The sequence below is a fragment of the Drosophila tropicalis genome, unplaced genomic scaffold, assembly GCF_018151085.1.
Source record: "Drosophila tropicalis isolate 14030-0801.00 unplaced genomic scaffold, ASM1815108v1 contig_867, whole genome shotgun sequence".
Classification (NCBI taxonomy): domain Eukaryota; kingdom Metazoa; phylum Arthropoda; class Insecta; order Diptera; family Drosophilidae; genus Drosophila; species Drosophila tropicalis.
In genome coordinates, this window is record NW_027173362.1 from 2,465,020 (window position 1) to 2,581,096 (window position 116,077).

The 116,077-nt window shown below is 37.0% G+C and overlaps 12 protein-coding genes and 1 long non-coding RNA gene across 14 annotated transcripts; 6 read left to right on the top strand and 7 right to left on the bottom strand.

Annotated features, from left to right (window-relative positions):
* The first annotated feature begins 2,584 nt into the window (after positions 1-2,584).
* LOC137583359 (small ribosomal subunit protein eS10B) lies at positions 2,585-3,548 on the top strand. Its single transcript, XM_068298321.1, has 2 exons — positions 2,585-2,679; positions 2,932-3,548. The coding sequence occupies exon 2, from the start codon at positions 2,933-2,935 to the stop codon at positions 3,413-3,415; it is 483 nt and encodes a 160-aa protein (XP_068154422.1). The 5' UTR covers positions 2,585-2,679; position 2,932; the 3' UTR covers positions 3,416-3,548.
* Positions 3,549-5,437: 1,889 nt separating this feature from the next.
* LOC137583329 (serine/threonine-protein phosphatase 2B catalytic subunit 3) lies at positions 5,438-36,902 on the bottom strand. Its single transcript, XM_068298257.1, has 2 exons — positions 36,439-36,902; positions 5,438-13,214 (listed from the first exon to the last, which is right to left on the bottom strand). The coding sequence occupies exon 2, from the start codon at positions 13,062-13,064 to the stop codon at positions 11,265-11,267; it is 1,800 nt and encodes a 599-aa protein (XP_068154358.1). The 5' UTR covers positions 13,065-13,214; positions 36,439-36,902; the 3' UTR covers positions 5,438-11,264.
* Positions 36,903-37,514: 612 nt separating this feature from the next.
* On the top strand, positions 37,515-40,575 carry mh (maternal haploid). The gene is made up of 4 exons (XM_068298659.1): positions 37,515-37,740; positions 37,809-37,997; positions 38,059-38,364; positions 38,426-40,575. Exons 1-4 carry the CDS (start codon positions 37,636-37,638, stop codon positions 40,352-40,354), a joined length of 2,529 nt encoding a protein of 842 aa, XP_068154760.1. The 5' UTR covers positions 37,515-37,635; the 3' UTR covers positions 40,355-40,575.
* Positions 40,456-41,164, bottom strand: Alg14 (ALG14, UDP-N-acetylglucosaminyltransferase subunit). Its single transcript, XM_068298660.1, has one exon. The coding sequence runs from the start codon at positions 41,097-41,099 to the stop codon at positions 40,542-40,544; it is 558 nt and encodes a 185-aa protein (XP_068154761.1). The 5' UTR covers positions 41,100-41,164; the 3' UTR covers positions 40,456-40,541.
* Positions 41,165-41,343: 179 nt separating this feature from the next.
* On the top strand, positions 41,344-44,987 carry Grip128 (gamma-tubulin complex component 5). The gene is made up of 5 exons (XM_068298647.1): positions 41,344-41,472; positions 41,560-42,027; positions 42,090-42,653; positions 42,710-44,768; positions 44,841-44,987. Exons 1-5 carry the CDS (start codon positions 41,389-41,391, stop codon positions 44,882-44,884), a joined length of 3,219 nt encoding a protein of 1,072 aa, XP_068154748.1. The 5' UTR covers positions 41,344-41,388; the 3' UTR covers positions 44,885-44,987.
* On the bottom strand, positions 44,885-45,383 carry LOC137583562 (uncharacterized). The gene has a single exon (XM_068298648.1). It carries the CDS (start codon positions 45,366-45,368, stop codon positions 45,000-45,002), a length of 369 nt encoding a protein of 122 aa, XP_068154749.1. The 5' UTR covers positions 45,369-45,383; the 3' UTR covers positions 44,885-44,999.
* Positions 45,384-45,619: 236 nt separating this feature from the next.
* On the top strand, positions 45,620-46,288 carry LOC137583640 (uncharacterized). The gene is made up of 2 exons (XM_068298730.1): positions 45,620-45,832; positions 45,893-46,288. The coding sequence occupies exons 1-2, from the start codon at positions 45,620-45,622 to the stop codon at positions 46,286-46,288; spliced, it is 609 nt and encodes a 202-aa protein (XP_068154831.1).
* A 15-nt stretch (positions 46,289-46,303) lies between these two features.
* LOC137583352 (glycolipid transfer protein) lies at positions 46,304-47,821 on the bottom strand. Of its 2 annotated transcripts, XM_068298309.1 has the most exons (4): positions 47,623-47,821; positions 47,468-47,523; positions 46,662-46,919; positions 46,304-46,585 (listed from the first exon to the last, which is right to left on the bottom strand). In XM_068298309.1, the coding sequence occupies exons 1-4, from the start codon at positions 47,819-47,821 to the stop codon at positions 46,418-46,420; spliced, it is 681 nt and encodes a 226-aa protein (XP_068154410.1). In that variant the 3' UTR covers positions 46,304-46,417. The 2 variants fall into 2 exon arrangements, with proteins under 2 accessions (XP_068154410.1, XP_068154411.1); XM_068298310.1 differs by lacking the exon at positions 47,623-47,821 and having other exon boundaries at positions 47,401-47,490.
* A 1,602-nt stretch (positions 47,822-49,423) lies between these two features.
* LOC137583350 (uncharacterized) lies at positions 49,424-51,088 on the bottom strand. Its single transcript, XM_068298307.1, has one exon. The coding sequence runs from the start codon at positions 50,972-50,974 to the stop codon at positions 49,424-49,426; it is 1,551 nt and encodes a 516-aa protein (XP_068154408.1). The 5' UTR covers positions 50,975-51,088.
* Positions 51,089-51,347: 259 nt separating this feature from the next.
* GCS2alpha (glucosidase 2 subunit alpha) lies at positions 51,348-54,989 on the top strand. The gene is made up of 5 exons (XM_068298306.1): positions 51,348-51,491; positions 51,834-52,013; positions 52,078-52,860; positions 52,928-54,413; positions 54,490-54,989. The coding sequence occupies exons 2-5, from the start codon at positions 51,901-51,903 to the stop codon at positions 54,916-54,918; spliced, it is 2,811 nt and encodes a 936-aa protein (XP_068154407.1). The 5' UTR covers positions 51,348-51,491; positions 51,834-51,900; the 3' UTR covers positions 54,919-54,989.
* Positions 54,990-55,108: 119 nt separating this feature from the next.
* On the top strand, positions 55,109-56,926 carry LOC137583351 (E3 SUMO-protein ligase PIAS2-like). Its single transcript, XM_068298308.1, has 2 exons — positions 55,109-56,790; positions 56,864-56,926. Exons 1-2 carry the CDS (start codon positions 55,404-55,406, stop codon positions 56,878-56,880), a joined length of 1,404 nt encoding a protein of 467 aa, XP_068154409.1. The 5' UTR covers positions 55,109-55,403; the 3' UTR covers positions 56,881-56,926.
* A 5,693-nt stretch (positions 56,927-62,619) lies between these two features.
* On the bottom strand, positions 62,620-66,135 carry LOC137583459 (uncharacterized). The gene is made up of 2 exons (XR_011033414.1): positions 65,879-66,135; positions 62,620-65,683 (listed from the first exon to the last, which is right to left on the bottom strand). It is a non-coding gene; the product is annotated as an uncharacterized lncRNA (long non-coding RNA).
* Positions 66,136-96,375: 30,240 nt separating this feature from the next.
* Positions 96,376-98,909, bottom strand: LOC137583546 (uncharacterized). Its single transcript, XM_068298617.1, has 2 exons — positions 98,471-98,909; positions 96,376-97,445 (listed from the first exon to the last, which is right to left on the bottom strand). Exon 2 carries the CDS (start codon positions 97,430-97,432, stop codon positions 96,458-96,460), a length of 975 nt encoding a protein of 324 aa, XP_068154718.1. The 5' UTR covers positions 97,433-97,445; positions 98,471-98,909; the 3' UTR covers positions 96,376-96,457.
* Between the last annotated feature and the right edge of the window lie 17,168 nt (positions 98,910-116,077).

Here is a 116,077-nt window from a genome sequence, read left to right on the forward strand (position 1 = left end):
GTTTCACGATAATAACATAGAAAATAACAAAGGTATTGAGAAAAGTCACTGTTCGTGACTTTGGGGTTTGTATGGGAGCTATATGATATAGTGGTCCGATCCGGCTGAATCCGAGATATACAACACCTGCAGTATATACAAGCCAACGTGCAAAATTTCAGCTCTGTAGCTCTTACGGTCTAGGAGGATTTTGCGTTGATCCAGACGGACGGACGGACATAGCTATTTGCACTCGTCTCGTCGTGCTGATCAAGAATATATATACTTTATATGGTCGGAGATGCTTGGTTCTATGCGTTGCACACTTCTGACCAAAATTAATATACCCTTTTTGCAAGGGTATAAAAAAATTTATGAATTTAGTCCAGTCAGCAGTATAATCCACCGGGTAAGGGGCTACAAACAAAATGAGCGCTTATAATGTATTTTATCGTTATAAATTATCCTTGATTATGTATGTAGACCCTTGACAGCTCGAATATATAGAATTAGCATCTAATCAAACTTGTTGTAATTGTATCTGATGGGCTTTAAAGTAGTGACCCACTCGATGTTTAAATATTTTGCTGTTAATTGCCGGCCTAAGATAAAAACAGAAGGGCCCATAAACTAATTGTTTGGTCTATTGGTACGATAACGAGAGGACTGACGTATCGGCCAGATAAGATACTCCACATTACATATAGTACTTACATATGGTTGATCACCCTGAAAACAGACTGAAAAGCAATAATAAGGAAGTAGTTCAAAGCTGACTCCAAGGTTCCGTAAAAAGATTTTGGTATTTCAAAATTATATATTATGATAAAGTGTTTTTTAACATTCAAAATAACTAACTATTGGTTATTTCTTTATGCTACGAAAATTTTTATTTTTCAGAACCGAACAAATGGTTTGGCGCCAACATTCATGGTTACTTCATAAAGAAGAACCCATCTTCTTGAACGGCTCCGCGCGAAATTAAGTTTGGTATTTTTTCCAAATAGCCATACTTAATTTCGATTTAATAGATGTAAAACTTTTTGAAATCGGTCAGATACCCGATTCTCACTGAGCACGAATCTTTTTATTGAAATGCTTAGCTTTAGTACTCCACAGATGACGATTTCTTGGCCCACAACAACGGAATCGACCAAATCCTGACGCAACTCTACATCCGATTCTGTTGGAGAATTGTGCATAATGTCGCAAATTTGTAAGAGACTTGACTCCTCTATCCGTATTATTTGTCTGACCAGCAATCGCGTGTGCGTGTGTCCTTGGCCCCACAGAGAGCTTTTTTGCAGGATGACATCAGTTGGCTGGATCTGAAAAGATATACAATTTATACTAATTTACAAGAGACACCGTAAAAGTTTTTACTTCCCTGTCGCTTCCCAGCGACTGCGTCGTTATTGCGGATCATTTGGTCCACTTGGGAAAATCTGTAAGCATATATGTACATAAAATGTTAATAAAGATAAATTCTTTAGATTCTTAAAATATCTTAAAAGTAATAACTTATTGTACATATATACAAATGTATACAATTTATCTAAAATTATATAACAAAGAAAAGCTGTACAAAAATATGATAATAAAATCTGTAAATATACAAAAGGAAATCTAATTTTATGGTTTATTTAAGTTGGCCACGACATCATTGGCCAGTAGGAGCAGCAGACCTGCTCACTCATCGCAGAAATCCATATCTAATACGGGCAGCTGCTTCATTGCCGCTTTGCAATAAATCTCAAGATTATCATTTTTGAGATTCATCAATATGCACTGCTCCTGATCCCGCATGACCATCTTCAAGACGGACTGGACCGCAGCGCACAATTCCCAAAAGATGCAGAGAATCTCTGCATCTTTGGAATGACACTGGCCGATGATCATAGATACCTGCTCCGAGAAAGTCTCTTTCATGAAATTTGTGGTCATTAATTGGGTGACACTTTCACAGCAGAACATGTCGAGTTGCTGTGAAAATGACCCAATTAAATGGGTTGGATCAAAAACTACTGGGGGCATGGGAAAGTTAAGTGTGTACGACAGATCATACAAGGACTTTAAATTCAGACGAGCACGATCACTAACAATTGCGAACAAATTAGGTCTTGTATCTAATGTGACAGCTCGGAGCACTCTGCCAATACCAGTGGCCATAGATTCTGAATTTGTGAGCTGCTGCTTGCTGTTGCTCTGGCAGTAACTCTCGGCAAATACCAGCGTCTGAGTCCCGTCTTGAAGGCAGGTCAGGAATATGACAAAGAACTGAAATTGAAAACTGTTTATTACCTGTGAATATGGTTGATATATTGTAAATATGCACCTTATGCACATACGGCAGGTGGTGGTTATATACTTCGTCTATATTTAACGAGTAGACCAAATTCTTTTTGAGCCACACAAATAGAACAAAAAAAAACATAAAAAAAAAAAATTTTAAAAAGTGCACAAATTCAAATTCGATAGGTTTTTCTCCAAAATGTTGATTTTCGATAGGTTTTGCTCCGAAATGTCGATTAACCGATAGATTTGCTCCGATAATGTCGATTAATGTCGATGTGGCAGCCCAAAAATCAACTCTGGGGTGATGCCACTCAGTTATTTGGTATCGATTGGGTTTGGCAACCCTGGTGAGCTGTCGATTACCTTTTCCTTTCTTTCCGGTCTCTGCCCCATAGAAGACGCAAAGTACGTGAAAAATAAAAAAACTAATCTTAAAAATAAGCCGAAATCCGTTTATATAGAAACTTAAATACGTTTGCAATATAATCGAAATCAATTGCTACAACTGTTTTAAATTGTGTTTAGTGCTTTTTTTTTTTGTTTACGTTGGAAATGGGAAAGACATTTCTAAAAACAACAACAACGAACCTATTGAAATAAGTTGAATATTGAGTTAAACCTAAACTAACACTTTTTTTTCTGTTCTGTTTTGTGCAGCATGTTCATGCCAAAGGCTCATCGTGTCGCCATTTATGAGTACCTCTTCAAGGAGGGCGTCATTGTGGCCAAAAAGGATTTCCATGCCCAGAAGCATCCCGAGCTGGAGACAATTCCCAATCTGCATGTCATCAAGGCTCTGCAGTCCCTGCACTCTCGCGGTCTCGTCAAGGAGCAGTTCGCATGGAGACATTACTACTGGTATCTGACCAACGAGGGTATCGAGGAGCTGCGCAGCTACTTGCATCTGCCACCCGAGATTGTGCCCTCCACATTGAAGCGTCCCGCCCGCTCGGAGACAGTGCGTCCACGCCCAGCCGCTGGTGGCCCACGCGGTCTCGGTGATGCATCTAAGACCGGCGAGGACCGTTCGGCCTACAGACGTGCTCCCGGTGGCAGCGGTGTCGACAAGAAGGGTGATGTCGGACCCGGTACTGGTGAAGTGGAATTCCGTGGCGGTTTTGGACGTGGCTCGCGCAACTAAATTTCTTTGCGCCAACCTTTTTTTTATATTATAAAAAAAACATTGAAAAAGAGAAATTATATTAAATCACAGTAAAAGAAAATGTTGATGAAAAGGAGGATTCCCCCAACAACAACAAAGTAAAAACGGAAAATTGTGTGTGTTGTTATTGTTGCATTTCAAAAGGAAAAGCCGGCATGAATTAGAAGGAGATATGTTCAAGTGAAACAAAATGTTTTGAGTTCAACACATTTGATTTTATTTTTTTCTTTTTTTTTCTGTTGTGTGCCACAAAGATTTATTCCCTACCAGTTGCAAGGATCTCTGGCTTTCTATACGTCGACAGACAGAGCAAATCCTTATGTTTTGAGTTTTGTATTTCATTATTATTTGTGTGTTCCATTATACGTAATACAAAATTTGCTAGAGCCAAAGACGTTCGCCACTATAGAAGATGTTATCCCTGCGAAAAAGTGTTTCCCTTCACAAGATACAATTTACTTTAAGTGGCAATCTATTCTTGTCTAAGCCAAGCAGTTAACGAGGCCGATTAGACAGCTACAGCATTTGATTCGAAACCAATCAATGTGAATCGCATTTAAACCAGAATTTGTGTATTTCACCGAACATGTCAAGCCAAAAATAACTAAAAACCATTTCTTTTACCGAAGTAATTGCTGAAGATCTTTTCTCACAGAACCTCTATGTTGAGACGATTTGAGAATGAGCTTATTTTTAAATTTATACCAAAAACGACACTAATTGAATTAAATTTAATATCAATAACATCCAAAGAGTTTGCAAATGAACAACAAAATAGAAAGAAGACAGAGACGACCACTTCGATAACTTCTAAAACAGTTAATAAATTTATTCAATTTGAAGCCGAGTCCCTTATTATTTTTCATCGATGTTCCTTTTGGTCATAAATCATAAATCACCATGGTCAATTTCAACTACTTTTGAAATATAATCTATTTTCGATTTCGATATGATATTATTTTCTTGCTGCGACCTTGAAAGCGGTGCAGGATTAAGACATCGCGGGGCCTGCAGCAATCCAAAAGCCTAATATAAGTTTTATGCTTCATAATGCAAGTTAGAAGATCACTTTCCAATGTAATAACAGGAATGAAAAGTCTTCAGAAACCATTCGCAAAAGATGTTCTGTTTCTTTAAAATTCGTTAAATTAAGGTTTCTTGTTCAGTGGCATTTTTGGTCTCGCGTGATAGTTTGCGTGATTTATATTTTAATTCATTATTTTTAAAAGCATTAAAATGAAATATCACTTTCAAATATCGGTTCCAAAATTATAAGATTTTAAGAATTTCCCGTAATTTTTAATTCCAGGAAGAAATAACGCTACCAATAATCCGCTAATTTTATGTGGTTGCAAAAATCTTTAAAAGGTTTTACAGCCTTTGATAAAACTTGGGTATCTTGGGGAATCTTTATTTTAAATAAGGGTTTGCCGATTTAAAATAAAGGGTTTGCCGAAACAAGTTGGCGAAACCCGTTAACATTCAGTGCTGCTAACTAGGTCCGAAGAATGGTGTTAATTAACAGCTGTTATCTAACATTGCCGAATAAAAATATAGGGGGACATTGATAAACAACAAATACTGGGTGTAATAAAAAATAGTGGCTGTCGCAGCAACGGTAGAAATATTTAAACTTCGTTTTCTCTTATTCATTCAATTGATCAAAAGAAGTTCGAGAGACACTATAAACTAATCAAGTTGGAAATTAGTTAAAATAAGTCACTTAGTTAATTGAGTTAGCTATTTGACTTCACTTTACTTTAATTATAACTCAGACTGTTGATAGTTTTGGCCATAAACAGTCTCAAGATGAGCTATTCATCCATCTCTTTGATTTTTCAACCTGATTCGGCTAAAGTTGATGAGGTTTTTGAGATTTCGCAAACTTATTTGGTGTTTTGTCCCCAATTCCCCCGTCCCACATAATACATACAGAAAAGGAAAAGGAGTTATCCCCCACTGAAAACGTGTTTGTTAGAGGAAATAATAAACGTGCGCTCATTTTATTCTCAGGATAGGTACTTGTATATTTTTTTTATGTTGTTTTTTTTTTTGTTTGTATTGTGTTTTGTTTATGGTTTTTGTTTTTCTTCTTTCTTGTTAATATTAATTATGTTAATAACATTGATAATCATTTTTGTTTGCTTTCACTTAATGTTAAAACGCTTTTGTCTGCTGCGGCATTTCTTCCTTGCCTTTGCTTCATTTTTTGTTTTGTTTTTTTTTTATCAACTTTTTGGTTTTTGTAAATTAATATTCTTGCATACACAATATTTGTTGTTGTTTCTTGTTTTGCAATGCCTTTCGTCTTTTGTTTTGTTATTATATTTCTTTTGTTTGCATTTTTTTTATAAATTTATATATAATAATAATGCTTTCACTGTTTAAATTTGTTAATTTATTTTTATTTGTTTTCGGTTTAATAATAAAATTGAAAATTTTTAAGAGATTTATCTAGATGTGTGTGATGTTTTCTTTGTTTGTTGTGTGTTTGTGTGTGTCTTGTTTTCTTTATAATTTATTAACTTTTTATGTTGCCTTTTAAATATTATTTACTTTTTGTCCGTTTTAATATAAGTATATAAATATTTTGTTGTAATTTTTAATTTGTTTGGGGTTTTATACAGATATATATATATATATGTATATATATATGTGTGTGTACATACAAATTTGTGTACGCATATATTATATATATAATTTTTATTTTGTGTAAAGTTTTGTTAAATTTATTTATTATTTTTAAAGCATTCGAGGGCAGGAAGTAGATGTTGAAAAATACATGTATCAAAACAATTAAGGTAAAAACTATACAAATACATATATGTATATATACATATACATATATATGCACGCATATATGTATATATTATACATTATGAATACATACATATATAGGTATATAGAAAATGTTTCTCATTCGCTTTGTTTCTTATGTTCTTCTCATCGAAGTTTTTCTATTACCTTACAGGACATAACATATTTCGTAGCCTTCCAAGGGAGAACTTTGGCCGGGCTCAGACAGAACAGACTAATGCAAATACATACATATATAGATTTTGGATCCGAGTTTTGATTTATAGAATGTCAGCTCAAATATGCCAATGAATAAATTTATAATTTTAAGATATGGATTTTGTATTCATAGACAATTTGTTTACCCAAATCCATAGGCTGATCTAGAGGTGGAAATTTGCTCCTAAAAGTATGCAAGAAGCCATCTAGAAATGTTTTAAGTTGGTGATGAATACTTTTTCAGCCTATTGCATACTTTAAAGGGCAAAGTTTGCCCATTTCACAGTTGTAGATTCGTCTAATCGGACCACTACATAATTTAGAAAGATCTGATTAGTAGTAAAGGTTATCAACTAAAGGATATAACTTAGATGATTTTAGTCCTTGACCTGAAAGGCTATAGAAAAATCGATGCAGCTTTCTAATACCATTTGTTTTCTTATGGGAAGGGAAAAGGTTTTATCCTTCATAATTAATTTTGCTATATTTAAGGGGAAGGGGAAAAAAAAACAAGCAACCTAACTAAATTCAACTATTAATATAAATTAATAAAGTGTAGAAGAAAAAAAAATTATAGAAAGATTTGATTGTACATCAGGTGGACAACAACAACAAATTAATTAAAAACCAAAAACAATTCGAATTGTTATTGGGAAAAGTTTAATTTGTTTTTTCTTCTGTTTTTTGCTTTGCCACGTAACAAGTTTTGTTCTTGTTTTCTTGACGTTTTCTTTTGGTTTTTTAATATGTTTATTAATTATTAATATTGGTTTGTTTGTAGTAGAAAATTTACCATTAGAAAATGTATGCATGTTTTGTTTGAGTAGGGGAGATGAGAGCGAAAGAGAGAGAGAGAGAGTGTGTGAGAGAGAAAGCGAGAAGAGTAGAGCTGAACGGGAAAGAGCTTAGGTATACATACATACATATTTTTTTACATAAATATATGTATGCATGTGTGTGTGTGTGTATATAGTATAAAAGTATTGTTTGATTTTTCGGTATATATATTTTATATTTTTAATTCCCTTTTTGTGTGTGTGTGTGTTTTTTAGCGCTTTTTTCTTGACTTTATTTATTTAATTATTTGATTTTTTTTTTTTTTTTTTTTTTTTTTTTTTTTTTGGTAGTTGGAGGAAAAAGTATACATTTTCATTTTATTTACTATATATTTATATAGTTTGTATGGGTTTTATTCGGCATAAAATTCATTGGATTTAAAAGAATATATGTATATATTTTTTTTTTAAATTTTGTAGTATTGTTGATTTAATTTTTGTATTATTTTATTTTGGAATTTGAAATGCATAAACTTTTGTAAACTTTTTTTGTTTTTTACTTTGCTTTGGTTGTTTGAATTCTTTGTTTTTGTTTTTTTATGTAGAGAGTGTGTTACGAACGCTTAAATTTACATATGTATATGTATATATATATTTAATTTTTTTTCCTTTTTTTGTTTTGTTGGTTTATATTGTATATAATAATATTTTGTTCTTCTTGTTCTTTATTTTCTGGCTACGCATGGGCACTACCAGTCTCTCTCTCGATTACAAAAGGCAATTGAGGAACAACTGAAGACATAATACCAGAAGCTAAAATTGGCATGGCCAAAGTTTCTATCCCTCTCATATGGGGGTGGGGGGTTGATATTAGTTCAATCAATCAATAAGAGATCAAAGACAGTTGAAAATTGTGACATCCAAACATTTCTGAATTGAATTGATTTTCGTTATCAAAAATGAACAAATATTTGCCGATTTTTGTTAGAATTTGTTTTTCTTTTAAATCACTCTAAATAATAGATTTCAAATCGTTATGTCTAGTTTAACATTTCCTATCCTATCCATCTAGATATATCAGATGTAACGATATTTAGATGAATGGATGGCAAATTTAATATTTTTATTTGCCTGCTTTTAGGTGCTAGAGGTAAAATGTAATTGTTGCCGCTGCTACTAGGAGTACCCATGTTGCATTTAAGTATCATCATCTCGGCTGTTTATGTATGTGTTATCAAGGTGTATGTGTGTGTGTGTGTCTGTGTGGCTGTAAACTTAATTCTTCTCTAATTATTTGCTCTAACCTGTCTCTCTCTGTTGCTGCTGCTGCTGCTTCGTTTAACTATTTTTATTCTTTGTTTCTCATTCGCTTTCAAATCGAATCGACCCGCAATTATCTCAAGTGTATATATATATATAATCTGCTTATTAGTTATATATATATATATATTTGTGTATGTATGTATGCATGTATATTTGTTTTATAAAGTACTTTAAAATTGCTATATGTTTGCATTTTGTATTACATTTTCTGCTTCAATTTTGGATTTATTTGCAATTCTTGTTGCTGCTGTTGCTATTCGAAGTTTAAACAAATCTTTCATTCATTTCATCATCATTCTATTGTGTTTTAGTTTCTTTAAACTTAATAGTTAGATTCACATGGTTTTTTCCTTTTTTTTTTTTTTTTTAGATTTCTTTTCTTCTTTTTTGTTTTGTTTTGGTTTGTTTTTAAGATATATATCGCATATAATATAATTTTGTTTAAGAAAACTTTGTTTTTTTTTTTTGTTGCTTTTTGTTTTTTGTTTTTTTTTTGTATTTTTTTTCATTTATTATTTAAATTCATTTAAATTTATTTTACTTAATGCATAGAGAAAAAGTGTAGTAAACAATATAAATATACAATAATGAAGTAGAAACAACAATTTAGTATGTGTACATTCGTGTGTGTGTGTGTGTGGGTGTATGTGTTTGGTTAAAAGTAGTTTACAATAAATTAAAATAAACAAGTTAACAAAATTCATATAAATTGCTGGGAAATAGAAATATGATAAACAAAAAATTCAAATAGTTCCTATACATGATTCACATAGTTTTTTTTTTTTGTTTTGTTTAAAATATAATCAAAAATTTAATTTTTGTTTAAAGTATACAAGGAGAAAGGATTTGGGCACACACACACACACACACACGCACTCACTTATATGCATACATATACATAGACACACAGCCAGACTAGCAGTTAGCGCAGTAGAAAATTGTATAGCCTAACCAACAGGCGCAGCCCAATAATGAGATTCATAATATATGTAGAAATAGAAAATGAGAAGGATCTTGTGGACATATTTAATGCTCCTGCGTGTATGTGCGTAAGTGCGGGTGTTTGTATATTTGTTTGTGTGTGTGTGTGTGTGTGTATGTGTATATACAATTATATATTAAATATATATATAAATATATATGTATGTATTCAGCTATTGACTACGACATAGATGGCACGTATATAAAGACCACATACACAATCACCAGATGAGAGAGTGTGAGGCGAATTATGGCGACAAACGATAAACTTTGAGTTTATGCTTCATGTGTATATTAGATAATGTAAGTGTGTGTGTGTGTGTGTGTGTGTGAGAGGGTGTATTATGTGTTTGTGTGAGAAAAAGATGTAGAGAAAGATTCAGTCGTTTTTTTTGGTTTTCTTTTTTCGTTTTTAGTTTTGTTTTTCATTTTTTAAAAATATAGTAGTAAAATATTTTGGATTATTCCGAATTTCGATTCGTAATTCCGGCACAATTTCAAAATCAAATATATTTATGTATATATATGTATGTATGTATATAGGTATATAAAAAAACAGTTTAAAAACCAAAGAAAAAGGTATAGTACAACAGATCAGATTAGATTTTAGGCTAAGTGACAACAAAAGCAAAACTACGATCAACGTAGTGGGGCTTAACCGGAAACTGACAGTTGGATGAAGTTGTCCTCACTCTCTGTGTCTCGTGTTATTTTTTGTGTTTCAAATTAATTGCATAATTGAAAGTTTTCGATTTTTTGAGAGAATTACGAATCGGTATTGAGAATAATGCCGATTTTTTTTTTTTTTTTTTTTTTTTTTTTTTTTTAGCTGTTTGTTAGGAAGTTTTTTTTCACTTTGCATTTATTGGTGTATGTTTTTTTTGTAATTTCCTTTTGTGTTTGTTTTTTGTGTGTGTATATGTATATATAGAGATGTATATAGTAGAGACGAGACTTTTGTTTTGTTTTGTTTTCTTTTTGAATTAGCAAAGTAATTAAATTTACCTAAAAATTTCTTGTTGTTTTTCTCTTCATCTTTTTCAACTTGTTTTCTTTCTTTTTATGAATTCCTTATTTGTTGTTTTTTTTTAGTTTTTCTTGTTTTCTTCTTTTTTTTTGATATAATGTTGCACAAAATTTTGATATATAATATATATATGTATATAATCATATATAAGTATATCTTTTTTTGTAACTGCTTTTAATAATTAGCTTTTCGCTTTATTCTTTCTTTTCTTTTTGCTGTTGTTGTTTTTGTTTAAATTGTATAATACCAATAAATTGTATATTTTTTGTTTTCATTTTTGCTTTAAATTTGTTGTGTTTTGTTTTTGTTTTTACTTGTTTGTTGTTGTTATTGCCTGGGGTAGTGGGGCATTTTTCATTTTCTTTGGCGGCTTCAGTTTTATTGATTATGTTGTAGATGTGTTGGTGTGTGTGAGTGAGTAAGTGTGTGTGTGTGTGTGTGTATGCCGCATTTACTAAACAAATTTTGTTTTATTTTGTCTTCGTCGTGTCTTGCTTGGACTATCAAAAAACACTACTAAAGGAGTAGCTCCTCGCTCCTCGCTCCTATCCCTATTCTGTTTGCTTCATCTAATCATCCTTTCGTGATCGATTGATCGACTGACTGTCTGTCTGACTGACTGACTACTAACTGACTAAGTTTTTCTTTTTATTAATTTTTAATTTTTGTTTGGTTGTTTTGTTTTATTTGCCACTCTGTCTTAAAATTATCCATTGATTGAATTCGCATTTGCATTGGCCGCTGCTGCCGCTGCCGCTGAAAGTGATTTCTGTCCCTCTTCCGCCGGCGATGGAGTGGCATCTCGACGTGGTGGCATTCGTTCATTCACCGCATCCAGTCCCTTGGCCTCCGCAAATGAGGTAATTTTGTGATTGGGTGAGAAGCCCTGCATGGCATTCTTAAGCGATTGCTTGCCACCGGACAATGCGCCCAAGGGTAAAGCGCCCGTCGGCGTAAGACCCTTCAATTGCAACACCGACTCCGATTCCTCACGCAGTACGGAGAAAACGCGTGCCATTTTACCAATGGCACGAATCTTATTGCGTATAACCTCTTTGCGTAATGCTGCCTCATCGTCAGATAGGGGCTCCTCGCTCTCCTCGGTCATAAGCTCGTCGTCGGAGCAAATGTTGAGGACATTCACTAGCATCTCGGTGACCTTCTCGCCGACAAATGGCAGCGACCAGGTGAACACATCCATGAAATTGGGCAACCAATATGGATGGGGAGAGCAATTGAATTGCCTAATGTTCATCACATTGTTCTCATATTTAAGCACAGCGGCCTTATTATTATAAACATCGAGATAATTTGGCGCCGAAAATATGGTGATCAGCGATGGGAAACCGGTGGTCTGGCTCTTGCGATACATTCGATAGCCGGCATCCTGTGCCTCATGCGCCCGAATGATCGATAGCAGGTTATTATTCTGCAGGAAGTCACAGCAAGCCGCATAGCTGTAGAAATATGAACAGCCTCGCACCGAATTGTGCGTATAGAAATCGGAGTTTTTCTCATTACCAAAATCTTCCAACGGATCGGACCACAACAGATCGCACATGGGGCCAAATGCTGGTGGCTCTTTAAAGCGATCCAAACGTCGTATATCCTCCAGTTCATGTATTTCCGGCGACAGTCCACCATGTACGCATAGGAATTGTTGATTCATTAGCGCAGCAAGTGGCAGGCAATCGAATGCATCCATGCAGGCATCATAGACTCTTTCCGAATACTTGATTTTACACTCCTGCTTGAAGGTAAAATACTCGGTTAGATGCCGGCACTCGTGATTACCGCGCAGCAGGAACAATGTCTGCGGATATGTGATCTTCAGTGACCACAGATATAGAACGCATTCAATGCTAAAATAGCCTCGATCCACATAATCGCCCAAAAACAAATATTTTGTTGTGGCCGGTGAGCCGCCAATTTCAAAGAGTTTCATCAAATCATAGAACTGACCATGAATGTCGCCGCACACGGTCACAGGGGCCTCAATATCGATCATTGTTTTCTCTTGCCGCAACAATGTCGCTCCCTCCTGTATGATCCGCAAGGCGGCACTCTCCTCGATCCTGCCCTCCAGTATAAAGTGCTGTTTAAGTACATCGTGTTGCGGTTTGCCACTGCGGGCATCAAATACATCGGCGCAGGTAAGTTTGCGGCTTGGCGGAAATGGTACACTATCGATGACACGCTCCTTAGTCGATATTGTGCTACGTTTTGTCGGGCTCTGTGGTGGAGGAGGACCTCCACCTCCACCGCCACCTCCGGATGAGGCAGATCCTGCTGTTGTGGTTGGTGCTGCAGTTGTTGCTGCTGCTGTGTTGTTGCTACCCGCTGCTGCTGCTGCTGTCGTCGTCGTCCCTGATACATTCTTGTTGCTATCGTGTGTTGTATTATTTACCCCACCAGAAGATGCAGAATTTGATCCAACGGCATTGCTCTTCTGCTGCGATTGCTGATTGCTGCTGCTGCTGTTACTTTGTGCAATTGGCGACGACATTTTGGCAATTAATGGTGTCTATTTTCCTATCGTGCCACCAACCACCACGTCCTATGGAGGGGTGCAAGCGCACAGCAGCTTGTTTTCAAGAAAGTCAACTGCAACTGCAACTGATGCAACCACCAAGCTTCAAGTCAAACTGTTGGCGACCTGCAAAGAAAAGGAAAACAAACACAGCTAGTTATTCATTCTAGAATACACATATATGTATATATAATTGTGGCACATGTATATCAGATATTTATGTAAATATATGCCACCCACATGTGGTGTATCTAACCTAGTACTGCTGCACACAATTTCAGAGAATTTTTAAACAATGGACCCACGAAAATTTTGGCAGTTCTGTTTTTAATTGAAATAATAAGCAAAATACACACACACACAGACGGACACACAAACACACCAACAATTTATAAATAACACCATTAGCAGCTGCAGCACGAATCAGATGAAGATTGTCCGATCATCAAATTACTATAGTTAGGATCACAGCAAATTCCGTTATATTTTTCGGTCGGTTCCGGCACCACAATCCGTTCGTCATTCAGTCATCATTTGGCCTGACTCATTTCCCCCCATGAGCATTCCGTATTTTGACTTTTAAGTGTCTACTAAATTCAATTTTTATAAATATATATACATATGTAAATATATCATTGTAGATTGTTTAATCTAAAATCGAGAAATTTAAATAAAAATATTCAAATTAATCTTGACTGTGATAAAGTAAACATAGAAGAAACTCGTGTCTATGTGAAATTCCTAATCATATCATGAATACATAAATTGAATTTGGTATATTAAAATTGAGTACTTTACACGTATTGACAAATTCAAATTACTTTTTAACTGTTTTGGAGAATTTACCAGAATATATTTATTAGTTCGTTAGGTTTGAAATACAAGTTAGATATATAGATAACAATCGCTTCTATACCTAATATAGACTCTATTTCTTCCCAGTTAATCATTGTGCTTGGGTGATCAAACATTATATTCTTATGGAGTATGCTTCAAGATCCTTGAAGTTCTCTTCGCAATATCCAATATCGTTTTCTCAAAAATTAATTAACCAAAATAAAAGTTGATTAAATTAGATGCAAGATATTGATTTTCAAAGTTTTAGTTCGTATTAAAAGAAAGTATTGGAAAATAAAAAGTATCGGAAAATATCAATCGAATTCTTATTAAAATCAAAGTTTTGTCATCCTTTTCTGTCTCTAGAAATCAGCCATGAAGTTATGTGTCTAGGATCACAAGGATGATTTTCGCTTCAAAAAGTCTATGATCTTTTTTAGACTAAATATTTTCTACAGGGTAGTGAAAAGTTCAGTTGTTACACTTATTTCTCTTATGTTTTTTGATTCATAAAGGCGCGTCATCTAATGTCTTCTTGTTGTTGGTTTGCCTTGTTGCACTTGATTAATTGCACAACAGTTTCGTAATAATAAATGTTTAAACAATGTTGCCGTCTTCTTTTTCCCCCTTTCAGTAGCATTATTATTATTTATTTGTTTTTTTTTAGTGTTCTGCATAAATGAAAATATGCTAAAACAAAAAAACAAGGAGAAAAAGAAAGGCAGAAATCGACGCTGTCTGAATAAATAAAATGCTAACAATCCACTGCCTGTGTTTGTGTCTGCTGCCTGCCTGTTCACTGGTAATGTTGGTGCAGTTGTTGCACATCTCGTGTAAACACAACCCATAGACCAAACACACACACACACACCCACACACATACTGTGACAGAGAGACAAGTGGAAGTGACGTATTGACTGACAACTGCAGCACAATTACCACACTGTCTTGCGCTCCCCATAGCCCATTACCCTTCAGAGGGCGGCTAACTTACTGCAAGTCAAAAATGTTGGCTAATTGAACGTTGGCAGTTAACAGATCCATAGCTAAACTCTGTAACATCCTTGCCCAAAGATCCTGCATTTAGATAGTTGTAAGTGTACAATATACATTTCATTTGCAGTCATTTATTTCCCTTCATTTACACGACAGTAAGGGAACCATCTAATAGATAAAAGGAACAGAGATAGATTTCCGTGCTTTTCCACATATGAACATATGTATTTAGGGGTACCTACAAGAGGAACTAATTGTTAACTTCAACAGAAATCACAAATTTCCTTAACTGCTTCATGTCTAGGCCCTTTTGCGACCAAAAGGCCGAGTAATTTTAGCAAGAACTGATTGGTATTCGTCTTTAGTATGTACTAGAGCCTTCCACCAATACAATCTTGAAGTACTTTTAAAATATTATAAAATCAAGTGGTATCTAGAAGTGTTGGGTTACTGAACAAAATTGAATGACTCCCTTAAGTAAATGAGTGAACAAATTCACCTAAAAAGATGCCCCGTATTCTTATTCAGCAACCCACTTACTCACTGAATCGGTGAGTCAGTGACTTATTTCACCGAGTTACTAGTTCCTTACTAACTTGTTTGGCCTTTCTTACATTTGAATCAAATCAAAATGCAAAATAATAATCAAAAGATAGGTAGGCTTTAGTCTGAGATTCTTTTATTGTGGCAAACAAGCGTTAATACAAATGAGTTAACTGAACAAGTGAGTCAACAAGTGATCGACTGAGTGACTGAGTACATGAACTTATTCACTCATTAAAAAATGACTCGGTCAAATTGTTAATCAAAATGAGTCGTTTAGCTCAACTAATTAGCTAACTATTACCCCAATTAAGTAAATGAAAAATATTTTGATAAAACTTTATTGCTTAAATAAATCTATAAATTTTGAATACTTAAGCTTACTAAGTTTTACAGATCGATACGAAATGAAGTAACTAAATTAATACGACATATAATCCAATTGTTTCAAAATTAAGTACTCGGAAGAATGTACATAAATTGTGCTTGTGTTTGTTTCTTATACAAATACCTGCCGAATTATTCTTAAACTAATACCCAATTAGTCGATTTTAATCGAAAAGTTTGTAAATGTCTCAAACTTTGTTTTAAAAACTCCAAAAAATGTTCAGAATTGTTTCAAAATTGTCAATCGATTGATATTCTAAAAATTTCTTTAAAAAAGAATTCTATTGAAATTTAAAATTTATTATTTCATTTAAAAAATAAAAGAGTATTTTAGCGAACGGTGCTTCGGTTCGGTTAACGAATACAGAATTTGTTGTGGCATCTCGATTTTTTCTCATAAATAACCAATTTGCAATTTATAACTGGGTCGGCGGCGCTATCTTGTGGTTTTTGGGGAGATGGTTGGTCGATGGTTGATGCCTCTTTGACTAGTGGCCCTCTGGCTAGTGAAGGGTGGGTGAGTGGTTCGGTTTATGGTTGGTTCTATTACTTTTTGCGGTTTTCCATATGCCGCCATCGCAGTCAGTCGATACCGGCAGCGTCTTTAATCCACTAACTTAGTGAAAAACTAGTTTTAGGTGTGTTAGCGATAGCACAGGATTGAGGTGGTAAGCAATAATTAAGTGGGTGGTAGAATGAGGCCAGAGCCCTTTTTTTCACCCTAGTGGTGTTTGAAAATTGATTTAAATACAATTTTCGTGATGTGCCCTGCGACGACGTCGACGACCTAAAAACTTTCACATGCAAAATTTGAAACATTGTGTGTACATGAACACACTCCACACACACACACACACACACACGCAGACATTAGAAAAGGGTAGCGCAAAGGTGGTGCGCTACTTCAACTATGACGAACAATAATGAAAGGATTATTTATAATAGTATCCAGGACACAGGATTCAATTAGGCTCATTGATAACGATGACACGGGCTAACATGGAGGAATTAGATCATATGGGTGCAAGCGAGAGGAAACGACAGCAGAGAGGTCGCCCACACTCTCTCCATTATTAATCCATGATGCAATAAGTCTGAGCAAAAGCTTGGTACCTGATAATTTAACCGATTTACTTTGCTACATTCTACTAAATAAAGGTACAATGCAAGGAAGAAAGTATCTCCGACCATATTAAATGTATATATGCATGCATATAATGGATAAATCAAGGATACGCAATAATTGATTACTTTGCTCACTCTTAAGAACAATTTGACATGAGAACATGAGACATGAGAAAGAGAGATCAAAAGACGTTTCACCTTCTCAAATTCTGGTCGAGCTCAAGGATTTAACTTGTCGATATTGTTACTTAATAGGAACTTCCGTAGAAGATTGTCGTAAGCTGTACCTGTACCCTGAAAGGAGGATATAATGGATAATTTTTGTGGTTTTAAATGTCCTTGCCTTACAGATGAACATTACAATATAGAAAATTGGACTACACTCAAACAAATCGCTAAGATGTAATCATTTAGTAGGTTAATTCCAATATTCTGAAGGCATGGTATATCTCGGCAGGATCAGGCCATTTTATCACTCCCATAGAACCGATCGGTCAATAAGATTCTTATCCTCTCATTCAGATGACTATATCGTACATATCTCTTCTATAGAAAGAAATGGTTTATCAATCGATTTAATAACCTAACAATAAGCTATCATCATTTTATATTACACTTTTCACCTTTGACTTTTTGACTTGAGCTCTCTTATTAGGATTCTTTTGATGACATATTATTGTGAAAAGAATAAGGAAAGAAGTTAATAACAAAGAAAATAAGACCAAATTCCGTTAAATATATGTGAAAGGGAGCATGGTGTATTATCATCTTAATTAAATGGTGGAAGAACAAACTTTTTCGTATGCAAATTGATATGCTTTTGAAGTGTGTGAGCGTGTGCGTGTGCTGTATGCTTTTGAGCTTCGTCATTTCAGTTCAGTTCAGTTCGGTTCTGTTCCGTTTCGTTCTGTGCTGATTTTTTAATTATTAAACAAGTTTCAGGAAGAGGCAGCGGCGGCGGTGGCAGCAAGCGAGCGGCAAGTGAAAACAACATTTTATCACACTGCCGTTTATATGGCAGACCGAGCAACAGACCGACCGACCGACCAACAGACCAAACGACAGACCGACCAGAGCAACCCACCAACGATTCTTGCTAATTTCCATGCATATACAAACACATGCGTATCTGTACATACATACATGCAAGCATATAGACGGCATATTCCATTTGTTTGTTCATTGTTAAGTTTTTATTGCTTTGCGCATATTTTTGCCTTTACACTGCTCACACACAGACACACACACACACGGAATAAGTAAATTTTTAACATTTCCAGGTGTATGCCAAGAGAGCAGGAGGAAGGGGAGGATGAAGGGCAAGCGACAAGCGAATAGAAGCCAGCCAGAAATAATGAAATTTGTTTACAGTTTCTGTGGTGTCTGTTCTAACTATTGCAATATTCAAAGAGAGATATAAGAAATACACACATATATAGAGAGATTTACACACACACACATACATGAATTTGGTATTATGTATGTATTTATATTAACATACATATAGTATATACCTGGTAATTAAAAAGCAATTATGCATACAATATTCATTCTTACAGACAGCCAAAAAAAAAAGAGAAATATATATATATATATATCTATATTAAACACCACGACGAATGGATTTTTAATATTTTTGCTTTTTCGTGATAGGAAAATAATAATTGGGAATGTCGAAAACTTGCATATGTTTACCATTACCATTCCAGGGAGATGGAAAATTAGCCAATCTTCATTTGTTGAATTCAAAATATGAACTTATATAGGGAATCTGAGGTTCTAGGGGGTGACAATTGTTCTTAGAAGATCTGAGACTCAAAGCCACGTTTTCGGACTAGAAGACTAGAAGTGTTTTTCCACAACGTGTGTTGTTAATTGAAGTTCTAGTCATATGCTAGCTTAGTAGTCTGTGACAATTGTAAAGTTATATTATATTTTCCTTAGTGCATCTTCAGATGAACACGATATTTAAATATATAGATTTTTTGCACATTTCATACTGATCCATTTGCGCTTAATGAATCTCTTGCAAAAGTCGATTGCCTAATAATTATATAATTAATGTCCTTCATTTCTTTTGAAATCGATTAAAATTAAACCAGGATTTTTCACAAATGATTACTATAACCAATTAAAAAAAAAACCTATATAATGTTCTCACATTATGGTCGCCTACTTTTGGAGAAGAAACCAAATTAAACAAACTAAAGGAAGAGCTGATCTTAACAGGCAGATTCCTTCGTAAAACCAAAAAGTCAATATCGTATACTCATTGAGAAACTTTATAGTTGTAGGTATAAAAATGATTTTCTGTCAATAAAATAACCAACACAGCCAATAAAATTGTTGGTAATTGTGCGCGTTTACTAGTCGTATGCGTAATGCTTATCCTATGCTGTATATTTTGCATTACTCATACGGCAAGTGTTCCCCCCATTTTATTTGCATTACGCATACGACTAGTAATCCCGTTAATGTCTGTGCTTTTTACAAGCATATCTAAGTATCTCGCTCACTCAAGCATATGGGCATCCTAGCGTCTCGGCTTTCGATGATGATCAAGAATATATAGGTATACTTTATGGGGTCGGAAAAGCTTCCTTTTGCATGTTCTAAACATTTTGGCGACTTTAATATACCATTTCACTCGATGGGTATGTCGACTAGACTAGGAAGCTAAATTTATTAATAAATGTAATTCCTTTTACGGTTCCTTTTTCGCTTATTTCTTAGTGAAGTTCTTTAGAGAGTGTCTAAATCAAAAAAAAAAATACAACGTTTCCTGATTAAGTCTGTGGACGAAATTTGAGAGAATTCTCGTGTCGCTTACACAGACAAACAATCATATTTGCTATTTTGTATCAATGATCTCAATGGTGGTAAATACAATTGCTTTGCTATACCAACATACTAGATATTGGCCTTAAAAATTGTTCATATCTTAGATTATGCCATCCATTTTGCTAGCTGCTATTTGCATGGGCGTAGTAATTAGGGCCATAGTCAGCGATGCATTGGAACGAATATAAAAAAGGGGGCTCGCCTCTAGTGTATAAAAGTCAGAAGTATTTCTTTCATATTAAATCTCTTGTGTACAATAACTAATATACAATGCGAACATGACGCATTGATACATACACATTGATGGGGGATTGGAGACACAAACGTGTTCATATATGCTAATTAAATTGTGGCCAAAGTCTGTGTCAGAAGCACAAAACACCATACCAAACTAACCAACAGCAAACGAAACACAGTCCACACTTTGACATTTGGCTTGCATTCAAATTATCATGTCAAATGGAGTCCGTGTCATAATACAATTGGCTGAAATAAGGTTGGTTGGTTCGTTGTCTGGTTCGTTGGTTGGATACAAATTGAAGGGTTTTGCTTGGCACACTTGACAATCTTCAATTGACAATCCAATCGCCTCTATTTCACATTGACAACAACTGCGTAATAGCAAACACAACAAAAACTGCAAAATAGAAAATGAAGCCAAGTAAAGCGCATTTTAATGATTATATATTTGGCAGTTATTGTAATAAATTTTAACGCTATGGTTATTAACCTCAATTTTAATGCAAATGAAAAACACTTTGACCACATTAACGACCACAACTATATAGTATACATAATTATATGTATGTATATGCATATCGATACATACTCTACACAAGAGACGGCAAAATCTATCTAGAAAATAGAAAGAAAAAATAGACCAGGGAACCGGTCTAACTCCGGCCTTGACGAAGTTTATATACCCTAGAATTTTATGCTTTCTCTGCCTAATACATAGATGAATAGACCGATAGATAAGTATAGATATCTATCTAGTGCTGTCATAATAGAGAATCTTACATCTGAAATGCTTATTTTCTTTTTAACCACAGTCAAAATTATAGGCCATTATGTACATTTTTTAATTACCTAGTTAATAAATTAAATATAATAGTACATATTAAATTTGGGAAACTTTTATTATTCCGGTGTAGAAACTATAATAAAGTACTTTGAATTTAAAATTAAAAGCACTTTTTGTGTTTGTCTGTAATTAGTTATACATCTATTTAACTAAGCAAAACAAGTCGACATACAATATTCAAGTGTGCGTATTTAGAGCCCTAATTTTCCCTATTTTCCGTAGCTTTAAATGATTTATATGAGTTCGTCTTAGACTGATCAAGAATCATTTTAGTCCTAAAACTGTAGTTTTAATTTAGTTTTCTAGTTGAAAACTTCTGCTCAAGTTTAGATCATTGTTTATTTTTAAGTAAAAGTGTATACAACAAATTGACTAGTTGCAAAAGTTAATGTTTAGGTAACCAGTTTTTGTTGTCATGTTTATGATGCATTTGTTATTTGTTATTTTTTGTTCGATATAATAGATTCTGTTTGACAGTTTATAACCTGTCCGACTTGGCATTACTTAGGTTACTCAATCTCCAATGTTAATTAGCAAAAGTCTTAACAAATACAAATACTAACTCTTAAAAGCAAACTACGATTACTTTCAGTTCAAATTCAATAACCATAAGATCAGAGTCTAGCTTATGACAATGATGTATGGATATTAATATTAAAATTATTCATAGAATGTTGTAAACTATATATATAAGAGATCAACTTAATTTGGTACCAGCTCAGATCATGGGGATATATGCAGCACTTTAAACGTTTCCTAATGCCTAATCCAATTAAATTTTTAATAATTTCAAGTCCAAGTTTATATATTAACATTACTAATATTAACGTTAAGCCCTATTAAATGCCCTCTACAAGGTTGCAGATGGATATATAGATTCGCCTGGGCGAATCAACCCTCACTGTAAAGTGCAATAGAACTGGTTAGTAGGATCGGACTACATATAACAAACCATTGATCATTGCCTACTTTAATGACTTTGAAACTAAAAGAGTTCGGGAACCGTTTACCCTTCATTTAAAGGCCGCCTTCAATTGAGATTTATTTCCTCTCACGATTCAAATCTTCTCGTCCTGCAACCTTATCTACTTGATGCAGGGTATGTATGTATCTCTCCCTCTCTCTTTGAAATGCCTAGGGCTATTATTTCGTTTTAATTTTTTGAGTAGGTATATATAACAATTATGTGCTTCTACATACACACACACATACACACACCGAAACATCCATTGGCAACAATTGACTTTTGTAAAACAATTCAATAGTTGAATCAATTAATTTGTTATTTAATTGCCAATTACTTATCTACTCAACTCACCAGGGTCACTTACATCTTAGAATCGTTTAAAGTCCTAGACATACTTTCATGTACATACATACATATTTAGGAACAATCAGAGGAAGTCGACCAATAATGGGAAAAATTGATTGTTTTGTGTTTTTCCTGAAATCCATAATTTTCGATTATGACCTCAAAAGATTGACGAATGAAAATTTTGCGAGTGTTTAGATCATCAAAATAGAGTAAGTACATATGGCCAGGGGCCTTATATTCTATGGATCGTATAAATATGCATTTTACATTTCTTGGGAGCAGCAATTGAAAAGCAATTTCATTTGCGGGTGGTCTATGGTCCGTGTCCGTGTCGGTGTCGGTGTCCGGGTCTGGGTCTGGACCAGTCGGGTCTGTGCGGATCTGGTTGGATGGTCTTTAAAATTTTCAATTGTTTTGTTACCTGAGTGAGCAGGCGTGCGATGGGTCTGGCAACCTTGTCTCGATATGCTCAAGTTAATTAAACATTTAAGAAATATTTATTGCTTTTTGCTTTTGGCTGTTGTTGTTATTGTTGATGATGCTAACAAAACAATGCGTTTAATTAATGTGAGGAGAGAATGTATTTGGATTCAACTATTTGCGAAATGTGGCAAAACTAATTAAAAAGTGTGTCGAATGCCAATGGCAAGAACAAAAGGCGAAACCGAAACCGAAACCGTTAGGCAATCATGAAAGAAAGGGATGGCATTAGGAGCAACAGCTGCTGGTTGTTTGTTTGTTTGTATGTGCGCACCCACACACTCACACACACACATACATACATATAGACAAACATGTATGTATGTATGCGTGTATGTTTACTTTCGTGTGGCAACACAGGCAAAAGGAAAGAACAAGAATAACACTTGTTGTTTGCATTTATGAACAATAGATGACACAAATATGTCTCTTTCTCTTTCTTTAGACATCTAAGTATGTATGTACATACATATGTATGTGTGTATGTAAATTTATCTAGCTCTCTCTCTCTCTTCAATGTGTGTGTGTGTGTGTGTATGGCATCGAAACAATATTTATGTTCGATTTGCATGCCACGTCTTGTTTGTTTGTCTCTATCTGTTCCCATATATGCAAGCCTTCATATGTACATCTGTATGTATGTATGTATGTATGTATGCCTGGCCCTAAGCGTACGTGTGAGATGGCAAAATGAAGCTGCCTGCTATGAAATTCTCTTAGCAGTTACAAAGTGACGATGCGTAGGCGTTTGTTCTTATCATTTGCATACAGGGCGTATGTAACGAAACAATGAGAATTATTGCGTATACGCACTGTGGAATCAAGTAGAACTCAGGATATGTGAAATGGTTTTTGGACAGATAAACGTTATCAAAATGGTAACAATGTTTGCATATAAAGGAAGAAGAGGAAATATTTGTAAAGTGTAAAGTTACTGAATTTGGAATAAAAATTTCATATGTATTCATATTCATTCTGCTTTACTTTAAAATCCATGAGGTATCCAAAATGATACACACTGTATTTTTGCCTATCGTATAAACTTGATATGTTAAGTTAAATTAAAAAGTTACAAATATATTTCAATAAAACAAAGGAAAACGAATTTGAAAAGAATAAACAACATTTTAGGGAACTTATGCAGAATTTCTTTTGCCCTGTATTCATATGTATATATGTATGGCATAGGTTGTTTTAGATTATCATAATTGCCCACTTTGAATGTGTCTTTGGTTCTCATTCGTCAGTCGTCGCAGTATAAATATATTGCCAAGATTCGCATTAAGTCGGTGACTTTTTGTTTTCGTATTTGTATATGTCAACTGATTAGAATATATAAGTACCTATATTAACATATGTATATTTCAAATTCTTATGTAAATTCTTCTTCTCTCTCTCTCTCTCAATCTCCCTGCTTTTGTAATAATGTATTTAATGGTTAGTGCAGCGTTGCCAGCCTGTTGAGCTGAAGCACCTGAATGACTGTATATATACACGCACACAATCGTACCTATGTATGTATGTATGTATGTGTGTATACAAACTATAGCTAGTTGCTTTTCTAAGGACTCAAATATTTGTTGCGTGTCCAAGTGTATTCGCTTTTTACTTGGCGTTTTGGGGCCTCTTGTTTTTCTTTTTTGTTTTTATTATGGCGACGGCGGTTGCGGTGGCGGCGTCGTCGTCATTTTCTTGCCAATTAATTATAATAATTAAGTTCGAAATGCGTTGCGACTAAACAACAACAAACACACACACAGCAGCACAAGGCAAGCCAAAGCAACAACAATTATGCCAACAATAAAGGCAACAACAACATAGCTCAAACAATATAGGGGTTACAATGGGGAAAAGGGGAAGAGGAGAGGGGCTGGGAAGGAGAAAAGAAAAGTAGCAAACGGGGTGGTCGCGTCTCTATACACGCAAACGCATTTTACGGCCGGGGCCACACAATTTTCCGGGCAATCCTTTGACTTTGGACTGGTGAAAATACTCCACTGTTTGTATGTGTGTGAGTGTGTGCATGGGTAGATGGGTATTTTATGGCATAGACAAGCAAAACCACAGCGCACCAAGTCACATGCTCCTACACATACATACATACACACATAAATATTCATGCAATTGGTTTTGTTACGCATTAAATGATGATGAAATTTTCGATGCCAAACACACACATACACACACAAAAAGAAAAACAAACATAAAAAAACTCAACTCAAACTACAAAACAAAAATACAAAGAGAGAGAGGAGAAAAAATGTCCTCACATGCACACACATGTCAACCACAAAAGGCCCCACCTACGACCTAACCTACATCTACCACACTGATGCCCCAGCCCACGTCCCTGCCTTCCCAGCCGGCCACAACAGACACCAGCACCACTGAGCGGCCAAAGAGCGAGCGAGCAAGCGAGCACAAAAACAACAACAACATTTTTTGTTTTCAAATATTTCGGACGAAATTTGAAGCGAAATTTTCGCTTCGTTTTCTCTCACTAGCTTTTTGGCTCTGTGTCATGTTGGCCAATTTTTACCGTTAGGCTGCAAACAAAGTGTACAGTTACCGGCACATACACACGCATCCACACATACACACCACACATACACACATAGACGACAACACCCGCCGCCACTTTATTCACTTATTTTAAGTGAATTTAAAACTTAATGTTTCTCTTCCCTCTATACCAACATAGGTTAAATTGTGGGGTATATATATTCTGATAAATTGAAACTTTTCAAGAGTTTCTCTAAAATCAATCTAATCAAATTATTTTAGACATGTAAACGTCCCAATATTTAAGAGAGAAAATCACCCACATGGGATTTAAGGGATAAGTTGGTTTTAAACTAGTTGAGAATTATAACAATTATTTCGTTACACAAAAAGTCAGAAAATAAGCTGGATCCTGGGGCACGTCTTCATCCTCGTGGGTTGATTAACTAAGTAAATGTATGTATTCTATGATCTCAGGCATCCTAGAAAAGGAGATCTGTGCATTGTTTGAAGACAATTCGATAGGATATTATAGGGTATATTGGATGCGTCGTTGACATATTTTAAAATTATAAATTGTTTTAATTTTAGTTTTTTATGTATGTATGTATGTATGTATGTATATTGTCGCCTGGTTTCGAAAATACAAATTAACGCCTCGCATTTTTCTGGTACCGCCACTTTGACTGACAGCTTGAACTCCCCTCGCTACGCCTCGCGTTGTTGTCTATGCTATTTTCCTCTTTACCCACCACCTCTTCCTGCGCCTCTTGCGTTCAGCTGTCTGCTCCAATAAGTCAAATAGTTTTTTTACTTAAAGTGATTTTTCATCATGTATGTATACATATACATACATACGTACATATCATGTATGTATTTGTATACGTTTTGTTATATTGCATGAAAATTGTCGCAAAGTGAAATTATTTTTGGCAAATTGTATTTTACACTGTACGTTGGCGTCGCTTGGCGGTGCGGGACAGCTGACAGTGGGGTATTTGGGAGGTCTGATGTTGGCGACCTAATTTCTGGTTCATTTTCACAGTCGCTCACTGCTTCTGATGCTGCTGCTTCACGATTATCAAATAAACATTCACAAACGTACACACACTCACACACGGGATCAACAACAGTAAAACGCTTTGCATGACCCCATCGTCCAAAGTCAGTGGCGGATCCTTAGAGGGTAGAACATGGGCAAACTTTAGCCACATTTTACCCCTTAAGCGGATAAAATTCCTATCTAAAATACCAATTCCAGCCCTACAATGTCTCATTTATGGAACCCCTTTTCAAATTTTCATCTAGATCCGCCCTTGGTTCGAGTAAAAGTTGCAGTATTTTTGGTTATACACTTATAAAGGGTATAACAAAATCTGTCAGATGTTGGTAACACAGAAAAGGGAACTTTCCAGACTCCATAAAGAATGACATAGTAAGCCATTTTGTATTAACTAAACACTTGTATTTTATTTATCCGATCCTATTGAATATAGGGGATATGATGTTTTACATTAAAAACTATCTCATTAGTAAATGTCTTGAAGATACTTCTACTCCATTTACCGAATTCTTGTCTAACACAAGATGACATAGTGGTCCCATCTGAGAAATTTGCCTACTCCATCTCACATATTTGAAAGCAATTGGTACAAAACTTGGTATTTAAAATATTTATGTCCTGATTGAGATCAAATTTGGCAATTTGTCGAATCGGACCAACATAATTCAAATCTGGATAGGTTTAGTGAGAAATATGTATGAAATATATCCATATACAAGGGTATACAAACTTCGATACAGTCAAAGTTAGTTTATTTGATTTTTAGTTTTTGTTTTTGTCAACTAATGAAAACAAGATTTGAATATAATTTGTTGCCATTAATGAGTTAATGTGATTTCATTTTAGCATTTCTTTGTTGCATTTTTAGTGCGCTTAACTATTTTGGTTCACCAAGTCATTAACAACATTTTTGCCTACAATGTTTTTTGGCTTTTTTTATGGTTTTATATGCCTTTTGCGGGTGGTTGTAACGGTTAATGGGTGCCAAACAGCTGATGTGCGTGTCATGACAACATTTTGCACACACGCGCGCACATTCACTACACACACACACACACACACACTCACACAGATACCCACACAACGATAGAACACGCATACACAAAGCAAATCTTGTAAAATGGTTGGCGTAGGTGTCAACGACAACAACAAATTACTTATAAACTATTTAAAAGCATTAACTGTAACGTGTAACGATGAAGTGCACTATAACATACGCAACACTCAGACGCACGCGCGTTATATATATGTATATACATACATATATACACAACGTAGAAGTATAGTAGGGAGCAGAAAAGTACTCCGAATAGAAGGAGATGGAAGGGGAGTGGGAGGGTAATGTCATTGACAAAAACCCCTGTAACATTCGACCCACATACACACACACACACTCCCACATCCCGGCTATATGGGATATACACACATCATCATCATCATGATTCTCCATCCTCTATATCCCATGGCTGAAAGCGAAAATGTAACAAGCTTGAAAACCCACACGCACACATAATACACCACATGTGTGTGTGTGTGTATGTGTGAGGGAGTCGTACGTACAGTGGCGGTCATAAAAAATGCAACCAGCTTTACCAACGACATCCTTGTTGTTGTTTTTTTTTTTTGGTCCAACATTGTTTGAAATTTATGCAAAGCTTTTCTTGCCTTGCCCCCCAACAAGCCCCTTATGGGAAGAAGGGAAGACTATTGTTTGCAAGCAGAGTGCACTTAAACAATCAAAGCAAAGGCAAAAGGCAAGAAGAAAAAATGAAAAAGAAAAAAAGGAAATGGAAAAGTAGCTCTAACGGACGCATTTCGATAGCAGAGAGAGAGAGAGAGAGAGAGACAGAGAGAGAGAGAGCAAGAAGAGAAGAGCTTGACGAAGTTGTACAAAATCAAGCGGCATGACTTAAAACAAAAACAACAACAGCAACAAAAGCAATAGCAACAAAAACAACAACAACATTAAATTCTTTGCCAACAACTTTTACATTGTAAAAACCAACAAACAAACAACAACAAAAGCCAAAAGAAAAAAGGTTAAGTAGCACACAAGCGCAAAACTTGCTCAAAAGCAACGTGGTTGACTGTTGAGGGGGTGGTAGGGGCGGTTAGGAAGGGAGGGAGGGAGTAGGCCAAACTTTTTACAAACCCCAAAAAAAAAAAAACCCCAAATATAATTTTTGACGGAGAAGAATAAAAAATATAACGAAAAGTTGTTGTTTTTTGTGGTTGTGTTGTTGCTGCTGCTGTTGTGGTTTTTATGGCCGCCAGTGTGCTATATGCGTAAGATAACAGTAACGACATTTCAATGCAAGTGCGACAGAGACCAATATACAAAAAAAATAAAGGAAAGGCACGACGAGCGAATGCCACACTTTTTGAACACATTTTGGACCATTTTTGGTCCTTTTTTTCCTTTTTGAGCTGTGGTCTATTGGCCCTCTTTTTTATACCCTGCGCCCATACGGTCAAATGGTATATTAAAGTCGCCAAAATGTATGTGACAGGCAGAATGAATGAATATATACAATTTTTCTATAAAGTCGATCTAGCCATGTCCGTCTGTCTGGTTAAACACCTAGATCTCGAAGCCTATGGGAGGTAGAACCACCAAAGTTGGTCTATAGACTCGCGTAATATGTACAGTGATCAAGTTTATCTTAAATTTTTGAAACGCCCGCTCCAACTTCCTCTTCTAGTATTGTACGCAATTATTAACTAATACACTTAACTTTTGGCGCACTAAAATCTGTCATAAATATCGAGCCACATATCAAATTTAATCAAATTTTCCAAGCTATGCAAATACACGTTATTTAGGCTCTAAGAGTGAGCGAGACAGAAATGCTTTCCAAGCAGAATGCAAACAAAAAATTTAAATACACACATAATTATATTTGTTATTATAAATTTAAAATATTTGCTTTACTTGGTGCATGGTATACCGAAAGCGGCGAGACGACTTTCTTATTTCAGTGTTGTTGTTGCTGTGAAAATTTTCCTTAATTTTATTATTTCAAATAATTGTACATTTTAACCATAAATATGGAAATTTTTTATTTTATCTCTTATTATTTTTATTTTTCTAAGCATTGCCTTGAGCAGCATAAACTTTGCAGAAATTTATAAGAAAAAAAGTCTTAAATTTTTTATTGTTTTTTGTTTTTATGTTTATTTATAAGCATAATTTTGGCGCAAAGTGTGTAAAAGAGACAACAGTTTAAAATTTAAGCCAATTATCTTAAAAAAAAAAAAAATATTTATAAGTAAAGTCTTAAGTATAAGTAGTTAACTGTTTTTTTCTACCTGTTTTTTTGCTAACATTTTTTTAACAAATATTTTACTTTTATTTTTATTTATACTCATCCAAAAAGACAATTTTTGACAAATCGGAAAATGGGTTTAATTTCTTTTTTAAGATTCCTAAAAATTTAAATTGGGTTTTAAAACGCATAAAAGAAGTAAATAAACGTTAACGGTTTCTTAATCCTTAAGCGAATAAACAATTAAAACCGTTTAAATTAGCATGTTTAATGAGGTCTTATATAAATACATATGTATGTATGTATGTATGTATGTATGTATGTACTACATACATATGTATTTACATGTATTTTGGCCCTTAAAACAAAAAATGCTCCAATGTGCTCTAATGTGGTCCTGAAAAATTTTTCAAATGGCAACTTTGAAGAGAGTTTGAGTCGGCGGCAGGAGGCGGGGAGCGAGCATCTGTTTTAAAGCGCGATGTGGAAAGCGAAAGGGCGCGAGCAGAATAATGATTGGGTGGAAGGCTAGGACAAAAGGCGAACTTAGACCACGGACAGCACACAACCAGATGGTAGGAGGGGTGGTTGGGTCGGGTTGTTTGGGTTATGGTCTGGTTGGTTCACAATGCGACCGGGGAGGAGACGGAGGGGGTACACGAACAAGCGAACGAACGAACTGAACGGAATATTCGCTTTTGAATATTTAATATTTATAACTTGAGCAACGAACTGAGAGATGATTTGTATCCCCACCGGAAGCTAATCTCGAGTTGGTCTAACTCGAATACACTTACACATAAACACACACACACACAGGCATACGTACTAACGCAGAGAAAAGAGCTTTTGATGGCGGAACGCTCTGGCTCTGGCGGTTGAGGTTATGCGCGGTAGGGCGTATAACGGTAAAATATGACACACCTATACATACATACATTCAACAGTAACGATGAACTGAACTGGGCATACACACCAACTAACCTGTACCTATGTACATACATACATACATACCTACATCCATACATATATATGTATGTATTTTTTAAAGCATGTTGCACCAAAAATCCAAATAAGTATGCTTTATCGATTCCTAACGCACACACACACACACACATAAAGGGACAAGGCGGCCATGACCACAGCAGAGGCAGGGCTTCTTTCTCACACACACACACATACACAAAAATCCAATGAGGATAAAAACGAAGTAACGGCACGCGGTACACGGTTCACGCTTCTGGTGGCTCTTCTGGCTCAGTTCAGCTCTCTGGCGCACTTAATTTTGTTGCTGCGTTGCGCTACACGCTGTTTTTTTGTTATGTTGCCTTCTTTTTGTGTAGATTGGGTGGCATTGGTATTGGTCTTGGTATTGGTAGCCGGAGCCTGAGCCTGAGTCTGGTGCCAGAGTCTTGGCTGGCCTCCTCGCAAAAGTCAACCCTGACCACTGTCGAGGCGCATGCACGAGAACAGAGATACATATGAACATACATACATACATACATATACATATGCACGTACATACATATCTATGTTTGTATTAGGTTCACATCCTTACACTAATGCTTAAGTGAATAGGTTTCACAAAATATTCCCTTCACAATGTGCTTGATGTAAGCTTCTAACAGAAAAAAGTATTAGAATTCTAAACCACAATCTCCCTTTCCTAGGATAATTTGCAAACTCCTGTGCAAAAGGTTCGAGAACTTTATCTTTTATTTGTGGAGTTAATTTCATGTGGTTAAAGAATTCTCTTTTTTTGAAAACTCATAACAAAATTTTAAAATATTCCACATTCATTGCAAACATTGGCTTGAAGATCGATTTGTAGATCAGTATCTTGTTCGACAGGCAATTTTGCGGCCTGTTGCCGAGTATACATTTAATTTTATTTGTTTTAAATTGGGCTAAAAATGCTTTTGGATGTGCCTCGTTTGAGGAGTTGCGATTCCATATGCATTTATCCCTTGCCTAGGTCTACTCACGGCAAGATAGCTAATTTTTTTATTGTTGACGTCCCAATTTGTTAAATAAAACTAGTCATTTAAACAACAAGAAACAGTTGTACCTATACAATTGAGCGGCAGTGTATAAACGCACAATTTCAGTCAGTTAGTCAGTCATTATGATGATGACGACGACGACGACGAAGAGCTACACAACAACGATAACGAAGACGACTGTCGGACTGTTCTTGTTATTATTGTTTTCTGTGTCGACTGTGTATGCGCGTCTGTCTGTCTGTATATGTATGTGTGTGTGTGCTTGCCTCGTGCCGAGTGTCCTGTTGCTGACACAACACAACACACAGGCAGCTAGCAAAGGCAAGCATCGGGAATGGACAACAGCGCCTGCTGTCATTCGCGAGAGATGAAAGCAAATGAAAACGCGCTGGAGTAAGAATTCCATCTACATACATATACATACATACATATGTATGAATGAAAATCGCGGCCAACTAAGTTTTTTTCTTCTTGCCAAAAACGTGAACTGCAACATGCAAACACAAATGCACACACATACTCAGTTGAACACTTATTCCCCAGGCCAGCATCAGAGGCAGAACAAAGCTATAAGCCGCACACTTTAATCTGCATAAACGATGGGCAAGAATGACAAATGCATTTGCAAAATATTGTAAGAAAGAATTTTCGAGAATTATGTGATGAAAAGCCTCTTTTTCCATAATAACTACAGAAAAAAAACCTCAAACCTCATTATATTTTAAGAAACTAAGGATTTCTATTCAAAAAACATCAATTTTAAATTTAAAGATTGTTGTGAGACATGAAATCTGATAAAAATGACAGATTTACAGATTCATAAAGTTAAGTTAATATTGATACATATTTATTGGATTCCGAGAATGAAATGAACCAAACCACAAAATCAATATTTTTTAATCATTTTTATGTAAATAAAAGGAATAAAGCTATGTAATAGGTCCATAAATGTTCCCTTTTGAATGCTTCTGAAATCAGCCATGGTCTTTGCGACGATTTTACAAAAAAATTTGAGCTTGCAAATGCACAAAGGAAAGTAAAGTGTTTCAAAATGTAACTCTTATACTTTAGTTACATATATTGAAATAGTTAACACGAAAATATTACGTATACGCATATAACGTATACGTAATATTTTGAATTAAATTGTGAATTTCTTATTCCAATTCTAAAAGGAATTTGTAATCAAATTGTTCAGGTAAAACACGAAATTAAAGGTCTGAATATTTCATCTCTTTAAAATGAAATACTTCACTTTGGAAAAATGTAGACTTAATTTTTGAACTTTTGTTAAACTTTTACTTAATAAAAGTAATGCAAACCTAAACAACCACTGTGCGGTGACGAAGCGAACAGCAGCAGCAGCAATAACAACAACAAGAAAGAAAAGGTGAATGGTTGGGTGGGTGCTAACGAAAGGGCGTTGGGTTTCTTCTTTTTTTTTTTTTTTTTGGGGGGGGGGTTGGGATCTTGGTTCGTTTGCTGGTTACTTGGTGGATAGCGTCCCAGAGCCCAAAGCCAGCATGCTTTTGCTTCTATCCCTGTGTGAGTGAGTTTTGTTTGCGTTTGCTTTTGTATGTCTGTGTGAGTGTGAGTGTGTGTGTGGTGAGCTTAGGCTTTGGCTCAGGCGATTTGTTGCGTGCGCTGAAGGCAAAGGTTCTGCTGCTGTTTGCGAGCTTTTTCCTTCTGGTCTGCTGTTGTCTGTGCGTGTGCGTTTGCCTGTGTGTTTGTGTGTCTGTGTGCACTACACTAAAAGTCAATTGACCCGAAACTGGTGTATATGAATTGTACATATATATATATATATGTACATAAGTATATACATATGTACATGAATGTTTATATCTTATATAGTCCAGGGCAAACAGGGTAGCAGTTGCAGCATCCGACAGATTTGCCATTCTGCTTTGAATATTCCCACTACACTTGCCAATACGCACACAAACTCGCAAACACACACACACACACAGTTGGTCTTAAGTTATTTTTGCTTTGCAATGATGATGATATTCTATTAAGCGAAACTCTCTCTGTACTTCTTACGGTTGCTGCTGCTGCGGCTGCGGCTGCTTCCTCTATTATTAGCGCAAAAAAAGCAACAGACCGCTGCCACACGGTAGTTTTAATTTTATTTTGTATTGTATGTATTTTGTTGTTGTTGTTGTTGTAGTTCTATATGCCGCCGTCTCGCAATTGTTTCTATTGTTGTTATATTTTGTTTTTTTAAGTTGTTTTTGTTGTCATGCCTTTTTTTTTCATTGCTCGCGCGCGCTCTCTGTTTTCTTTTGTCTCATGCTCGCCCACGCGTACCCTCTTCTTCCTTCTTCTTCTCAACCACCAACAACCAACGAAGCAACCATCTCTCTCCTTTCTTTGTCTTCTTCCTCTTCTTCTTCTTGTTCTTGTGCTCAGAGACAGGTACATACGTACATATGTATCTTGGAAAATTGTGTCATACGAGTGCTAATTTTACAAAATATGCATACAGCTTTAGCACCTGCAAATGTTTAATGTGCAATTAAAGGTGCAGGCAACTGTTAAAGTATGCAATTTCCATGAGCAATTTTCCCAACACACACACATACTCACAGAACAAACGATGATTGTGAGCACGTCTCTCGTTCTTTCTCTTACACTCTGTGTGTGCGTGTGTGTGTGTGTGTGAAAAGTCTTGGCCTTAATTGCTGTATTAGGCAAAATGACAGGCAGGCTAATTGAGAGATTTACTTCTCTTCTCTATGGTATTGAATTTCCTTTAATGCCAATACGTGTCACTGTATTTGTGGCTGTGCGTGTGTATGTGTGCTTATTTTTGCTCAATTATAGAAAATCATAAACGAATTTACTCGTCCAGTAGGGACATTTATTTGCGTATTTATGTTGTATCCTTTAAAAGCTTCTTCATACAAAATACAAAAAAATATTCACAGCAAGTCCGGTAACCAAATCAGTTCTCTATGACTGACTGCATTTAGGGCCGGATTTATGGGAAGGCAAGCAGAGCACTTACTCCACAAATATCTCAATAAGGCTTTAGAACGGTAGATGACAAATATCCGTTACCCGGATATATAGGGCTGGTACTGCCGCTGCACTGCCTTCTCACACGTGTCTCTTCCAGTCGTCTCATGATTGAGCCGTTTCGCGCTTCGTAAATCGTTAGCAAAGTCAAACAGAGCAGGTTTAACGTAGCTTTACTGAGAGAAAAAAAAAATTGATCCTGATGTTACCTTCTCTTTATGTATATTTCTGCGTTTTGCTATTTGCGCTCTCTCTCTTTCTCTCTGACCTGTTCTTGTTGAATTGGCGGGCAGTTAGGTCCAATTTCTAATTGAATTGTCATTTATGTAGCAGGACATTTGTGTATGCAATTGGTTGAACAAGTACATACATATGTTCCTTTATTATACCTTTATTTTTACTCCACAACTAAACTAATTGTATTACAAACAACTAAAATAGAGAGAATGATTAAATTTATGCATCATGTGTGTATGGCATGAATGATGCCATTTCAATAAGTTCATTTCTATATAGTAGCTTTTTATTTTATTATATTAGATATTTATGCGAAAAATACACATGTACATACATATGTGTGTATGTGTACGCGAGTATAAATGTATCCTTGTATCCTTGTGCCAGAAAAACCTTGACAAGATATGTCCATGAAAAATGCGTTTAGCCCTGGAGTTTTATAAAGTCAATGGTAGCCTTCGTCCCCATCAATTTAAGGGATATGCGGGGAATGCGAGGCCCAAGGACAACAAGAAAGAGAGTGAGAGAAAGCACAAAAATTTCTCTCACTCTCTGCTTCTCAACCGCTCTCTGTCTCTCTCTTCCTCTTTCTTTTTCTCTCTCGCTTTGTGCGTGTATGTGGGACAAACAAATTTCAAAATGCTATGGGACACGGTGCGTCACTGCCACAGCTGGCAGAGCTCAACGACTGCGCAGCGCCAGGAGAAGACAACAAAAATTATGCCGAAAAAGAGGAAAAAAAGGAAGTATGAGAAGTCGTGGCCGACTCTCTAAATGAAAATCTTTGCCACACAGACACACACACACACCCCGTCACACACATACATTTGTGCATACATACATACAGTGCGAAAGGTTTATTCTCGCTTAATTTGTCAAATATTTTGCAGTTTTTACGGCTTAAATTTGTTTGCACTTGTTGTTGCAGAAAATCCCTCTCACATACACACACATACATAGAAATGTATTTTATCAAAGTTTTGCTACTTGCTCTTAATAACTGTTAATGCAACAAATAGCTTTCGAATTGTGTTTTTATTATTTATGCCCAAATGCACAACAAAAAAGAATCCAAATAATATAAGGAAAATCTGCAGACAAGATCAAAATAAAGCATATATGTATGTATATATATTTTAAGGTCTCTCTGTTTCAAGCTTGAAATATTTAGATCTATCATTATATTATATCTTTTCTTGGAATCCTTCAATTCGATAATTGTGGAAATTTAATTAACAGTCCAACTTATCAATATTTTGGTTTTTACATTATAATTGTTATACTACTTCGTAGGAAGAATGTAAATACTGTCATCAAAGTACCATTACATCACGCAAATTATTAAAAACAAAGCTTTGTCAAAATACTTTTCCCTACGATTGTACATATGTAAGTCTGTATGTAAGAGAGTATGGTATGTACATATTTTCAAACGGCATGAAGAAAAAAATGCCGTTTGAAAATATGTACATACATATGTATGTAGGTATGAATGTATCAGTGTGTGGGTGAGTATTTGTGTTTGTGTTTCCAACTGGATTTTGTTAGCTTGGACCGCTGCTGAACAAAAATTAATTTCATAAAATATAATACATACATATGTACATACATATGCGCTGCTAATAGGAATGAATTTGACATGCAAGTTACCTTTTTTCCTTCAAATTTTCTCCCTCCTGTTGTAGGCGTCGATTGGAGCTTTTATTAATATTTTTGTGTTCTATGCGGAGATGCAGATGCTCTGCTTAAGGCAAAGTTGCATGCACAAGATAATAATTGTGTTATATGTTATTGTTGGCAAATATATTACATATAAGCAAATATACACAACGGTCAGCGCACTAACGGTACCGTTCGAGCTTACTGTAAAAAAAAACCCAAAAAAAAACAAGCTCACACACACACGAACAATATGCAATATGCAATAAAATCTGCAAAAATGTTCTTTTTTGCTTTTGCAGCTTTTTTCTCTCTATTTCTTTTCTTTTTTTGTGGTGTTTGAAATATAAATATTCCAATTAACCCACAACGACCACGACCCGAAAGGAGCAATTTGTGTTTTTTGATTTTTCGACGTGAAAAACTCCGACCGCACAACGTTCCAGTTTGAAATCAAAAACAACATTAACAAAAAAAAAAAAAAAAAACAAAGACAAACAAAAACAATGAAAGACAAAATCACATCGAACAAATGAGTCGAACTCGAACATAGGAGTCGAACAAAGGAGTCGAACTCCGACAAAGGAGTCGAACTCGAACACCGCAGTCGGACAAAGGAGTCGAACAAAAGAGCAACAGCATGCAACAAAAGAGTAGAAAATGCAGCAACAGCATCGAAATCGAACAAATCTGTTAAAAGAGAGTAAGGGTATATTCGCTGTAAAGAGTAAAAACAAAGAAAAACACTTCGCCGCGGCTCTCTTCAATTCAATTCAATTCGCTCGGCGCGCACATTCTTCTCTCAAATGCAACAACAACCACAACGCTGAATTCGCCCGAGCCGTAAAAAAATGAATATTCGCCTTAACCTTTTGCCCTCTCGCCACGAACCAGCCGAACCAAATTCGAGCCACCCGAAGCACATCGAACCACCCGAAACCAGACCGAACTCCTTGATGCCAACATTTAATGCCAACATCGAACAATTGAGCCGTTTTTTTTTCATCTACAATAGTGGAATCCGGATAAAAAATATTGGGAGCCGGATAAAAAACCCGATTGTCCCACTATTGTTCTGTTATACTGCTCAGAAGCGCGAATAAGGAGTCAATTTTAAAGAATTGGCCCATTTTTTTTGGTGCGTCTTGGCTGCAAGTATCGCGGATTTGTTGAATCTGGAGCTCCACAATGTCCGACAATGACGACTATTTGTTTGCGCTAAAATTGCAACAGCAGTTAAATGAACAGTCGCCGGAGAGCAACAACACAACGAACCAAGCCAGCAAAAAGCGTGTAAGATGGCAATAACAACAAATCAGTTGCTTCTCTCTTTGTTTGTTATTATTTATTCATATTTCTAGTTGACAAATGAGCCGGCAAATAGTAGCCAAGCGGACTTCGAACTGGCAGTTAAGCTGCAGGCTCAACTAAATGCAGAGTCCGATGCTGGTTCAGATGACGGAAGTGACTTTAAGGGTTTGCCAGGCGCAAGCGGTGCCAGTGACTTGGATTCAAGTATTCAGTTTGTCTATTCCGGCCAGACAAAGGCGGTAAGTGACACCGAGTAAGGGAATCCAGTGAGAAACCTTTGGTAATCTTGATTATTTGCAGGTGGCCAAGGCCAAGCCATCAGCATCAGGGCAGAGTGATTATTTGAATCAGACACAAAACCTTGTGCATCCTGAATGGGAGCTTATTGATCCTACCCCAGATATTTCATCCATGTTTGTCCAATTCGATGACAAATTCTTTCAAAAGCGCTTGGGAGCTGTGGTCATAGAGTGGAGCAAACGCATGTATTCTTGTGCTGGCATCTGCTATCAGCGAGGCAATCACTATTTCAAGGAGATTATAATACGCCTAAGTGAGCCACTGCTTAAGCTGAGGCCACGCAAGGATCTGGTCGAAACAATGCTGGTTAGTTGCTCATGTCGTTTTTCATTGCCAAATTACTTAGTTTCTACTTTTTGATTTGTAGCATGAAATGATCCATGCCTACTGCTTTGTACTGAACATTCGCGAAGGTAATGGTGGCCATGGTCCCAACTTTAAGCGCATTATGAACACCATTAACAAGGTGGCCGGCACGAATATCACTGTTTACCATACATTTCATGATGAAGTCGATGCATATCGTACCCATATCTGGCGCTGCACTGGCATCTGTCAGAATCACACCCCCTTTCAGGGTTGGGTTAAACGTACTTCGAATCGGGCACCCGGACCCAGTGATCAATGGTGGGAAAAGCATCAACGAGAATGTGGTGGCACATTCATGAAAGTCAGCCAACCGCCGCCAATCAAACCGGCTAAGGAGCCAACCAAATTGTCAAAGGCAAAGAAGTCCATAAAAAATCTGCCCGCCACTACATCAGCCGATGACATACGCAACTATTTTGAGAAGCCACCGGCGAAAAGACCAGCTTTTGGAGTGACATCCAGTGAAAAGCCGATTAGCCAATTGGCTAGTATAGTGCCACCCACATCCTACCCTGGTCTGTCTTCAGATCCCTTTGCTCCGCTAAAGGAAACGGCGGCTGCACCCAAAGTTTTTAGCTTTAGCGATCTCAATAATGATCGTTCGCAGAAAGAAGTACGTGGCGGAAAACTAGGTAAAGGAGTTTTCGGCATAAGATCCCCGCCCCGTGAGATGTCTGGGCAGGGTTATACATTGGCCAACAGTGCCGGAGACATTGAAAATGGTAAAACTCCCGATCGTTCACATCTACGTCAACTTTATTTACGACGCTTTGGCAAAGATCCCCCAGAATCCGATATTAACAAGAAAAAGACCGAATCACAGCCAAAAGAGAGCTCTAAACCAGATGTAGATGCATCTAACAAGAAGCGTTCGCGTGAATCAAACGAGGACGATAATGAGATTGTACGCTGGGAATCCTATGATGATGATATAATGGTACGTGATGTGGTTCCGACTGTGATAAACATCTCCGACAGCGACGATGATGATGATAAGGAGGTAAAAAAGGAGAAACCCCGCCAGGAGCGAGTTCCTTCACCTCGATCATTTTCGCCCATCTCTCGAAATCTGCCAATTAGTAGCCAAGAACGTACACGCAACATAAAGCGAGAGGTCATGGCCGATGAGTCTTTGCGCTTCAGCGATGAAGACATTTTTATGATTGATGATGAATACGATGATGCTGTAGATCACGATGATGAGAATCTATTGGCCGCCACCGAACTTGCCGATCAGTCCATAATCGATGAATTCTTTGGCGAAGATACTTTAATGCAGGAATATCAACGAGAGAACGATGTGATACCAAGTGGATCCCGTTACCATCATAATGTGAACAATGAAATTGTCTCATGTCCCATATGCTTTGAGAAAATGAAACGTTCACAGCTATCGAATCATTTGGAAGGCTGCAGCATAACCATACGCATAGAGCCACCTTCACTTAAGCCAAAGACAATTGTGAAGCAAGCGAATACTAACACCAGCATTAACTCCTCCTCTACGAAAAACAATAATAGCAAAGCCAATCAATCCAAAACTAAGTCCCGCTCTAGTGGAACTAGTGCCAAAGCCAGAGATAACATAGAAGCTCGAGAAGTCAACGATAGTATTCGTCCTCGAACACGTTCAGCGACCCTGCTGTCAAGTTCCGAAAAACGCGTGACACGGCAATCATCACGAAAGGAAATTCTCAAGCAATCGGGCTATACTGATCAAGAGATTGCGGAATTGAATCTGAGCAGCTCATCCGCCAATACGAGTTTCAGCGATGAGGACCAGCAGTTAACTCCACGGCAGCGTCGTCAACGTAATCTATTTAAAAGGACGACACCATGTCCTCACTGCGGACAGGAATTGATGGGTCGTCAGTTGGAGGCTCATGGTAAACTTTGCACTAACAAACGTCGTTCCAGATTTAAATAGGTTGGATCCCTGACGGTCTCCCCCACCTACACCTACATTGTTCCTCTATCATGGCAGTCGATTCATAATTCATTTCCATGGTTTTAAATTCACAAATTGAATGTGTTTGAATATTTGTATTAGTTTTTTTTTTTTAATACGTTTTTTTTTTTTTTTGTTTCTAGATTTAACGTGTATGAATAAACGTTTAGAATAAGCGACCAAAATAACGCAAATTTTGTTTGTTCTCGTAACGCTTTGCCAATGCTGGCCAATGCACAACAAACATATCCGCAATGGGCATCAGTAGGCGACCGCTCAGGGATAGACTCTCCACGCGGCAGAAACTCTCGACGAACACAATTCGTGTTTGGCGAGGTAAGCGGCCAAGTAAACGCCAAAGGTAAGCCGCATAGCAATAGGGCACACATGTTCCGGGTCCATTACAAAGCAACAATTGCGGCTGATCCCGCCAAATGAGCCAACAGCTCCAGGCTAGTGCCCATAGGGTAGTAAAAATGCTAGAGATCCAACTTTGTCCTACGCTCCGACTACGTGGAACTGTAATAAAATCATCCAGCTTTGCTTGAGGCATCTGGGTGAGCAGATGTTGTTGGGAGGTCTCATCGCTGTTGGCGACAATATACCGAATGGGTTGGTATAAAAAAGCATTCTCTTCATTGCCAGTGTCCAACAAGGCTTGATTGATTTTACACATTTCGGCTGTGTGACCACCAGAGCCCAAGATGACATATGTCAGTGGCATAGTTTGCAATCTAATCTTCTCCAGAATTTAAAAAAAACAAACAACTGCCTATCGATAATGCAGGTTGTCGATACTGACTATCGAGTTTTTCAAAGACCGCTCAAATGTTTATTAATCAATATTAATTGATTATTTAATTAATTAAAATGCAAAAAGCTTTCTTTTGTTGTGCTTATCTTTGTGCAATACTCCTAATTTATCTCGAAGAAATTGTTGAAATTGTTAAAAACCTATCGATATCAATTTGAAAATCGATAGAATCAATGGTCTGTCAGCTCTAGCGCCAAGGATGTCGGAGGCGGCAGGACGCAATGCCTTAATCTCTGAGGACTTGCGGAAGCTTATTCCCTTGATAATATCCCAGAGACCAGAGGTAGATGTTCTTTCTATTGGTATCCAAATGTTTGTTAAATTGCCAATTTTCTTAAATTGTACAAATGTCATGTATCGGATTTAAAAGATAACGCCAGAGCAATTTCGCATCTATGAGGAGTTCGCATGGAGCAAAATACGAAACATTCGCTGTTTAAGCACCAATGGCCATGCCGTGCGACGGACACTGGAGGCATTGGTTGAGCGCTTCCATATTGAAAGTATGGCCGTTTTTGGCGATGCACTGCGCCATCTGTACAGTTTATTCCTTGAGCAACCCAAGTGGAGGGAGGAGAATACCGAAGTCGATGTGCAATGGTCGATGTTGGATTTTCTCCTGGCCCTGACTACAGAACCCATACAAAATGTGCGCAGGAATCGCTTGGAAATGAATGAGAAGCGTTTGGCTATACTGCAGGCAGTAAATATGATGACTCACAGTTTGGACCCAGCCAGAGACTGGGAGGAGGAGAACGACGACGACGTGAATGTGGATAGTGATGAATTTGTTGTGCCAAGTGCCAGGTTGAATGGCAATAGTTCAGAGAGCTTAAGTGTAAGAAAATTTTTGATTAGAATGGAGAGAGATAAGGATAAAAACATTTTCTATGCTTGCAGGAATGGTCGGACGATGCAGTATCCGATGAATCGAATAGAGCAGCGTCGTCTAAAGAGAATCTAACAAGTCCGGGTAGCAAAATTGTTTTAGTCCCCGCTTCCAATACCCTGCCCTCAACTACCGTCCGTATTACTCAGCCTTTAAGTTTATATCTCGGAAATAATGGACGAGATAATTCGTTTTGGTGCAAATTGCCCAAACTTTCGCCTCTGGAACCGCCGCGTATGTTTTCGCAATATGAAATTCATATTCGCGACGAGAATCTGGTGCCGCGGCTCATCCATTCGCATTGGTGGCGCAGTGACATTAAGATATTTTCGCAACCTCAGAGTACCAATCCTTTGGCCAATTTCGCCATAGTCTATGTAGAGTATTTGAATAAAAAATCATATGGCATGCTACATTATCCATTGCCCAATACAACCTCAGAGAAATGCCTGCTACGGGAGATCATCTTTATGTTCTTTAATCCCACGAGTTGTTGTTTCTTCAAGGTGGAGCGAACTAAGCAACATCTTAGTATTACAGTCCGCAGCAATGTGAGCATTTGCAGTGTAACAGCGGTAAGTGATCGTCCTATTGATCTCTTCTCATTTTATTGTGATTTTTGATTTCCCAGAGCACCATGAAGAGCGTATTAGAAGTGGAGGTGCTTCCAGCTTTGATATCAATGATGGACTTACGTCATATCATATCGGAGTATATGCTAAATTTTCTCAGTATTGAGAATGCAGAAAATGGCACAATTGTAGGCACTGGCACTATGGAATGCTTTGCCGTTGCTTTGCGTGATCTCATCCAGCCAATCGAGCAGCGTTTAATCGCCTACGAAGGGAAAGTCAAGGATAGCAATGAAATAACTTCGCTTATGTCATTTATTTGGCACATGAAAAAGGACTTTAAAATGCTACAACTGCTGCACCATTTGGCCACAACATGCATAGTGGACACAGCTCCACCACATTTGAAGAGTGCCTATCTGCTGTCGCAATTGTATACCAATACCAAGCTCTATGTTCCCCATCAGAAATTGGCCACCGCATTGCTTTTGTTCTCATTGAAGCGTTACTGTGGCATTATGGATGCATGGTGGCAACGTGCTCACCTAGAGGATTGGCGCCAGGAATTTATTGTGGAACGTCGCCATAGCGAACATGGCGAAAGTGATGGCTTGTGGGGTAATATACAAGCTCGTGGTCTACTTTCAGCACATGACAATGAGCAGAATGCCAAGATATATGAGCAATTAAAAAGTTGCCCCTTCTATCGCCTTCTACTGGATCATGCCCTGGAATCGGGTGAGACCCAAGATCTATTGGCCAGTGTCAATCGGCTGGGTGAGATGTTAAGCACCGCTGCCAATCAAAATCAAACTCTGCATGCCGAGCTAACAGCCCGCTTATTTTCTGACATTGGCATCTATTGTGGCGTCAATGCAGAATTCTTTGGACTGGAGCCGGACAAGAAACTAATTCAAAGGGAAGAGGAAATCAAGAAATATGATCGTGAACTAAAGCGATCATGCTCCATGATAAATGATCAGGAAATTTTGGGCATACTCACACAACATTTAAGCGATGAAACTGAAGAGGAAACGAATATACAAATTCCTCATGCTGAAGTCTGTCAAATCTTTGATGCTCTGGAGAAATGCACTCAACTGCAATTAATCTATGATCTTCCTCGTTGTTTAGATAATATACTCCGCGATCGTCGCAACTATGCCAGCTTCTTTGCCATGCAATACTATCGCGAGCATCTCAATTTGGCGGAACATGTGCGTTTCCTGCGGCACATAATGTTTCTGGAGGCGGACTATTTATTGTATCCATTCTATACTCAACTCTTTCGCAATATCGAATCGTGTGAACAATGGGCTAATAGTGCTGTCCTAACAATGGAATTATATGATATTATTGTTACCCGATATGCGGATATGGCTGGGCAATTGCATGTGGAGTTAGTCTCACAAGTGCGGGCCAAATCGAGTAAAATCTATGAGGCATTAGATGCCATTGAATTGGTCTATGATATGCCGATAGCACTACAAAAGATTCTCACACCACGAATGATGTCCATATACAATTCCATTTGGCGTCTTATGCTTAAAGTGAAATGGGCAGCTTGGAAATTGGAGAATTTACGTTTCATTCGCCGTTCCGATCCATATGCTCCACTCGATTTACTTGGATTGACTGTCCGCCGTTTGGAGATCTTGCGCTTTTGGCTCAACTATCTTATTAATAGCCTACACACACATCTCTGTACGCATGTCATGCAGGCAATTGGCGAGCAATTCGAGCGTCAATTGCATAAATGCACTACCATTGGCAAACTATACTCCCTGCACAATGACTATCTTGAACTTCTGGCCAAGCATTGTCTGCTTAGCGATGATTTTGTCAAGTTTCAAGTGGCCCTGGAACAGCTTTTGCACTTGATATTCGTCCTCGATATGGAATGGGCGAGTTGTAGACGTTATGTTGGTGAATCTCATGCGCTGAGCCTGGATCTAGATCTCACTGAAGACTCAGACAATGATGAAAATAAAGATAATAATGGCTTAGAGTACTTGGCCCTTAATCAGGTGGTCGAAATCGAGAACACTTATATTAAGTGTCATCAGACATTGGCTGAAATATTGCAAAATTTGGTTCATAAGCAAGAACATGGATTCTGTAAGTACAACAATCATCTTTCCCTTTTTAATGCGCCATTTGACAGTCTCACTCTATCTCTTTCTGTTTCAGTGAGTGCCTTGGAAGTGGTCATTAATAGCAGTGTACCCTATTAAACCGAATCGAATCGAATTGTTAAACACATCATCATAGTCATTATGTTTATCATCATCATTATCATCATCATAATAATAAAAGCAAACAAAAATGTTAAACTTATTGAAGTGTAGCCTACAAATCGTAATCCTCATCACTCTGGTTTAATGGTGGTAATTTGGGAGCCACGGTGATCTGTTTTCCCAATGTGTTGCGTTCTAAGAAGGGACGACATGTATCCTCGCATTGGCGCGCTGATTTAAAGACGGTACGAAAAGGAAAGCACCGTCCATTCACATGTTCACAGCGTCGATAGCCGACGTCTCGATTGAAGATATACAAATCAATGCAGGGCGAACAATTTCTCTGGCCCATCATGCGAGATTGAAAGCACTTAAGATGGCGCTCCTCAGAGGTGAAGCCAACACATAGATCATAAATGTTAGCCAACAGACTGACGATTAGAATAGAGAGTAGAGGAAGGTTTATCTGATAGACCGTCATACGTCTGCTTCTGTTACCAAATAGACAACGTTTGAGTGGCTGAGTGTACATAGTGCTACAAATTGCTATAATTCGATTTGTTCAGCCGATTTGAAATTGTAGGAATTTCGCAATGATCGCTTTTGTGGTGGACTGGCCACACTAAGTAAGCCCATCAAAAGATGTCTCACCCCCACACAAAGGCTATAGGTTGTCCTGGGCAACCAAGCCACACAAACCACACGGCATTTATTCAACACACAACAAATAAAATGACACTAGGAATATCGCAGTATAATTTTGATTTACCAACAAGTCCCTTCCAGTCTATAAGTAATCCTTACGATGCTTCGATGGGCACAAACTATCCATTCTATGCCATTATTCCGCATAGATCTAATTTGATACTACAAATGCTGTTGCAGGCAAACTGTGTTATATCCATCCTATGGAGCTCTAGCTATCTATTAAACATGGTCATCTATGTAAGCAATATAGAAAACAAAAATAGATACATATCTACTAACGATAATTCTTTTGGACAGGTCAATGACTTATATAATGCAAATGGCTTGGGCACATTGGCGGCCTATGTGGTGGCTGTAATAAGCGAGATGGTGCGTTTATATGCTGGCAATTCGATTAATCTCCGCACTGGAGCCACAGCTCAGTGGTTAGTGTTGACTCTAACCCCCTGCATTTTGTTGCCGGCTATGGTGTATCTGCGTCTTCTAACCTTTGGCCATGTTTTCTATTTAAGTATCTTGTCAAATATTTTATTCTTAATGATTGCCTTGGAGATTTTGGTAGCCATTTTGCATTTCATTTGCTGCAAGCCGATGGATAAAACGAAATGGCATGCCAAAGAATACCCCATTGATAACAATTCTATGGATTTAGTGTCGCAGGAGCAAGTTGATCAAAGGACATACGAATCATAATGACAAATGGTAAAATTAAAGTTTTCTATTGTTTATTTTTTCCCTCATAAATAATAGTATTAATAAGTTTAAGATGATAATAAGTAAAATTAAGCTAAGTAGCAATCCATTCCATTTATCTGCATTTCATTACACTTTGCGTTTATCGTCCAAATTGTGCGCTCTTAGCAGAGCATCAATCTTATCCAAATGGGCACGCATTGTGGGCAAGTATTGGGTTAGCACCTCAATATTTTCGTCATGGTAAGCACCTTGTCCTAATAGTTGACTACGCGTTGGAACCCAACTGTATATAATCTGCAATAACAATAAAAAATAACAATATTGAATTAATAAATTGAAAGTTACAACAATTTCGGTTAGATTAGCTTACCTTAATTGTATTCTGCACAATGAAACCATGATATGGCTTCAATGTACGCTCATAGGCATCTTGAAGATGCTGTTTCAATACCTCCGTATTCTGTGCATCTGCATAGATATTCTCAAAGAATGTGCATATTAATTGCAGGCCACGTTTGAGCCAGAGCAAGGCGTTTGCGGCAAAATCATCAATATTCACATTAAGCACAATTAAATCCTCCAAATATTGATATTTGATTACATCAGCACCATAAGCTTTTGTTAGTTTCTGTAATGCAAATGAAACAAAACATTCATTGTAACTAAATTCTTTTATCAATTTAACTAAAAGTCCAATAAAAATGCATTCAGATACATATACAAACATATGTGAAAATAATCGTTAACTCAAGCAATTGCATTGAGTTTTAACCATGTCCTCGGCTGAATTTTCTTTCTATAAAGCTATACTGCTAGAGAGACAGCTTAAATCAAATCGGATTGCTACGCTTTTCATTTATATACTCATGTATATGTATACAAATTGCTTTACATTCTTTCTTGTTCTTTTACGAAGAGTGATATCAGAATATAAGAACTTCCGGTAGATAATTATATATGTACTTAAAAAAAAGACATGCGATTTTAACGTTTTACAAGATAAGTTAAAAACCAATTTTGGCTACCTAAGGCCAATTTTTTAAAGTTTCGAATAAAAAAAAGAATTAAAACTAAAGTTTATATTTAAACAAGTGAATATTGCAACATACACCTTGCTTGACACGTGTCAATGATATTTTTGTCATTTCTTTTGCGGGTTTTGGCCAACTCACTTACATTTATATTGCCATTCATATCACTGATCACGGGCGTAAAAAGTTTGCCAAAGCTTTCTGCGAATGGAAAAGTTCAGAATATTTATATACATATATAAATATATAGAGAGATAGCTACGTATAAATTTGAATTTGAATACGTTTTCTTTGTGATACCTATAACGGTTACAATCTCCTTGGCCGCATTTAGGAATGCTTGAGTTTCTACTTTATCAACTGTGCTTGCCGGAAATCCCTTCAAGGTTTTGAATTGAATTCGTGCTACTGCTGACGATGATGATGAGGATGACTTTGATGGGAGTGTTGCTGCTGTTGTTGTAGTTGATGATGATGATGATGATGATGATCCGTCCATGTTGAGGTCTGAAATAGAAATGTCATAGAATCAATGCTTGCCCACTTTTTGTTCTTTTGTGTTTTGTTTTTCATTTTGATTATTTTCCTTACAGTTCTCAGTTCGATAATCAATTTTGCAGGCATGAGGCGCATTTCATTTATCTTATCACCTGTGGTTAGTTTGTTACTGAATTTTGGGTGTGCGTTCCATCAAAATACAAGAAAACAGAGCATTTTTCATTATCGAACCAAACACGGAGACACACATACAAACACACACATGCACATAGAAAAGTAAATAAAACACTAGAAACTACAAATCCCCGATTGCCAAAGCGATTGACTGCTCCGCTCACTGAGAGACTTTAACCCATTTTGACATGGGCAAAGAAAACAGAAAACATATGTGTGAGATCGCGTTTGGGCTTCATCTGGTTCCGGGTCTCGGGGAGAGAGAGAGCCAATCACAGAGAGTGAGTAACTAGTGAATTTCAGTTGAGATGATTACGACGACGTCGACGATCTTCGTTCTGGATTTGTTTGCGGTTTCCATTAGCAACAAAAAAATTCTTAATAAAGTTTTCGAATGCTACTAGTGACTGTGTATACCCTTAGCATTGAAATGGGTTAAAAATTAGAAGTCTATTATAAGGTTTGATTGTCCAAAATTTAAATAAAACCCAAACTACAATTGCCTCAGTCATGAGAATTATACAATGTCCATAAGCTCTTAAGATCTGAATGGAAATAAACAATTGAATTTGTTCAGCTTTTTGTTTTCTTGAGCGGCTTCTCTTCATTCTCTTTGTCAGATTCCTACTGGAAGCAAGGAATTTTGAAGCACTTCTGGGTGAAATACCAGTCTTCGTCTTCAGAGAAATCAATATAAATCGCTATAAATTTATATTTTTTTTTACAATAAATATGTGAAGAGGTTAAAGATAGTTTTAAATTAGTTCAGTTGACTTCTTGTACGATGACAAAAAGTTTTCAGATAAACTCACAAACGTATTCTCGTAAGGTTAATCGATCTTTATATTTGTTTGTTTCTGGTTTTCTTTGGGCATGAAACCCACTTTGAGGAGACTCAAATGCCTTCAAACTGATTAAACTCAATAAACTGGTTGAAAAAGTTTTCTGTCAAAACGAAATAACACATAATATAATTTTAAACATATAGTTTTTTAGGCTTTAACAGTATCTACTAACTAATGGCAAATACAGAAGACTTTAGTTTTAAATTTAAATTAATGTCTAAAGTCGATAGTCTCATTGTTGTGGAAAGGGTATGCGAATTCCAAAGTCACATACGAAACGAAGTCAACTTGTGTGGTGTGTGTGTGTGTGTGTGTGATTTCCAGTTTCTAGTTTAAAATTTCAAGTTCAGTACGAGACCTAAGAACTTACAGTTTGAAAGTCACTAAGACATATGTTAATAGATTGGGCCAAGTTAATTAAATTTGTCTGTTAATAGAATTCAAATGGCAATTCTAGTGATATCGCTTACAATAAAACCTTTCTAATTATATAAATCTCTGATTGTTTAGTTAGTATTTAGTTAATTAGTGGTCAGCTTATGCCATGGTTAAATGTGGTTCGCAAAATTCGAAATGTGTCTTACCTAATCACAGGCCAAACGTTTGGTATCTCCACTTCTGGTCAAAACAAATACGTAATGGGTACGTTGCTTGGCCAACAGATGCCACAATGCTCCAGGCAATGGAAATTGATAAACTGGAGCTGAAAGCTTATCCTCTGCAAACTCTTCGTAGTGAGCCACCAGACTATCGAGATTACACCGCAGCTCAATGAGACGTAATGGTATGGTAGAGATAATTGCCTCAGCCACAAGATCTAGAGAGATATTAACGCCCGATGGATCCTGTTTTTGTTTTTCCTCTTCCGAATTTGAATCTCTTAGCCATCGATGTTGGGCTAATATCACTGCACAATTTCGCGTGAAATAGAAACTATCGGTAAGTCGTTGTGTGTGATAATTGTCCAAGTGTTGATTGATTGGCTTCTTTAACTGGGTTAAACGAAGGCGTGTCGCTGATGTGGATGGAGCAGCTGCAGATGGAGATGGGATTGGAGCCTGGTTATTACTTTTAACGGCCACAATTCGTTGTGGCAAATGCTCTGTGAGCTGATCAACTGTGAGAACACGATTTAGATAATCAAATCCCTGACCCATTACACCATCACGTGTGTGACCGAGATCAAAACAATGGCCCAATTCATGGCACACTGCACCCAATGTGCTGGCATACACACCACCATATGTTCGTCTATAGTTGCTTTCGTCTGGCAATCGTCCAATATCCACACGCTCCTTGCTCCTGATGCAGTCTCCGATTGCAGTGAAGCTCTGTGGCCATGCATAGAAGTGGCCACTGCCAAAAAGGGCCAAGCCCCCACCACCCAAGGCTGCGTGACCGTGCAAATGGCGTCGTATATTCTCGTATGTGAAATCTCCGCTTGCCGTTACAGCAGCTCCATTATAACGGGTGCAGCCTACAAATGCACAGAATTTTAGATTCACTTGTTGTCCCCACTCTGAGCTGGCAAGTATTTCGCTAGCAAAATGTTGCCACAATTCGTCTTCGCTTCTCTCAAGAACTTCCGATTGCGTTAAACTCGATTGGAATATCTTGCAGGCATCATTTAAGGTGAAAAATCTATTGGGGAATCCAGCAGCATTCAGTTTATGGGCATAGATGCACTGGACTAAGCGTAAATTGAGATCAATTAAGGAGCAACGGGCAGTGGCCAATTCTCCGAATTCATTTTCGTCCTTGCACACCAAATATAAAGGCTGGACCCGATAGTGACTACGTCTGGGTCTATACGTAAAGTTAATCAGTCGCGATCCGCTGCAGCAGCGTAAATGTAGATGCAGTTGCTCTACCTCCCTAATTTGACTACTCTTTTTTTCGCTGTCTAAATCGTAAAGTAATTTGAACTCTCCTGTTGTCGACAATTGAGTTAGTTGCTCTTCAGACTTATCTCGTGCCGGCCAATCCAAGGTTGCCTTTAATTGGCGAGCGTTTGTGCATTTCGGCTGCAGTCGTCCTTTGATCAGCAGCAAGCTGTGCTCCACTTGATCCAAGTCCTCGAGTTGTTCAACGATTATGCTATGGACGCGCTTGCAGCCAATGACACTGCTGGTCATTGCTTCTCCCGGCTACCGGTCCACAAGTGCGTCCAAAACAAACCAATTGCTAACGAGATATTAGTGTTTTTTGCATCGGCTCCCTCCACCACCTCCTTTCAAAAAAGGGACCAGTTTTTACAAGATAATCAACAAAGATATCGATACTATCGATTGACGATTATTTTCTAGCTATCGACAAACACAATGTTTTTGAACTTGGTACCGCGCAAATTGAGTTTTTACAATAAATGTATATATATATATTTTATAATATATATATTAAAACGAAAGCCTATATTGGAAAAAATGCAATTCAAATTACCATAAAATTAAATATTGTTGACATTTGGTCACACTGTTGTGTGATATGGCAAAATTTAATTTAGTGCTGGCAATTTGCTGTGCAATGAAATTTTACAGCACTGGCTTAGCCACCGACAACACTCATACATAGACGGTTCAGAGTTGGGTTGTTTAATTATTTTGTAAAAAAAAAAAAACACAAAGCTTAACGAATTAAACAGAATTTGCAAAGGTTTGTAGACCAAACAATTGTTTAATGGGTTGATTGACATTAAATGTTTTTCGAGAATTGCTTATAAAATGCATAAAAACTGCATAACCAACCGGCGAAAATTGCATCGGTAACCTTAAAAAATGAAATAAATGTAAAATATTAAAGTAATTGATAGTTAAAATTGTAATTGGCGGTTTGAAATGGATATAAAAGAATTAAATAATTAGAAAAGAATAGAAATATCATATTTTTGGTTTTGTTTGTTTTGTTGACAAGGTCTGACGTGGATTTTGATTTGCAGTGGCAACAACAACAAGAAAACATGTAATTAATTTTTTCTAAATATAAACAATTTTGCAGATAACGCCCCCTAACAGGATAGGAAGACGGGGAAAGGAGGCAGACGCACAAAACATACATAGTCAAAATGCATTTGACATTGGGCATCATTTTGGCCATAATTGGCTCGCTTATGCTCACCTCGGTGACTGGCGTCGATCCAAATAATTTCAAAACCTGTGAGCAAAGCAGTTTCTGCAGGTCTGATTATCATCACCTAATGTCTAAATGATCTTTGATTGACCTTTAATTTTCAATTTCTCAGACGTTCACGCAAAATTCAGAGCTCGGGCAGCAAATATGCAATAATACCTGGAACTTTGAACACTTATGCCGATTCGCTGACTGCAGATTTAATTAACAAAGAGAACCATCATCAGTTTACTTTTAAATTAGAGGGACTTGTGGGCAGTACTTTCCGCCTCCAAATTGATGAGAAGCAACCATTACATCCACGTTATCGGGTTGAAGATGCTCTCAAGGAGCAGCCTAAAACTGCGCGCATAAGTGTACAGAAGGAGACCGATGGTGAGATAACCATCAGTACGGATGATCATAAAAACAAGGCTGTCATTCATGGTGATCCATTCCGCATTGACTTCTATGAGAATGATGTTTTGGTTGTTACGGCAAATGCAAAAAATTGGCTTTACTTTGAGCATTTGCGTCAGAAACCAGCGGATGCGGCTTCGGCCGATGCTAATGCTGATGGTGAGGCTGGTGCTGGTAATGCTGTGGCTGATGACGATCAACAGCAGGCAGAGGCTCCCAAAGCTCCTGGAGAAGCTATTGACGATCCGGGTGCATGGGAAGAGAATTTCAAATCGCATCATGATTCAAAACCTCATGGACCAGAGGCTGTAGCTTTGGATTTCTCATTCCCAGAAGCTGAAGTGCTATTTGGCATACCTGAGCATGCTGACAATTTTGTTTTGAGATCTACGTCGGGCACTGATCCGTATCGTTTATACAATTTGGATGTCTTCGAATATGTTTTGGAGAGCAAAATGGCGTTATATGGTTCAGTACCAGTCCTCTATGGTCATGGGTAAGTATTCTCTCTGAATCTTTATTAGTAACTCTTTTTGAATCCAAACCGATTATATTCCATTTAGACCCCGACGTACCGCTGGTGTCTATTGGCAAAATGTGGCCGAAACTTGGGTCGATATTTATACGGCGGAAACAAATGTGGTATCCTCTTTGGTTAATTTCGTATCTGGGTCTCGTAAATCACCATCGCCTGCTGCTCATTTCATCTCCGAATCTGGCATAGTGGATGCTTTTATTGTGTTAGGTCCGAAACCCATTGATGCATTTAAGCAATATGCAGCTTTAACTGGAACACATCCATTGCCGCAGTTTTTCTCGCTGGGCTATCATCAGTCACGCTGGAATTACAATGATGAACGGGATGTGGCTTCAGTGTCCTCGAAATTTGATGAATACGATATACCCATGGATACAATGTGGTTAGATATTGAGTATACTGATGGTAAACGTTATTTCACATGGGATAAATTCAAGTTCCCTGAACCGTTGACCATGATTAAGAATCTAACTGATGTTGGTCGCCATTTGGTTATCATTATCGATCCACATATTAAACGAGATACTGGCTATTTCTTCCACAATGATTGCACAGAGCGTGGCTATTATGTAAAGACGCGCGATGGCAACGACTATGACGGCTGGTGCTGGCCAGGATCGTCAAGCTATCCGGATTTCTTTAATCCCGTTGTCCGTGACTATTATGCCGGGCAATATGCCTTGTCGAAATTCAATACTGTGAGTGAAAACACAATGATCTGGAACGATATGAATGAACCATCGGTGTTCAATGGTCCCGAGGTGACGGCTCCCAAAGATCTGGTGCATTATGGCAATTGGGAGCATCGCGATGTTCATAATCTTTATGGTCATATGCATTTGATGGGCACATTTGCCGGCCTCCAACAGCGTGATCCCAATCAGCGTCCATTTATATTGACACGTGCGCATTTTGCTGGCTCCCAAAGATACGCAGCCATCTGGACAGGTGATAATATGGCGGAATGGTCGCATTTGCAGCATTCCATCAAAATGTGCCTGACTGAAGCTGTGGCCGGTTTCTCATTCTGTGGAGCCGATGTGGGTGGTTTCTTTGGCAATCCTGAATCAGAGTTGCTTGAACGTTGGTATCAGACAGGTGCCTTTTTGCCCTTCTTCCGTGGCCACGCCCATATAGATACAAAGCGTCGTGAACCCTGGCTCTATTCAGAGCGCACTCGTCTCGTTATACGAGATGCTTTGCTTAAGCGTTACAGTTATCTGCCACTGTGGTACACTGCCTTCTATGAATTGGAATTGAAAAACGAGCCTGTTATTCGTCCACTCTTGACCCATTATCCAACGGATAAGGAATCCTTTAGCATTGATAGTCAACTGCTTGTACAGGACCGTTTGCTAGTCCGACCGGTAATGCAACAGGGAGTCAGCAAGGTTGATGTCTATTTCCCAGCCATTGACGATAAGAAGAATGGTGACTATTGGTACGATGTCGATACATATCAGCGCCAAGAGCGTGCCGGTTACGAGAGTGTGCCTGTAACAGAGTACAAGGTAAATAAGGAGAAAGAAAGAAAATGGTATAAAATATAATCTTCATCTAACCATTTAATTTTTTATTTTTTTATAGATTCCCGTATGGCAACGTGGTGGCAGCATATTACCCAAAAAAGAACGTCAACGCCGAGCCTCGACTCTAATGTTGCACGACCCATACACATTGATCGTTTGTCTGGATCGCCAGGGCAAGGCCGAGGGCACACTCTATTTGGATGATGAGAAATCCTATGAGTATCGTCAAGGTCAATACATTTATGTTAACTATGAGTTTGCCCAGAATCAGTTGACAAATCGTTTTATTGGCAAACCAAAGTACAAGTCGGATGCCTGGATCGAACGTGTTGTTATTGCCGGCCTCTCGACTGTGCCACAAAGTGCGACAATTACGGTGAATGGTGTCAGTCAACGTTTGGAGGTGTTGCAGCAGGATCATGCTGTTATTGTGCGCAAACCGGGCATCAAAATGGATGTAGATTTTGCTATTAAATTGAACTATTAGAGATGTTTATTCCATTAAATTTACTACACATTGAAATTGCGATTAAATAATTAATAGTTATATTTACCATATACATACTTATATAGAACGATGGAATCGAACAAATATTCCATAAATCATGAGTCCTCAATTTTAACCAATTCTTTATTTTCCTTTCTATTCATTTCTCTTTTCTTTTTGTTCGTTGTCAAAATCGCTTGCTTAGCAAATAAAGTTTAGAAAAAAGAGAACAAAACAAAATTTATCTGTCAAAAAGAATCGATTAAAATTTTATCTTTATACATACATATGTACCAAAGTAGTCCGAGCCATAAGTGTCAAGGTATGTAAATGTATATATACATAGGTGTCAAGGTACATATCAGATTCAGTTACGGGCTTGTAAATTTCGTTTCGTCTGACAAAAATAATATTTTTTTTTTTTTAATTTTTCTTGCGTTGGTTTTTTTGATTTTTCGCTTTTTTCGTTTGGCTTTAAAGTAAAAATGTCGCATAATTCGGGAAGCAATTCGCCAGTTTTCAGCGATGCAGGTGACAATTCATCTGTATCATCTGCGGCAACTATGATGGTAAGCAGCGGTGAGAGTGAGGTGGATATGGAAACGAACTCAGGCTGTGTATCTTCGTCAACTGAAAGCGCTGATGAGAGTTTCGGCGATGACGAAGTGGAGGTGGACATCGATTTCGACGAATTCGAGGAGGAAGATGATGAAGACGACGGTATTCCTGGAGGTTCAATTGTGGAGCCGAGCTGCAAAAAGTTGTCCACTTATTGGAATCGTTTGCCCCTTGGGTTAAATATCAATTTCGACAGTTCTGAACTCGGCGATGCTACCTATATGCAATTCCGTGAGCCACCATTTGTTCGTGTTGTGGCGGAACTTGTGCGCCCCACACGTATGATTAAACCACAATCAAGAGAGGGAGTGCATCACTTCAGCTTTTTGTTTGAACTAACTCCAGGTCAAGCACTAGAATTGGCCGCCGAAGAGGTTGGAGTTGTATTTCGTTTCGGGGAACTTAAACGTCATCAACCGCAAATGGATAAACTTTCAGATCCGATTAATATTAGTATTTGTGTGAACAATCAACCAATACCGAGCGGAGTGGTCCAGGGCCCAATAAATATCTCCAGCCAAGTGAAGTTGGCTCGCAACATGTCCACAGTGGTCACTTTGAACTGGCTGCCCGATTTTAAGGTACAGTCCTGCTTCAGTGTGGAGTTAATCCGTCACCTGACTATCTCGGAAATGATGAAGCGCATTCAAACGCAAGTGCGTCCGAAGCAGGTTACCCAGAGTGTGATCCATGCGGTTCTCGGCTTAACACGCAATCCAAATGAGAATCATTGCTTTCGCAGCATCAATTTGATACTCATCTGTCCCATTACCATGCAGCGCATGCGGTATCCTTGCCGTGCTACCAGTTGCTCGCATTTGAATTGTTTTGACGCTTTGGAATTTTTGCATCGCGTCGCTGAGACTGGCGAATGGCTGTGTCCAGTGTGCAACAAGGCCATGCTGTGGGAGAATATGGAGATTGATGAGTATTTCCGCGATCTAGTAGTTTCTTCTCCCTTGGATGTGATCCATTTTGAGACACCCATACCGGGCATTTTGTCACCGGAGTCAAATACTTTTAGCGATGAAGAAAATGATGATAACGTGGAGTTTGCACGTACACCTGAATTCGAACCTTCTGAGTCTGATGATGAGCAGCCAGAGGCAGAGCCAGAGCCAGAGCGAGAGCCAGAACCTGAACCAGAACGTATACCTGAACAAGAACCTGAACCACAACCAGAAGCACAACCAGAACCGGAGGCGGAAGCTGTCGTGGTGGCCCAGCCAGAATTGGAAGAGGGAGAATATATAGGTGCGAAAATTTAAACAATTTTAATTGACATTCAACTGATGCTTTCTATTTTCTTCCTTTCAATCCATTGTAGAATATATTTTATCATAGGAATCATTCCTAATCCCTGATGTTTTACATACTATGTAATCCTTACCTATATATAATTTTTTTTACTGTTAAATATAACTGAAGAAAAACGGTAACTGTATCTTATCTTTCTTTGGCTGTTTCAATATCAATACTTTCAAACTCGTCAAAAACAATTCGAAAACGTTTAGTTATGTAATCAGTATTATGTCTTGATTTAAACTACTGCGCAGTTTTTATATCCCGGATTTAGCCGGATCGCACCGATATACCATATCATTTGAAATTATTACACCTACTACTATCTATTATCTGGATGTTGACGCGTACAATGCGATGTAAGTATGTACAAGTGGCCCATACGACACCTGTGTCGCGTTAGCCCAAGCAGAGAGCTGTCCACCACCCGCACGACCGACCGTGGGAGGCTTCTGATCTGATTATGGGATAAAGAAGATTGTAGTCAGAGCCTAATACTCGAAAAGGTTCATCTAAAACATAGTTAGCTCAAATACAGTGTTTTAAAGATAGAGGAATAAAATTTCTGGTAGGTTTAACTGATTTTATAGCTCAGGAAAATCAATTTATGTGAAGATAGCACCAAGCATTACTCCAAGATTAATTAGAGAAAGAACATAGATTAAAAAAGCCTACTGGAGTATGACATTGCGATCCCAATTTAGGTCGCGAAGAGCAAAAAGCTGAAATTGCTTTTCAACTGATCATGTTCATTGGTCAGATGTTTGGAACGCACAGAAGGAGACGTTTCCGACCCCATCAAGTATATATGTACATATGTTCTTGATCAGCATGAGAAGCTGAGTCGATATAGCCATGTCCGTCTGTCCGTCCGTGCGTATGCGTTTTACTCAGTCATCTTAAGAGCTATCGGGCTCAAATTTTTTTTTCTGGCAGATCAGGTATGAAAATTATCAGGATCGGACCACTATATCATATCATATATTATACATCTAAAAGAAACATTTTCATAAAAATTGGAGTATCACTATTAAATTTACATATGCGATAATATTGGACATAAAACCTCAGATCCCAATGTGTATGCGTGTGTTGCTTTGCTTAGGGAATGAGGAAATAATTTATAGAGGTTGTTCCTATGTGGAAGTGGGTGTGGCAAATAATTTAAATAATCATAATCTAACTAAACAAGTCTACATACCAAAATTGGTGACTAACTTTGTTAGTTGTTGATCTTTTTAATGTCTCTCGCTGCTATAGCTTTTAAAAAAATCAATTTTGTATAAGTCCTGGGGCCGTGGCCAAAATTTGAAACAAACTTGATAACTGTACATGTCACACGAGTCTACGTACCAAATTTGGTGGCTCTAGCTCTTTCAGTCTCCGACATCTAGGTGTTTTTACAGACGGACGTGGCTAGATCCACTCTTTTGATGATCCTGATCAAGAATGTATATATGTACTTCATGGGGTCGGAAAAGCGTCCTTCTGCCTGTCACATACATTTTGGTGACTTAAATATTCACCATATGGGTGCATGGTATAAAAAGAGGAATATTTGGGAATATGTAAGAATGCTAGATTTTTTCCGATTTTCATTCTTGTCTTAACTTGCATTCACACCCTGAAAACTTATATTTTGGTTCCTTGATTGCTGAAGGCCCCGCGTTAACTTAATCCGGCACTATTTTGATGTCATTTTAATATAATCCAAATTGCGAATTAATGTAGCCTTTTGAAATTGGTTAGAGGTTCGCCAGACAGAAAAAACGGCAGATTGATCAAAAACTTAAATTTTTCTCTTTTTGTTCTAATTGATCTTCTAAATCCTTTGTTTGGGCTTTTGAATTACTACAGATACTAAAATTTAAATTTATTCTTAACCGATAAAAGGAGCATTTTATATTAAAAACTGACTGGGTTATTGGTTACTTTAGAAGATTGACCAACCGAAAAGTACATAGTTTTATGGGTAATTCACTTGATTCACTTTAAATTTTCAATTTATTCCTATGGACACGAGTGCATATCTACCTATACAATGTACATATGTTTATATATATGTAGGTACTTACTAATTTTATTTATTTTTTTCTTTCTTTAGTTGCTTTCACACTTTGTTTTGTAGTTATACACTTCTATATAAGGGATGCTACAATTATGTCACAACGTTTGTTGGTTTATAATTTGGATTAAAAATGAACAAAAATTGAACTTACATTTAAAATATTGAAATTCCATTAATATTTATAAAAAATTAAAATAACTAAAATTTAATATCAGTGAAAAGGGCCGTTAAAAGTTCGGTGTGCTTCTTTGGAGTTTTTGGTAGGTTTTCAATTAAAATGTGGCCAACATGAAGGCATTTTTCTCCCTCAAGTACATATATGCTTTGGATGGGCAGAGGGGTAGGAAAGTTTAGGGGAGACGATGGATGGTAGTAGGGAAAATTCTCATAAAATTATTCATAACTTTTTGCTACGTTTCAGTTGAGCTTAAGAATGTTGTAAATATTTTTGTGCAGCTGTTGTTGCTATGTGGTCATTTGTTGTCTGTTCATATACAAACTTACATGGATACAAATCTCTATATATATATATATAGGTACATAGATATATGTATATGTATATGTATATGTATATACTATATGTATACGGATTTATGTTCGTATGTAACTCAGCAAATTTTCCAGAAGCATAAGCATAATTATTTTTAATGCAGAGTGCAAGAATTTTGCTAGCCAGAAAAGGAGTAAACAGCATCAACAACAACATTCTTGGGCCACCATTGGCTTTTCCGCTTTTCCAATTTCAAAACTTAACCCCTACAATCCCTATTTACACATTCTCCTCCTCCTTCTTAACCACCACCACATCTACCCCATCTCTTCTTTCGTTTTGCCCGGGGCACATTACAAAATTAGAAAATTAGCTGAGCTTTTAGTTTAAGCCAATTCCCTTACACGAGGTCTCTTAATCCAACGAAAATGCAAAAAATTGTAAATTATAATTCTCTTTTGTCCCCTTTTATGAGTGATTCTTGTTAAGTCACTAGAAATAACTTGTGGCTTTCCTGGTCTTAGCATTTGTCGAATGGGAAGATATATATATTTATTGATAGTATTGAATATGTGGTTAAATTAATTGAAGTGTAATAACGCTGATGTTCATGATGATAATAATATCTTTCACTGTGTCCAATCGCAAAGTTGATGAGCCAAATGTGTTTATGCCATATGCTAGATAGGCAGGTGGTCCCCATTCCCATTCGAACTGCCATGGAATATGCCATTGGTCAGAGAAAATGTGACAAACGGACATGCATTCGACAAGCTTGCATTAACAAGTGCAACGTAACTATTGGCCGTTGATCTTATGTAAATACTCTTGAAATGAAGGCAGAATCCACAGTCGATTGCCTCACTTGCCAAAAGTGTCACAATTTGGCCAATCTGTGGATTATTGCTGTTGATTATCGATTCCATTGGCTCTAAAGTTACCTGGAGAAGAACAGCTAAAGGTAATGATGATAATGATGATGATAATGATGATGATTTCTGCAAATTTTACGACTGTAACAATAGATAGTTCTTGTACATCTCTATATACATACATCTTGCTCTAGATAGATGCTTTGGATCCGTGATTTTCTTAAAAAGTATAGACAACGGAAGTGAGTTGGCTTCCTTAAGTGTCTATAAGAAATATCATTATGATATTGGCCAGATTTAAAAAGATTTTCCTATCAGTCTAGACCCCAATATTGAAGAAAATGTCGAACTTCGTAACGGATACATGGAAAATACTATGTATATCAATTTGTATAGCATACTTTTTTGTGTAAAATCTGATTTCTTGACCGTTCGTGCAAGATTCTAAGGATATAAAATGAAGTGAGTAAGAAATCAAAAAATTCATTTTCAGAAAGCTTTTATTTAGGTTTGATCTTGCTTTTGATTACAATTGCTTTTGACAGAATCGGATTTGCGACCTGTTCTCGCTTTGTTAACAACAATTCCAAGTATTATTGAGTATGAAAAGTTATGAGCGACAGTCGAAATGGAATTGACCAGTTCTGGTTTCCAAAAAAAATGTGTATACCTAGATAAGTGAAAAGATCGGCAACCCTGTAAGCTGATATCAGACTATATAATAGGCGAAATAAAAGAAACGATTGATAATTCACTTGGAATTAAGAACAGCAATTTCGAAAATGGTGCGGAAGGGCTCTCGAACTATATATTTTTATATTTGTATACTTAAGTTTGGATTATTCTAAAAGATTGTAAAATTGATTAGTTTGCTTAGTGGGTTTTTTAATTGTGTAAATGTTTGTGTGTGCGTGTGTGTGTGTGAATATAAATTTTATTAAATTTTATTTAAGCAACTAAAACAAAGAAAAAGAGCTTCAATTAAAAGTAAACAAATGCAACATAGAAGCTTGAACAAAGCAAGAAAAAGAAAAAAAGAAAAAGAGTGAAACAATAAACTTTGACTTGCTGACTCTGGTGTTTGTCCTGGCTCTATGCTCGGGAAATGGAAAGGGGGACGGCAAGGGGAACGGGAAATGGTCGCGGGAATGGCACTATGTCTATTTGCACCTGCATCACAGATCAAAGTGACAGTCGCCCCACAACGAGTTGCAACCAGCAATCCTTGTCCCGAGACGCCCACCGCCATGTCCACTTGTCCACTGGTCAAGTGGAGTGCCAGGACACTCTTGTGTTCGTGGGTTCGTAATGAAAAACGCGATATACGCGATATGTATGTATGTATGTATGTATGTGATATGACTATGTGTGCGTGAGCACTCTGACTCAATTTTCTTTTATTTTGTTTCACGTTTTTCCTTTTTTTTGTTTTGCAGCTACTGCAATTTCATTTTTAATTTCAATTGCTAAGCCACCACCATAAGCTAACTTGGCACTGTTCCTGTTCACTTCTCGCTCCCCCCACACCATACAACTCATAATATTTACATTGAATTCTTTGAACAGTTTCGCCCTATTTATTTTAGCCATCATCAGATCGGTATAAATTTAAGTTGTTTTCTTAATTTAAACACAAAATTCTGTAAGTAAGAGGTGTGTGTATTGTAATAACCCCAAAATCTTTTTCCTTTTATATTTCTTGAATTTGTTTTCAATAAGACAAGAGCATGTCTTTAGGTTTCTCTAACAATTGCCAGTGACGCCGGCAGAGGAGCGGTCTGTTTACATATACATATGTATGTATAAGGCTGGAGGAGAGTCACCGCGGGGGAGAGGACGTATCGTGTTCACTTGGTGACAGAGCCGTCGCGCGTTTCAAATATGCCGACTCAGCACTGTCCACTGTGTCCCATGCACTCATGGTTGGTGGTCTTGTTACCAAAAATGCATGGTACTTGGATTTGTATGGATGTATGTATACTAAGTGCTATTTATGTACTTTACTGAAGTACAGTGGGTATTCAATATCTGAACATGCTTGTAAATAAATGAACTCTTAGGCTCTGGAAGGCGACAATAGTTCTTAAAAATACTTATTCAAATGACCCAAGTATTTCTGGGGTTGAAAATTGTTCATATTTCGTGCTCGGCGTTGGTTACTTGATGGGTTTAAGCAATACTTCTCATATGAATCTTTATAACTTACTTTTGTTTCTCTTTCGTTTTATATATTTTTGTGGTCAATCTGAGTTGGTGAAGCCATTTCCGATGAACACGATGTTTCTTCTTGAACCATGATGCGTCTCCCTCCTTTAGGAAAATAACGTAAGTATGTGAAGCTATTTTCTTAGTTAAGTTACTTGTATAAAAAATAATTGTTTGGTTTTTATTTTTGAGATATATAATGTTCAAAATAATTTTGTATATTTGTAATATGTTTATGGTATGCTTCTTATTCTATGTATGGTCATACTTGAATTATTTATGAGAGAAGTAAAGTTATTACGAAATGAAATATGTTTAACCTAATTTTGTATATTTAAAATTATTATGTTTTCATTTTCTTCTATATATTGTACCTTATGGGGTTCTATCTAGCCTATGATCGTTTCATTTTTCAATCAAAATTTAAAGTATTTTTGTCGTAGTAAATTTTCTGTTTTCCTTTATTTACTTCTAGCATAAATCTAGCTCTCTTATTTGCCTGTTCTAGTCTAAATTTAGATTCTTTAGCATAATCTTCTACATTACAAAGTGGTTTAATGCTATTAAATTGTTTGGGTAAATTTGAATTGCATCCCAATCTGTTTTGTCGACTGATATATATATACGGATGAACTCATTAGGTGTTTGGTGTCTGCGCTTCACGGTGCCTACAGTGGTAGAAGTTATATTTTTGTATATTCAGATCCTTGCATTAATCTTCCATTATGGAATTTTTATATTCTGTTCCCATGTCCGTAATGAACGTCTTCATTGGACCGTACTTCAGAATTAAATCTTCAAATATAGCTTTTGCTTTTGTTTTCGCACTTTTATCTTTAGTTGGTTTTGTTAAATCGCAGATTAAAGTAACTGCATATTCATTTACTTGTTTGGATTTGGATAGTCGACTGATCGTTTCCACAATTACTCTGTCACAAGTCATTTGTCACGTTTCAGTAATGGTCAATGGAGTTTTGGTGGGGCACATTCTGGCTGCTAATTCCTGTTCTGTTGTACTTTTGTTGCTTTCGCCTTTTATAAATGATCTTGATCCGTATGCGACTTGGAGCTGGAGTCCTGTACTTACTTGCAAATGTAATTATGCGAAATTCGTTGCTGAAATCTGGGTGTTGTAAGAGACTTGGATTCATTATTGCCGATAATAGATGTTCGAAAGCGTTTGAGACTGAATACTTTTTAATGACATCGCATTTTGTGTCCTTGGGCAAGATTTCTTTGTCTGTGCATTTATATCCCAGGCATTAATTATAATAATAACCGCGACCATTTCCTCTACCGCGATAATTATTTCTGTAATTACCACGGTCCCTTACTAAGTTTGTATATCCAGTCTTTTCAGTACATTGTAAGTACTTTGTGATGGCTTCATCCATAGTTTTGAAGTTTCCTGCCTCAAGAATTAATTTGATTTTACCATGCTCGCAATTGTTAACCATTGTGTTTATGGCTTCTTTGGTACTGAATTTTTCAGCATGTTCTGCCGACAGGCCCTCGTCAATATACGAAGCCTTCAAGAGTTTGCGTAAATTTTCGATTTCCGTAGTGAACTTATCGGGCGTTTTTCCTTTCGGTGTGGTTTTTGACAATTTCGCTTTTACTAGGTCGGATGATTCACCAACTATAGTATCTTGCAATTTTCGTATGATTGCATCAATTGTCCTTTCGTCTTGGACTATGTATAGGGCTGAGCCAATAATTTTTGATTTTATGACCTTAACAGCTAACTCTTCGAATGTGCCTTTTGTCAAATTTACTAACTTCAAAGCTTTTATAAATCTTTCAAGATGTAATTTTTGTCCATTGAATTCTGGAATGAGAATCGAAATGTCACTGATGTATGCCCTTTTGGCAATTATGTCAGCCATTATGTTTTCTTTTGTTTCTATTATTATAAATGTCCTTGTGTTTGAGTATAAGTCTTCTTCCTGTTTTATTTCATTACCCTGTTCCAAAAATGTCAATAGTGCAGTCGTTTATATCTTCTTCTTCTATGTCTGTTCGCTCGCTTGATTCGAAATCTTCGTCTTCCTCTAATTGTAAGTCTACTTCTTGCTTATCTGTTCTTCCCTTGGGTCTATTGTTAAAGGTGTATTTACGATTGTCGGGTTTAATATTTCTAGTTGATACTTTTTTTGAATTGCTATTAGTTTCGAACGTTACTTGATCAATAGTTTTGATATTTTTGAGCAGTTCGTTTTGTCTATTTTTTCCCTGTTTTCATGCACTAATTTCTTGCATCGTTAAAAGAATGGACAAGAATCTTTGTATCTTTCTGTAAGATTTCTTTTAATAGTTGGTTAGTTAGAATTAGTTCTTCCCTATCCCTTATTATTAGTTGAATTAGCCAGTTCTCTAATTTGCTTGAACATGATCTCTTGATATATAAATATATATATCATATTCATCATCATGCGAAAGCAGAAGTCGGTTTATATAAATTCAAACCTCTAAACTAATACTACGAATCTTCTAAATATGTCAATTCTACCGAATCCTTGAAAAGTTCGTGAACCCAGTCAGGCACGTCTTTTCTTTTAGGGAACTTATAAAGTAGTCTACTATAAGCTACTTTTATGGACTTTTCCATAAGGTCTACAATATTTTTTTTAAATTTATAGTTGTTAGATATCCAATACCTTATTTCCTTGTATTTGTAATTGGTTTCTCCTGAGTGTATCAGGTGATCAAGGAAAGGTACGTATATCTGTAGGTGTTTGGTTTCTATCTTATCCATATATTGTTATGACAATTGCCCGTGTGCATATTTTTTCTTAGATCTATCTAGATCATTATATCATGTACTACATATATAATTGAATTTGCCTATACTTTTTTTTCCAAATGAGAAGTTTTGTTTTGCTCTATTTTGTTGTTGACCCTTGCTAAATGCTTTTAAATATTTGCTCTCAAAATTTTAAAATTCGATCAGCGCAGTGATCTCCTGTCTATTGGGCGTATGGCTTAACGGGCCATACTCTAACCGGGCAACGTTATTGTCGCTCAGTTTAACAGTTTACATATTTTTTTTTTCAAACAATAGTGTAATAGGATGTAATACCGCTCCTGGTTGACTCCGCTGGTCTAACTTGTCGGTGCTGGTGCTGGTCTTCGCACAGGCTGTGGTCACAGGCTGTTGAGGCGCCGCTGGGCACGTCTTCTCCAGTTTGGTTTTGATTACCTTCTTGGGTTCTGGGATTTGAAAATAGTAGGAATTTATTATTTGTATTTTATTGTGTTTACATTGCATTTACTCGATTCAATGATCTTATTTTGAGTTTAGCATGTAATTTATTGCTTTTTCCCAACTAATTGTTGAGTTGGTAAAAAAAATGTAGCTCCCGGAGTTCGGGTTTTCTTTCTTTTAGCTGTTTTAGCTCTACTCACTCAGTACGTTTTCCGAATCCGTTCCAGACAATTATGTGTGGATTTGGGTGCTGCTTGGATTAGATTTGATTTGATTTATTAAAATCCCTGCTTTAGTTGGGTGGTTGTCCTCCTTCTTGTTAAGTAGTTTCTGTGTGACTATAACTCCAAAACACTTTTCCGTTTATATTTCTTGTATTTGTTTTAAATAACTAAAGACAAATAATAAAGACAAAAGCATGTCTTTAGGTTTTGAGTTCACTTTATTGAATGTTCTTAGTTCTCTAACAATTGCCAGTGACGCCGGCAGAGAAGCGGTCTGTTTATATATACATATGTATGTATAAGACTGGCGGAGAGTCGCCGCGGGGGAGAGGACGTATCATGTTCACTTGGTGACAGAGCCGTCGCGCGTGTCAAATATGCCGACTTAGCACTGTCCACTGTCCCATGCACTCATGGTTGGTGGTCTTGTTACCAAAAATGCATGGTACTGGGATTTGTATATTTGGATAAACATTGTAACTAAGTGATACAATATGTTTGTAATAATATTTATGTATTTCATTAATTGTGAGTACAGTGAGTATTCAATATCTGAACTACTACAGTATGGGATATTTTGAGTTCAGTTTTTAACCAAAGATACAGAGTACTTTGAATGAGAAAGAAGAGTATTGAAATTCGATCTCCTCTATGTGAAACTGGAAAGGTATATTAAGTCATTCGATACGATAAATCGAAATCCATTCGTATCTCACATGGAAGGCATTAGCAATCGATTTGTAATAGTTTTCATATGGCAAATGAAACATTCAAAACCAAAAATCTAAAAACTAATGATCGGCTATTTTTGCAAATTTCTTCCAGCTCCATTTATGGCTGAAACAATTTGTCTTATTATGCATTTAAGCGGTTTTTTTGGGTTTGTATTTGTGTGTGTGTATGTGAGTGTATGTGAGTGTGTTTTTTGCCACTTTTTTGTATGTTCATAAGAATTTTTTAATTTAACGCTCAATAAGCTTTAGCCGCGTTTTCTTTAGTCGTATATACAAAAATATATTTTGTGATTTTTTTTTTTTTTTTGTGGGGGGGGTGGTGGTGGGGATATATGTACACGCGTAATTTTTTTTGTGCTGACTAAAAGAAGAACGAATGACTGGATCTGGGTCTGTAACTGAGACTGAGACTGAGACTGGAGGAGAGGAAAGAAAAGTCCTGCCTGCAATCTTCCTTAACCAACCCAAAAACTAACTATATATATATATATATGTATATGTGTGTATGTATGTATGTATGTATGTATGTATTTTATATGCAGACAATGGCAGAATGCTCCAATTCCCCTTCTTCCAAAAAGTTGGCCAAAAAAGCGAAGCGAATCCATATCCAAATTCTCTGTCAGAGTAGGACGTGCTTATGTCTGTGTGTTTGTGTGTGTGTGTGTGTGTGGCATTCGACCAAGATTGATGGGAATTTAAATTGAGCATTTCGTTATAAATATGCGCGCGTTTTACTGTGTTTTGCGGCAGATTCGCCCGAAACTAAAATCCCACTAAACAACATGCAAGTCGGCAGACACACACACACAGATGACTACCAGGCAAGTTCTCCTTCCTGGTATCGGTTGTACGTGTGTGCATGCCCCGCACTTAACTTGACAGTCAGCAAGTCAGCCAAGTGCTGCTGTCGTCAGTTAGTCACTCAGTCTGCCAGTCAGTCAGTCAGTCAGTCAGTGAGTCAGCCAGTCCAATCCAACCCGCAGTCAGTCATCCAATGGACTCGCTCTTTGGTATCGTGTGCTATGTGTCAGGGTGTCTGAGACGGCAGATAGAAACTCTTACACCACAGTGATGAGAATAATTATGCCTACTTCTTACTTGTGTTTGTACTTTGAAAAAAAATGTGAATATTTCAAATGATTTGCAATAGCTCTTGACTGGTTTTTCCTTTTTTTTTTTTTTAGCTAGCTTTGGCTGACTATGAAGGAAATATAATTTAGTTATCTTGAACTCACTACATAAGTTCATTTCCAGTCCTAAATTGTACATTCACCATTTGCAGTAACTGTATGTTGTAATTGTAGTTGACACAATGTACTACTACTACGGCTGCTGAGCATGACGCACATAATTTCTAAGCCACGGACGCAGCAAAAAGCCAACATCACATTTCCCATATCCCATATCATTCCACAGGCATAGATATCTAACATGTTCCATACCATTTTGGTTTGCTCCCGGTCCTGGTATGGTTTAGTCTGGTTTAGTTTGGTCTGGCCATCTAAAAGCTATCGGCCCCAACTCTCTCTTTCCAGCTTCTGAAAATAATGGGCGACAAGGCTTTGCCGTTGACATTTGTTCTATTGCTGACATTGCATTCAATTTGCCACACACAAACACACACATACATACATACTCACACGCACACGCGCATTCATGGACACATAGATGTATTAACAAACCGGTGTTAACAGGAGGGACATGGGAAAATGACAAACAAAAGTCTCATTTGAATAATAAGTTTTTAACTAATAGTTAAGATACTTTCGATTAAAAGTGAATAGAAGAAGATCTTGAATCTTGATCTGTTTTAAATTGAATTAGTCTAAGAACAGTGATACCCCGAGACTACCAACTTTTTTAAACCAAAAAGTTTATCACAAAAAAACAAAAAAGGGTGAGTATTCTTTCATAGCTGTACCATGAAAATCGACTAATGTTGGATCCTAGTGAATTGTCCTATCCCACAAACCATATATGTATGTATATGCTTGATCAGCATAAGAAGACGACTTAATATAGCCGGTCTGTCAGTCTGTGCGTCTTAACTTCCCGACACAAATAACTAGATGGAAACCTTTCTTTAGTAATGTAGTTTGTAGGTTTTTGTGCTCAGCTTTCGAAGGTAAATTAAATTAACCTGAATTGATATATCCCCTCGAATGAAAGGTATACATGACAGGGTCCGAGAGTCACTCAACCATGGACTCGTTTCCAGTAGGAGGACAGCAAGAGAGCACTTGAATATCTATCTATCTATCTTTGTATCCATCCAACCCGTATTCAATATTTGTTCAAGTCAAGAGCCACATCATTCCAGTTCATTATATTTAGCTAGCACTTTGACATCATATGAAAGTAAATTGTACAATAATATTTATTGAAAGTTGTTTCAGTTGACCGTTAGATAATTAATTGCGATAGTGTATCCAAAAGGGGCATGAGTTGTGATGACGTGGGGAAGGGAAAGAGTGTGTTGGATGGCAATATTTAATGACAGTTAGTAAAACTTTTCAAAAATTCAGAAAAAGTGTTGAACAAGTATCCTAAAGCAGTAAAACGCAAAAGGATACGCGGCTTGCTAGGACGAGGTATATGGGTTGGAAGGGAAGTGAGGGGAAGGGACGTATGTTAAAAAGTATGTATATACTTTGCTTATCGCTTGCTTCTCATGGCCTGACGTCGTCTTCCACTTCCAACAAAAATAAATAAAACTAAAAATAAAAATTGAAAGCCAAACAACGTGGCGACATGTAATAAACTGACTACTGGTGTTTTTCTTCCGCACCTACCTCCTACCACCATGAAGAAAGAGTATACGCCGCACCCCTCTGCCCATATAGACATCCCATACCAATGGCTGTGGAGAGAGATGCCTGCGCTTGAGATGATAACTTGGCCGTCGTGACTGTTGCCTCAAGTGGCAAGCTAGCGTTTCGTTTTATGCATAAGCAAACATGTCAAGACCGTCCCCTGCCCCCCACCTTTCCCACTCCTTTGCTCTTTTGCCCACCATTCACGAGAGCGAAAAGAAAAAAACGCAAGCCGGAATCAGAGTTGAAGCATAATGTTTATCCAGCCCAGAGTTAAGCCATGGTAAAAGATGTTTCGCGTGATTTGAGGCAAGAAAAGGCAAAGTTCATTTCGGGTTAATGTCGCTGTTGCTGTCGCTGCTGCTGCTGCTGCGTATGTCCTTACTGATTTCATGTGAGTTATGGCCTTGTCTGATGATAGTCACCCACTTGCTGACAGTGTCTGCACCTTGCCAAAAACTCAGCAACTCCAAACAACCCAAACTCAAAAAAAAAAAGAAAAAAAACAAAAAAAGAAATACCCATTCAGCACCCCAACTCAACCTTTGCTTCATTGGCAACGAAATTGACAGAAAATTGAATTTGCACATTTTACTGCACTTTGTCAAAGGGCGTGGCGAGACGTTAAAAAAATTGATGTGGAGCGAAGGGATAGATGGTTATTGAAGAGATGGTTAAACGGAAGAGGGTAGGAAGATTGCGAAAGACGGCGTCAATGTAACTTTAAGTTGACACACAACATGTCGTATGTGCAATATATTATATATTGAACTTCATTAAGAAGGAGTAGCCAATAAAAAAAGTCGATACAACGAAAGACAGAATTGTTAAAACGGAGAGAACGAGAGAGATAGAAAGACTGTACCACAGTGCGTATGAATAGATTTAATATCTGAAACCTATATGAAAGAACCCTAAACAAAACTAATTGGAATAATGCAACAGTTTGTTGCATGTTACGCTTAGTAATCAAGGCTTCTGCCCTTTCCCTTTATCCTTTACCTTAATACCCCTTTCCATTCATTTGATATGAAAAATTCCAAACGATTTCCATGTATTTGAATTCTCAATTGGCCCTGAAGTTTGATTATAAAGCAAGATAGATGAAGAAGGCCAAGAGGGCTAGGGGAAGAGAGAAAACAGGGGAAGCCCTATAGAGACAGAGGGAGAGAGAGAGAGATGGAATTTTGCCAGTCTTTGTCACATAATTTTTATGGCTTTACGAATTGTGATAAACACAAATACTTACACACATGTATATGGATGAGTACATGCATATATGTGTGTGTTTGTATGATCTGGACTGCACAGTAATTTAATTGATTTATTGTGCAACGATGAAAATTGTAAGCGCACTTAAAAGATTTGCCTTTGGCGCTGACAGACACAATAAAGCGGCAAGTGGGCGATAAAAACAAAAAGAAACGCAACGAATCCAACCAACCAACCAACCAACCAACTGGAGTGTTACAGGGAAAAGGACTATGACTCTTTATGACTTTCGAATGGATGTAAAAAAATACATACATGGTTACAAATACATACATACATATACCTACCTGTATATGATATGGCAAGTTATCCCTTCATGTATTTTTTGCAGATTTATGACAGATTTATGACATGAAATCAAATTAAAACCAAGGAAATCTAATCTATAGCAAATTTAGTCCAAATTTACAAAGAAAAAACATTCAGATACACCTGAAAAGTTTCTGAAAGTCTCTTCGCCACTTTTCCACTTCGAAGGATGTGTCAGGGTCTAATGAAACTTTAAACGCGTTTTTCTAAAAACAAATGTACTTACAAGATTTTATGATGGTGTCGAATATCAATCAATTTTCAATTCAATGTTGAAAAACCCATTTTCAAGGTTACCAATTGTTGGTCTGTGATTGTGAGAGGGTTCCAACTTAAATGTTGTGTTGGTCTTGTTGTTATTTTTGCAGCAGAGTGTGTGTGTGTTGTGTACGTGTTAATTTGTGTGCGTGTGTTTATGAAAAAGCATCCTCAACTCATAAATTAACTTGGGCGCGAACATTTATTTTGTTATTAAATTTAACAAGTGCCCCTCTCTGGCCGTTGTTGAGCAACAAAACGCCTTACGCACACATTTGCATACTCACACTTATATTCTGTTATTAATTTGCAGTTGCTCAGCTTTTCCTTCATCATACCATTACCTACGTTCCTTCAATGCTGCGAACTTTTCGTTTTTTCTTTCTCGTGCGTTTTTTTTTTTTGTTTCCAACTCGTTGCCTTTGTACAGCTTTACTTCAGCAACGTTTCGCACTTGAATACAAAGTCAAGTGAAAAGGGGTAATTGCCAAATGGTGGATATAGCGAGTTGTGTGAGTATTGGTGTGTGTGTGTGTGTGTGTGTGTGTGGTGTGAAGTGTAAGGGTATATTCCCTTTGGCGTTATTAAGCAATTTACAAGATACTTAAACAAGAATTATGTGCAACATTTTCCAACAAAATGATTCGCTACGAATTTTAAAATAAACAAAACTTGACTTCTGACAACTGTGTGGAGAATGGAATATGGAGAATGAACATTGGAGTATGGAGTTCGGAGTATGGAGTGTCTTGTTTCCATCTCTTCCCTTTCCATTCCTTTACTTGCCCTTAAAAGGGCAGGTAAGAAAATTACAAAATAAATGCCATGTCTGCTTAACTTTAGCCCTTGAAGCACCTAAGCCGCTCATTTATGAGTGTGCGGGTGTCTGTGTTTGTGTGTCTGTGATGTTTTTTTTCTCATTCTCTTTCCTTTCTTTCTTAAGGTCTGTCTGCTTCCTCTCCTGTTTATTTTTGGTCATACAACGTGTCGTATACGTTATGCACGCCTGTTGTGGGTGTTTGTTGTTCCAAGAGTTAATTATCGTATATGCTTGGAGTAAATATAAAGCTAAGGCACTCCATGCAAATAAATATGAAATTTTATTACACGGATTACTGCTCACATTTTTATTAATTGGTCGAATTGAAAACAATTTGCATCGACATCGGATAGGTGTGTGATTGGCATGAATGTGGCAGGCCAATTAGCATAACTGATTAAGTACATACATGGATTCCTTAAATCCCTGTTTAGTATATTAGTTGCTAAGACTTATTTTCATATGCATATTCAATTGCACTACCCATACGACAAGTATTCAATCTCATTTAGAAATTCTTAACGGAATCTTAGAACAGAATATTGGAAAATATTTCAAATATTTCTACTTTTCACTATAAATAATTGCTTAAGTCCTACATGGTCATCGTTTATTAAAACGTTCTCAATAATGTCCTCGATTCCAAAAGTAAAATTTTCCAACACTTTGACATTGTTTATTCATTCGACAATGAAATTTAGTAACGGGATCTCAATGCCTAGAATCTAGGCTCTAGGTGTATACACATTCAAACTCTCACTCTATTTCCATTTTCTATTTCTGCTTGTTTGGAGCAATCACATAATAGACTGCTGGTAGAAGAGCCGATTTTTGGAATTCGGGGACGATATTGTACAGGAAAAACTTTCTTATTAGTGAATTTTTATGCTCCAACTCCTTTTTGGACTGTTTTCCCTTTTCTTAAATATTGTTAACTAAAAATTAATTAATATCAAAATAGTTAGCAAACATGACGCAGCCATTTTGCAGGAAAACAAACATTGGGCAACCATTTGCTCATGCTTTTCTTCCCACTTTACCAGTGCCTCATAATTATGTATTCCCCGTCGCCATCTCATCATCAGCATCATCGACACGCACTTGCTTACTCTTATTGCCATTCCCAGCGCCAGTTCTAGATCCCGCTTTAGCCTTCAGTCTTCATCTCCATTTCCATCTTCATCTTCGTTCTATGCCTTTATGCCAAACGGAGCTACAGTCAAGACAGAACGGGCCAAGGCAGTGCAGGACAGGCATGGCATGGCAAGGCGTGGCAAGGCAAGGCGAGAAAGGCGAGGACAGGCCAGGCCAGGCTAGGCCAAATTATGCAAAGTGTTTGACAAATTAGCAAAAGAAAACTTGTTAAAAGCATAAAATCGCATGCATAGCAACGAGATCCATGTTATAAAGATGAAAATTGTTTTAATAATTAGCATTTTAAGCGGTACCCGACTCTAAGTTGAGCTTATAAGCTTACCCATTCATTTTCTCTCTCTTTCCTTCTTGTGGATGTGTCGCTGCTTGTCTAGATGCTGCAATTAGTGGCAAGAAAACCGGCTAAGAACATGCAAAATGCAATGAGTAAAACAAAACCAATAAGTTTAGGCATACGACGCTTGCTTTTATCCCACATACATACATATATCCTTCTAATATTAAACATTTATCTTCATTCACAAAATTTTACCTCAAAATACTCTTCACACATTTCAAAGACACTGTGTTTGTGTGTGGATGTCGATGTGGGTGTGCGTTTGTTGAATGCAATGAAAAGACATCGTCTCAGTTGAACTCCCCGTGCGCTTATTTGAAAAACGTTTTATTTTTATTGCCAAGTCTTCTCCCCGGCGACGAATGCTCAGTGTCAGTGAAATGTCATTTCATCTCCCAGTTGTGAATCCTCTCAACTGGGCCCCCGCCAACTCAGCCCCAATCTTAAGAGCAATCCAACTCAAGTCACTTTCCGCCAGTTGCCGTGTCCCCTCATCCCTAGACCCAAACCCAACCCCATCTATCCCTTTTTTCACACACACACAGCTTATCTCTGGCTTGACTTGGCTTCTCTTGGTCTTGGAAACGAATCGGAAAGGGCAAGAATCACGAATGAAGGAATTGGTCCCATTTCATTTCGAATTGTGGATGAATGCTCTTTTGCAATTTCAATGTATTGCTGTTGATTTTTTTGTTAAGCATTAACTGATCTAACAGCATAGGAAAAACTTAATCGCAATGAACCTAATATACACTTGAGATCATGTAGTTTTAGTTTTTGAAATCATTGAGTGATGTCCGATGTCAGATTTTATGTGAATAGATCGCTTATCCTGTAGTTATTTATGGATTTCGAATTTCTAAAATTTAAGCCGATTATTGGCTGATTTTCACATGTACGAACATCTGTGCTTATTGGCCTTTAATCTTTCGATAAGAGGTGCAAAGGAGTTCCTGAAAGACCTACTCTTCCATTCCACTGCCGTCTCCAGTTATCGTCACTTATGTATGTCTGGGCATTTGACAAATCAAATGCGGATCAACTTGGTTATACAAAGGGGACAAAAAAATAACAAGGATTGGTTTAGGGGGGGAGTAGAAAGAGAAGATGGAAGAGTGGGATTTGCCTTAAGCATGGAATTGAATTCCTGTCGCTGAGAATGTACAAAATGAAAATGAAAATGTTGAAGGTTAATACGATGCGATTTGCCTGGGCGGATTTTGAGTCTTCAAGCACTGCTCTTGCCCTCTCAGCAGGAGGTCATGACATGACACGACAACTGACACGAGGATGTGTATTCATGTCCTTTTGCTTTTGCTTTCGTTTTCGATTTTTGCCTTGCTGGCAACGTTTTATGAGTCCCCAAACGGATTAGAATTGGCAAGGAGAAGGCAAAAAAGGGAGAGGTTCTTTTTTATTTTGGTTAAGTTTTGGAATTTTTTTTATGAACTGAACTGAACTGAACTCTGCATTCTCAACTGCATGAACTTTAGTCAGTTTGCCAGTTTTATAGGCCACTAAATCAATTTTCTCTGGCTCTGACTCTGGCTCTGACTTTCAGAGAAAGAGCAACAGATTGCGGAAAGCTACCATTCTACCAATTGGAAGTAGAGTGCCAATCATTTTGCCGTCTTTCACGTTGTTGTTCTTTCCATCTTCTTTTTTTTTTTTTTGGCAAATACTCGTTCGTCTGTGAAATCCACTTAATTCCATTTACTTAAGCTAATTTCACGCCATATTCAATTTACCACATCATGGGCATTCATTATTTATTCACAACATGTAAAATCAATGGGCAAGGAACATACCAAACAGAAAAAGAAAAACAGAAGGGAAGAAAAAAATTTACCCAATCATTAACTTTGAGGGGTGAAGTGCCAATTTCTCGATACCCTGTAACAAAAATTGGAATTGAAAAGTAACATAAAACTCATAAGCAATAGTTGAGCTACTTTGTTAAAAACTTTTTAAACCTCGTGATATTCTTAAGACTTCTTGAAGTACTTAACTCTTTGAAGTTTACAATTTTGTTAATTCCTTGCCAAGATAGAAATTTACAAATCTAAAAACTCTCTTGATCTGAAAAATTTAAGTGTGGATGATGATTTTATGTAGGGTTTTAGATTAACCTAATCGTAGATGGAAAACGATTGAAGGATATATCTCAATTCTACTCGAACTTCGGTTATATACAGGGTATTTACAGAAAGAGAGAGTGGGAGAAAAAAAAATGAATGAATTGTTGAATGGGCGCTGCAAAAAAAAAAAAAATAACATACAGAGGACGGAACGATACCAGAGAGGACGATGAGAACGTCGACGACCCTCAGCCATCAAAAGGCGATGACGTACGCTTAATTTGGAGCACTCGAATAATTTATGGACAACAGCGGGAGCAGGACGAGCAGACACAACAACAACAAGTTACATAGCAGAAAAAGAAGTGGGGGCCGGAGGGACCAGAAAAACCAAAAAGAAAAATGCCATTGGGCATTTCTACACACGATTGCGAGGGAAGGAGGGACTATGGGACTGAGAGGAATGGGCAAGCGAACGAGAAGTTAAAAGGCAAAAAGTGTCCTGGGGGAGAGGGGCCGGAGGAGGAGCCAAGCGTAAAGCGCGAGAGAGGAACGTGCTGAAAAACCGCGTTGTGGCAAAATAAGTGCAAGGGGCAACCGTTGGCAGAGTAGATAATGGATAAGGGGTTTTAGAGGGATGGGGGCACTGCACCTGCCAGTCTGTCTCTGTGTATATGTCTGTGTCCGTGTATTTGTTTTTTTTTTTTTTTTTTTGATTTTCTGCTTCTCTTTGTTTTTTTGCTGGCATCTCTGGAATATGCCTATTTGCTATATGCCACAAATGGTCTAGGACTAAGCGAACATTTTAAGAAACACTTTGCATAAAAGTTACATAAACCTAAAAACCCAATAGCTGAGAAACCATATTGCTTATTCCAATGATCATTAATTTCTATTATCCATTATCTTCAATCTTCTTAGATCAAAAGAGATGCAAATGTGATGAAATGTTGAATGGTGAAATTGTTTATTTACTCTCCCAATCTTTCAACGAGTTTTTAACAACAAGACCTAAGAGATTTGTTGCTGAAACTATCAATGATCAAGATGAATATCAATCAATTACACATTCATAGAAATTACTAGAAACTATGGTCATTTGATTTTAATAAAATTTGTCTAAATTATGTATACACACAATTTTTTACCTATGGAGTTGATCGTCAAAATATCCTTACCATAGCTTGAAAGTTCTAGAGGGAGTACGACTCAGAATATACGCAAATGGCTATATGAAGTCATCTCTTTGTGCTGAAGATGCCAGATGAATATATAATTTTCAAAGAGTGAAAAAAGTTCAAACAAATTCAGAGATTACAGAACCAGATATTATCTTTTGGGGTGTCATCAAAATTATCAAAAGATCATAAAATACCAGTGTAAGCACTTTAACGCTTGACCTAATATTAACTTCCTATCACACAGCATAAGCACTTTTCTATTCACCTTTGTGATCAACCCATTTCTGCTGACTTCACCGGAAGAGTGACATACTCTCAACATAGGCCACAGTACGATCAATAGACGTTGATCAGCCCTCTTGAGGCAAACTTAAGTCCCCGATCTCTGGAATAGCTTGAGTCTTAGTCTGCCCTCGGAACCAGAAGTACATTCAAGTGATTTATAAACTAATTATAACTTTAAATTGAAGCTTCTGTGTAATGAAACTATCATAATAACTGGTGGTTAAAGAAAGAGTCTTGTGTGTCATTTCGCATGTGTATCCGAAGGATCATGGCATCTTGACAGGGAGACACGTGTGATAGACTCATAGCTGGCTCCCGAGTAGGAACCAGACTCGCATTGATGAACCAGACTCGTATTTAAGGCTCGTAACTTATATATATAGAAAACTGTGGAATGTGTTGATGTTTGTATGTATCTTGTGAAAAGAAATTCTATTACGTAAAATCTACCAACTCCATTAAAAACGTTGTAAAACTTTATTAGTTTATAAATGTATAATTGGTTTTTGTTTCGTTAATAATAAGTTCTCGAGAGTGTTCGTTCGGTAGATGATTTTTCACAATGTTTAAAGGGGAGTTGTTCTTAGAGGAGTATTTCGATGAACTTTGTTCTTTATCGTTGGTTTTTAGATTTTAATCGTGGTCCATAGCTGTAAAAAATGTTTGTTTTCGTTGGATACCCTCACCTTTTAACCGCTCACATAAGACTCGCGTCTATTGTCCAATTAATAAATGCACTTCAACGTTGTGCACGAATTACAACCGCCGAAAAAGCAACGGCTATGACCAATGGATCGACTAGTATATTGATCATAAGGGGGAATATACTTATTTGCCTATTTTCTGGAATATAAATACCTGCCCTCGTATTTGAGTCAAATGAAAATTGCCCAGCTAAAGTCAATTTTTCGAACTATGCCAAACAATTCCGAGAAACTGCATTTGTTTGCTTTCCTTTGTTTCTGTTGGTTTATGTTATTTTATTGTTTGTCTAACGATAAAAAGCATAGCCACACCTACGCTGACAGTTGGCCATCATTGATATGGTCACACAGAGCAGACAGAATATATCTTTTTGTTTTTGTTTTATTTTTCTTCGTTTTTTTCTCATTTATTTATTTTTTTTCTTTCTTTTTGGTTTTGGTAAACAAATGGCATAGGCCGGCCGCTAGTCCGGTGGTTCGTTTGGCCAGGTAGAGGGCGTAAGAGCCAGATGTTTGCATGGCTATCGCCAACGCTATCGCTAGTCGTCGTCGCCGTCGTCGTCGTCGCTGTCATCGTTGGCCCTGTCGTATTCACTGTGGGTAGCTGTGACAATATTTGTGTAACGTGTTTGACAAAGAAATGAAAACTGAAAGCGCCAGTTTGGAAAATCAAATGAGAACACACACACATACGTCGAAGGGGACTAGCTGATGGTGTTGGGAATGGGCTTGGGTTGGGGCATTAAACACACAAAAGCCAGAAATATAAATCAAATAAAAACAGTGCATAAATAAATATGTATATATACGTGTATATATATACATATGTATGTATGTAAAATAAAAACAGATAGATAAATGGATAAGCCATAGACAGATGTGTGTGTGTGTGTGTGCGTGTGTACATGTGGGACATGCCTTTGAAATAAAATGTGGAAAAAAACCAAACCCGATTATGGTTACTTATTTTGTAATGGAACTTGTTTACTATTTTATTTTGCTTTAATCTCTTTTATGTCATTTGTCATTAAAAATGTTGCCTACTTATGGGGGCTGTTTGAATTAAAACTGCAAAGTTTTCTTAGACCAAAACATGGTCATTTAAATTCATGTCTGCTTGGTTCGAATGATGCGATTTTTACGCGTTCTTTGTCTAAAATGCCTAATTTAATAAGAGATGTTTTTATATCATAACACTACATTCAGGGCCAAGCATAAATTGGATTTATGTCATAAAATGTTGCCTATTTATTTGGGCATTTTTCCTATCTTTCAAAAAAGAAATCTATATGTGTACATATATAAAAATGCACTCAAAAAATCTTGCCTTTTTTCTCCATTCAAATTTTTTCCATTTTCATTTCCGTACACTTTATTAAGTATACGCCTCTTCGGCCCCAAAGAGACCAATCGCCAACCAGCAAGTTGTCACATTGTGGCGTTACTTGATATGCCAAGGAGGCCTTGTGTTTTCTTTTCAATTATTTTACAAAGCAGAAGGATAACAAAGCAACAACAAACAGATTTCAATTTGATTGATAAATACAGCATGGCGTGTAAATGATGTTCCAATCGCACCAAAAGGACACAAGAAATGGGAAAAAAAATTGCCATACACCAAGCGGAAGAGTAGGGAAGAAGGCAAAAGAGGGAGGCAAACTCATCATTATCACTATCATCATCATCATCATCTGCTTACTGAGAATTGTGGCTAAAGGGGAAGAGGGAGCGAGAGAAAAGAAGTATGCAAGGAAACTTTCTTACAATCAAAATAAGTGGCTGTTACATTTCACACTCCTCCACTACCCTATCCCCAAACACACATTGATGTGGCCATTAAACCATAGAAAAAAAGGAACGCAGGCAAAAAAAGAAACCGAACAAACCACAGAATGGACAAGAGCATGGACGTATGGACGTGTGTGCGCCAAAAGAAGAAGGAAAAACTGAAAGAAAACTGTGTCAGCTGCTCAAAGCATTAAAAAAAATAAAAAGAAACGAAAATCACAGAATTTTCACAAAGATGTTTATCATTTTCACTTCGAAAGTTACATCCCTCAAGCCGCCCATCGAACCCCAAACCCCAACCCCAGCTCCTTTCCCTATTTTTCGGCCAACCCAACTGATACTGATGGAAAAATATTTTCTGCATACAGATTTCGCATGTAGATAAAGTGGTAGAAAGACGTACACTGTGCGGTAGGACAGACGGAAGGGAGTGAAGACTGAGTGAGAGATAAATAATCAAACTGGCGAAACGAGTTCGCCAAAAGGCACCCCAAGGACATAATCGGCCAAAAACGGACGTTGTAAACTGCCAAAAAGGATGGGCCAAACTATAAGAAAGAATGAACGACAACGGACTAGAGAGATGGGAATAAACCCAACAGCATGAAGCAAAAGTGGCAGTTAAAATTGTGCTGGGAATAAATCTATCATACAAACATACATATAATGCAATATTATAGTCCCTTCAACTCCAATTCGCTCTATATATTATCCAGTGGCCGCTCAGCTGCGATTTCAAACAAGAGCAAAAACCAAAAAGAAACAGAAAAAAACAGAAAAGTAATAAATAAATAAATGAAAAACAAAAGCAGCCAAATACCAAACTCTGAGCTTCACTCTCTTCAGTTAAATGAAGTCGATTATTTGAAAGTCCATTGGGTATTATGTAGAAAATATGATTGAACAAATCATTGAATAACTGTGGATACAGATAAAACAAGATAGAGTTCAAGAAATTGAAAGACAGCAAAAAGAAGATGTATTAAAATTTAAAATATCTGACCTAAATAAATGAAATAAAAAGTCCTATAATGCTGGTGATTATTTTAAGCAGAGATAGGTTACCGTCTCAAGGTCAAAAAATCATATTAATTTATAAAATTTTGAAACATAGGCAGCACCAAAGGTGAGCAGTTCTTTCTATAACTATTTCAAAAACCACAGAGTTCTATCATCAGCTAAAACTAGGTGGGAATTCGAACTACGTAAAGTGAAATAAGAAGGTGCATACTCTTGGGCGCCAACAGAAATAGTGTGAAGGACTCGCCTTAAGCAACTAATTGTCACGCCCAATTATATTGCGCTAGCGTATATACATGTATCCAATACGTGGGCCTATCCTTTTGCTGTTTGTCTAGAATAAGATTATGTAGGGACCACAAAATCAAAGTCAAAACCTAGACTATTACAAGATAAATCGGACTGCAAATCGTGCAAATCACACAAAAAACGCAACAACTGTAACTATAACAAAGCAAATGTGATCACTCTCCTTAGAACACGCAGGTCATAGGACATGATCGGAGGTACAATAAACAATAGAAATTTTAGTTCAGTTAAAATACGCGGATGGCTTTTAAAATTACAAATTGTAAAAATCGAAAACAATTCGAGTCCCAATTCAGATGTGGGATTATGCCAATGATGCATATTGAGTCATCTTACCTTATGTACATATTGCAATTTGGAGAATATAACCAATACCTAACGAAATTGGCTTAAACAAAATTGCTCTTGTAATGTAAGTATTTTTGTAGGTCAATATCCGAAGTCCATTAATAGGGTAATTTGTGCTTGGTTTTTGTAAATCCTTAGCTTTGTGTTTTCTTTTGGGGGAAATATAACTTATAGATATATATATGTAGATAGGTGCATAAATATTTATAATATCATTATTCTCATCATAATTCATTCAAATTGAAGGAGGGTTAATGTGTTTAACACACTTGCGGCGTTTAGTGGGCAAGAGATGAACGCTGAAGCCAAATAACTGGGTGCCAAATATGATTGGGTTTGCCCATTATTTAAACAATATGCACACAAGCACACACACATACACACACCATAAATAAATATATATGTATATATATATATATATATATATATAGACAGAAGTCCTGTCCTGTGCATATCCTGGAGCACAATTGAATTAGGTTAGTCATGCTTTAATGCACATCAACATACGTGCAGCCAGGCAGGACATTCGTTTTGCTTTCCTCTTAACTTCACTTAACCCCTCTGCCTTTTGCTGCTCTATTGCTCTGTCTTTCTGTCTGTGTTCTCATAAATCTCATTGTCAGTGCTTAACTTTCTTGTTGGCTTAACTTAACTTGAAGCAAAAGCAACAACCACAACAGCAGCAAGTAGAGCAAAAGCAAAAGTCATTTGTCATCTCAGTTGTTGTATATATGTACACACATATGGACTAGTGTGTGTACATACGTATATAAATATGTATATACATATACATATGTATGCATTTGTATGTAAGAATTTACGGTTATTATATGCGTTTGTTCCATTTGGCTTTGGTTATTATATCATATGATAGGCCATTAAAACAAGTTTATAAAACCAAAGCCTAAAGGTGAAAGTTTTAAATTTCAAACTTTTTCAATTTTAACTAAAGAACTGCCGAAACAAAACTAAGTATTGGATGCTAGGATCCTGAAAAGAAAAACATGGTATTCAGGAAGAGAAGCTTTGGAATCATTTGGTTTTCGTAATGAAAGATTGATAATGAATAACATTGATCCAAGCAAAGTTCAAAATCTTTTATAATCAATTCCCTTCTGATACGAATGATATAGGAGAAGATTCTGTGATATGCTTCAACCCTTTTTGTTAATTTTGCAAACTCCCCTCGTACGTATATACATACATACTTACATGACTGCAAAAGTGTAGAAAAATTTGTGGTAAACTTTTCACGGTGTTCGCTTGCATGCATGGCATTCTATTCAATGGAATAGAAAATGTATTCAGTTCATTAGAGTCTTCATTCAGTTCAGGATCAAAACAAAGTCACTTGACTTAATTAGCAGTAAATAAGATTGTTTGAAATGTTTTTGAATTTAACCACTTCCATAAACAGACACCCAATGATATACACTGAAGAGTAAGATGAGTTGGTGCCTTAAGCCCATTAAAATGTATTAATGCCATTAATGAATAAATACTACATTAATATGCCAATTATTCAAGCCTTTTTCTCCAATTAGAGAGAGAGAGAAAGAGTAGAAGCGGTTATATATAAAGATTTATTAGATTTAAGTTCATTAAAGTTGATCAACAAAAATTTAAAAACGAATTACATATATTCCACAAAATACCAAAGTGATATAAAGTATAAAAAGAAAGAACTCTGATCTTTAACTCATTTCCCATATAGTAGTCAGGAGAAAGGGTAATAGGTAACTCCTTTTTGGTGTATCTGGCCAAATAATCAATGAAAATCTTTTCTTTGCCATCAACCATTTAATGATAACCCAGTTTGTATTAGCTGAATAGGTATTCCCAGTCTCAGTTTGGTTTACTTAATGGAAATATTTCAGGATACATATATATGGTATCTAATTGTTAGTTATGTATTCAAATATTTATGAACAATCGAGGCTTAGGATGCTTCCTTTGGCCTAATACAGCTATGGGAATGTTCCCGTAAAATCTAATCAATGACCTTAGTTCTCCAAATAGCGGTTTCTATAGTATGATTAAATATTAGCTTTTCCTTTAAGCTTTCAAACAGTTGACGACAATAATCTAAACGAAACTGTAGACTAAAAATAAAACTGTATCCATGTAACCCTGTAGATATTCTTCTACTTATAATAACATACCTACACATACATACATATATACATAAATCAATGTGTATTTACAAGTGTTTAATTTCTAAATTTCAAAGGAGAATCAAATAAAACCAAAATCATTGGCAGCCATTATGTGGCATAGTTGTTGTCGATGTCAACACTTCTTCGACTCCTTCAACTTTTGGTTAGTGGAAACTTTTTCGATTATATGCTCGTAAAAGTTTCACTGTGTGTCTGTTTATGTATGTGTATGCGTGTGGGTATGCCCCAAACCGCAAATTTAACCGCACAACTACAACAACAACCATGGACTTCTCATTTCGCTAGTGGCAGAGTGTGATAAAGGGAACGAAAGGCGAAGCAAAAACCGAAAAAAGCAGCTCGTAAACAAGCAATAAAATTGTTCCAAAAAAGAAAAGAAAAAAAAAGAAACCGAAACAAACCGAAAAGGATGAAAAAGTAAAAGGACAACAGCAAGCGTTTGCAACCAATTGGCATTGTCAGAGGATACCCATACAGATACACTCACTTACTCGACACACACACACACACACATGCACGCACTTTGGCCCCAGCATGCTTGTTTCGATAGTTTTCCCTTTCGCATTGAGTTTCCTGAAAGGGTCGGTTTAAGGTGAAGGGCAGTCACAACACATCACAATGCAGGCCAACAAGGTAATGTCAAGCTATTGGCACAGTGTACCATACCTCTGATTCAAGGACTAAGTAAGGATATGTAAGTATAGCACTATCGGTCAAAATTATATATTTAATAGAGAGGTAAACGCCAAAGATAAACCCCTTTTACCTTCAAGATTTCATCAAACTATACATATCTATACATCCATAGATGTGGGAATGGAAACAATTGATGTCATTCTACAAATTTGGTCTCAGAAGTGCGATAACATTAAGAGTCCTACATCTACATATGCCACTTCGTGATGTTTCCCATCAATGGGTTCACGGTTCTAGAATGTTTATAACATAAAATATATTTCTTAAAGAATTTATTTATGAACTGACTCACTGTGCTGCCCTATTCGTTGATGTCGAACTTTTATTAAAAGTGTTTTTCTTGCCTTATCGCTACACACATAACCACAGACACCGCAGCATATCCTTACGCATCCTTTCTTCATGCGCCTTGTATGAGTTCTGTGGGCCCATTGACTGTGTGTCCATGTGTGTGCTTTGCTTTTATTGGCATTTAAGTAAATAATATTTTAATCAGAATCATGGTTAATATACCAGGAATACTTCCCCTTTCTTATTTTTTCCGTCTACCTACTCTACCTTACCTAAATGGAACAACATGGACAAACTATTCGATCATCATGATGAAAGGAGTTCATGTAAGGACAAACAATAAGAAAAACTACAATTATTAGTTAATTAATGAATATACCTAAAACGAATGTCAACTGAGGGAATTTTTTAAGATTAACTCTTTGAGAATAAAAAAATATATGAAGAATCTCTAGGAAATAGCCATCAAATGGCCATCATATAATTATTGCTATGGAAAAAATAGATTATACCCAGATAAACGGGACTAACAAACAAATTGGGGAATGGCAAATTGAATAAAAGTGATATCAAACTACCAGTTACTAAATTTAGGCAGGCTGGTAGTATATAGGTTGGCATCCACCTACATAGATGGGATGGTAGTTACTACTATTAAAATTTGCGTTTCGTTGCTTTCTCGTTATTTCTGCTGAGTTGATTACATGAAACACCTGCACCGCAAAAATGTATAATTAATTCAATTAATGAAATATTTTAAAATCATAAAAGCTGACAGCGACCAACCTAAAGAGAGAAAGGTGACACGGGGAGTGGAAGGCTAACCAAAAAACCTCATTCCGTCAACGTGAACCGCAGTTCGACTAAAAGCAATCAACGTCACGACTGGCCGCAATTGGCGTGGGTGGTTTTGCTGTGGGTGGGTGGTTTTTGGCGCTCGCTACAGATGAGTCTACTGAACACTGCCTGAGTGACAGTGGCATGTAATTTGATTTCCAACATCACCACCGGCCTCACTAGCCACCATCAGCACCACCACGACCACCACCACTCATTTATGACCACAGAGTCGTCTGAATTTTAATGCTCCATCATGAAATATAGAAATGAAAAATGAAAAAAAATAACAAAAATGAACACACAAATTCGGTGGAAAAATGATTGAAAATTTAATTTACTTATTGAATGCGTTTAACTTGCATTTTTGAATTCAAGTTAATTTACTTCCTTAGACATCGGCGAAAGACAAAATCACTGAAAGTGTCAAAAACTGTCAGAACTGCAGACATGTCGGCCATATTGCGGAGTTGTTCGGGGGGTGCTGAGTGTGTGGGGTATGCCAAATGATGAATGTGGAAGGTGCGGAGCCGAGGCGGCAATGTGAAGTGGTAGCAACTTTTGCAGTTGACAAAGTGTCGCCGGAAGTTTCGATTTATAATTAGCATGACACCCACTCAAAAAAAAAAAAAAAAGAAAAACTGCAAAAACTGCAAGTACGAAAACTGGCGCAAAAATGCAAACTTTGGCCTCGACTTTCTGTAGGGTAAGACTGGGCGAGTGGGGAGGGAGTTGCAGAGCAGAGTGCAGAGATTTGGACTTCACCCTCCGGCCTTCGGAGGACGACGAAAACAACTTCAAGACGAAGTCGAGCAGACAAGAATCAATATTTCCGCAGGGCATTTAGCGGGTGAGTGGATGCTGTCCACACCCACATCCTTTGGCATGTGTCTATGTAGACAAAGTTTGCGATTTTCGTACCTCAATTGGTTTTTGCTGCTGGTGCCGACAAGAAGAAGTATTGAAATACATTTTTTTAACCCCCATGGCAATACTCTCTTTCAATTATACATTAATTTATTATGTAATTAAAGGATCATCAAAAAATTTGTTAAGGGCTTACTCTACGAAGTCAAATTATTGATTAGGACTAAAACGATGGAATAACCTAACAAATTCTAAGAGTATCTCTAAGTCGTCGTCTCCCATTAATTTTTAATTGTGCGTTTTTGGGGTTCTCTTTGTTTTTTTGTTGTTTTTGTTTTTTTTTTTTTATTCTGAATTGGTCTTGAAGATCTGGTGGGAATGGCCCAGCTAGAGCTTGTTGGCTTTGTCGCGACTTTAGCTTCAAGGTTTTAATTACAACTTTCCACGCATTCTCGCCTTGAGACACTACATATACACTGTGTACAGTCGACAATCCACAGACCCACAGTGCAGAGCCTCCAGGACCAACTTCAAGCCAGCTTGGCACAGAAATCAATGAGAATGAGTGCAAACTGGGAGCAGCTCTGGAAATATGTTTTAAACCCACAAAACGAACTCCTTGCCCCCCCGAACTATAGCAAGGCGCTGATACCCTTAACTTTTGATTCCACCGCTCTCCTGAAAAATCGAGCGTAAACTTTATCTTTGGCTTGAAGTCTTCAAGTACGCCAAGATTTTTGGGTTTTTATGTTAGTTTTAAGTTGCCTGTAGTTTTTTCTTTCGGTGTTATGTTTTTGTGTTTTTTTTTTTTTGTTTTTTCATTCTTTCAAACACCCTGACTCCTCTCTCCCAGTCTATTTTATACTCACTTTTTCTCCATTTTTCTCTTGCCTTTCGCTTGGTCTGCAGCGGCATTTAAAACTTTATCTAGCGTTTTGGGACTGAGGCTTTATAGCTTTGTTTAAGAATTTTCCCTTAGCTTTTGGCAAAAATAATTTTATTACTTCTTTCACTTCCACGCTTTGTTCGCGGTTTTCATTTTTTTATTCTGCAGTTTTTCTATGTGCTGTATAACAAATACTTATATAGATATACATATATAGGTCAAATTACAAAAACGCCTGTTTCACTTGTTTATACATATATCGGACGTAATTGGTAGATTGAAACCAGTCTTCATTGATCTTTATACGTGGGACTATTGCTAGGAAGCTAATTTTAAAATCTAAATCATTGGCCTTACTGAATTTTTTTGATAAAAATTTAAAATAATTCATTTTCAACAATAATTTTTAGTTTAATTGTATTGTTAAAAGTAAGACATAAATATATTTCGGAATGGGCGTAGCGAATTGCCCCCACGATCAAGAAACTGTCTTTTGCCCAAATAAGTATGCTAAATAAATTGATTTACTTAGTATTTTTTATGTAACCGTTTCGACCATATGCGGATATAGGGCTGTAAAATGGGGTAAATTTGCCCCTTAAAGTATGCAATATGATATTTTCAACAAAAGACAATGTTTGCTTCGACAATTTTAGGCACAGTACATTCTAAAAGTACTTTTGGATGTAATTAAGACTTATTAGAGATTACAAGATGTTGACAATGAAAAACGCGGTTTGGCTTGGCTTGACTTAGGCGTCCGTCAATGACGCTTCGACTTTTATTGTTCGACACTCGACCAAAAACGGCTTTGATGCTCTACTTTGACATTGCATCCGGCTATGAAACAAAACCTCAAAACACTTTCGTCTTCTTTGGCGCTCAAAAACCAACACTCTCTCTTCATCTCTCATCCGTTCGTCATCCCTTTTCGATCGTCTTCTCTCACACGTTCACTTTCTCTCTCTGAACATCGTCTCGTCTCTCGTTCGTCTTCTCGTCTTCGTGTACAGTGTGCCTAATGCCTAATCGCAGATATTAGAAGCGTACGAATTTGTATATGGCGCAAAATATGAAAATTATCCTTTAAAATCACTTCTTCTGACAAGTCAGTCATTTCCCCATAATATGTTCATACTATGTATAGTTAAATATTGTGTTAAAGAAATTAACAATTATTAAATCAACCTAAGCCTGAAATCAGTCTGTGTCTTAATCGGCGTGTTTTAAATGCTTTAGCTCAAGAGATTTTTGTCAAATATCTCTTTTATAGCAGACTTTAATGCGGACCTTTTATATATAGCAAAAGGATTCTGCGTTGGTGTTGCTAGCCGAATACAAAATTATAGTTTGCATTAAAATTGCATAAAGAACACTGCGGAATATTTCCCAAAGACCTAGATAGATGACCATCGTGTAGATGGAACAATTACATGGACAGCTTTGGGAGCAACGAATTCGAGTCCGATTAATCAAATTTATCACGATTTTAAGTTGATATTTTCACTTTGCTAATTAGCGTTAATAAATTATATATGTATTTTTGGGTAATTAGCTGGCTAGGCAACGATTTTCTACGACTTACTTATCGGCTTATGAAATCATATATCAAATGAGAGATGGAAAGAGAAAGAGAGACTGAGGCAGAGAAAAAGAGAGTGAGAAGGGGAAAACAAGGACGTTAAGTTTAACGAGACGGGACGGGTGGGGTGTGCGCTCAAGTAAAGGCAAACAAAAACGCGCGAAGAAATCTATTATGACATTTTCTGACAAGTTGACGAAAGTCATTAATGATTAGACCCCCATTTCTCTTTCCCTCTGGTGGCTTATTGCTAGTTTATGCGTCCTTTTACCCCAAAATCAACAGGGCAAACAATCGTAAAAATATCAATACAATAGAAAAAAAACCAAGACCAAAAACAAAGAGAAAAAGAAAAGAAAACCCCAGACCGAAAGTTATTTTTTTGACACAATGAATTTTGTATACTCTTTATTTCTTTGTACTTAATTCTATTTCAAGAAGTTTTTGGGATTTTCGTTGAAATATTTTCAAAATTCTTTGAAAATTATTTAGAAAATTTTCTAGAATGTTTTCTACACTCTGTTTAAGTTGGTTGTTATATCTTTGCTCGGCTGGCTTAGTATATACTAAGTATATACTCATCTTAGCATCAATAAAACGGCACAGCGTAAATTGGAATGGCTCAACTATATGTGTACATATATCTACGCAAATTGATCAATGCATTATGGGATCTAAAGACACAATTTTCCTTCCTTACTTCTATATCTGGTTTCTGTGAGTTGAGTATTTACCATTTGTCAGGGTATTCAATATAAGGAAATGCCCCAATTGTTGTTGGTGTTTTTTTTCTCTTTTTGGCTTCATGTCAACTATTTAGGCCGGCTTTTTGGCTTATTTAGTACGAGCCACGCCTATTGCTCACTCACACTCACATACACACACACACACACACAGACACAAGGTTGTACACTTCAAAGGATTTGATTTGTTGTTGTGTGCGTGCGTACGTGTGCACTTGCGTGTGTGTGTATATGTTTATTTATACGAAGCAAATTGAATCCTTTACGTAAGCGAAGAAAAAATCAGATGAGGGGAAAACCCGCGTTGTTGTACTGAGATTGAAAACTGTGCAAGTTTCTTTATTTTTGTTGTTCCTCCATTTTTTTGTTTTTTTGATCTTTTAAAAACTCTTTGCACACACACACACACAAATGTACACACATACATATGGCATAGGGGTTCTGACTCTGAAAACTTAATCGGATTTGGCGTGCGCCTGGTTTTTTTTGTTGTTGTTGCCTTTCCCCGCCCGCCTCCGCGACAAAAAAAAGGGAAAATTTTAAAATTCAACCGGCATAAATCAAACACTAGGGGGATGGCAATTTTCGTGCTTTGCCTCCACAACAACAACACGACACAACAAAACAAAAAAAGGAAACCAAAAAGAAGTAAAGAAGAAAAGGATAAACGGGTCTTGTGAACACAGGCTGCCACAAAATATTTACGCCTCAGAAAACTTTTCGCTCTTTTTTTTTTTTGTTTAAGTACCCTATATCCATATGGTAGTTTAAGGGTATATATCTACAGGATCATTGCTCCTTCTATTCCACATTTAAAGCATCGAACCAATTAGATATGGTTGTTAGATATAGTTAGTTATGGATCAAATTCAAGCTGGAAATAGTCCGATTAAATAATTTGCTTGTTACTTATTAGAAAGTAATTACAGAGCAAACAAAAGTCGGCGTCTTAATTTGCTCAAGTCCTGTTTCTTGTTGCTCTATGTTGTGTATGTGTGCCAAACTCATATTTAAACTTTTGCCTTCCATCATGTGTGTGTCTCTCTGTGTGTGTGTGTGTGTGTTTTAGTGTGTGTTGTTGATTTTGCAAATCTAATTTCGACTTAAATTGATTTTACGCCAAAAAAAAAAAAAGAGCCAAAAGATATACAAAAAACATATATGTATACAGACATATCCACATACCTACATATGTATGTATGTATATGTATAGGAGCGATTATATACTTATCAATAAAGGATATTAATTCATTATGGAAATGGAAAACTCTGCAAGCTTGAATGCATTTCATTTTCATCGACTGCGGTCACTTAGACAAATTAATACAAAGGCTTTCGTTTCACTTTTCCCGAGGGCTGCTCAATAAATTATATACTCTTGTCCCTAAAATGTAAGTTTATTTTCCTGACCATTTCAAGTAGTAAACTAATTGGCTCAAGAAGACCGGAATTCACTAATCCTCCCAGTTTAAACAATCAGACCTTGTAGCCTACTTCACAATATTTCAATTCTAAGACATTTATCGGGATCATATTGTTGGTCTTGCCTAGATTCTTCACAAAAGGTTAGTTCCCCATTATCTGGCTGTTGACTAACCCACAGACTTGGATTGTGTTTGGGGCGCCCCTCTTGACCTTAAAGAGTTCACAACTTTTTCTGCTTAAATATAAAATAACATACTCGATATTGGGGCTTAATTTAATTTAAATTTACGTCTGGGATAATATGGATAAAAATAATGCAAAGATATTTGTTTAAGAATAAACATCGCGTTCATCTGAAATGGCTTCACCAAATCAGATTGAACAACGAAATACACAAAACATACAAGAAAAATAAGTCATAAAGATTCCTATGACAATTATTGCTTAATTCCAAAAACAAAAATAGCTGATACAAATTCATATTTCAAGTATGGCTCAAAAACCAAACAAAACATGCATCCACACTCTGTGAAAAGCACTTAAGATTTAACAACGGCGCAATATCAAGTCGCCAATGCTGTGCATGATATAAACAAGCATTAATATAAACATTAGAGTAAGCATTTTTAAGAACAATTGTCGCCTCTTAGAGTCTAAGAATTCTTTGATGTACACAAGACGTTTGTTAATAAAATCAGTTCATATTTTGAATTCAACGAGTGAAGATTGGGTTATTCTTCTCCTCCGGAATTCCTCTTCAATATTAATATGTCGATAGGTTGAGTACAAACATCTAGTATCAAAGTTCGTGTAGAGATTTTCCAACTAATTAACTTATTTACTTTTGGCTTTAATGGTACAATTTATTCTGGCCAGTTCGGAACAGCTTGAAATTTCCAACTCCTCAAAAGACTTTCTTTGCTTTTTGTTCCTTTGGCTCCAAAATTACATCGAATCAAATGGAATATACAAATTAATAGCAAAAAACTTATGCAATAATGAAACTTATTTAGAATATATGGAAAAGCAATAAGGTTTCAACATTTTTCAGTATTTCTTCCATTAACTATCACTGCATGTACTGAAAAGTAAGCTGGGAAATTGTGAATTATAGTGTATTCCCTGATATAAATTACGTTGAAGAAAAGTTATTTAAAACTTAGAATTCGAAGCCCCATTACACTTGACCAATCAAAGAACCCATAGATTTCTGTTCAGGCCATCCATCAACCTAAATTCTCGCCCAATCAAGTCGACTTTATCCTAAAGCGGAAACTTCTCCATCGGTGTTTCCTGTATTGCTGGTAGACTATCTTATTGTTAGAATAAAATGGATTTGCAAGATGACCACCTCGCAATTCGGCAACTCTTCCAGAGTCCTTCCAGCTTCTGTTTATATGCAAGTTTAATTATTTGGCTCATCAATTTTATTTCCCTAATGATATAATTCAACTCTCATAAACGAGAACAAAACTAAATGGCGGTTGAATTAACATTTATTGTTTTTTTTATTTAGTTGTCAATTTTGAGGTGAATAAATGTTAATTCAACCGCCATTTAGTTTTGTTCTCACATAAAAGTCACCAAATGCCTTTTGGTAGAAACCTTTCACACCCTTTATCATGGAAGTATGTTTCCATAGAGAATTGTTTTGTGCTGTCGGTATGTGGGATGAAAAATTTGTTGAATATTCACATTTCTGCTCACCCTATATGAAAATATGCAACAAATTCGTCCTAGAACATGCAAATTCGACGTCTTTTTGTACCTTTCTGCAATATGACAATAAGGGGTATATTTAATAAATTTTCATTAAGATACAACATAAAAAGTGAAAGCAGAATTATTATAAAAATTATAAAAATGTAATTATAAATTTAATTCTATTGTATTGATATACGATTCTGAAGACTGTTTTAATAAGTCTTAAATAGAAAGGTAATCAATAGGCAGCTATAATATCGTAAGCCACTTGTAAGCGAAAAGAGTGAGGGAAGCAGCTAGCCACGGTCAGAAAGAGAAAAAGAGAGGGAATTCTCTGATCACTTAGCTTATGTTGCCAAATATTTGGAAATGGATAATGGATTGGAATTAGAAGGCTTGAAGAAATTCATACATTGCGCAAAGCGACCAGATGAAACCAGCAACCGAAAAACAGTTAACATCAAAAACCAGTCGAGAAAATGGTTTAAAAATGATAAAAACAAAAAACATTCCGGTATGCCACTAACAAAAAGGCAAAGCAGTGGTAGAAGGGACCTGGGACCTGGGACCTGGAGGGGAATGTCATGCAAGTTGTATTGTTTGGCTGTAAGAATTTTGTTTTTAACTCGAAAATCACATGAGCTAACATAGCGTGAGTTGTGGAAATGGGAGAATGCGAGAGGACAGAGTGAGCAAGTGAGAGAGAGATGAAATTGCCATCCACATGGTCAGATGCCACCTGGTTTTTTAGTCCACTTGCCCTTTTGGGCCAGGCATCAAAACGTACTTCATTATTACGCTCGATTGTGCACCATTGGAGTCTAGGACAACACGTCGTAACACGGCAACAATAAGAAATGAACAGAGCGGCAAACATAGCTGGGGATTCGGTGGGCATCTAGGGGGTGGTATTCTTGTGGTATGTACAGGGCCAGGACAACACACATTTCATTTGTTGTCCTTCACATTCTCTTTTCACACTTTCCAACATAAACAAAAGGGAATGCGGAGCGGATCCAACTGGGAGATAAGCATCCAGGCTTCAGCAGTTTGGTGTCGAGTCGAGTCAAGTCCTGACCATTGCAATGTTTATGTGTTTGCCAGTGTGTATGTGTTTGTGTGTGTACTAGATATCTTGCCCCACCGCAACTTTAGCTGTCTGTCAAGTATGCTAGAGAAAATATTTCAAATTGTGGCTGCTAAAAATTGAACATCCTCCTTCACCACCGTCACCGTCACCTTCACCGCCGCAACCACTACCACCACCACCACCACCACCACCACCACCGTAACCACCGCCAACACCCGCACCTTTACCAACAACAACAACAACAACTCACACTGCTGACTCAAGCCTCTGGGGGCCCACCTTTTTTCCAATTGGCAAAAACCCAGTTGTTTAATTTTGTCGTTTTTTTTTTTTTCGTTTTTTATTTTTGCTTTGTTGGTTTTGTAGTGCTATTCATTTAATTTATTTATTTGGTATTCAAAGCGCAAGTTACCCCACACGTTGGCTACTTTCAAAAATTTCATTATTTGCACCTTTATTCTATGTGTATATACCCTGCAAACAGAATGTCAAATGGAAAGGCCCAACAGGAAGCTCGCAAAGGACTGGAAAATTGTAGCAAATGAAGGTAAATTGGCAGATCTGATAGTTCGTCCTTGTTTAACTTGAATATTATTACCTAGCCCCCAAAAGAAGAAGAAGACAAGTCATAAATCAATACCATTCTTAATCATACTACTTGATGGCAAATAGGGTATTTAAAAGTCGTTATTTTTTTTAGTCTAGGTGCAACTTTAAAACAGAACGAAGTATTGCTCTAAGAAAAAGACTTTTTTAATAGTCTATAAAGAAGCAGGGCAAAAGCTGGGCAGGGCAGTGAATTTAAAGGTCAAAATGAGGTCAAAGTATTTTTAAATTTTACTCTTGTATGGAAACCTCAAAACACATTCAGTTAAATCAGTTTGGCATATTGGTTTAACAGTTTTGATTTGTGTTTGTTCTTGATTAAGTGCTGAAGATCATAAAGTAAAAGTTGATTGCCTTTTTGTTTGATCTTGAAAATCATATACTACCCGATACCATGGGTGACAAAACTCACATACAGTGATGGTCACGAATTTAAGACGTTTTCAGTTTTCGGACTTTAGTTTTGATTTTCTTTGCCTTTCGAACAACTAGCTTAAAAATACGCTGAAAATGATTTAATTTTTATTTGATTTTAATTAAAAAAGTATCATTTGGCGGGGAGTTGAATTCATATCCTTTTACTAAAGTTGGACAACCAAAAACGTTATAGATTCGTGACCACCTCTGTTAGTTAGGCATAGTAAAGATTTATAAAACTCACCACAAATAATTAATTTCCAGTAAAGTCTTCACTAAATGAATGAATAAAGTGAATAAACTATTGTTTATGATATTTTGCTTTCTAGTCAAGTCGAATCGAATACACACGATTATATGATGCCAGGTCTACTGATGACTGGTTACAGTTTAAAGCCCAATTTTCAGGCAATCCATCACGGAAATGGAGTTTTATGAAGAGGCATGCGGGCTGCCCCTACCCACATAGAAAAAGGCCACAGGAAAATAAAAAAAGAGATGCGCCTGAAAATGTGGCAGCTGTTGAAGGTCAAAGGAGAAGGAACAAACACATTGACGTCGCCAAGATAGGTTCAAGCCAGACATCACAGCCGAGCCATTGCCTGGTCTGGTCTGGTCTGGACTGGTCTGGGCTGGTCTGCTCTGGTTTGGTTTGGTTCCTATCGAGTCTGGCACCCAACCTCTCCTGTATATTATGAGCAAATGAATTTTTAATAAAAGCGCCACATGTTGCCAATAGCACTGCAAATACAAATGGCTGCAAAAAAAAGAAGAAAATATATATGTATGGTATGGGATACTTTTAGAAGCGTTGGACATTTTGTGGGCGTGGTCGAAAAAAAACAAACCCTTCAAACCCACAGTAGCAGCCATTAGTGAATGAATTTTTATGCCTCCTTGTTGTTGCCACGACGCAGTCGTGGGATGAGACAGCGGACAGGTGGCAACTCAGTGCCAGTGCCATTTCCCCGAACAGACAGAGACATTCAGCATCCTCCAGCGTGCAGCATGCCACTGCATCATTGCCTTTTAATGTTGCCTCAAAGCGTTTTGTGCTCTATTTATTCTCATGCACATATTTGTATTTTTTTTCTCTTTTTTTGTTGCAATTCGTTGGCTCAGTCTCGGTGTTTACTGGTTTTCCTCTCTCCCTTTTTTAGTTTTTTTTCTGTTAAGTTTGTTTTCCAATGAAAGTGAGTTTAAATATAAAGTTAACCATATTAGGTAAAGTACAAAATTATGTTTAGTCTTTTACTTCAAGAATGAAGCAGATGGCCAGTGTAAGGGTTCTAAAACTTCGATAAGCAAGCACATAATTTAAATTTAGAATTTAAATTCACTTAGCAGTGAGTGCCTAATAAAATATTAATATTTTGATAAATATTTCGTTTTCTATGGCCATAAATGTAAAAATCTATTTTTTATATTTCGTATATAACAGACACAAGCCTCGTCAATCAGTTCATACGCCCTGTTGTCCGTCAAATTCTTTTGTAGTTTTATAGAAAAAATGTTACTTTTTGATTGTTAGTTTTGTTTTATCGTCAAATAGTTGCAGTACTTTATAATTTTTGCTTCTGCAAACCATTGACTTATCAAATTCCGCCTGATTAGTTTTATTTGACTTTCTAAATTGGTTGAACGAGCACAAGAAAGTTTTATTTTTGTTTAACTTTTCTTTTGCATTCGCTTACACATTTCATTGAATGGAAAAAACGATTAGAGAAAAAGTAGAGACTGGCTTTAATTTTTAGGATTTTTATTATTTTTACTGAGATAACGAACATAATTGATAATTTTGCATTGACTTGATAATTTAGTTAGCGTATCATTAACAGACGAAGTAGTGCCTTACGCATCCAGTAGTTGAAGCGAACCCATATGGAAAGATTGTTGCAAAGACGACGCATTCGAGGGGTCTGCTGTTTCTTTGGATGACCCTGCCCATCATCGTCCTCAACTTCATTATGGTCTTCGTATTCGCTCTGCTGGGTAGGGGATAATTTTGATTGTGCTGCCAATGGGAAAACTCGTTGAAAATCTTTATCGTCATGGTTATCTTCAGCTCCATCTTCTTCCTCATTCTCTTCATCTACTTCCTCGATGGTAAATAGTTTTCTTGATATCGAACTTAAACTATTGTCCATTTGATAATGCATATCTTCAAATTCATTGTCATATTCATATTCATATTCATATTCGTATTGATTTTCGTTTTCATATTCATATTCATCTGAATTTGAATTGTCAGTCACATGCTGAACCGATGCCCCGACCTTTAATTGAATTGGATTGAGATCTGGCATTGCCAGCGACTTAATATCATCGGTCATTCGAAAATCATCATCATCATGGGCGAACACTTCGATCAACAGAGAGGGCAAACGATTGATCATTATTGTGTCATTGTCAAGTACTTTCATTTCATAACTGGGCGGCAAAATGAGCATCTTGACATAGAAATTCTTTTCCGGTTTTTCGGTTATTTGAATGCGTTGCATTGAATTGCACAACTTATACAATAGCTCGAGATCATTCACCTTCTTTTGAAGCAAACGGTTACCGTTCCTCTGCTCCTGTGCCATCAGGTCCTCTATTAAAGGCCAATCGAACATGATGGGCAATAAATCGGTACGTATAATAGAAACGGCCACGTTTATTTCGAACGAACGTGGCTCCCATCCGGGCAGCAATTTATCAATATTTACGTAAGTCTCCAAAGCGATATTTTCATTTAGCTGCCTCAAATACCCCACGGAGTCCACGATGTGCATCTTTGTTTGATTTGGTTCCATTACAGCGCCAAAACTATAAGCAAGGAAATTCGGATATGAAAATTGGTATAATCTACTCACATCTTGGTGTAAGGATATAATATTCAAATTACAAAAAAAAAAAGAAAACAATCTGAAATTAAGGCATTTTGTGTCCTTCTTTCTGACGACAATCACAATCACAATTGTGTTTATTGTATTTAAATTAACTTATTTATTGTTGTTATTGTTGCTGCGGCGACAGGCAAAAATGATCCCCTCCCACCCCCACCCTTTCACGGAAGAAAAAAAAAGAAAAGAAACAACGAGGAAAGGGAAAAGTTGACAACGAAAGTAATAAAAACTGAAATTTGTCGCCGCTTGTAAATGGGAATTGTTTAAAGGTGGAATGGCAACAAATAAACAAATTAAGAAGTTGCTGCAAAAAAGAGAGAGGCGAAACACACAAAATAAAAGGTACAATTGGAGAAAGAAATGAATGGGAGCTGGGGGGGGGAAACGAATGACAAAGACAGAGACTAAGAGAAAGAGAGAGAGAGCGAGAGAGAGAGGCAGCAGTATAAAATCCGCAACGGATACGCATTATTATTGTTGTTGTTGTTGACTGGTCCTTTTCTCCTCCGTCTTAATTTCCATCCACATCTCTGCTCTCTCTCTCTCTCTCTCTCTCTCTCTCACTGTCTCTGTCTCTGTTCGTGGCAGCCGGAGCAGCAGTCACTGCCATAACAATAAGCCAAAGAGGCACAGGCAGCAGGTTGCAACGGTACAGGATTGCCGGAGAAGCGGGGAGGAGGTTGAAGTTACGGAAACGTCTGGGAATTGCAGGCGACGAGACTGTCGGAGAGCTCATGCTCGTGGGCAATAGCGATTTAATCTTTGCAGACATTTTTATTCAAATTTATTTTAATATTTTTTTATTCTCCATTTTCGTTTCGCTCCCCTTTTCTTTTCTTCTTTTTTTTTTTTTTGCGGTTATGGCCATGAGTAATACTTTTTATCATATTTAACCATACAGACAGACTAACAGACTAACATTCTCGATTATAATTTTCCACTTACCTCGACGAATTGCCAATGAACAGTCCTGTTCAAAGGTGTGTATGTGTGTGTATGTGTGTGTGGGTGGGTGAGTGTGTGTGACTTTAAATTGCAATTATAATTACAAAAACGTTGGGAAAAAGAAATTACAGAAATTACAAAAAAAGAAAATAAAGGAAAAAAAAGAGTTAAACTATTGACCTCGGATTATCGATGATGGATCAAGGCGAACGAAACTTGTACTTGATTAGATTGTTTAAGTGTTGTCTTAAGGTGTTCAATTATGTTTCCTTTCTTCCTGTGTGGCGCGTAATGTATCTTGAATTTTATTGTTATGTATAAATATATACATATATTTATATGAAGAATGTATATTGGAGTAGAAAGAAATTTTGTTTGTCTATTCGACAATTTTAATACAAGTGTTTGAGTTGCTTTAAAAGTGACTTTTTTCTGTGGGCTTACTATTTCGAAATGTGTTTTCATTTTCAGTCAAATGGACTACTATTTAGCTTGTTGTTATAACTAGGCATTAATTGGACGGCTTGGAGATTAATGTCACTAAGAGAATCGGCCCAAAAAACTAATCGGTTTCAAGAAGCATCAAGTTTTCTAATCAGCAGACTCCAACTAGTAAGTAGAGCTTGCCAACGCTGACCTTTCGACCCTTCAATCCCATGGGTGTTTAATTAAAGATAGTAGGTTAATTGTCTATCTTCTTTCGTAGACCCCGCTCAACAGACTTCCATGTATGATATGTAAAACAGATAATATTGAATTTAAGTTTGAGAACTTGCAGGATTCAGCTTAAAGACCAGTCACAGGACATGAGACGGACAGACAACATGTTGTCAACTTTGCAAAAAGCGGAAGTTAGAAATTTCACAGTGCGCTGCCGACTGACCGACCGACCGACCAACCAACCGATTCTCTCTCTCTCTTCTTTAGCTTCAATCTTTAGCCTCAACTCCAACTCCGTTTACGTGGAATTCATTACGACGGAAAATGTAAAAGGCATAAACAGCATCGCACAACATCCGCATGTCCACTAGCCTCTCTGTATCCATATACACACACACACACACACACACACACACATACTTATGTATGTATATGTTTGTACAGACACTCATACACACGATCTATGTACATACATGCTGAATACAGAAATGCACGACAGCGAGACGTAGCACAAGTCCGGGAGTCCACAGTCCAGAGTCCGGGAGTCCTGAAGCTACAACTGTAGCCAGAGTCCACTTTGCAACCGGTTCGACTTCAGTGCCCGCTTAATATGCTAAATGTTGAAATTCGTACGAATTTAATGCGAGTTAGCCAAATGGCCAAAACGTAGATTTCAACCTGCTATCTCCGGCGTGCCAGTGGCTGACTGGTCGGTTGGACATACGTGAAATGGGCGGATTGAATTTGCCCAGTGGGCGATTGTCTAGGATGCCACAAAACTGTTCAGCTGTTCGGCTAAGCGGCTAAAGGTCATTGCCTGCATGCCGTAAATGCCATAAACGTCAACACAAACGAAATGAACTAGTTTTTTACCTATACATATGTAGCTTCCTGTGATATATAACTTGTTTAAGATTCAACACTCATCATTAGGAAACTATTTTCTGTGTAGATTAATAAATAAATATATTTTAAAATGCAGTTCCTTAACATAAACTTAACCAATTGTTGGCATTCTTCTTCAGTATGGAAATCGATTTCTTAAAACTTTCTGCCGGAAACTGTGAAAATTTTTAGAGAATGGAATAAAGGAAGGAATAAAAAAAAAACGAAACGAAATAAGAAATTGAAATGGTTTGATGTTGATTTTATTAAATGCCAAACTGTTTATCGATTTCATTTTGGAGTGCATGTCGCGCACAGGCATTGGGTATATATATATGTATATAGATATATATATGTACATATGTATATCTATGGATATACACCAGAGGGACAAGGACAACGACACCAATTCGAAGCACCATCATCATTCCGATTCCAAATCGAATAGACATACCTATGTAAATGCTTTGCCAATTTGTGTCGTGGTATGCATAAAGGGCGTCGGAGAATCGCAAATCGAAATCAAAATGAAAAATCCAGCAAAAAATATGAGGCAGAAAAAAAAAAAAACATGAAAATAAATAAAAACTCCAAGTATATATAAACACGAAGGAAAAAGAAATTCTGATCCTATTGTCAGGCTAATTCATGTGTCGACTGCAGCAATCGAACTGTGGGCAAAAAATAAGGCTAAAAGGGGTGGTTAAGAGAGCTATGAAGAGGCTGTTGCCAGTGGCTCTAAATCGATTAAAATAAGTCAACTGGTGACTAGGGTAAGCCAACAGACAGCAGACAGGCATCTCTTTTATTGCACAACTCCCTCTTAGAAATGGCAAAAGTTAATTGGCCTTCAGACCATTCCAATTCAAACAAAATAACTGAAAACACATTGAGCGAAATCCATGGCAATTACATTAAATAAACCGCAACAATTGAATCGAATTCCATATGCCAAGTTATTATATCTACATATGTACATATATCGAGACGCCAACAGAAAATTATATATGTCATAATTAAATTAATTGCCGCTTGCCCATCATCTAAAATATGACTTATGTGTATGGCTTAATTGTAATCCGACTATTTAATTCATTTGCCTACATTAGGGTGGCTCAAGTGACGAAAACTGTTGCCTGGATTATCCATCGGATTCTGATTTGACCCCATAGAGATCTTCTCTTTTTAGAATACAACAGTAAATTCTGAATATATTAAGATCTGATCCACGATCCATGGCAATTGAAACTTCTATCTCTTTAGAACACACCTAATACTTAATTTGGGGTATAATTGTTTTGTTTTGTTTTTGGGGGCATAATGGAAGTATCCCCCACATTACCACATGGCATAAAATAGATACACTTGTTGGCCACCAATTGAGATAATTTTATTCAATTGCATTCAAATTGCCAATTTCATTTGGCAATTGTTATTTGGCTCACTCCTCCTAGAAATTTAAATTATCAACTTTAATTTGACAAGTGAAATTTTCATAAAATAACTATAAAGTGGCGGCCTTTATGTCGAGTGGAAAGCACCAGTCCATTCAAAATTTCACTGAGCTAGAGAGCAGAGCAGTAGGTCTACTTGAGAGCAAAGGCTTTGCACATTCAAATCCACTGCATGGATACATTATCGCGACAGGTATAAATCTGTATGAATATATGAGCTAGATACATATGTATCTTGTGTATGTGTGTGTATACATTTTGTAGAGCTTTTGTGCCCAGCTCAGCCAACATTTTTAACATACTAATTAGTCTTTTGTAAGATTCATTATCATAATTGTAATTAACAAAACGCGAACAACAGTCAACCAACACACACACACACACACAAACACACCTACACCACCGCCTATTCATTTACCACATGCCTTTCTCATACACCAAACACACCTCATCTAAGGATTAGGCGACCATGTCAACAAAAACAAAACACACACACACACTCACACGTGCATTACCCATAGAGAAAAAAGGGCACATTTTCTAGATTGAATTCTGGGCAACGAACTTTTTATATCCTATTAAAATCAACAAATTTTGTCATTGGAAGATTTTATTATCTTTACTTAGTAAAAATCTAAATGATCAACAGAAAGTACAAATATATATATATGTATATATAACCAATATTTTTTTGAACGATTTGCATTTTAGGGCCAACTTGTTAACTTTCAAATATGATATTGATTTATCCATACTTTGTTTTAAAATTCTCTTTTTTTGTTGTTTTTATGATGATCAGATTTATACCTCCCATTTTACATATAAATTTTCAAGATTTGCTATTGCAATGAGCCTTTCGAAGTGTCAAAAAGGCAGTCACTGTAGCTTTATAATGGCTTATAATGAAGACTAATGTTGAGACATTTCAAAAGTTTGTCCATTCTTATCAAGATATTCAATGAAAATGTTTTATTTTTAAGTAATTCGGTCTATAATATACGACTATATAATATTAAGTAATAACTAGTTTAAAAAACTGATTTTTTGGATATTGAAAGTCATTCTAAATTTGAAATTGGTCTCTGATTTTGAAATTTTACAAGTTTGAGTGAAATTTTCGGCCTTAAATATTGAAATTTTAGCAGTTTATAATTTAAGATTCGATGTGGCTGGAGAAAATGGGGAAAATTTTCAAGTACGTATTTGCCACTGCTCAGTAATTGTATAACATATCGAATATAACATTACTTAGTCTACAGAATTAGAAAAGAAAACAACTATGTGGAAACTCTAGCTCTCGAGTTTTTGCTTGTTTTTAGATTTTGTGGATCTTAATAGACTCCTAACAACTGAGTGCAGGGTATAGGAGACAAAGGTAGACAAAGAAACGACAGGAAGAGAAAGAGAGATGATGATGATGACTGTTGAAAGGGGGACTAGACTGCCTGTTGCTGTAGACCATGCAGCTAATCCCAGCCATAAGCCGAGGGATGCAAACTGTATAAGCAAATGTGAACATATAGCCAAAGACAGGGCTGCATAAATAAGTGATGGAAATATTGTACACGTTTTAAGTTAGCAACAGATTTGCATCCATATACATATGTTCTAAGAAGTTGTTTATTCCATAGAACCATTCAAGTCCTTATTGACTTCAAAATGTGTGCAGCCGACCCAATTAAGAAGTAATCAAGTCGACATTACAAGAAAATTTCAGTAAATTTATTGAGCTTAGAGTGAATTAAAGTAGACGTATTGAGAAAATACAAAAAACGGGATAAAAATATATATTGTATTTTTGTGGTCCGTCGTAATCATAACCGTGCAATAACACCGCCTAAATCATCCATGTGAAATACATAATTCAATTAGAGTTCATTAAAATGATTGCATAATAAATTATCGCAAACGAATCGGAAGCTTAAAGCATAATCAAATGATGTTGTGTGTGGTGCAGGGCAGGGCAGGGCAGGGCAGGATAGGGCCAAGCAGGGTATAGAAAAGAGTTTCAAGAGTTACAGAAGCCAGGTTAATAATAATCTCAAATATCAACTAATTGTTTTTTGCCAACAATTACAAATATGAAAGTACATAAAATGGGTAAATTTTTGGTATGCCCAGTTCGAGAGAAGAGAAAGCTTTGGGCGAAATTGAAATATATCCGGCCTAAGACCAAAACGAAATAGTTGGCAAAGGAATTCCACACACACACACATAGAGAGAGAGAGAGATACATATATTTGTATGCATGTAAATATATGTAAAGTCTGATTACAATAAGCAGACAAGGAAATACATGCGAAAGCCATAAAATTTCAATTAGGCAAACCATTCAAGAAATTAATTGACAAACCTTCTCCTTGAGTTTTTCTCTTTGCTTCGACAAACACACACACACACACACAATCACACAGACACCGGGGAAAAGGAGTGTGGGAGTAAAAGGTAGAGGCATTCTTACCAACTCGGTTGCTCAGTTCCTATCTCTGTCTTGCAATTTGCAGCTTTTCAACATGAAAATTAATTTTCGACAATTTACTGCGCAATCTTACGCAAAAGTTCAACAAAAGGCAGAGCGCGCACTTTACTCCGAACCACATGACCCAAACCTTTATGCCACCTGAACCCAACCCAACCCAACCAACCCAATCCAATCCCTCTCTCCCTATGCAATACTTGTTCCTTATCCCTTGAACACCCCAAACTCTGCCCACCCCGCAGCTGCCCCTTTTCTGTCACCATCAAACAATCTGCTGGAGCGGCATTTACGGCGAAGCGTTAAAATTCCTTTACACTTGGACTGATGCTTCGTATGAAGGATGTGGATGTGGATGCGGATACGGATGTGGATGCAGGATGCTGAATGGTGGCTGATGGGCGCAGCGAAAGAGAGTGAGAGAGAGAGAGAGAGAGGCGAGGGATGGGGGAGGTAAACAAACGGTATGAGGGCACCGAAAATTGTATAAAACTTGTTGAAAAATTACTTGCGTCTGGTCTTCGCTTCATGGAATATAGCATATGAGAGCGACAAGAAGTTATCTCTGCTGGGTGACTACCCGTCCTCGTCTCCGACCTATTTCCGTTTCCTTCGCAGAAAACCTGTGCGTCTCTCCCTTTCAAAGACACACACACACACACACACACACAGACTCACACACATACACAGCCATTTTATATCCACATCTATCTCCCAACGTTGACAACAAACTTGGTCTCCGACTTTCAGCTCTCGCGGCTACAACTACATTGTCATTTAATTTTGGCAATAAATGTGCCACGCCTGCCACCAGCTAACCGCCTTTCAACCCCGCAATCCTCACCCCGCACCACATACCCATCCCCAATCCGCCACAACGACAACGACAACATTGTGTGCAAACTGTCTGATAATCGTCTTCCGCCTATTTTAACGTGCCCCGTGTCCGGGCCCCTTTCTTCGCTTGAGCTTAGTATTCCCACTCTCTCTCTCTCTCTCCTTGTCTGTACTTTTTTTTTTGTGGCGCACATGTGTGCGCTTAAATTATTCAACGGAAGTTGCTCCAAAACTCCAAACTCCCAGCTCCAACTCCCACAAGCGCACTCACTCTCACTCTCTAGCTCAGTGCATGTGAAATATGATATTACGGCGCTCAAATAAATTACGCGGAAAATTATTATGGCCGAGTTCTCGATGGGTTCCCGCCTGCCCGCCAGCCCGCCTTGGACCTGGCTGCCTTTTTTTGTTAGCTAAACGGAGACTAACACAGGGCACTTCTTGTGATAATAATAGTAATGTAAAATTAATGCAGCTGCTGCTAAACAGGGGGATTACGGCATCGAAATATGGCAGCATAAAAAAAAGGCAGACAATGAAGTGGCATATTTGCTTAAGACTTGGAAATCAAAACATTTCCCAAAATATATGTGACAAAATTAAATAAAGTTCCCAAGGGGAATTCTATACTTACCTTTCCGAGAATTCCATTTGAATTGTTCGGATTTGTTCAACTAGTGTGTTTATTGATTACATTAAATAAGAATATAACAATTTGGGATTGGAAGTAGAATCTGGTTTTCGATTTCGAGCTTAATTCCTAGTCAGCGTAAATTATAATTATTTCGTTTCTTAAATCAAACAATTATTCACAAAGTACACCTAGCAAAAATGAAATAAAATCTTTCCTTTTGATTTTTTGAAAAGATTTATAACTCGCTTTTGAAAAACAGCTTCGTCTTTAGCATATCCTTACTTTAAATCTTAGTTTCTCTTAATTTGCAATTGTTATGTGACATTAAGTAGGTTGCCTTCCAATTTATACTTTGGCTTCAAGTCAAGTTTGGTTTTCATTATCCTGTATAGAGAGTATAGTAAGTTAGTCATTTCAAAACGATTATATCCACAGGTATAGCATTCGGTACGTCTCCAGGCTGCAGATTAGACGTCTGAAAAGAAGTCCCCCACTTGACCTGCCATTTAGACCATTCCATGATTGCCTCTGACAATATTTGCTTATTGTCCAATTGGGATAGACCGTAAATAAAAATAAATATAAAAAGAAAATTGCATCCACATGACAATGGTTATTATAATTGCGAGTATTTGAATGCCACAATAACTTCGTGAATAAGTGCATATTTGGAACACAATTTGTTCATAAATTACACAGGACAACAAAATTTCACATTTTTTCTTCTGTCCCGAATCTGCACTTATTTTCCCCCCTCTAGTTCTAGTTCTTCTACGATTTGAATTTGGAGAAAGAAAGGATTCCCATGAAAGCCCTTAAGCCTGTCGAATCAACAGCTAAAAGAGTTTCAAATCCAATTTTTAACTTTGATGCCATTTTTCAACTATAAATTATATTGACGGTCTAATTTTGTCTTACCTGAAATGAAATATTCTTAATAAATATTGTCTACAAAGTGGCTAAGCTACATATTTCTGTTGCTTGACGTTAAAGGATTTTGACTTTACCTTCCACGGTTTTCGTTTACGTTTTAAGGGCTTTTGGATCCCAACTATGATGGCTGATAATTTTTGGAGCCTTTGAAATAGTTTTTTGATACAATAAAACTCTGTGTAATTGAAGTAATTGTAAATTGAATAGAAATACTAGAGAATGGCTAATTAAATTTGTATCAATTAAGAGTACAGGTCTACACCTGCTTGGTTAATATCTATTAGATATCTTGTATATAAAGACATTTGTTTTGAAACAAATATTAGATGTTATTTGAAATTTCTTTTCAGGGATTACCTTTCGAACGATTCTTAAACTGAATCCCACATTTCAAAGTCTTTAGTTTTAAGTTTTTTACGCATCTCTCGCACTCTTATGGGTGAGCCTGCATCAGCCAAACTGCATTGGTCAACCGAACCAAACTTAACACTGCAAATGCGGAGTTTGCCATACTAAAGTTTTTATTGTAAATTTATCTTTTCTGACTCCACATTGACCGATGGAATTGAAAGTTGTGTGCTGACCATTTTAACTGCAGGACCCCTAAGAACTCACATCTCCCCTCCGTTACCATCGCTAAGGGCACTATCATCCCTTCTGTTCCCTGTAAAACACATACATATACACCCAAGTAGCACAATCAAATATTAGCACAAGGGTTAGCTAGGGGGTTAAAGTTAAAGGGTTGTGGCCTCTTCGACTTGAATACTTTGGCACGGACACACACCGAAACATCAACTCCCACCCACCAACACACACACACACACACACACAAGTGCGTTTGGCATGAAATGAGCTGCAAATCCTTTTGGCAACATTTTCCAAAACAAGCCCCCCCACCCCGCCCATCTTACCACCCTCTAAACCATGGAGCTTTCCAATCCGCCTACACCTTCTGGCCGAAGGTCAAAGGAAACAAGCCATTTGAAAATTTACTTTGGCCTGAGCCTCTGTAATCTCTCCCGCTTTACTTTCACTTCCGCCTTGCCGTTGTTCTTGCTTTTTTTTTTATTTATTTATTTTTTATGTAGTATAGGAAAATGCCGAAAATGCCGTCAGCAGTAAATATTTATGCTTGTGTTTTATTTATTTACATTGTCAAAACCAATTTTGCCCAAGGGTTCAATTGTTTTTCACTTTCAATGGCCACTTCGGGCTACCCGCAATCCCAATCCCTATTCCTAACCCTGGTACCCTATACCTTTCCATTCCAGAGTCTTCTTTGCAACCGCTGCCACCACCACCACCACCATCGCCACCGCCACCGCCAATGTCAACGTCAACGACACGCATGCAAACAACAGTTTGGTAGAGAGCGAGTAAGAGATACGGGAGGGACCAGAAGAGGGACTATCGAAACGGCGCCAAAGCTGGGGAAAGTGCTGGCAAAAAGTTCGGTGAAAGTGTTGTTTGTTTTCAATTAAAAAACCTTCATTTTCTCGGAATCGTCGTTGCCGTCGTCGTCATCGCAGTTGGCTTCGCCGTCCACGTGTAAACTAATTCCGCTTAGAGGACTGTTTGCTGCATGCCAGATGTTGCCACATTCCGAGGATTTGGAGGCGTTTTGAGTCAAAGAAATGGTTGGGTGGCGAAGGGGGATAGCTTCTTGAAATCAAATGTTTATGCTGGAAAATGACTCCCCGGTCGGCACTTAATGTGAATTGCAATTGCTGTGACTTGACAGATGTCTCAATTAGCTTTACATCCTCTTCATTTGGCATGTGGGACAAGTTGGAGCAACGACAAAGCAAAAAAATTACAGCAAACTTTTGAGTGGTATGACGCCTGCTATATTCGATCGACTATGTGATATTGGCATCGGCCAAAGGATTATGCAATGTCATACGATCATTGCCATTTCTTTCGAAATCGCTTTTTTTGAACTGATCAACATCACTTATCTCGAAGATAACTTTATCGATTTAGGATAATTAAAAGAGAATTCCTTTGCTTTTTGTTATGCCATAAATAGATGTAAGAGTTATCTTTTTTGTTGACTATATCCTGGTTCAGCTTATAACTACAACACGAATTGATCATGTAAATATATATAAATGTAGTAACAAGTTTTAACAGAAAAGGATCCTAGACCTCAACTTGTTTGCTTTTACAAAATAATTTACCAACTCTCCTAAAGAAAGTAACTCGTCTCCTTGTGCATATCCTTTTCAGAGTCACTTCCCTTTATTAACTTAACAGAAAACTCATGATCACTTATATCAAACTAAATTTCAGTTGTTCTAGAGTTCGAGCTCCGACGCAGGTGACATATTCCCCCTGATTAAGCAATACTGAAAGGTAGTTCCATCTGGGATAATAGGAATAGATGTCATATTTCCAGTAGAGAACATTTCAATATAACTACCCAGTGTCGGATTGGACAAATGCTAGATGCCCTGCCAGGTTGATTCATTGTTCATTCATAAAAATTTAAATCAGAAAATTCTGCAAAATTTACAATAACTTTTAACTTTGCCAATCTTTTCCAAATTTCAACAGATTTTCGAATGTGAAATCTCTTTTTAATGCTTTTGAATTCCGTTTTAAATTGAAATATTGATTATTACAAAAAATCACAGAGAACAGCAAAATATTCTAGTAACTTTCGCATTAAGAACCCAAAAATGTATAGTTTGGTTTATTGATAAGACCCGCCGTATCCTTGTTTTTACCGATTGTCATTAGTGGTGGTTATGTATGGGGATAACTTATCGATCATTTTAAAGGTGATAATTGTTCTTAAAATGAAAAACTAAAATATTTATTTTTTTATAACGCAAATGAAATGACGTTCTAACTACTCCAACTACTTTTGCAATAGTTTTTAGGCAGCGTCACCTGGAACAAACCTGTTTTTTGGTAGCTAAACTATCTGTTTATGTTCAAACAAACAAAAGACTCATATTGTAATAGTTATAAACAATAAATAAACGCTGTTCAATTATTTGAATTTGTTGGCGTTTAGTATTTTGTGTCAATATTTATTTCGAAATGTTGAAGCACCAAATTGAAGTACTTATTTACATAAAGTCAGAAGTTGCTGATTTGGATTATTTTGGTTCTTTGGAGGTTCACCAAAGCACCAGCTGAACACATACATATGCATGACGATAGCTTGTTGAAACATTAATCATGGGAAATTTCAGAATAGTTAATGACGTCAGAGCAGACAAGTTAGCACGTGGGTGGGGGGGATTTTTCTGTTTTTATTTATATTTCTACAAATTCCGCCCACAAACATTTGCTTCGGAATCAGTATAAATAGGCCTTGTGTTGGCTCATTGAAGTAAGTCAGTTTTTTGTAAAGCAAACTAAAATAGTTAAACTAATTAATTTCAAAAAAAATCTATAAATATGCGCTTTTATATTGTTTTTGTACTTATTGCCTTGGTGGCTGTGGCTGCTGCTCAAGGACCCTTCCGTGGTGGACGACGAGGTGCTCAGAATGGCCAACAAGGCGGTCAACAGGGTGGTCCACAGGGCGGTCCAGGAGGTCCTTGGGGTCTTCCACCAAACTGCACACTCTCCAATTCTACATCCACTACTACTACTACAACAACAACCACTGAAGCTTCCACCGATACGGATTCTACAACAGTTTCTTCATCTTAAGTGTTTTATAACATTTTCAAATCTATTTATTAAACAATAACAGAGGAGAATACTTACCTACTTTGATTTTAATTACACAGGCCGACATGATTTTTGCTGACGTTAACTTGAGAAGTGTTCCTAACTAATTCGGGTACGCTGATTCTAACTGCATACTTGGTTTTTGTCCATCACGTCTAGATTTTGTGAAATTTGGAGATTTGGGGTTGGAAAATAGGCACCCAAAAGTATACTATAGAAAGTTTAAACAAAAATTTTCAACGTTTTTTACGGATTTTAAAATATTCTGTGTAAGAAAATTAGTTCTTGTTTGCACATGTAACTAATAAACAATATGTTACACGCAGCAGATTCCCATAATTCTTTAAAATTTAAAAGCAGACAATTCTTGGAATTCCTATATCATACTTTTTGGTTGAAATTTTACTCATTATAGAACTATATCCAGAGTGTAAGATATTATCCATTATAACAAAGAAATAACTCTTTAATATTTTGTAAATTCCTTTTCAATCAAGCCTAGTATATTAATAGGATAAAATAATAATGTTTTTAGTACAATATTATGCCTATATCATGGAATAATATATTGAAATATTGATCATTTTGAATAATTTGAACGCATTTTTTCGAAATCCTGACGTGATGGAGAAAAACTAAGTACAGGGCCGTGATTAGCAGCCCCCAATTACTATAGGAGACCTATTGAACTTCAAACACTTTTTCATGACCTCAAAAATGTCGGCCTGTGTTATTAATTGTTGAAGCGAACTCTTTTGTTATGTCTCAGATTGTTGATCAATATCTGTAGGATCGCAGAATAGGCAGAAGTAGAGATGACTTTGAGTAAGAATCGGTATCGATATGAAACGGTTTACAATGCATGACTAATAAAGAGTCTATCAGTCGAGTCTGGGGACTCGGTCTGTTGACGCTTAGTAGTATAAATGTTCATTTGTTATGAGATTGTTATTTCGATTAGTATTCTTTTTCGCTTAGATCAATCTTATTTATTAGTATAATAAACTTGGAAATATTCGCTGAAAACACAAGATGATGGAAATCTTTTAAATTCGATTTCAATACACATTAAGTTCAAAGTATATAATATTTGGCTTTCCTTTCATCTGTTGTGTGTGTGTGTGGGTGTGTGTGGGTGTGTTTGTATGATGGGTATCTTTTGTGTGCCTTTGGCCGAAGCATTTCAAGTCCAATTTACTTAGTAAATCTCATTCACATTGACACAACAAGATTGGAAAGAAAGGCAGTCCGAAGGCGGCTTTTGAATTCAGCTGAGAAGGTAAGGGTCAGTCGGCCAACCAGCCCACAATCCTGGCCCTGGTCATCATTTATCCCCCACCCCCGCCCACACACACACACAACAGCATTTTCACACAGCTCATTCGACCATTTGGCCATTCACATTCGCCCTTGGTCCAGCCCGTTTGCTTTCTCAGTCTGTTTCAGTGCATTAAGCAGTTTATCACGTTAAAAGATTGAATGGGGGGAACCTCTTCAGAAAGGATAACAATTTCGATACGTTTCGACCAAGTCAAAGACACACTTGAGCAGCCTTTGTGATGTTTGAAGACAACAATAACAAAAGCCTGATGAGAATGCTTTTCAATTTCTTTTTTCTCTCATAATAAGCCCAATCATTGAGTTTTCATTCAATCCAAATAAGGGGACCAAAATTAGTCAATTTTTATTTTTTTCCCTTTTTTTTTTAATCCATTTAGCTAAAAGAGTATTTAAATTTAGTGTAAATTTGAAGGATTTTACTTTGATAGACTTCAATGCAGTTGCAATTGAAGTTTCCTTAAGATGGCATACCCATGGCCTCTATCCTTATGTTGTCGTTGCTGTCTTCGTTGTCCTTGCCGTCCTGTCGGCTGCTTCATTATGCGCCTGGAATTATGCAAGCAAACTTTAATCCCCGGCACAAGGCGAATGAGATAGCGCTAAGAGATATATGTATGTATGCATTAGTACTTGAAGCTCCCGCCCCCCTCCACACCACCCTCTCATTTATTTTTGCCCTGTTTTCGCACTTATCTACAGCCACTTTATGCATTAATGGCGCGACTTTGTGTCGCTGACGCTTTATCTCATTTTGTTGATGAGCGCGTAAAAAATGAAGTGAGCATGCAAGCGGAGGGCAACAGTAGGCGTGGCCAGAGAGAGAGAGAGACAGAAAGATAGAGTTAGCTTTAATCGAGTGCAGTCGAAAAATGCTGCAACTAACTGTCAAAATATTTCCTTCTACAAAAATATCAGAGAGAGAGAGATGGAAAGGGGGCGAAAAAAGGAAACGCAGCTTCAGTTGCAGCATCTAAACGATGCCCATTGTCAGCCAAACCTTCAAAGCGACCAACCAACCAACCAACCATCCAGCTAGCTAGCTAGCCATCCAACTTTAGGCAGCCATCCATATCCATCGATAGATGGCTCAACCAAAATGCAATTAGTGGCCACAATATGGCGACATTCGACAGTTTTATTGACGTCACTTTGGCTTTTTTGGGGGAAAAGCTATAGGAAAAAATATGTATATATATATTATAAAAAAAAAGAGCAGCAAAAATGTAAATGGAAAATGAAAATGAAAGATGGCAGCGACCACAAGTTTCAAAAATCACTAATGGATTTTTAATATAATAAATAATAGGACTATCTACGTAATTGTGTCTATCTCTCGGTGTGTGTGTGTGTGTGCAGGAGAAGAATGGATAGCGATGTCAGCGTGACGCCAGGGACAGGCATATCACGAACATGAAATGAAATTTTCTATCATCTTTCTTGTATAAAATGTGGCCTGTGTCCATAAAAAAGGTTTCTTGCCTTCCATTAGAGTTGACAACCCCCTTGTAGCCTTTTACCGCCCCGCAATTACCTTTACCTTTGTTGTCCAAAGCAAGGAATATACATATCCTTCACCCCTTCCTCACACACACACACGCACACGCACGTTGTTCGTATAGTAAAGGCATTGAAATAATTGAATAGATACACCATTATTTCCATTAATGGGTTCGGCAAAAGCTGTCTCCTTTTGGCACACACAAACACACATATACCCATTGCCAGACAAAGTGCTATTTTAGGCCACAAAAACCACATGAAAGTTTCAGGCCTTTCTCCATCTTCCACCAATTGTATATGAACCCTACATACATACATTTTAGCTTTTAGAGTTCGAGTAAAAGGCTGATAGCTGATGTTTGGCCATCTAGTTAGTTATCAATACGTAAGATATTCATTCATCCAGGAAATACAAAAAAATTCATATATATATACATATATGTTATGTATATTCATGTGTGCAGATGTGTGGATATGCATATAAAGCTTTATAAGCATTATAAATTACATGGAAATACAAGTAAAAGCAGCAACAAGAACAATAATAACCAGAAGACACATTAGCCCATAGATACAAATATATTTTCATGTACATATAACAATACATTTAACTACACACAAAAGTAGATACATTACGATTTCTACATACATCAAATATATAAACAAATTGAACTACTTGATGCACTCAATGGGGCTGGGGAGAGTTTACATGCGAATTTTCCATTTCCTTATGCTGTTCTTCTTATTACACGCCAGAGACGAGCACCCAAATACAATTGCCCAAGTGATCAGAGAAACTTCCAGAACAAAGGACCAAGGATATATTTCAGAAAGCAAAAAATGTTCCAGAATGAAAAAGAAGCAGGAGATAGGAATGCGAAGGTCCAGGGCCAGCTTCGTTCGCGCCGAAGTTTGTATACCCTTGCAAGTTTTTTTTGTTCCTTTACCTCTACCTACTTTAATATGAAAACTCTTATGATCGCGAAAGAACGGCCTTCAAATAACGAATTTAGTGATCAAAGTCACTGCTTTCCACCGATCGATTCTATGGAAGCCATATGATATAGTCACCCGATGTTGATTAAATTTGGCACAGTCGCTTATGGGTGTAAAAAACTCACCAATATTCAATTTTAATATTTCAGAAAATTGCAAAGTAATTGAGAAAAGTCAGTGTTAAGACTTTGTCGTTTGTAAGGGAGCTATACGATGTAGTGAGCCGATCCGAGATGCCCCTCCCTAATATACCCTATTCGCAAAGGTATAAGAAGATACTTCAATTTGGGAAATTTATATAAGAAAGCTTTTCTGTGCAATTTTATTTTATCTTCTCATACCTTTTCAAATATCTTCTTTCAAGCAATGGGTAGCCAGCTCATACCTGTTTTTAAAGTTAATCTTCAATGATGATTATTTTAGCATTTAATTTTGTAACTATTTCACTCTCTTGTCGAAAAATTTAAAGTTTTTTTCTTAGTTTTCAGCATCAACATTTGATAGTTCAATGGATATATCGCTTAATATTACAATTGTGATCCACTACAAAGCCTATAGCCTTATTTTATGATTATTTTATCATACCATGTGCGTACAGAGTATGAAATGGTATCCATTTGACCGCTTCAAGTCGAGTTGAGCTGATACTTCTAGTTTTTTCCATTTCGTGCATGGTATACCAAAGTCGGGACGACAATTTACTTACTTCACTTTTCCAGCTTACACTTTACAAACATTGAAAATTTATGCGTACGATCTATGTATACTATTTATTTATGCTTATATGTACATATACTTGAGCTTATATGTATATGCATACACTATTGGGCAGCTTTCGTTGAGCGAATCCTGACAATTGAACGAAATCAATAATTCATTAAAATAATGTATGCATAAAGGCTGCATATTTATGGCCGTTGCCTATAGGGCGATAACAGGCAGCAACAATAGCAACAATAGCAACAACAATACCGAAAAGGATAAACTATGCAAATCGGGTCCGATATACATGCATAAATAACCAATTGGTGTCAAAAAGGGTCTTTTGCAACCAACACATTGTAACAACAATAACATCAACAAAACCAAAACAACAATAATAATACATATACATGTATGTATACTGCATGTATGTATGTGTGTAAGTAAAGTTAACAGGCCAAGCTGATTATCTGGCTTAAACTCTAGTTAGCAGCAGATGATAACTTCAAGCAACAATCTTACTTAAGATATGTCTGTGATTGATGCCTAAAGTGAATAGCTTATCGACTCTTAGATACTGTATCGACATTCGAATATGTTCTTACATTCGTTTATAAATAAACTCGTTCACATTCAGATAGCTTAGCTTAAAAGCTATACCCATCTTATTGTTCGACTAGAAATAGTTGACATAACTTTTCAATATGATGGTAATGATGTTTAGTGTCTTTCAGTGTCAAAGGTTTCTTTGTAGGGACATGCTCCTATTCTATCTTAATTTCACATGTTCCATAAAGGATTTCTTGAGTTTTTTAAGTTTTAGAGACTTTAATATGCCTTTTCCTTCGTCTTGATAATTTGTCCAGGGTATAAAAAGAAATCTAAGAGAACTAAAAAACGTAAGATTGCGCGGCGGGCGAAACAATCAAGGAAGCACTTAACCGAATGAAACACAAGTAAACAAATGAAAGTAAGCAAACACAAGACAAGCCATAGAGCAAATAGCCAAAGAGCGATAGACAGAAGCAGAGAGAATGAAAAGGGGATTGCTGAGGGAGAGGTGGAGGGGAAAGCATAGAGTAAGTAAGTAGATGAAGACGTCGAACAAGACGAGGGCAATGAAATAAAATGAAAACGCATTAAGTATGCAGATGCAGTTGCCATTGCCATTGCCCAGAGTACAAGTTGAAGTTGGACTCGGACTCGAACTCGGACTTGGACTCGGGATTTGGACTTTTGTCTTGGTCTGTGAATTCTACTTAGTCTTGGGCAAATAAAACGCAAGCGAACGGGAGACATAGAGTGAGAGAGTGAGATGCTTACGGTCATAACGAAGTTGCAACTGAAATGAAAGTTGCCATTGCCCACCAGGCAGTCATCATTTTGATACATGGCCATGAGCATGGACCAAAGCATTGGGTCAGGTTAGAAATGGTGAGGTGATTGAGACGGGCAAACCACCCACTTACTGTTGGACTTGTCACTCCATAATGCAG

Bases quoted from the DNA above. Each gene is read 5' to 3' on its own strand.
- LOC137583359 (XM_068298321.1), top strand. From the start codon at position 2,933: ATGTTCATGCCAAAGGCTCATCGTGTCGCCATTTATGAGTACCTCTTC.
- LOC137583329 (XM_068298257.1), bottom strand. From the start codon at position 13,064: ATGTCGTCGCCAATTGCACAAAGTAACAGCAGCAGCAGCAATCAGCAA.
- mh (XM_068298659.1), top strand. From the start codon at position 37,636: ATGTCCGACAATGACGACTATTTGTTTGCGCTAAAATTGCAACAGCAG. The intron at 37,741-37,808 runs GTAAGATGGCAA...TCATATTTCTAG, and splicing joins ACCAAGCCAGCAAAAAGCGT to TTGACAAATGAGCCGGCAAA. The intron at 37,998-38,058 runs GTAAGTGACACC...GATTATTTGCAG, and splicing joins ATTCCGGCCAGACAAAGGCG to GTGGCCAAGGCCAAGCCATC.
- Alg14 (XM_068298660.1), bottom strand. From the start codon at position 41,099: ATGCCACTGACATATGTCATCTTGGGCTCTGGTGGTCACACAGCCGAA.
- Grip128 (XM_068298647.1), top strand. From the start codon at position 41,389: ATGTCGGAGGCGGCAGGACGCAATGCCTTAATCTCTGAGGACTTGCGG. The intron at 41,473-41,559 runs GTAGATGTTCTT...CGGATTTAAAAG, and splicing joins TAATATCCCAGAGACCAGAG to ATAACGCCAGAGCAATTTCG. The intron at 44,769-44,840 runs GTAAGTACAACA...TTTCTGTTTCAG, and splicing joins TAAGCAAGAACATGGATTCT to TGAGTGCCTTGGAAGTGGTC.
- LOC137583562 (XM_068298648.1), bottom strand. From the start codon at position 45,368: ATGACGGTCTATCAGATAAACCTTCCTCTACTCTCTATTCTAATCGTC.
- LOC137583640 (XM_068298730.1), top strand. From the start codon at position 45,620: ATGACACTAGGAATATCGCAGTATAATTTTGATTTACCAACAAGTCCC. The intron at 45,833-45,892 runs GTAAGCAATATA...TCTTTTGGACAG, and splicing joins TATTAAACATGGTCATCTAT to GTCAATGACTTATATAATGC.
- LOC137583352 (XM_068298309.1), bottom strand. From the start codon at position 47,821: ATGGACGGATCATCATCATCATCATCATCATCAACTACAACAACAGCA. The intron at 47,524-47,622 runs GTATCACAAAGA...TTCCATTCGCAG, and splicing joins GGAGATTGTAACCGTTATAG to AAAGCTTTGGCAAACTTTTT. The intron at 46,586-46,661 runs GTAAGCTAATCT...TTGTTATTGCAG, and splicing joins TTGTGCAGAATACAATTAAG to ATTATATACAGTTGGGTTCC.
- LOC137583350 (XM_068298307.1), bottom strand. From the start codon at position 50,974: ATGACCAGCAGTGTCATTGGCTGCAAGCGCGTCCATAGCATAATCGTT.
- GCS2alpha (XM_068298306.1), top strand. From the start codon at position 51,901: ATGCATTTGACATTGGGCATCATTTTGGCCATAATTGGCTCGCTTATG. The intron at 52,014-52,077 runs GTCTGATTATCA...TCAATTTCTCAG, and splicing joins GAGCAAAGCAGTTTCTGCAG to ACGTTCACGCAAAATTCAGA. The intron at 54,414-54,489 runs GTAAATAAGGAG...ATTTTTTTATAG, and splicing joins TGCCTGTAACAGAGTACAAG to ATTCCCGTATGGCAACGTGG.
- LOC137583351 (XM_068298308.1), top strand. From the start codon at position 55,404: ATGTCGCATAATTCGGGAAGCAATTCGCCAGTTTTCAGCGATGCAGGT.
- LOC137583546 (XM_068298617.1), bottom strand. From the start codon at position 97,432: ATGGAACCAAATCAAACAAAGATGCACATCGTGGACTCCGTGGGGTAT.